At 37.7% G+C, this 143,737-nt stretch overlaps 11 protein-coding genes and 5 long non-coding RNA genes across 28 annotated transcripts; 5 read left to right on the top strand and 11 right to left on the bottom strand.

Moving 5' to 3' along the window:
* Nucleotides 1–19,942: 19,942 nt before the first annotated feature.
* LOC137340040 (homeobox protein Hox-A1) lies at nucleotides 19,943–21,392 on the bottom strand. 2 transcript variants are annotated; one of them, XM_068002262.1, is made up of 3 exons: nucleotides 20,885–21,392; nucleotides 20,765–20,812; nucleotides 19,943–20,321 (listed from the first exon to the last, which is right to left on the bottom strand). In XM_068002262.1, exons 1-3 carry the CDS (start codon nucleotides 21,390–21,392, stop codon nucleotides 19,969–19,971), a joined length of 909 nt encoding a protein of 302 aa, XP_067858363.1. In that variant the 3' UTR covers nucleotides 19,943–19,968. The 2 variants fall into 2 exon arrangements, with proteins under 2 accessions (XP_067858363.1, XP_067858353.1); XM_068002252.1 differs by having other exon boundaries at nucleotides 20,765–21,392.
* A 4,267-nt stretch (nucleotides 21,393–25,659) lies between these two features.
* hoxa2b (homeobox A2b) lies at nucleotides 25,660–28,031 on the bottom strand. The gene is made up of 2 exons (XM_068002241.1): nucleotides 27,339–28,031; nucleotides 25,660–26,819 (listed from the first exon to the last, which is right to left on the bottom strand). The coding sequence occupies exons 1-2, from the start codon at nucleotides 27,688–27,690 to the stop codon at nucleotides 26,080–26,082; spliced, it is 1,092 nt and encodes a 363-aa protein (XP_067858342.1). The 5' UTR covers nucleotides 27,691–28,031; the 3' UTR covers nucleotides 25,660–26,079.
* Nucleotides 28,012–31,197, top strand: LOC137340068 (uncharacterized). Its single transcript, XR_010966692.1, has 3 exons — nucleotides 28,012–28,503; nucleotides 30,175–30,292; nucleotides 31,056–31,197. It is a non-coding gene; the product is annotated as an uncharacterized lncRNA (long non-coding RNA).
* LOC137340027 (homeobox protein Hox-A3-like) lies at nucleotides 29,874–63,893 on the bottom strand. The gene is given in 6 exon segments (XM_068002229.1): nucleotides 29,874–33,150; nucleotides 34,678–35,155; nucleotides 35,157–35,256; nucleotides 40,492–40,553; nucleotides 47,445–47,530; nucleotides 63,807–63,893. Coding segments are annotated over 3 exon segments (1,299 nt in total). The 5' UTR covers nucleotides 35,205–35,256; nucleotides 40,492–40,553; nucleotides 47,445–47,530; nucleotides 63,807–63,893; the 3' UTR covers nucleotides 29,874–32,377.
* LOC137340072 (uncharacterized) lies at nucleotides 38,517–47,768 on the top strand. Of its 2 annotated transcripts, none has more exons than XR_010966694.1 (2): nucleotides 38,517–39,652; nucleotides 47,625–47,768. It is a non-coding gene; the product is annotated as an uncharacterized lncRNA (long non-coding RNA). The 2 variants fall into 2 exon arrangements; XR_010966693.1 differs by having other exon boundaries at nucleotides 38,517–38,867.
* On the bottom strand, nucleotides 51,954–53,938 carry LOC137340052 (homeobox protein Hox-A4). The gene is made up of 2 exons (XM_068002291.1): nucleotides 53,420–53,938; nucleotides 51,954–53,067 (listed from the first exon to the last, which is right to left on the bottom strand). Exons 1-2 carry the CDS (start codon nucleotides 53,835–53,837, stop codon nucleotides 52,742–52,744), a joined length of 744 nt encoding a protein of 247 aa, XP_067858392.1. The 5' UTR covers nucleotides 53,838–53,938; the 3' UTR covers nucleotides 51,954–52,741.
* A 1,039-nt stretch (nucleotides 63,894–64,932) lies between the features above and the next one.
* Nucleotides 64,933–68,369, bottom strand: LOC137340047 (homeobox protein Hox-A5). The gene is made up of 2 exons (XM_068002276.1): nucleotides 66,357–68,369; nucleotides 64,933–65,888 (listed from the first exon to the last, which is right to left on the bottom strand). The coding sequence occupies exons 1-2, from the start codon at nucleotides 66,940–66,942 to the stop codon at nucleotides 65,638–65,640; spliced, it is 837 nt and encodes a 278-aa protein (XP_067858377.1). The 5' UTR covers nucleotides 66,943–68,369; the 3' UTR covers nucleotides 64,933–65,637.
* On the bottom strand, nucleotides 67,382–74,976 carry LOC137340058 (homeobox protein Hox-A6). 2 transcript variants are annotated; one of them, XM_068002313.1, is made up of 3 exons: nucleotides 74,867–74,976; nucleotides 69,440–69,822; nucleotides 67,382–69,233 (listed from the first exon to the last, which is right to left on the bottom strand). In XM_068002313.1, the coding sequence occupies exons 1-3, from the start codon at nucleotides 74,881–74,883 to the stop codon at nucleotides 68,974–68,976; spliced, it is 660 nt and encodes a 219-aa protein (XP_067858414.1). In that variant the 5' UTR covers nucleotides 74,884–74,976; the 3' UTR covers nucleotides 67,382–68,973. The 2 variants fall into 2 exon arrangements, with proteins under 2 accessions (XP_067858414.1, XP_067858405.1); XM_068002304.1 differs by having other exon boundaries at nucleotides 69,440–70,067; nucleotides 74,867–74,957.
* Nucleotides 74,977–76,372: 1,396 nt separating this feature from the next.
* Nucleotides 76,373–79,680, bottom strand: LOC137340075 (homeobox protein Hox-A7-like). Its single transcript, XM_068002347.1, is given in 3 exon segments — nucleotides 76,373–78,234; nucleotides 79,213–79,636; nucleotides 79,639–79,680. Coding segments are annotated over 3 exon segments (699 nt in total). The 3' UTR covers nucleotides 76,373–78,001.
* A 643-nt stretch (nucleotides 79,681–80,323) lies between these two features.
* LOC137340081 (uncharacterized) lies at nucleotides 80,324–83,830 on the top strand. 2 transcript variants are annotated; one of them, XR_010966696.1, is made up of 2 exons: nucleotides 80,324–80,456; nucleotides 81,953–83,830. It is a non-coding gene; the product is annotated as an uncharacterized lncRNA (long non-coding RNA). The 2 variants fall into 2 exon arrangements; XR_010966697.1 differs by lacking the exon at nucleotides 80,324–80,456 and adding an exon at nucleotides 80,468–80,866.
* Nucleotides 83,831–85,328: 1,498 nt separating this feature from the next.
* On the top strand, nucleotides 85,329–89,091 carry LOC137340103 (uncharacterized). The gene is made up of 2 exons (XR_010966705.1): nucleotides 85,329–85,492; nucleotides 88,578–89,091. It is a non-coding gene; the product is annotated as an uncharacterized lncRNA (long non-coding RNA).
* LOC137340089 (homeobox protein Hox-A9) lies at nucleotides 86,437–91,029 on the bottom strand. 4 transcript variants are annotated; one of them, XM_068002390.1, is made up of 4 exons: nucleotides 90,871–91,029; nucleotides 89,785–90,026; nucleotides 88,524–89,090; nucleotides 86,437–87,832 (listed from the first exon to the last, which is right to left on the bottom strand). In XM_068002390.1, exons 3-4 carry the CDS (start codon nucleotides 89,062–89,064, stop codon nucleotides 87,591–87,593), a joined length of 783 nt encoding a protein of 260 aa, XP_067858491.1. In that variant the 5' UTR covers nucleotides 89,065–89,090; nucleotides 89,785–90,026; nucleotides 90,871–91,029; the 3' UTR covers nucleotides 86,437–87,590. The 4 variants fall into 4 exon arrangements, with proteins under 4 accessions (XP_067858491.1, XP_067858498.1, XP_067858481.1 ...); XM_068002397.1 differs by lacking the exon at nucleotides 90,871–91,029 and adding an exon at nucleotides 90,683–90,833; XM_068002380.1 differs by lacking the exon at nucleotides 90,871–91,029 and having other exon boundaries at nucleotides 89,785–90,321.
* Nucleotides 91,030–95,938: 4,909 nt separating this feature from the next.
* Nucleotides 95,939–99,436, bottom strand: hoxa10b (homeobox A10b). The gene is made up of 2 exons (XM_068002420.1): nucleotides 98,559–99,436; nucleotides 95,939–96,960 (listed from the first exon to the last, which is right to left on the bottom strand). Exons 1-2 carry the CDS (start codon nucleotides 99,316–99,318, stop codon nucleotides 96,686–96,688), a joined length of 1,035 nt encoding a protein of 344 aa, XP_067858521.1. The 5' UTR covers nucleotides 99,319–99,436; the 3' UTR covers nucleotides 95,939–96,685.
* Nucleotides 98,460–106,313, top strand: LOC137340114 (uncharacterized). 6 transcript variants are annotated; one of them, XR_010966709.1, is made up of 4 exons: nucleotides 98,460–100,398; nucleotides 101,931–102,044; nucleotides 103,410–103,523; nucleotides 105,972–106,313. It is a non-coding gene; the product is annotated as an uncharacterized lncRNA (long non-coding RNA). The 6 variants fall into 6 exon arrangements; XR_010966716.1 differs by lacking the exon at nucleotides 101,931–102,044 and having other exon boundaries at nucleotides 98,472–100,398; XR_010966715.1 differs by lacking the exon at nucleotides 98,460–100,398 and having other exon boundaries at nucleotides 101,506–102,044; nucleotides 103,387–103,523.
* Nucleotides 106,314–108,465: 2,152 nt separating this feature from the next.
* Nucleotides 108,466–112,651, bottom strand: hoxa11b (homeobox A11b). The gene is made up of 2 exons (XM_068002461.1): nucleotides 111,956–112,651; nucleotides 108,466–110,746 (listed from the first exon to the last, which is right to left on the bottom strand). Exons 1-2 carry the CDS (start codon nucleotides 112,602–112,604, stop codon nucleotides 110,514–110,516), a joined length of 882 nt encoding a protein of 293 aa, XP_067858562.1. The 5' UTR covers nucleotides 112,605–112,651; the 3' UTR covers nucleotides 108,466–110,513.
* Nucleotides 112,652–124,894: 12,243 nt separating this feature from the next.
* hoxa13b (homeobox A13b) lies at nucleotides 124,895–129,529 on the bottom strand. The gene is made up of 3 exons (XM_067998026.1): nucleotides 129,497–129,529; nucleotides 125,579–126,350; nucleotides 124,895–125,139 (listed from the first exon to the last, which is right to left on the bottom strand). The coding sequence occupies exons 2-3, from the start codon at nucleotides 126,225–126,227 to the stop codon at nucleotides 124,895–124,897; spliced, it is 894 nt and encodes a 297-aa protein (XP_067854127.1). The 5' UTR covers nucleotides 126,228–126,350; nucleotides 129,497–129,529.
* Nucleotides 129,530–143,737: the final 14,208 nt, after the last annotated feature.

Here is a 143,737-nt window from a genome sequence, read left to right on the forward strand (position 1 = left end):
CCATTAATTTCCCGGTCTCATCCTCTAAGGGACCTACGTTTGCCTTAGCCACCCTTTTTCTTTTTATATAACTATAGAAACTCTTGCTATCTGTTTTTATATTTTTTGCTAATTTCTTTTCATAATCTAACTTCCCTTTCTTAATCAATCCTTTAGTTACTTTTTGCTGTCTTTTGAAGAATTCCCAATCTTCTATCCTCCCACTAAGTTTGGCTACCTTACATGTCCTTGTTTTTAGTCGGATACTATCCTTGATTTCTTTACTTAGCCACGGGTGGCTGTCATTTCTTTTACACCCTTTTTTCCTCAGTGGAATATATTTATTTTGAAAGTTGTAAAATAACTCCCTAAATGAACACCACTGCTCATGTACCGTCTTACCCTTTAATCTATTTTCCCAGTCCACTTTAATCAATTCCGCTCTCATACCATCATAGTCTCCTTTATTCAAGCTCAGTACGCTTGTTTGAGAATCAACCTTCTCACCCTCTAATTGGATATGGAATTCAACCATGTTGTGGTCGCTCGTTCCAAGGGGATCCTTAACTAGGACATTATTAATTAATCCTGACTCATTACACAGGACCAGGTCCAAGGTTGCCTGCCCCCTTGTAGGATCAGTTACATACTGCTCAAGAAATCCATCCCTGATGCACTCAATGAACTCGTCCTCAAGGCTGCTCTGCCCAATTTGATTTGTCCAGTTAATATGATAATTAAAATCCCCCATAATTATGGCTGTTCCCTTATTACATGCCCCGACTATTTCCTGATTAATACTTCTTCCAGCAGAGTTGCAACTATTAGGAGGCCTATATACTACGCCCACTAATGTTTTTTTTCCCTTATTATTCCTTATCTCCACCCAAACTGTTTCATTATCTTGATGCTTTGTCCCAATATCATTTCTCTGTATTACAGTGATTCCTTCCTTTATTAACATAGCCACCCCACCTCCCCTTCCTTCCTGCCTGTCCTTCCTGATTGTTAAATACCCTGGCATATTTAATTCCCAGTCGTTGTCACCCTGCAGCCATGTTTCTGTAATGGCCACAAGATCATACCCATACGTAGTTATTTGTGCCGTTAACTCGTCCATTTTATTAGGAATGCTACGTGCATTCAGATAAAGAACTTTCAAATCTGTTTTGTGACGCTTAGTTCCTGCTTTCTCCTTTTTTAACACTTTACCTATTACTCCATACCTTCTGTCCCTTCCTGTTACGCTTTCCTCTCTCTCCCTGCTCAGGTTCCCAACCCCCTGCCACTTTAGTTTAAACCCTCCCCAACAGCACTAGCAAACACTCCTCCTAGGACAGCGGTCCCGGCCCTGCCCAGGTGCAGACCATCCGGTTTGTACTGGTCCCACCTCCCCCAGAACCGTTTCCAGTGTCCCAGGAATTTGAATCCCTCCCCCTTGCACCATTCCTCTAGCCACGTATTCATTTGAAATATCCTCCTATTTCTACTCTGACTAGTACGTGGCACTGGCAGCAATCCTGAGATTACTACCTTTGAGGTCCTATTTTTTAATTTACCTCCTAACTCCCTATATTCTGCTTTTAGGACCTCATCCCCTTTTTTACCTATATCGTTGGTGCCTATGTGCACCACGACAGCTGGCTGTTCGCCCTCCCCCTCCAAAATGTTCTGTAGCCGCTCCGAGACATCCTTGATCCTTGCACCAGGGAGGCAACACACCATCCTGGAGTCTCGGTTGCGGCCGCAGAAACGCCTGTCTATTCCCCTTACAATTGAGTCCCCTATCACTATAGCTCTGCCACTCTTTTTCCTCCCAGCCTGTGCAGCAGAGCTACCCGTGGTGCCAGGAAGTTGGCTGCTGCTGCCTTCCCCTGATAAGTCATCCCCCCCCAACAGCATCCAAAGTGGCATATCTGTTTGAGAGGGGGATGGCCACAGGGGACCCCTGCACTACCTGCCTGCATCTCTTACTCTTCCTGGTGGTCACCCATTCACTTCCTGCCTGTATGCCCTTTACCTGCGGTGTGACCAACTCGCTAAACGAGTTGGTCACACCGCAGGATGTCAAAAAATTGATAAAAAGGGAGAAAATAGAATATGAAAGTAAACTGGCAAGAAATATAAAAACAGATTGTAAGAGCTTCTACATGTATGTAAAAAGGAAGAGAGCAGCAAAAATAAATGTTGGTTCCTTAGAGGCTGAGACAGGAGAAATTATAATGGGGAATAAGGAAATGGCAGAGACGTTCAACAAATATTTTGTATCTGCCTTCACAGTAGAAGACACAAAAAACATACCAGAAATAATGGGGAACCAAGGGGCTAATGAGAGTGAGGAACTTAATGTAATTAATATCAGTAGAGAAACAATATTGGAGGAACTAATGAGACTAAAAGCTGATAAATCTCCTGGACCTGATGGCCTACATCCTAGTGTTCCAAAAGAGGTGACTGCAGAAATAGTGAATGCATTGGTTACGATATTCCCTCGATTCTAGAACGGTCCCAGCAGATTGGAAGGTAGCAAATGCAACCCCACTATTCAAGAAAGGAGGGAAAGAGAAAATAGAAAATAGGCCAGTTAGTCTGACATCAGTCATCGGGAAAATCCTGGAATCCATTATTAAGGAAGTGCTCACTGGGCACTTAGAAAATCATAATATGATTAGGCAGAGTCAACACGGTTTTATGAAAGGGACATCATGTTTGACAAATTTATTAGTTTTTTGAGGATGTAACTAGCAGGGTAGATAAAAGGGAACCAGTGGATGTAGTATATTTGGATTTTCAAAAGGCATTCGATAAGGTGACACATAAAAGGTTGTTACACAAGAAAAGGGCTCATGGGGTTGGGGTAATATATTAGCATGGATAGAGGATTGGTTAACGGACAGAAAACAGAGAGTAGGCGTAAACAGATTATTTTCAGGTTGACAGTGGGTTGCCACAAGGATCAATGCTTGGACCTCACCTATTTACAATCTATACTAATGACTTAGGTGAAACGACCGAGTGTAATGTATCCAGGTTTGCTGACGAAACAAAGCTAGGTGGGAAAGTAAGCTGTGAGGAAGACATAAAGAGTCTGCAAAGGGATATAGACAGGTTAGGTGAATGGGCAAGAAGGTGGCCGATGGAGTATAATGTGGGGAAATGTGAGGTTATTCACTTTGGTAGGAAGAATAGGAAAACAGAATATTTTTAAAATGTTGAGAAACTATTAAATGTTGGTGTTTAGAGAGATCTGGGTGTCCTCATACAAGAAACACAAAAAGTTAGCATGCAGGTACAGCAAGCAATTAGGAAGGTAAATGGCATGTTGGCTTTTATTGCAAGCGGGTTGAAGTACAAGAGTAAGGAAGTCTCACTACAATTGTACAGGGCTTTGGTGAGACCTCACCTGCAGTACTATATACAGTTTTGGTCTTCTTATCTAAGGACGTATATATACTTGCCTTACAGGCGATGCAACGACGGTTCACTAGATTGATTCCTGGGATGAGAGGGTTGTCCTATGAGAAGAGATTCAGTAGAATGGGTCTATACTCTCTGGAGTTTGGTAGAATGAGAGGTGATTTCATTGAAACATACAAGATTCTGAGGGGGCTTCACAGACTAGATGCTGAGAGGTTGTTTCCCCTGGCTGGACAATCTAGAAGTAGGGGGCATAGGCTCACGATGAGGAGGAATTTCTTCACTCAGAGCGTTGTGAATCTTTGGAATTCTCTATCCCAGAGGGCTGTGGTTGCTAAGTCATTGAATATGTTCAAGGCTGAGATCGATAGATTTTTGGACTCAAGGGAAATCAAGGGATATGGGGATCGTTCAGGAAAGTGGAGTTGCCATGATCTTACTCAATGGTGGAGCGGGCTTGAGGTGCAGTATGGCCTACTCCTGTTCCTGTTCCTGTTCCTTATGTTCTTATGTTCTTACATAGATTTTAGCCAATTGACTCCTAATATGTAAAAAAATGCATGCGGTAGCCTTGCCCAGTTATTAGTTATCAAGTCTGACATAATGTCACATGGTACATAATGTATCATAAATCAAAAAGAAAAAGAATTGCAAATGTTGGAAATTTTAAAATGCTGGAAATACACAGCAGGTCAGCCAACATCTATAAAGAGAAAAGGCAGGTTATTAATGCTTTGGGTTTATATTCTTCATCAGATAATTTATCACATTTGGTTACAAAGATCAGACCACATACTGTGTATTTTTGTATTCTTGTAAAAGTTAGAATCATTGAATCATAGAAAGGTTACAGCACGGAAGGAGGCCATTCGGCCCATTGAGTCCGTGCCAGCTCAATGCAAGAGCAATCCAGCTAGTCCCACTCCCCCGCCCTTTCCCCGTAGCCCTGAATTTTTTTTCCTTTCAAGTATTTATCCAGTTCCCTTTTGAAGGCCATGATTGAATCTGCCTCAACCACCATCTCAGGCAGTGCATTCCAGATCCTAACCACTCGCTGTGTAAAAAAGTTTTTCCTCATGTTACCTTTGGTTCTTTTGCCAAGCCCCTTAAATCTGGTTCTTGACCTTCCACCATTGGGAGCAGTTTCTCTCTATCCATTCTGTTTGGACCCTTACTAGTTTTAAATACCTCTATCAAATCTCCTCTCAACCTTCTCTGTTCCAAGGAGAACAACCCCAGCTTCTCCAGTCTAACCACATAACTAAAGTCCCTCATCCCCAGAATCATTCTAGTGAATCTTTTCTGCATCCTCTCTAAGGCCTTCACATCTTTCTTAAAGTGCGGTGCCCAGAACTGGACACAATACTCTAGTTGTGGTTGAATCAGTGTTTTATAAAGGTTCATCATGACTTCCTTGCTTTTGTACTCTATGCCTCTATTTATAAAGCCCAGGATCCCGTTTGCTTTTTTAACCGCTTTCTCAACCTGTCTTGCCACCTTTAATGATTTGTGCACATATACCCCCAGATCTCTCTGTTCCTGTACCCCTTTTAGAATTGTGCCCTCAAGTTTATATTGCCTCTCCTTGTTCTTCCTACCGAAATGGATCACTTCGCATTTTCCTGCATTAAATTTTATCTGCCACATGTCCATCCATTTCACCAACCTGTCTATATCCTCTTGAAGTCTATCACTATCCTCCTCACTGTTCATTACACTTCCAAGTTTTGTGCCATCTGCAAATTTGGAAATTGTGCCCTGTACACCCAAGTCCAAGTCATCAATATATATCAAGAAAAACAGTGGTCCCAGCACCGACCCCTGGGGAACGCCACTGTATATCTTCCTCCAGTTCAAAAAACAACCATTCACCACTACTCTTACAGATTAGCCAATTCTGTATCCATATTGCTACTGCCCCCTTTATTCCATGGGCTTGAATCTTGATGACAAGCCTATTATGTGGCACTTTATCAAACGCCTTTTGAAAGTCCATCTACTCCACATCATTGCCCTCATCGGCCCTCTTTGTTACCTCATCAAAAAACAGTATCAAATTAGTTAAACACGATTTGCCTTTAACAAATCCGTGCTGGCTTTTCCTAATCAGTCCACACTTGTCCAAGTGACTGCAAATTCTGTCCCGGATTATCGTTTCTAAAAGTTTCCTCACCACCGAGGTTAAACTGACTGGCCTGTAGTTTCTGGGTTTATCCTTACTCCCTTTTTTGAACAAAGGCGTAACATTTACAATTCTCCAGCCCTTTGGAACCACCCCCGTACCTAAGGATGTTTGGAAGATTATGGCCAGAACCTCCACAATTTCCACCCTTACTTCCTAGGATGCATCCCTATAAGTCACCATCAGGTAACTTATCTACTTTAAGTACAGCTAGCCTTTCTAGCACCTCCTCTTTATCAATTTTCAGCCCATCCAGTATCTCAACTACATCTCTTTTTACTGAGACTCTGGCAGTATCTTCTTCCTTGGTAAAGACAGATGCAAAGTATTCATTTAGTACCTCGGCCATCCCCTCTGCCTCCATGAGTCGATCACCTTTTTGGTCCCTGATCGGCCCCACCCCTCCTCTTACTACCCGTTTGCTGTTTACATGCCTATAGAAGACTTTTGGATTCCCTTTTATGTTTGCTGCCAGTCTATTCTCATATTCTCTTTGCCCCTCTCATTTCCTTTTTCACTTCCCCTCTGAACTTTCTATATTCAGCCTGGTTCTCACTTGTGTTATCAACCTGACATCTGTCATACGCCCCTTTTTTCTGCTTCATCTTCCTCTCTATCGCTTTTGTCATCCAGGGTGCTCTGGCTTTAGTTGCCCTACCTTTCTCCCTCGTGGGAATGTACCTAAACTGTACCTGAACCATCGCCTCCTTAAACACCGCCCATTGTTCAATTACAGTTTTGCCTGCCAATCTTTGATTCTAATTTACCTGGGCCAGATCTGTTCTCATCCCACTGAAATTGGCCCTCCTCCAATTGAGTATTTTTACTTTAGAGTGGTCCATGTCCTTTTCCATAGCTATTCTAAAGCTTATGATACTGTGATCGCTGTTCCCTAAATGTTCCCCCATTGACACTTGCTCCACTTCTCCCGCCTCATTCCCCAGAACCAGATCCAGCAATGCCTCCTTCCTCATTGGGCCGGAAACGTACTGGTCAAGAAAGTTCTCCTGAACACACTTCAAAAATTTCTCCCCCTCTTTACCCCTTATTTTGTTACTATCCCAGTCTATATTAGGATAGTTGAAGTCCCCCGTTATCACTACTCTATGCTTTTGAACCTCTCTATAATTTCCCCGCAACTTTGTTCCTCTATCTCCTTCCCACTAGTTGGTGGCCTATAGAATACACCCAGTAATGTAATGGAACCTCAATTGTTTCTTAACTCTAACCAAATAGATTCTGTCCTTGACTCGTCCAAGGCATCCTCCCTCTCCAGCACTGTAATTTTCTCCTTAATCAATACTGCCACCACCCCCCTCCTTTCTTACCTTCCCTATCTTTCCTGAACACCTTGTATCCAGAAATATTTAGTACCCAATCCTGTCCTTTTTTGAGCCAGGTCTCCAATATCGCCGCAACATCGTATTCCCATGTGGCTAATTGCACCTGCAGCTCACCAACCTTTTTTTTTACCACGCTTTGTGCATTTACACACATGCACTGTAAACCTATTTTAGACTTTCTTGTACTCTTTCTTGTACTCTCTCCTGTCCCATCTACTACCATACTATTTCTTGCTCTAGGGCTATCTTTCTCTCCCGATCCTTTGTGCCCCTTGATTCTCCTTTCCAATACTACATCCTGATGCCCATCCCCCTGCCAAATTAGTTTAAACACCCCCCCCCACCATAGCACTAGCGAACCTCCCCATGAGGACATTGGTCCCAGCTCTGTTGAGGTGCAACCCGTCCGGCCTGTACAGGTCCCACCTCCCCCAGGACTGTTCCCAATGCCCCAGGAATCCAAAGCCCTCCCTCCTGCACCATCTCTCCAGCCATGCTTTCATCTGCTCTATCCTCCTATTTCTATGCTCACTAGCGCACGGCACCGGGAGTAATCTGGAGATTACTACCTTTGAGGTCCTGATTCTTAATGTGTTTCCTACTCCTTAAAATCTGCCTGCAGGATCTCACCCCTCTTTTTGCCTAGGTCATTAGTACCAATATGGACCACAACCTCTGGCTGTTCACACTCCCCCTACAGAATGTTCTGTAGCCGCTCAGTGACAACCTTGACCCTGGCACCAGGGAGGCAACATACCATCCTGGAATCACGTCTGCAGCCACAAAAACGCCTGTCTGTTCCCCTAAATATAGAATCCCCTATTACTAATGCTCTCCTGACCTTTTCCCTCCCCCCCTGTACAGCTGAGCCACCCGTGATGCTATGGTCTTCGCTCTGGCTGCACTGTTGATTGCTATAAAACGTTTATTTGGAAACAAACTCTTCTCCATCACTGCATTGCACTTTTACCATAGCCTCACAGTGAGGGATAAAAAATCATCAGGTTTTAAGATGGGAAATTTTATTGCTGTAGTTCAAACTGCAAGGCCTTACTGATGGCATTCTGTCTAAGCTATGTAGCTGATCCTATTAACCAAATATGATAAACATACAGCAACAACTTGCATTTATATAGCACCTTTAACATAGTAAAATGTCCCAAGGCGCTTCACAGGAGTGATTATCAAACAAAATTTCACACCAAGCCACATAAGGAGGTATTAGCACACTTGACCAAAAGCTTGGTCAAAGAGGTAGGTTTTAAGGAACATCTTAAAGGAGGGGAGAGAGGTGGAGAGGTGGAGAGGTTTAGGGAGGGAATTCCAGAGCTTTGGGCCTATGCAGCTGAAGGCACGGCTGCCAATGGTGGAGCGATTAAAATCGGGGATACGCAAGAGGCAAGAATTGGAGGAGCGCAGAGATCTCAGAGGCTGTAGGGCTGGAGGAGGTTACAGAGATAGGGAGGGGCGAAGCCATGGAGGGATTTGAAAACAAGGATAAGAATTTTAAAATCAAGGCGTTCCCGGACCGGGAGCCGACGTAGGTCAGCGAGCACAGGGCTGATGGGAGAATGGAACTTGGTGCGAGTTAGGATATGGCAGTAGAGTTTTGGATGAGCTCAAGTATATGGAGGGTGGAAGATGGGAGGCCAGCCAGGAGAGCATTGGAATAGTCCAGTCTGGAGGTAACAAAGGCATAGATGAGGGTTTCAGCAGCAGATGAGCTGAGGCAGCGGTGGAGATGGGCGATATTACTCAGCTGGAAGTAGGCGGTCTTGGTGATGGAACGCATATGTGGTCGGAAGCTCATCTCAGAGTCAAATAGGACGCCAAGGTTGCGAACAGTCTGGTTCAGCCTCAGATGGAGTTGGTGGCTAGGGAACAGAGTTTGCACAGGCACCAAAGACAATGGCTTAGGTCTGTCCAATATTTAGTTGGAGGAAATTTTTATTCATCCAGGATGTCGAACAAGCAATGTGACAAGTGAGAGACAGTGGAGGGGTTGAGTGGAGGAATCTCCACCTTCTGAATACCTGAGCTAGGGTCATCAAAATTTCAGTGTTTTCTGATCTAACCTATATATGGATCATTTATTGATTAGAAAATTATGTTTTTTCTCAGTTCTCAGCCAAGTAATGTTTCTAGTCTCAGTTCAGATCTTTTGGTTTTGTACTCACTTTTTGATATTCTAGGAAATAACCATGGCAATCAATCACTATCAACAAGTCTACAACAAACCCAGACATGAGGTAAGAAAAATCCGGCTATGGTGGGAAGCTTATTTTTAATTACTAAGTAACATGGCTATAAAACATCATTACAACATCTGTATATTATAATCTGCTTTGTTTGATCACAGACTAGTGGAATTGTTCAATTTGCATGAATCTTTTCAAAAGATTATTTTCTTAATTACAACCAATAAATTCTGTGATTGTACCTCCATGTGAGTTTGCTGATTGTGATCAGTTTGTGACCGATTAACTCACTTCTACATATCATCATCAAATTCTGCTGGCTAATGGTCACATCCAATTAGCACTGAATGTATGTGTTACCCCAACACTAAGAAATGTCAGGAATCATTTTATAAGTCTGCACTACCAGTGCAAAGCCTTCCTTGCCAGCAGCAGAAACTGGAAATTCAAGCACACTCGGCCCACAAAATAGTTTTTTTGGCTGCAGGGGATTGAGTTTTCCTGTATTGGTCAGCTGGAATAGACCTTCCCCAGATGCCGGAAAACAAAAGCTGCAATCATGATTTTTACGCAGCTCTGCATGCTCAAAGATTGCATCTGCACAGTTGTTTTTCTATTGCTATTGGTGCTCTGGAGTCTGCCCACAATGTACACAGGGCAGATTCCACAATGGTGGCAGCTGAGATAAATAGAACCATCTTTATTTGAACAAAAAGCAGAAAAAACTGCAAATGTTGGGATGATGATGCCAAGTTCCACACCAGAGCTTCTGAAATGCTTCCTTTTTCCTCAGCCCCCCTCCACCATGGTAGACAGGATCCTCAGCTAGTTCCATCCCATTTTCCATGTTTCTGCTCAAAATCTAGACTAACTGTGTAGTACTGAGGGAGTTCTGCACTATCGGAGGTGCTGTTTTTCGATTGAGATGTTAAACTGATGGACGTAAAAGATCCCATGGCAATATTTTGAAGAAGAGCAGGGAAGGTCTCCCCGGTGTTTTGGCCAATATTTATCCCTCAACCAACACTTAAAACAGATTATCTGGTTATTGTCTCATTGCTGTTTGTGGGACCACTACTCCACCACCCATTACCTTTTCCTATGTTAATATCACTTTAGCCATTTAACCATCTCCTATTTTCCTTTTAAGCACTTTACAGGTCATTCTACGCATACTTGCTTTCTTGTATATGAGTGTGTTTTCTTCACTCAATTCCTTTGTTCTGTTTCTTTTTAAATGCTGTTTATCTTTAATTGTTTCCAATTCTGATGAAGATTGCACCTGAAACATTAACTTGCCTGTTCTCTCCACAGTTGCTGATTTTTGCTTTTCTTCCATTTTTACTTGAAGTGCTTCTGTACAATTTAAGGGCACAATTGCTGCCAAATTGAGGTGGGTTTGTGCTGCAGATTTATCAACACTAGTTGAAACTGCCTAAAATCCGTAGTATTATCATGTTTATAGTAATTGGCAGTTATTGAATTTCCAACCACAAAATAGGCATGTTGATTATTATCAAATAACCACATTGTCCATGCCTTACAGTGCAATGTTATAGATACATCAACACCATTAATCATCTTGTAATACCACAGCAGCTGGCATGTGCAGATATTTATGTTTATGTTGTTATGTAATCAAATACTCCAATAACCAATTATGTTCTTACGTTTTGTTTTGGTAAGATCACACCTGAATACTGTATCCTATTCTGGACAATGAGACACAAGGGCCACATTCAAACCCTGGATGCAGTACAGAGAAGATGAAAGTGACTGATCTCTAGCATCAGAAGACTAAGGTATGAGGAAAGACTGGATATTCTTGGACTGATCTTCCTTGAGAGGAAATGACTTTAAGTGACCATTCAGAGGTACAGAATGGGGCACGTCAATTAAAATTTTAGTGTTGGTGCAAAGCAGTTCTCACTTCACACCAGCACTAAGGTTGCAATATAAGTCCAGAATCTGGGTCCAGCATGATTCTAGAGAGAAGCCATGTGAGACTCCCTGGAATGGGTGGCCTCACACCACTTGGGTTTGACACCACATGCAGTGCAAGCTCAGTGCTGTGTCCAGCTGGATTTAGGAAGTGCCCAATGGGTCCCTTGGGCCACCTTAACATTTTTTACACTTCTGTAGAATTGAGACAGTGTGAACACTCCCACTGCACTCTCAAAACATTTACATTTTAACAGCGGAAAGAGGAGCACTTCACATGTGTATACCCACATGTGCAGAGCACCTCTTCTGGCCATAAAAATCAAAGGTCTAGCCAGGTGGTATAAGTAGGATACTACTGTACTTGATTGCAATCCATTTCTAGCTATCAGTCTATAAATGCAGCAGTAAACAGTAAATTCAGAACATTACTTTAAATCAAACTACGACAATAGGACAAGGAGGCACAAGTTCAAAGGTAAATTTAGGATTGTTGTCTGGAGGTTCTTCTTCATACGAAGTGTGATCAACACATAGAACTGTAGGATGTTTATGGATGAGCTAACATGGGCTGAATGGGCTTCCTCATCTGTATCTGTCTTATTATTACGTCACCTCAAACTTGCAGTCTGCATTGGGCATGCTTGGCTTTAAACGATAAGAGAACAGCACCCCCACCACCCCCCCCCCCCCCCCATATACACACACACACACACACACAATCTACTTGATATATATTGAAATAGCAAACGCTTGTAATTCAATACCAGGCTCCAATTACGTTAAGAAACCAAGGTAGTCGTTTTCTTGTGGTTTCACACTTCAGCTGAGCTCCTGCAATGAATTACAGCTTCTCTCTGGTACATTCTCTCAGGTATATGTTATATATTAATACCAGCGTGATAACTCAGTTTAAAAACTGGTGGGCACCAAGGGTTAGGAAAGGGGATCCTTGCATTTGAATGAAAATTATGCACAGATAAGAGAAAACATATTATCTTTAGGATTTATGTATTTTCACAATCAAAATATACATCATTGCGAATGTTTAATTCGCCACATTACGTGACCTTTTTAAAGGATACAATTTGGGTTTGAAGTTAGATTTTAGGACTTCACTGGGGTCGAATTTATAAAGCTTTTTTTAATCCTACCCTCATCATTAAAGACAAGGGTGAACATTTGCTTAAGTCTTACATATTGCAAAATATGATTTTAAAATCAACCGCCTACACGTATATGGTAAATATTAGCATATGGTATACACGGTATATTACATACGTTATATTTCAATTGAATTAAAAGTAATACTGGTGGTCACTTATTAATATGCCCTTCAATATACAAAGCTATCTTAAAACCCGAAGAGCTGATCTGTGTGGCAGATGATTTTTTTTGTAAACGTTTGTAAAGAATTATTTTTCAAAATAATAGGTCTGAAACGTTTAAAAGTAAATAATTACGTCGATAAACTGCAATAAAATTCAACGTCCAATTTTAGTTGATCACCAGTTAGTGTCACTAAACGGTGTGTATTAAACAGAATGCTCCTCCTATGTAAATATCATCGATTTCCCTAGGAGCTCATTACACCACAAAGACTTGGGTTTTTTCAGGTCCTGCAGATGAATACAATTCTGAGACGGAAGAAAAAGGAGGAAAAATGTGTCCTGTTATTCGAGCTTTGTTTTTGCAAAAACGCCCCACAAAACAAAAACCGCTTTCGATGTTATGGGTCGTGATAGCCAGTAAAAAGCCCCAAGCGCGCATTGTGCATCAGCGTCGCACTGACTCGACATGAGCAGTATAACTGCTCACAGTCGCCGAATTAAAGCGAGCCCGGTAGAGTTTAGAATATAAAAACCACCTAGAAGAAATAGACTCGCGTCCCTTCGCGCTGCTCGTCTGCTGCGGTCTACCGCAATTCGGTGCAAAACTTTTATTTTGTCTTTATAACAGCTAAATCCCGGAGCCAAAGACAGCGACCAAACTGGATGGTCGGAGCCCAACTATATAAGAATGATCAGTCGCTTATAACAAATTCATAATTCTCAACTGCCTTAAGTATTGAAGGACATACTAAACCTACATTCATTACACGACACTCTTGGGCTTATTATTTACCTTACGCTTTCTCAGAACACCGAGTTGAAACATAAAGACCAGAAATATAAACACACTGTACCATTCACCGTTAGAGATTTTTTAATAAGGCACATTTCAAAAGTTTTTTCTTTGCTTTATATTTATTGGTGGGTTATTGGTGGCTTGTGTAATTTTCAACAATGAAGACAGGAGAACGCTTGATTTTCTGAAATAATGGGTATTAGTTCTACCTTTTGAAATAAAAATATTGAATTTGCACGAAGGCTTGATTTACTAGTTCTAGATTTTAAAAATTACAATCTTAGCGGAGGGAGAAGCCTATCTGGTGGTACTGGACGGTACTTGTCAACCGACAGGTAGCTTGTGGCATTTGGAAATTGGCGTGCACTGAATATGGCAGATAACAGATCTAGCCCCTACAGCATAATGTACCTCGATGGACGACAGAATTTATTACAGAAGTTTAATCCAGCCATAAGTTTCTGGTTTCTAGTACTGTCAAATGGTAAGGCTTTTTCAGCCTGAAATTTTTAGCAGATCAGATCATCTGTTTTTATTTAAGTCTCTTACATTGATTCGACGCCAGCTACAGTGTGATTCTTGTTAACAGTATGGAAAGTGTGAGCCATTGCGCGCAATATATATATATATATTAGTATCATTGTAGGTACAGCATAGGAGGAGGCCATTCGGCCCACCGTGCCTGTGCCGGCTCTTTGAAAGAGCTATCCAATTAGTCCCATTCCCCTGCTGTTTCCCCATAGCCCTGTAAATTTTTTATCTTCAAGTATTTATCCAATATAAAAATAACTCGAATCCTCTGAGCACTTCATTCTGCTTTTCCCGTCTCAACATTTGCAAAAAAACCTTCGAAAGCTTTAAAGATGGTTTTACGTTTGTAGAAAAGTTTTGATCGTGAGATGCTGATATAATTCTAAGTACAGAATTGGGGCGAAGTGGTAAACGATCCTATCGAAGTGAATCCCAGCTGCAGAGTAATAACGCAAGAATTTTTATTTTCGCCATTCATTTCACAATGAGCGAAGGCTCGCTTCTGGTAACATCGACGAAACGAAAAATAATGTAAATTCTTAATAATTCTGTTTTATATCTAAACAAGTTGACTTCGTTTTGCGGCGAGCGGTTTTGAAAACTTTCTTTTAAATATAAATAAATGGCGCGGTTACTGTTGCCAGGCCTTTTCTATAGTTTGTGTGGTTTTGTTAAATATCGCTGAATACTGGGCGCATGATCTGTCCATTCTGACTGATATCGATTTCCTCTCTTCACACTTCCTGCTATTAACTGCGAAAATTATGTTTAAACTAAGGATCAATATTATTGGATTTCGAAATTTTATATTAATGCTACAACATAAGAGAAAGGCCGACCTGTATGTAAATGTGTATAAGGACAAATGGCCATATCCACAAATATTACTGTATAATGGAAGAGTTGTTACATCTAATGTTAGTAAGATTAAAGAAGTTAAGCAGTACTTCAAATGTATTGTATTAATCAGAAGAAATATTCTGAAAGGAGTTGGATACAAATGATTCTGGAGTTTGTTTAAATATTTTAACTTTTGATTTATAATGTGCGTATATATGTATGTCCACGGTAGAGAAGGAATATGGGTGGCTGTTGATTTGTAATGTGCTGTCAATCGTTTTTATTATTTCTGTATTTTGATACTTGACTCCGTGCTTATTTTAAATGTACTATTAAACTCCGCTATTGTTTCCAAATGTAAAATATTAGATATCACAATAGAGCAGCTACTGCATTGCCAAAATCATGGCATGGCCTCTTAAAATGATGAATCGGCCCTTACAACCTGAAGTACGTTTGCTTAACCTTATGGGCAAAACTATCAAAAGGTCAGAACTGGGATTGTCCTGTGTATAGACTCAGTTAATTATTTCGAAACAAATTACTGTCTTATGGTGTAGATTAATACTGTACTGACTGCACAGTTCACACGTGTTATTAAAATGAGGTTAGAAATGCAAGAAACGCTCATAGTTGTCTGTTTTAAAAAAGTTATTGATAACAATAGCGACTGCCCAACTAAAATAAACATGTCGATCTAAGCTGGTAAATATTGAAAATGTTTCAAAGTGGTCCAAAAACATCCCCGAATTACTTTTGCCTTATTCCTCACAATCCCCAAAGATAATTAGAGATCTCTTTAACAGAGGTGAAAAGAATACGAAAACTTCGTTAATCTCCTGATCCCAAGAACCCGTGATACTCGCTGTTCAGAAAACACACACTTTTGAAACCGTTTAAATATGAACTTTAATTTGCTGATTATTTGTGAACTTCAAATGATTTAAAATAAACAATGTAATTTTTATAATATTTAAGTTGTGCTTTGAATAACCCAAACCTTGTTCGTTTGGTACCCTCTGCGTTCAGTACAGACACGCTATATTTCAACTCTACCCTGTATGTTTGATGATGTGACGCTGTTGGGGGTAAATATTTCTTCCAGATCTATTTGTGTTACTGATAACTTAAAATGCACATCTGTGTCTGTTATTTGAACGAAACTTTATCCCTTCCCCACACAATTCCATAAATATTCCCTCAGTATGCTTTCGGTTGCCTTATATGTGCATTTCACTTTAAACCTTTCTTCATCCTGTCAAATTGTCTTAGCTGGTCTACTTGTCCAGTGGCGATTGATGATTTGAGAGTTGAAAAGCTGATTGGACTGTTTTAGATAAAGGTCGCTAACAAATATTTATGTATATATAATCACTGCATCGTTTTATATTACACCGTGGTTGTGTTGCGTTCAGGAGCATTGACCAATTCACTGCAGTTTAATTTAAAATTAGATCATTTCATTATGAGCTATATTAAAGGTGGTGATTTTCAAATTGCATCGGCTCATTGTGCTCGTTTTATTTGCGGCTTAGAATATTGTTTGACTCCTTATATAAACTCATAATACATATACGTCATAATGAGTCTCGCCGCTGTTAAGCGGATTGCAAAGACGGAAAGTCCCTACAAATATTTCAGAATTCTAATGACTGCGGAAATTGGACTGACCGTAAACATTCGCAAACCTGCAATCTGGGACTCATGGTCCCAATGTGATGCGTAAAGGAGTCCGCTAACTTTTTGCTTTTAGCAGTTTGTTAGGATCTCCTTGTAGGCTGTTGCTATAAGCTTTATGAATGCTAAATAATCGGGATTCCGTTGTAACTTGCCATCTTTCAACGAAATAAATCGTTATATTAAAACAATATCTGCTGCCAATAAAGTCTCGTTAGTCCTGCAATAGTGGCTGACCATTTCTGTCTCGGTTCTGTCATAAAACTAAACCCCAGTATCGATTAGGACGTCAATGTTTATAGAGAAGATTACTCAGAACGTGACCTGTCATTAGAATGGGGCAATAAAGTAAAATTAAATATTCATTTATTCAGTGATAGAATGAACTTTGACCTCAAACAAGGCTAACAATTTGCTTAATACCCTGTATTTTAGTTTGGATTCTGAGAGGTTTTTTGTAATTATGCATCGTTTGCTTACACCATGTCGCCGGTGTAAGGGATTTGTCTGGAGTTTGTAGCTGGGGCTCACCCCGAGCTAAAACAGGACGGCTAATTTGAAAATGACCTAACGCTGAATTAATTTCGGCTTGAACTTTCGGTGAACTGGAGATTAAACAAGGCTGAGCAGGCAGAGTGGAACCGTTTCTTAGCTATAAGGTTTTCAGTCGGCCTTTCACACTGAGTAAATATTGATCAGCTTTAATCTGATTGCCCTGGAGGAAAATGCAGAGTTTCTACATGGAAAAGGTAAATTGAAGAGGGAGAATGTTACAATTGAATGAACATTGTGGGCGATCTCTCGGTTATCGTGAGTCACTCTAGCTCTTCTCCGATTTAAAAGAAAACAGCATCGAAGAAGACTACTGTATTCATGATAGGTCAATTCAGTATAAAAAGTGACCATAATGTAAGAATAAAGAGTATCCCCACGGGGTCATAAAGTGATCATTTAAAAAATTGGCTCCTAGAGGGGAAATAATGAGGAACCAAAACCTAAACAAAATAAAAACTCATGCATCATTCAATGTTAGATATTAGACGACTGAACTATTTTAATTTAGAAAATTATGGCGAATTTAGATTGTCAACTGGATTCTTGCCGAATATAAATTCCACCTCAAGTTAAAAGATTTGGAACAGCAGTAAAGGTCTGCTATACGTTTGTCAGTAAATCATAACATATCGTGTAGGAAAGTGAGCTCATGGCTACAGTGCTCTTTTTAGTTTTTTTTTAAGATTTCAGCTTCTAAGGTGTGATGTAGGTTTTTTGCTGTTATTAAGAAATATGCGAACGATAATTTTTGAATGTATTGCATCAGTATTTAAAATGTGGATACTGATCGGTATATGAATTGACAAGAAGTCGTAAAGGTGAATAAGAATCATTCGATTCTATTTGCATAGAATCCGTACTAAATGTTTATAGCAGCGAGAGCTGAGGTGTGCAAAGTGAGAAACCAAACGGATTCCAGAGCGATTGGATTTTACACCTAATCACCAGCAACAGATGGCCAGGCATGACACCCTGCGTAATAGTGGAGACCTTGAAATGGAATAATATCTGCGCCAAACGGTTTGTAAAAGTTCGCATGGATGTCCTTAATTATTATAATTGAACTTTTAGAAATGTTGTAGTATATAAAATCTGAAATGTTCTACTTCAAGAGACTTGTATTTCCAGCCTACTTAGAGTTATCTCATTTCCTACATGACAACAATGATTACACTTCAAAAGTACTTCATTGGCTATAAAACACTTTGGGAAGTCCCGGGGTCGTAAAAGGCACTATATAAATGCTGGTCTTTCCTTTTTCTTTTATCTGAAATTGTTTTAAGCACTCCATTTCATATTTTAAGCCCTGGGTGCTCTTAATGTGTTGAAATTAAAAGAATAGGTTTTCATTTTGGTGAACTAAATATCCAGCCCAATATTTATAAAAGGAAGCAAATGTATGTGTATAAAAGAGATATTGCTTAGGTGCTTCAAAGTTTTGACTTTGTACAAGTTGTTTTCTTTAGTAAACAGAAAGTGATACTGGAAACGCTGAGCATCAAATAAGACAGAAGTTGAAGGTTTCTTTGAAGTTCTTTTGCATCGACTCCAACCTTCCAAAGGCAGACAGCTCTATAGCAGATATCTCCCTTGATATGGCCGACGTGCCCTGAAAACCATCGACTTTTGCTATTGACACCAAACTGCATCTAATCATGTTGATTCTGAAGCAAATGCCAGTGACATTCTAGTCACGCGGCGTCAGCGGTTTGTTCAGTCAAAACAATACGAGGAAAATAGTTTAGCTTAGAAAGTTAATTCGATAATCTTGTGTTTTTTTTTCATTTCTTTACATTTCACTTAATCATGCCTATATATGTGAAATCAGTAAAATCGTTGGTGCAATAATCTGAAGCAAAACTAGTTGATGACAATGGCTGTCTTTGGAGAGTGCGCTGTTTACATATATGTAAATAAGCTCTTCAAGGTGAAAAGGTCAGCCCTTGGATTTGGTATGTGTAGCATTTAACATTGCTTAAAACGCTTCTTTAAAGACCCTTTCGAAAGTCTTTCCTATGAGCAGAAAACTGTCCCATTTGACTTTAGATTGAATTTGCTTGAAACGGCAAATGGTTCACTAAAACATTAACCTCAACGAAACGTGATGATTTTTTTTTCTTTCCATGTATTATCAATTACGAATCTAAAATAAACAAAATGCCCGTAATGTGAAAATACTCAGTCTCTGAAAGAAGAAAAAGTTTTAAACATTAGTAATGAGTATACAAGTTCATGGGAAAGGAAGAGAAACATTCACATGCTTGATTATCATAGAGAAGCAAAGCATTTTAATAGAATTTATTATTTGGACCCGTAAATTCTGTTCTGGATTTCAGTCATAGAAAATCTCAGAACTGTCTCAAATCACGTGCTGATTGTATATAACACCTAGTCACACAGTAGAACTGATAAAACTCAGTAATGGGAAGGTACACACTGACAGCATTGTATCATGCAAAATTCCAGACGCAAACCACAGGAAAAACAATCGTTTGGCTATAAATTACAATTAACAGGTAGCTCATGACATCAAGTCCAACAGATATCGGAGTATACGTGATAATTCTGAGGTATTTAGCATTGTGCTACTGCTGGTCTTAAGACAACCCACTTACTTTTGGGAGGGGAACACATATTTAATATCCTTCAAGTTTTACATAGCCCAGTGCAATGAAGTATACAGTAATTTATGTACATATAACCTTTCACAGTGTAAGGAGAGCTTCCATATCTACTCAGCTCTGCTTTCTGCAAGTACAAGAACATTTTCACTTACACTTCGATTAATTGATTACATTTTGTTTATAAAAACTCTACATCTACATCATATAAGGGTCCCTTGACCCTGGCTTTCAGCATCATTTTTAGAAAATACTCGTAAAAAGATAAAACTCTTGACAAAATATATACAACCAGCGCAGCTTACAATATATATGCAACACGTTAACTTAAAATAGGACAATTATATTATACAGTAGTTGGTTCTTAGTGTAAACACTTTTATATAATAGTGCATCTCTGGTTCGTTTAGAGATTGGCAGGTTTTTTTCAAACAAAATATGTTTCTTTTGGTTTGTTTCCCAGAAAATCATACAGAATTACGTTTTCCCCCTTCTAACTTAAAACAACTAGCAAATTAATTTATTCCCAGTTTAGATTTGTTTTCATTTGGAATGTTTCAGCCTGACGTATTAATAGTTTCTGAGGTAGATGATGATGGGGAGGGAGTCGATGAGGTAGAGCTAGATTTGTCTGAGGTGTCTTCTGTGTTTGCTTCACTCCCAGGCGTGGCCGGAGAAGCTGAGGTAAGACCCTCCTTTTCCCGTTTTTTCTGTTTCATCCGCCGATTCTGGAACCAAATTTTTACCTGGGTTTCGTTGAGCTGGAGGGCAGCAGCGATTTCCACCCGCCTGGCCCGGGTCAGGTACTTGTTGAAGTGAAACTCCTTCTCCAGCTCCGTCAGTTGCTTGGTGGTGAAATTGGTTCTCACCGTATTGGGCTGACCGGCAAAACCATACTCGCCAGCCTTTCCTAAATCAGTAAAAATGATCACAAAACAAGCAGGTAAGTCGGGGAAGGTTTAAACAACGGAATGTGACAACTGCTTGGGATTGCTGGGCTAGTGTTACTGCATGATAATCAATCATTGCTGTTTTAGTACTTTGGAAATGTCTTGTCAGAAAAGCCTAAAAGGATTACTCCACAACTGTTACATGTCATCAGCTAGTTGATGTCTAAATTATGCTTCAGGTAATGCCGAGACGACTGGAAGAAAGAAAGAGGTCAACGAAAAAGACAATGTAGACGAAAGATGAGACCATCAGATCAGCTTTTACAACATGCAACAGTTAAGATTCATTTTGTTACTCCCGTATACTACACTTTACAATCACTTTTCCCACCGTATTTGCTCATCTCTGCTTTCACCTTACAATCACCTGTACAAAGGAATGACCATAGAAAATGCAATTTACCTGTTTTTGGCGGGTTCCTCTTCACTTTCATCCAGTCAAAAGTCTGTGCTGGGGGAGGGGTCTCAGCTGACGGGGAGCAGCAGGCTTCCTGGTGACTGCCATGAACGGGTGACAGAGGACGACAGCCTGCAGCGAGGGCTAAACTCTGCTGCTCTTGCCCGTAAGGGTGATGGGGATATTGGCCTGGCCCCACCATCCCGCCATAGCCGTGGTGATGAGGGCTAATAGCTGAGGCAATGTTTCCAGGGTAGACAGCAGGAGCACACTGAGGGTACCCTCCGTTGCCATCCGTCTCTTGATTCAATGAGTAGTGATGACTGTAACCTGTGTTAAAACTCTGTGCTGGGTATCCTGTCCCACAATTGGGGTGGGCACTGTAGGAGATGCCCAGATTGTTGTGATGTGTGTAGCTGGTCTGATGATGGTGATGATGATGATGAGGAGCACCTATTTGGACACTTCTGCTCACGATATACCGGTCATCAGCGTTGCAGTTATTAGTACTAACGGCACAAGACTGATAAGTTGTAATTCCTTGATCTGCATGGTAACTTCTGGAAGAGCAGGTCCCAGTTTCTCCGTTAATGATGGAATAGTCTAGAAAGGAGTTCATCTTTGCATTGTCCATCTGTCACTGGGGTAACCAGCATATAAAGTGACTGTCCACCAACCTGGATGGACCGTGCCAACTTGCCCACTTCCTCTATGGGGCTGAAAGAAAATGATATCAATATACAGTGGAAGTGTCGCCGCGTGACCTGATTCGTCCAATCGCGGGGTTCCCTGCGAAGTTTGCATGCTCTTAGTGGTGATCGATCACTGTTTTAGTGGCATTTAAATTACAAACGCTCTTCCATCAAGGTTACGCGCATTATTAGCCCACAGATGCATTATGCTTCAAAGCATGCCTGGCAGAATGCAGCAGGAATTTATTCAAGATGCACGTAATGCTTTGCTCGGGTCTGCGATGGCATTAGTGTTGCCGCCGATCGCGCGTCTGCAATGGGGGAATATCCCGTCTCCTTCCGCACAGCAGCCTCTCTATCAGGTAAGGAAAGCCGCTCGATGAAATACCTAACACCCAGGACCTAAAGAACTATAGGAAAGGTGTTAGTGCCAGCGTCTCTCCGCTTTGGAAAAGAAATCAGTCTCTCAGCTATAGCATTGTGGGTGAGCGGCGTTTTTTTAAGCAAAGCTCGGCGGTATGTCGGTCGGGAAAAGCTATACGAAGCGGGTCTATTGTGTATCAGACCGCTTCGTGCACTTTAATGAAAGAAAATACAGGTGACAACTGCTGCAGAGTTACATTTCGTTCGGCCATAGGATAGCCTGTGCATATTTATTATTAACTGATTATACCCTCAGTGCTAAACTGTGCTACATGACTCTGAAGACGACCCTCAAAGCAAAGGGTAAAATGATTGATTGGACTAAGAGGTTTATGATGTAGGGATTCGTATTTAAGCTGTGTGTGATATGGTGTGCGTTTGTAAAAGGAGGCGCCATGCCTTCACTGTGCACTAATGTCACAAGGAAGCAGGCAACAACCTATCAAGGCCTGGCCTTTGCCTGTCCTCAGCTTTCTAGCTATTGGCATGGAAATGAGCAGCCTCTTCAATCGAACTCAGGCTGTTGGAAGCATCCCCCCTCACTATAGGGTTACAGGCAGCCAAAGAGTCTTTCTATATTATATTGGCTGCTGGCCTATTTATTCTGGTTGCAGCGGGAATCAGAGAATACTTTTTTTCTTTATACAGATATGAATAATAACTCCCCTTGGCTGAAGCATAATGTAACCAAACGTGGCCGATTGGAAGGCGCTGCCGCCCATCTGTCAGCTTCCTGTAGAGTCCTGTCCGAGCAGTCAGGGTTGGTGGTGATTTGAGATCAATCTTTTGCACATTACAGAGTGACGTGGATCAGGGTTACAGACAGTAATTTACTCGGATTAATGAATTATGACAAACGGTGGATTATAGTTCTACTTTAAATAAGCATTGTGAAATGGCGACCACACGTGGAAAATCGAGATTATTTTGATATAGATTTAGGCTTTCAGCGTCAGTTAGAACTGAAAACTATTTAAATAAAGTAAATTTCCGATTAAGATTTGTGAAATATTTTTGAGCGGGTGGATATAAATCATAGTATGCTACAGCACAGAAGGAGGCCATTCGGTCCATCCTGCCCGGGCCGGCTCTTTGAAAGAGCTGTCCAATTAGTCCCACTCCCCTGCTCTTTCCCTATAGCCCTGTAATTTTTTTCTCTTCAAGTATTTATCCTATTCCCTTTTGAAAGTTATTATTGAATCCGCTTCCACCACCCTTTCAGTCAGTGCTTTGCAGATCATAACAACTCTCTGCGTAAAAAAAATGTTTCCTCATGTCGCTTCTGGTTCTTTTGTCAATCACCTTAAATCTGTGTCCTCTGGTTGTCTTCACTAATTCCCCAAATAATCTAACTATAGTATTCCACATATTTTTGGATCTTGCAGTGGAAAACGAGCTGATTGTTGTTATTTCTGGCCTGTTCGTTTTAATTATTAAACGGACTTCATGAACTGAACAAAAATCTGTTTGAAAGAAAAAAATGTCACAAGTAATTATATACTTCGGGCTCATGCAACTTTTTTGCACTGTTTGTACAAAATATAATGCTTTTACTCTGAGATATATTGACTGAAGTTCAGTAAAGCTCCAGTTTGAACTCCAAGTGAGTAATGTGTACGTTAAATGTGGTCTCCTTACCTATTATCCGTAAGCAGGCAAAATGAACACTGAAATGAATCGTAATGCACTGGGGAAAACACAGGAAACCTTTTTTTTTCGAAGTTTAGTAAAGTATCTTTCGTTTCTGTTCGCAATAGTAAATTTTATAGAATTGCCCTGAAAATGCATTTTTTTCGTCTTGTACTAGACGGAAATCAGAGATCATATTTTCACGCATATTCTCCTCTTTCCATATGCTAGTAAGTTGGAACAAATGAAAGGCTGTAATAGCCAGCTCCGCCATCTTTATTTACTGGGTCTAAACATTCAGTGTCGGGGAAGCTGCCTACTGAAGAAATCTGGATTGGATCGTTTTCGAAGAAAACAACTTAATGTCTTGTGTACTTTTAATTTTGAATTCTACAAAAAAAAACACTTCTCCCCCTCCCGCACAGCAACGTTTTCCATTAAGCAACTATCCCGTGAGAACCCCCCACCCCCGCCTAAACCAAGGACTGACTTTTAGTATTTTGAGTAATTGCCTTCATCGATGCGCCATTGAGGGCGCCGTGAGAGCCTATAGCTCTCAGTAACCGAGTAAGCTTCTCTCGTTCTCTTGTACTTTCGCGGTAAGGACACATCTCCTCGTAACCTGCCCATTATGTCGTGTGAAGACTTGTTTAATAGCGACAGCTTATCGACAATGTGTCACTATTTGCCCGTGCGGTTTGTTTTTAATAGGGAAAAGTATCGCCTTCCCCATGCACAAATACAGCAGCCTGATAAAGAAAGTAATAAAAACGCCTCAACACAAAGCGAGTCCAAAAAAGTCCTTCCCATTATTTCCCTGCTTAATGATGAAACATTTGGAACTCCAGTCCAGCAGTAGCATCGTTGTAAATCCTTACGTAGTAAGTTCAAATTCGAAGTGAGCCAGCAGTGAAAATGAATTACGACTCAACGCCTACAAGTTAGATGCTGACAGGGGTTCCCCGGTCCAAGCAAATACGTAGGATGATTTTTTTTTGTTATGTGTTGCTGCGATTGATCCATTTGATGACATTCTCATTCATAAAAGGGCTTTGATTTATGAGTTTGAGAAGAATTACCTCCAGAGCCTGTCACTGCTTACGCAAAAGCCCAACGTGTTTCAGACAGCAACACAAACATACTGTGCACCACGGCTAATATTGAAAGTTTCTGTTGAATCGAAATTAAGTGTTACAGCACGTTCTTCGGGGGAGGGAGCGTGGAGAGAGAGGGTGGCGTTACAGGAGGTTTAAAACAAAAAAAAGAATGGTTGCCTAAAAATCCTAGTGCACAAAGAGGATGCATTCCTACAGCTGTTGTTTTATTTACGCAAACACTAATGTAATAACAGAACAGAATATGCGTTGTGTTTTTATAAAATGCCGGCCAAGATTTCAGATCATGTTTTCTGAGACTTTTTCAAAAAGAAGGTTGTAACAAATTAAACATTTGTGCTGAATAGATTTTTTTAAAGCGCTGCGCCGGCGCTCTCTCAAAGCTCATTCTTTTTTTCTTAAAAAATAGTTGTGATTTCTATTGAATAAAATCGGTTTTTAAAATTACATTTCAAATGTACGTTTTATTAGTAAAATAATAAGCTGCGTGGTAACACAGGAGTTCCTTAAGACCAGTTGCTTTTTAATAGGCTAAACGGCGCTTGACGCAGTAAAACATATGGGAATCTATATTGCTGATGATGACTGGCAGCGAGCAAGATAAGGAATAGAGAAATCAGCGTTAAAGATTAGCTACTGACATCAATAAATAAAGGGGTTTGTTTAGTAACAAGCATACATGAATATAAACACTCAAACTTTTTTCCTTCTTTCCTAGATTTTCTGAGTGGTGATAGAAGTATCCATCGATGTGAGCTTAAGAAGATTTTATATATAATTTCTATTTATGACATTCTTTTGGTTTTGTTCTGTTAATGAACGTGCTAATATTAAAATGTAGCGTCACATATTTTGTGTAATTTAATAAACGCAATATTAACAGATTTTCCTAGTGCGTGGCTCTGTGTCACAAACAGTTGCGATCAAAGTTTTCAAACCCAGTTTTATTGTTGTGCCTGGAGTCATGCAATAAAAATCCTGGATTCTTTTTTCTTCTTCTTCAATAAATACTGTTATGAAAAAAGTAAAGAACGAGACTGACCAGACTCTTCCATTTTATTAATGAATTTATGTCAAAAAGAAATCAAAGGATATTTATTAAGTGAAAATAGTCCTGAGAGAGAAAATGCTCCAGGATAGCTACCTGTAGCGCATAATACTTTGTTCTATCAAATTATTTATGACAATGCACCCTAAAATAATACAAAAGTAAAAGAGGGAAAAGTAGAGATTGGTGGATTTCTATGCAATAATTTTCATGAGGGACCCATATATTGCTGGATGGCGAGTTATGAAATTCGGGGCATTAGTTCAAAGACAATAACTAACTTTTGCAATTATAGATGGATCTCGAACACATTCAAGTCAATTAAAAGGAAAAAAATACTGACCATTTGAAAGGAACTGAAGGAAAGAAAACGAATTTAAAAGAAGGCATATTCTGCTCACAGCGACTTTTCAGTTAGTAGTTCAAATGCTGCAAATCGATTGTAGTTAGAGTATCCGTAAAAAAGTCAAAACTGTCAGCAGAAAGATCCACAGGGCTGTCGAGGGACCCTGGTAAACTGGGCGATACTCCATCTGAAAGCTGTAAGCAGGATTCTGTGGAAAACACGTTAAAATCCTGTAAAGAAGGGACATCAAGGGCCTCTGGACTGTCATTGTTCAAGCCAGCTGCACAGTTCTGGGCCATTGTTGACAGGCAGTTTTGAACAGTGGGTGACTGCTGATGAAAATGTTTTAGATTTTTCTCATTGCTAGGTAAAGGCGAAACTGAGAAACTTTGGGATTCTCCATTGTGTAAATTCTGGGCCTGCTGTTGAGTCAGTGCATTGGTTTGAAAACTATAGCCTTCCCTGTCCAAGAGAGCGCCTGTAACATTGTTGATGCCTTGCTCAAAGAGTGACTTCTCTTCGTCGTCTTCAGTCTGCCCACTGTCCTCCAAATTCTTAAATTTGCTATCGCCGTTTTGATTTTCTTTGCACTGGGTCTGCCTTTTGTGCTTCATTCGTCTGTTTTGAAACCACACTTTCACTTGTCTTTCAGTCAAATCAAGCAAAGCTGCAATCTCCACCCGTCTGGGTCGACACAGATACTTGTTGAAGTGAAATTCTTTTTCCAGCTCCAAAAGCTGTGTGTTTGTATAAGCCGTCCTTAACCTCCGCGATCCCCCGCCTGTATTATCCGGAATTTCATGAGTTTCTACAAATCAATAGAAGTGAATAACAATAATAAAATAGTTTACAGTCACAAGCCTCTTGAAACAAAATTATATAAAATATAGACCATCCACTGCAACAAAATGGCCGCCTGAATGCAGTAAACCCATTGTTTCAATGTCTGCGGCTGTGGCGTCTGCCACTTGCAAAAATATTAAAGATATTGTAAATTACATGTGCACCAAAGCACAATCTTGCAGCAAAGTTTGCAACAGCCTTTCCACATTTGGTGATCTCTGCATCAGCTGCTTTACCATGAAAGTGCGCTCATCTATCACTCTTCATTACTGTCAAATATCAAAACTCTAGGATGGGGAGAGCACAGAAGGTCATTTTCTGACTAGCTCGACAAATAAATCATCCTCCATTAAATAAGTCGGCGAAAGTGTTTCGATCTCTTAATTATTAACTAGCAACAAAAATAAAACTGATTAAACAATTCATGCAAAGAAGCGAGACTAAGTTAAGGCAATAATTAGAAATGAAACGTCTTTGAGCTGACCTTTCTGGGAAAGACAGGATGCTGCGGGTCCAGAAGAAGCGGGCAGGTGATTCTTCTTGGAGTTTTTTTTCTCTTTCATCCAGGGGTATTCCGGAGGTAGAGTCGCGGCTGGTAAAGGGCTTGTGCCATTTGGGCTCTGTTTTGGCCGGCTTTGGCGAGGGTGACTGCTGGGATTCAGGCTGGGGATGGTTTGCTCAAAAGGAGGAGGAATCACTGTCGAGTGTGAAAGCGTCGAGTTCTTGATTGATGAACTTTGAAATGTATCACCGACAGGGGGAAAAGATGTCAGGCACTCAGCAAGCGACGGCTGACTATTGATAAAACCAATTTCTCGTTCAAATTCGTAATTCATTGCCGTCTCCACAGAACGTAGGGGGAGAAAGTTAGGTGTTAGTTATTTTTTGGCCCGTTAAAATAAAATAATAAATATCGCTGCTGGTTTTTTTCTAATTCACTGATTACAGCCGTATGGGGACCGTGCTACTATTAAACTATTGAATTCATGGAGACAAGGTTGAAATTGGACCGAATTCGCTGTCACATGATTGCGTCTGCCCAATGACAATTTGGGGTTTAATCAAAAGAAGGCACTGTCTATGTGATTGATCCAAAAAGTCGGAGAGGAACGCCTCATTCTGGGCCAGCAGTGTTTTGATTTCCACTTTTTGATCCATCTTCCCATAATAAATGTGTAAAAGATTTTTGTTTTAAATCTCGTGGAAATCACTTCACTCAGCCTTGCCTCTTTCTTTCTCTCTCCCTCTCTGTCTGCTGCACACTTGCTGGCTCCTCTTTCTCTGTGTGTTACCGACTGTCACGAAGACGACTTGCACCTCACAAATCATCTTGCACCTAAATCTGACGCCTAGAGTCATTAACAAAGTAATCCATTAATCTTCAAAGTTTTGACACTGGACCCCAGAACCCAGCCACATAAGAAGTTACACAAGGCGAAGCTACAGCCATTTGCTTCATGTTTTCGTTGGGAGTTGGGTCCCTTATTATTATATTGTTACAGTACCGGATATTCTTTGATTATTGTGTTGTATGGAGGCAATAATTCAAGCAGGAGGTCGAATGTGGTGGTGATTCTGGAGACTACGTTATATTTTTTTTAATCGTTTGTTTATGACCAACGAAAAACGTAAAAGGCGTATCACTGAAGGTATTGTATTCTCTTGTGTTTTGTGAAATTTGTAACATCTAAAGATGTGATAATAGATTACTGCGTTTAAAACACACACGCACTTATAAAAATAGACACATACAAACGCACACAAACATATATATACACGCACATATATATGTATAAATAAAACGAATCGGTTTTAATAAAACGAGAACTTGTGTGGCATGGACGAAGAAATAAGCTGTACGTTTGCTTTGAAAAATTTAAATTTAAATTTCCTTTTAAAATGAATATTACATCTATCTAAATTGTGAAATGGGGGGGGGGGGTGATCAAATCAAAGTCATGATGTACTTATATCCGTTATGGCCATCCAGTGTTTAGTAAATATATTAGCACTTAGAAAAATTCTCCTTCACAAACAAGGAATTGTAAAGCGATGGGATTTTGTTGAAATGAGCAAGGTGGAAATGGTTATGGTTTTCTAGGCCTCCGTTTTGCTTATACCGCAAACAAAGCTGTAAGGAAGTATGTGCGCTATCAATCTTGTTCGGCAAAAGGTCTGACAGCTCCTGGCCCCCATGAACACATTTAAAGCTTCTCTCGCAATGTCGAATACCATCAGCAAGAAAGTGAGAACCCTGCTTGGTACTTTAAGTAGTTACAGAAAATCTTTTATTAATCATCATCGCATACTCAACACTACTGAAATATAACGCAGCAAAGGGTGAGTTCGTAGAAAATATTATATAACCGTTTAATCATTTATTCTAGTTTTCCCTCTTTTAGGTTTGGACTGTAGGTTTTTACTAAGCTACAAACAGAACGACCTTTTTGCAATTAAATGGAGCTTTTGTGTGTGAAATGTGTGTAGGTGTTGGCGTTCTGCAGATTTTCACAGCCTCTCTGTTGCACGGGCATGTGGGCGAAAGGAAAGCGCATTTAATTCAGTTCATTAGCGACATAAAATGGAATGAAACAGAAAATAATGTATTTTGAGATATTAATGTTGATTTTGTTACCTTTGCTACTTGGAAAATTTAGGAACAAGACACATATCCCGCTGAGAATGCTTCTGTTCTGCAACCCATAGAGCAAGAAGAAAACATATAATCGTGTTCTGAGATGTTTATATAAATAATTAGTTATATTGCCACTATTTTCTGAGTAAATCTGTTCTTTATATTTTCTGAGTAAATGTTCTGGGAGTAATTACGTGGCTTTATATTGTTTCTGAGAACGGACATTTAAGATGATTCCAAATCCAAAATGTCACTCTGAAATAACAGTTAAGTGAAGTAATACATATTGAGTAAAATATTACACTTCAGTGAGATGTTTCGTTGTAATTTAATATTTCAAAATCTAGTGAACTTGTCAAATAACTTTTTAATATTTCATTTTTCAATATTACAGCAATCTTTCGGATCACGTCTAAAACCAGACTTTTTAAAACGTGCTCTCGTTAAATATAATTCATTTGCATACACTGTACAGAAAAAAAGTTGACTCTGCTTATTAGACCTCATAAAATAATTTCGTTCAATCTGAACTTACGAAACTTGTGCTTTATGGCAGTTTGTTGATGTAATGTGGTCCATGTTATGCTTAGGTAGCATCCTTTAGTTCGTCAATATGCACTTTAATTGTATCACATTTAAAACATTGCTGGCTGAGTAAAGAATGTCTCCTATGTATTTTGAATAGGAAGATAAATTAGACAACATGTCCTTTGGGAAGCTCTGACAGCGAGTATGCCGACAACATGGCGTCTCCTTTCTCGGCGCTAAGGCTCTGCCACATGGAAATTAATTTCATTTTTTAAGTGAGTTTTCTTCTTCCTGTTGTTCCACAGTTTAAGAAATCTATGGGCACAATTTGCAGTGCAGTAATGGGTTCTCTCTCTATGTACAGATGTATATAGTTGATCTTTACGTAATAAATTAATTAATGTCCATGCCATCTAGTCTCAAAATACAAAATATTATTTTTGAAATCAATAATCTGCATAAGGGAAACACTGTTAAACGATTTTGCAAAGGGAATGGTATACTATCACTATATTTTTACTTTTGAGTTTTATTCGTTGGCGCGGGAAATACGCACTAGGACTTTATATTGAAAATATTTGGCCATTAGAATTAAAAGGAATTTTTGTATATGTTGAATTGCTGAATATTTCATACATCGTATTTTGAAGTTTTAACAGAAAAGCTTGCTGGTGAAAGTGCAAATATGGAGTTCATTTTATCTGAAATTAATAGCACATTTTCAAATAAATAATGGATATACGCCAACATTTATTATTAAAGTTTCTTTCATGCCTTATCTTAAATGGTTGGACGTTGAGCCTAACCATTAAAAAGTGCCGGAATCTAAACATACATGACTAATGTTTCATTTTAGAAAATGCACCTCAAATTGTCTGTCATTTTTTAAAATCGTGACATATTTGGAATTTGTATATTCAACAGCTAGAGTTTTCAAAATATTCTTCAGTAGTGTTTCTAAATCAGATATTAATTTAAAACTAATAATACCAAGCACTTCTGAATCCTGACGTTTTCTCTTTCTCTCTGTATGCACAGGATCCTTTGGAAAACGAACCAGGCGGCAATAGCAATGTTTCTCTTGGCTGGTGAAATATTTTTATCCATTGCAGTATCTGTATCTTTTATATGTGCCTTATATGTATCTTGATCAAACAAACCATTATTAATAAAATAAAATGAAGCCAATAATGCCTCCTTGTAGACCTTTTCATTCCTTGCGCGGGGCAGAAAATGAGTCCCTTTCTTTTTCGGCTTCAATAAATGCAGCATTGGAGACAGATGCAAGCCACACGATAATGGATGATGTTACAGTGTGGGGGTTGAAGCATTAGGTTGTAGCCACACAACACAAAGGAAATCTGACTACAGAGCTGTGTGATTTGCTGTGTATTACTGCACGGGTTTACATTTTCGCCAATATTTTAGAAGAAAAACAGTGTATATGTTTCAGTCGAGTTAACAGTACAAACAACACATATTGCTGACAAAAAAAATTTATTCGTCAGAACTAGCTGTTCAACGGATATCTCATTTGCAGCATGGAATGCATACCTAAAACAAAATTGTGGCAATTTTGTGTTCCATTTTAAGAATACTACAGTTACAGACTAAGTCCTTTGTCTTGGCATTATTCCACAATTGACCAAATTGCGTTTTTCATGAATACATTGCTAACAGAAAACTACTTTTCTGTGTATTTTACAGGAATTTAAAAAAACATATATTCACCATGACTTAAAACACAAGGCTGAACAGAACCAAGTAAATAGTCAATCTACAGTTCTCTGTATAAATATGCGTCGATGGGGATAAATAATATTTTAAACACTTAGAATATTCTCCTTTGCTAGAGCAAATAAATAAATTTGAATGTTCACCAGCATACACACATACTGAAAGACGGACAAGAACTCTTATTTGCCCAGGGAGACCCTGTACAAGCGCTTTGATCTTGTTTAACCATTCAATGTAAAGAAGTGCAATATAAACCATTTTACTGTTCCTCGCAAGGAAAAATAAAGCACGAACAAATTCACGTTTAAGTAATTTTTAGAAAATTTGTTCATATACCCTGTTCCATAAGAGTAGAAGATTATATATGCAAAGTTCTGTAAGCCTTAGTACTTCACTTCTACTACTGAATGCTAAGGCTGGAGTCCATGAAAAGAACAACCACTAACCAGAGACAGAGCAATGCAAGCAAGGATTAGTTGTCGATAGGTACAACATTACATGTAAACTATAAAGGTTGATATTAAAGCAAAAAAGGGGAGAGGGAGGAAAGAGGGGGCGTAATCATAGATAACATGACATAAAAGCACGTGAAAGTGATAGTCCACCAGAAGCTAACTGGTCCATTACAGATGGGTCAGTTTGGGCGCTTCCTGAATTCTTCCCTGAGACGGATGGTGCGAAGAAAGGTCTGTGTATGTGGGATGTGGGTCGCAAGGTCCATGGTGATGGTTGCTGGTCATTGGCCCTGCACCACTGTAGTCCATGTTTCCAGAGGGAGGATGACCGAGGTGGGTTAGGCTGAAAAGGGAAGGCCCAGAGCTCGGCATGGATTCCACAAAGTTTCCTCCAACATACACTGGGCTACCCTGTAAATGAGGAGTCCCATAGCCGCCATTGCCTTGAAGAGGGTGCGTGTCATATTCAGGCGTCACAGCTGCCGTCCCGGCATACCTCTTCTGTGGAGGCGGGCAACTGTTGAGGGGCCCGGGATAAGACGTAGGAATAGCGTAGGCGTTTTGATGAGGTTTGCTAAAGGACGTAGGCGAGTGGGGGTCATATGGAGCACTGGTTGCCAAGGAATGCATCGAGTTTGCATATCCTCCTGCAGCTGATGGTGGGATGGGGCTTCTGCAGGGCGACTGTCCTCCAGAGGAAGTTAACATGCCTTTCGCTTTCTGATCCTTTTTGTATTTCATTCTACGGTTCTGGAACCAGATTTTAATCTGTCTTTCAGTGAGGTTTAACAGGTTGGCCATTTCGACCCTCCGGGGCCTGCAAAGGTAGCGGTTGAAGTGAAACTCCTTCTCCAGTTCCACCAACTGGGCACTGGTGTATGCCGTGCGTGCCCTCTTGGAGGCTGGACCAGGAGGACTTTTTTCACCAGCAGAACTTTCAACTGTAAATAAAGTAAACAACAATTAAATGTATTTATAGGCATTATAGATGTTGAAAATACAACACACACATATATATAACTCTCTCTACATATAGAGGTATAACCACACATAATCCATCGTCGAGTATCCCATTACTTAATATTGAAATCTAATAATGTATATTTGATAAAGCTGGGTAGTCTTTTACTAAAATGCGCCATTGAAAATAAATCCTAAATTACACTTTAAATTACATTGTTTAAGTGTTATTGCTCCTTATTTTTATAAGAACAATTCCATTGAAAATGTCACGTTTTGAACCGGTAATACCAAAACTATGCGCGAATTTGACCCATGATGTAATCAGTGGACCAGCCTATTAAAAACCGCGATGCGCGCCAATAACATTGAATTACATACATATACATATCTAATATTAAACTTTGGGTATTACTTAGAAATGAAAACCGATTTCTTGCTACCTGAGCCATTTTACATACAATTACAAACAAACGACTTTGCAGTGCCCTTCCCCCATTCCAAAAAAATGCACTTGTTTATGTCACAATAGTACCGAACATGGTGAGAAAGATCGTTTTCAAGCAACTGAGTGATAGCTAAGAAAAACATTTGGCTAGATATATTTTATTATATGTTAAATACAAGTAACGATAGTTCAAAGCCACTCGTTGTGATTTCGTGTTACGTTAGCATCTGCTCTTACGGTTCAAAGCAAATTTATCAAAACTCCTTATGCACATCCACAGATGCAAATCTGATATCTAAATATTATCAAATCATTTCGACTAGTACAAGCAGTTCAGTTGTCTGCAAATCTGGTTATCAGTAGGTAATATTTTATTTTTATCAATTAAACTTGTGTCTGCATATATTTCTACATTTGCACATGAATAATAGACCGTGCAAGTCCAACCATATATACACTGGCCATTAAAACTGAAGTTAGGTGAAGAATATGCAGTTCATCTCCTGACACTTGGGCCTTTATGATATGGTTAACTATCCATAGCTAGAGTATAGGTACATTACTGAAGATGTATATATGTATGTTATATCAATACGTGTTATATCTTTAGACCTGTATAGGTATATTTGTATACAAAGATATTATTAAAATATAACTGGTATAATTTAGGTAAATGTGGATTTGGACTGGTGGTATTTATGTGTGTTTGTGTGGGGGGGGGGGGGGGGGAGGGAAAAGAGAGAGGGAGAGAGGGAGAGAGGGGGGAGAGATGCACTCTCTCAACTGTTTCCCGAATATATATATGTTTAATTGCCTAACCTATATTTAGGAAATATTAGTGTTTACGTTTGTAAACTACTTGCCGAATCAATGTTTGATAATGACCCACACATTGCTTTTAGGACAGGGTTCCACAACTATTCTCATTATTGAGTTGTTCAGATATTATAGAGATGAGAGCGATGACTATGCAGATCCAGTAGCTCCATTAGCAACTTTACCCAATGTAGCAATGACATGTCCGATTGACAATCAAAAGGTAAGACAGGACGCCATGTACCTGAACTGGAACTGCTGTTTTTTTGCTTGGCGTTTTGGCGCGACTCTTTCATCCAGGGGAATATTTGTTTACTAATCGTGGTTTGTGAGGTAAGAGTGGGGTTCTTGCTTGTGCTGGACTGGGTCGAGTTGTTGCTGGTATTTTGGGGTGGTGAAACAGACGGTGGTGGTGGTGGAGGTGGAGGTGGTGGCTGCTTCTGTTGCTGTTGCTCTGCAATAACTGGGTGGTGGCTCGGTTGGCTGGCACTGGTTCGCATGCAACTTTCATTGATATCGTTGGGTTTGTGATGGGGGACAGTGCTAGCAGGTGATTGCAGAGAGCAGGCGGGTCGGTGATAGTCGTTTTCCACGTGGGACGAAGGCGGATATTGCTGCTGACTGGCATTGTAGTTAAAACCATTTGCTCCTTGGTATGTGTAACCACCGAAAATTGCAGAGCTGTCGTAGTATGTCGCTTTTTGCATCTCGTTGTTTCCCAATATTTATTTCGCAAACTGACAGGGTCTTGACACCCTTATAGAATAACATTGGCACCCTGTGTCACGTGACTCTCTTCTTCCAATGGCCTCTTCGGGTAGACCTGGGGTTACAAGAAACAAAACCATAATGGCGAAATGGTACAAATCCATCTTACTCTCAATAGCAACTGACATGAAAAGCCATAAAAGAAAGTGTGCAGCAATATTTGGTCACACAGCTTAGCCCTGGGCAATCTGAGTATAACAGCAGTTTAAAACTGACTCTCAGCGGTAAATGCTCAGCGTGCCTGAGCAGCAAACGATCGGTAGCTGCAGATTCCAGCTTTTTATTTCATTTTGTCTCATCGGGGAAATACCACATAAGGATTCATGTGAGACATGGACTTCGGTAGGTTACATTAGGAGCATCCTCCTTCCTGGGTAGTGAAAAAGAAGAACCACATTATATACGTTTATCTAAAAACAATTTTCAAGCCAATGGTTACGGAATGTTATGGTTTTGCAGTGTCTATATATCTGTGTAAACGGGACTGAATTGTAAATATGTGAATCGTTAGTTGCATCTCAAGCAGATCTAACGAGATGAAATGACGCAATGTGACAAGTTAATGATTTGTTAAAAAGTGAAAGCGAATGAAACCAGCACCTAAAACTTTCTGCAAAAAAAACCAAGAAATATGGGTAAACTCTAATTTACGTATTTGTTTACTTTAATCTTAAGGTTCAAATAATAACTAGTAGGTTAATTACGGCACCGTGTGCAAACGCTGCCTTTTAAATATCATTTAAAAATATTGGCAAATTTTGCCGCTGTCTTTATAGTAGTGTTAGCTCGTATTTGTACATTCCTCTCCTGTAACAGACACCACTGGAATTGTAATAAAAATGTTTCCCCAGGAAAGCGTTTTGTTTTAAAATATCGCTCTCACCATTCTCAAACCTGGGATAAGGAACACACAATCCAGTGTGTGCCCTACATTAAGTGCACTGTAATTGAAATCATTGAATTTAAACTGGTGTTTGTTTTGGCTGCCCGGATTTATCCAGACTGGCGGGTAGAAATGTCTTGCTTTTTGTTGGTTCCACTTTTAACAGATCACCATTTGGTCTGGCTGAAATTTCGAAGGCTTCCTTTTACTGGTTGAATTCTACCTGCTAAAAGCATGATGGATCGGAAAGCACCAGGAACCTGAAAAACTGGCGTTCTTCCTCATGACCACGGTGTGAACTTTTCTTCCAACCAAACGATAATAGGCTCTGTCTCTGAAACTACTCGTAATTTGATGTATGGGGGTCACTGGGCCGAGGAAGAGTTGGGAGCCCAGCTCACAGAAAGCGCCTGCACCATGAGAACCCGCCAGTAAACATATCACTGTTCTATTCGAGTGTTTCGGTTAATTATTATCTTCCTAAAAATTCAACAATCGTTATTCCTTAGTTAAAGAATAATTTTAAACTGTATCTCGAGTAGGTTAAAACTCAATTGAAAAGACAACATAGCATTGTTTTCACATTAGATATATAAAGCTCACTTTGGGCCTTCAGATCTTAGTTTAATCTACAAAAAATATTAGGATATTTTGTCACGAATGCGCACTTTCTGTAGATTGAGCAATCAATGGATCGGTTGTTAGAAAAAGATTTTTTGTGTTATTTGAGTAAGGAAAATGGCCTAGTCGAGCAAACTATTGTTTGCTAGGCCTTTCTTTGCTCCAGTCACAATAATACAAAGGAAAATACACTTTTAAAGCGAGCCCTTCCATTTTGTGGAACGGCTAAGAAAATAGTTCAAGTTCCTGGTAATCAGAGCTTCACCGGACATTTTAAACCAGATCATTTCAAAATGTTTTCTGTCTGTTTTGTACAATTTTGTTGACTGGTCAAATGGACCGAAATGTTCCTTTCCCATCTTGTACATTTCTATAAAACATATTTCACAACATCCCATTGAATATGACCTGAACCTAAAGCTGTGTTCAAGGCTGCTGTAATTTGTTTTAGAGCTATAAGCGAAAGCGATGCTGCTGAGGTCAGTAGGGAGGACAGAGTTGCGCTAAGCACAGGTTTTAAATAACATGTTTTGTGTGATTCTGAAACTGGACGCTTCAAGCAACAAAAAACAATGCTTTTGAAAGATAATTGTAAAGTCTTGCTCTTAGAATGTCCAGCATCTTCCATTGTTGTTATTCGCAGCATTTAATGTTCCCGAAGCATTTTTTAAAGCTGAAATCATTAAATAATAAGTGATACACAGCAAACTGTCGAGTGCTGCGCCTGAAACCATAGGCCCTTGGATAGATTTAAGGAGTTGGTTACCACCATAGGCGACAGTAACATAAAAGTTATTGAATTATTGGGTTTTTCTGTTAAGGAGTTGTCAATAATTTGCATTGTTTCGAGTTATTCTTAGGGTATTATCAAAACTCGTTTTTAAGTATGCAGAGATAAACTATTAGGAATAAGCTGTGTTGTAATGCTTCCATTATAAAAATAATTATTGGAAATCCTTGATAATCGGAGATCACACATCAAAATCTTCATTTGGCTTCTCAGATCTGCGTGCTGTCCGCCATTTTTCTTTCAGCAACACTCACCTGTGTAAACGCTATGCATCTAATTCTACGCGATTGCACTCAGTAACACTTCAGTATTTTCTAAAGCAATTTCTTCAATGTTCTTAACATTTATTTAAATAAATTCACCTTGGAGTTACTATTCTTTCTCATTCTGTTCGTGATATGTTTCAGTACAGCTATGGTTTGTGACTGGAAACTGACACGTTATACATACAACACAAAAGCTGTTTTTACTCTTATAAAACATTTTTTATGCCAATCGGACAACACAGAAGAACAACTTTGTCTATTGGAGTGAAATATGGAGTCATATCCAACAAACTTTCCCCCACGTTAGATATTTGTTAAATTAATGTAAACCTTTGACAACTAATGAGACAGATAAGCCCAAGCGAATATGTATGTTTGCAAATAAAATTGTCACAATAAACAACCTTCCGCGTTCTCTATGACATCACTAAAGGTAAGAACGGTAGAAAAAGTTGGAAAAGAAAGCACTGGAACCCAAATTCTACCAAGAGCAACAGTGAGTGTTTCTCAGTTCATGTGCAAAACTGTACCTCAGGCGGCCGTGTAGGTAATAATAAATTCACAAAACTTGAAAAATGTTGGAGAAAATCTTTCAAAGAAACCGATCAAGACGAAGGAGAAACAGAAAATGGAAAGAAATGATTTGAATTCGAAGCCTACGGGTATCAGTCACGATGTGAAAGGAAGCTATAGCATGTGAACTCTTCTTGAACCGAGATTTAAGTCATATGGTCATAAATCACTGGGACATAAACTCCGCCATTCACGAGTGATAGCCTATTTGTGTCCAGCTTACCTTAGACTCTGACGATAGACGCAGACCACGGCACAATATTTTCAGATTCACCGGGGAAATCGATAAGCAGGAGTTTCAAAACTTCCAAATTAAGTGGAATGAAGGCAACCAGTTAATCTTATGCGCTGAAATTCACTCGTTGGCGACAACAGCAAATGGGGAAGGGAAAATGGTAGAGCTGCAAAGAACTGGAGAGAAGGCTCTAGCTTTTGGATGGACAGCCCTGTGATTATGGTAGCGCGCCCTGGTCAGCAAGATAAGACTGCTATCAGCTTTCCTGGCTGCTCTTATCTAATACCAAAGAAATGGGGTATGTTTCTTATGAATATTGAACGCTTAAAGCGCGGATTTTAAGATTGCTGCCTAGGAGTACTGAACAGACAGGCTGGGTAAACTCCCCCGAAACATAGCGTCACAAGTGAAAAATTATGCAAATTAACCAACGCGGAGGACACAAGAGCCTGGGTTTGGCAATCATTGAATCTCTGCAATCATAACTTGAATCGAACTCGCCCCATTTCAATCAACTCACGTTTCAATAATTATTATATTCAGATAAAAATAATAAAGGTATACATTCTTTAAATATGATTTTAATCTTCCGCGTTAAAAGTGCTACCTTAACTTTTATTAACTCTTTGTTGAAAAGAAAGGCCTTTGTTTGAAGTACAGCACGGGAATAGTTAGGAGGAAATGTGTCACAAGGGTGAAAATGCAGCCGGTTTCAAACAGGTTCAATTGGTTCTAAAGCATAGCCAATTTCTTAGCATTCAGAGAACTAAAGGTGTTAAAAATGCTGAAGTAAATGTGTTTCAGGCACAGGAGTGAAAAGTTACACTTCGGAACAAAAACCGAGGCGGAGAAGGCGAGGAGTGAAAGAGTATATGAGCTATAGTTACCCCTTATGCATACCAATGCTTCTGTCGTTTATGGCTACGTAAGATTTATGACTTCATGCACTAAGGCTGTAAACAGAGCACTAAAGAGAAAACACTTGCTCCTATCGCTTATTGCGATGCAACTACATGAAAGGGGAAGCCAAGCAGCGTAGGAGGAAAGATAGGGGCAAAAATTCACTCGTTTGCAACTTTTCAAGTAAGCCGCTCAATGTTCTGTCTGTAGTGAAGTACTTTATTGTCAATGATCAGCCCTTCTAGTTTTCTTGAAGTGCTGACTCCAACTTTTTTCTCTCTTGAGATCGTAAGACGATGGCAAAAAAAAAGTAACGCCAACGGGTGCTGGATTTTTATAAAACTTTCTTTAATTTAGTTTGGCTCAGTCAGTTTCAGTTAAGAAGCGGCTGGATAGAAATTGAAAGCGCCCGATTTATGTCAGCGTGCCTTCTATAAATCATCGTGAGGTCGTTGGGTGCAGCGAAGTAAAATACTGGATAAGAAATGTTTTACGCCTTTCGTGTTTGACGACTCTCCCTGCAGCCAGTTGTTAAGTTTTACAAAGAGAAAGTAAACGGAGAGAGAGGACGTTTGATTTGATCTAAGCGATAGATGACAACTCTTTTTACAAGGTGTTAATATCATTGTATTGCAGCAGTCATAACTTCCATTTCAAAGATATCTTGCTCGAAATTGGAAGACCATAACCAAAAGTTTACATTTCCGCCAGCCATCTTTAATACTTGAATGATGCTGTTTGCTATGAATTAGCGTCCATTTTACGATCTATAATGTATGCTGTATGTAACTTCCTCTGTAGTTAATATATTTTTGTTTATTTATCCGACTGTTCTAAAACCCACTTGTGATTTAAATTGTAATAGCCTATTGTGTGTGTGTGTGTGTGTGTTTTATTAGATGCTCAGCATCACCCGCCGCCTGCACTGGGGCTAATAAATGTGACACCTTGCAATGATTGCATTTCTGGCTTTTAACGACCCAAATATGTTTTTTAAAATCATAATAATTCAGAAAACTCACCGAAAGTTTGTTCAGTCTCACTGAAAAGCCCCTGGTTGCAGAATTGTTATTTAGGATAAAGTCTGGAACGGAAACGAGAAACTATTAATTTCCACGGAGTAAAAGGAAAGGCGCCGGAGAACTGAAAATCCTTGTTTTAAGTACATCGACTAATTCTACATGGATTATGAACGGACAGAAACCAACCTAACATCTTGAATCAATTATACACATATTATAACATTCCAATCCAATAAATGAGAAAATAATCTCTGGACTATGTTAGGATTTTTGTTGACTATTAAACGAAATCTTCCAAGCCGAGGATTTATCATATAAAATCTTGTAGATTTTCTGTGCACCATCGTTAATAAGGTACTTTTAGTATGTATGTTTTTTTTAAAATACATCTGTACAAATCCAACTCTCACTTGCTCTCAAACTCTGTAAAACAATTGTTGTTTGTGTTTTAGCCTTGTAAAATTTGCACCAAGACTGGATTTTAAAAAAACGGAAGAAGCAGTGACGTGCAATCGAACTGAAATTAAATGTTTTAATGTATTTACCAAAAGTCTTTGGCCAGTGTTTGCATTTAGCGTGTGTGTGTGTGTGGGGGGGGGGGGGGGGGGGGGGTGAGGGTGGCAGGAAAAACTGCAGATATAATACAAGAATTAAATAGAGAAAGTGAATCGAGCCTTCAAAGTCTAACGAGGACAAAAAAGATCAACTACAAGAATGTTTATAGTACGGACATGGTACATTTTGGACATAATAGTTTGTAAAGTAGTAATAGTCTCCAATAAATGCATTTTATTCATGTTCATGTAGCGTAGGGCTGAATATATCGCAGAAATTAACTGCTCATTTACAGTGTTTTCCCCCCTATTTTTGACTTTATTTTACGCGATTGGTAGAATTACGGTAGGGTACTGATCTGGCTATCAATAATTGCCAATGTGATTTGTCATATATAAAAAGAAGTAAAGCATTCGTTAAAGCAGATTGCATTGGCACGGCTGTCCCAGCACACCGAAAACATAAATCAAATCGCAACACCCTGACCTTTCCTGAGCAGGACTCACTGGTGGATGCTATTTTATATAACATTTGCACCCCCAGCAAAACATAACGAGTCTTTTCCTGTCTTTTATACATCGCGCATGTTTTCTTTTTTAAAAAATGGCAGTATTGGTTTAGGTTGTATCGCCGTTTAATTTATTTCGTTAAATTCTCCAGACAATCAATATTCCAACGCAATGATGGCCTGCTAGTAAATAATCCCCCGATTCAACCTGCTTTATGCCTTACATTAATCAAATTCTACGACAGTGAAGATGAACAAATATGAGCAATTTTTAGACAACAATGATTTTAAAAAATCAACCATTGAAAAGCTGTCTTAATTTTTTTTCATAAAATCACTTTACATCATATACAAACAGAAAATTTAATGCCCATCCATTAAGCGATGTGATTCATTGAGATTTCAGCATCACACACATAGTAACGAACAACCTAATAACCTAATTCCAGAGACATTACAATTCACAAACTAGCTGACTGGATTTCTAAAATGGACGAAGAGCCTTTTATTGAAGCACACTACATAATGAATAAAATGTCAGAATAAGTAAATGTACAGTTATGCCCATGTGCTATAATGATCATTTTTTATTAACGGCTATTACAGCCAGATATATTGGCGTCGAGTTTTATGTGATAAACATACGATGTTTTGTTTGTACGTATTCGGTCAGAGAGCGGCCATTGACAGGATTTCAATATTCGATTGTTCGTGTTTTAAGGGACAACACATGCATGTGATCCGCACAGTATTCTACAAAATAACTTCTTTTGTGTTTACCATATGGAGAGAAAATATTATTGGAAATGGATTATGTGCCGAAGCAAGCAGAAAAGAGGAAACTAAGCGTGTTCTGGCACAATCTGACACCCGTAAGCCTTTCCACTGACCTTTGCCTTGAACAGCAATAACTCACCATATTAATGAACAATCAACGGAAGCATTTGAAATACCTCAAAATAAAATCCATTCCGCTAAATGCAGCATCTTTCCTTGCTCGCATATATTCCTTCATGTGAAATCCAACGCCCAGAGTGCAATCTCTTTAGAAGAAAATAGCTGGCTCTTAACAGAAAGTGGAAAAGCGTAATCACAGCCGAAGCCAGCATAGGTCTCCGATCCAAATGCCACAATAATGCGCTGTATTATGTGCTCACGTGGTCATACGTCAACTTAAATCCTTTTATTTGAATTTGGGAGATAATTAAAGGAGCACTTTTTTCTGGCAAAACCTAACTTTTTACCCAACAAAACCTAAGAAGTTTCTTAAGCACAGTTTTGTTGGTGTTGCAGAAGGTTGCTCCGCGATAATTCTTTGCAGGAAATCCACGATAAGGTAAGTTGTGTCGTCTGTATCTCATCGTGTGAAAGACTTCTATCCGGAGCCTGCAGACTGAACTACTTGGAACAGATGAATAGCTGTTCGTAACGCATTAAAACCAGGAACTGGAGTTTAAATCGACCTATGAAGGAGGAAGCACTTCACATTTTCGACCAAAACAGCCAGACAAGCAGGGAAGCCCCACAATGGTTAAGCTTCCACGCGAATCTCTCTTTTCAGAGCGTGCTTTTTAGAGTGCTATTGTACTGGGCTTGCTTAACACCCACACGTTACACCATGATAGTTATGGGAACTAGAAATGGTTTATAATTACCTGACAAAGGCAAAGCAGTGTCACATAAAGCTTAGCTGATTTTAGTCAGTGTAGCACAGGGTGAGGAGTGGACTTGACAGCGATGTGATGATTCTGATTTTTTTTCAGTGGAATCGTAAATCGTGTCTGTAGGGACCCTCATGCAAAATGTGTGCTTACGCGTTTTCTGCCAATTGTGCGATGCACTGAATTTCTTGTGGAAGAAAATGCAAAATAGGTTCAAAGTAATACATGTTAATAGTGATGCGGAACTATTAATGAGAAAGTGGTCAGTGTGTATTAATGGAATAGAAATGAAATCTCTGGGTCACAGGGGTTGTTTCTCTACGGGATGCACGTTACTTTAATGCAACACGTATTGAAAGTTTGGGGGGAAAGAGAAAGTATGTAAGAGAAAATATAAATACACCTACAATTTCCATATGACTGAAGTTGTTAAAAAAATTAATGTAAGAGATTCGTAATTAATATGGCCCTATTCTAAGCACGTAAGTTCTTTGATTTAAATTTATTTATAAAACGCCCCTTCCTCTTATAAATTCTGTCTTGAGCAGGATCCCTTCATTCTGTTGCTTTTACTTTATTTCGCCCCTTCCACTTCCACCCTCGCTTCCTTCTACTTATTGTCATTTTAATTTCTTGTACATCTCTAAGTGTCGTTATATAAATATTCACTGAAATCTGTTTTACACACTATCGACAGGTTTTCTTAAAACACTATTATGTCATGTAAGCATTATTTTGTACCACAAATGATCGAAAGATGCTTTAAATATCCCATTCTACAGCTTTAAGAAAGCTCGCATACACCAAAAGTTTTCAGCTGGACAGTTAAGTATAGCCAGTATTGAATTGAGTTAAATTATAATCATTGCAGTAACTTCAAATGTCAGGATACAAATGTAAGGTGAGTTTATCAGTCTCTCAATGTCAGCAAACTTTAGAAAGATATTACGCACTCCATACTCTTCACTGAACAAAATCGGTGCAATCGTCTTACAAAGGCCGTAGTTAAACTTTCAACATACAGAAGTAAAACATTAATGAATAATTGATGAACGCCGCGAAGAAGTGAAGTTCGACATTTTGGCGCTGAAACTATTTAATGCACACACGTACATAAATATATGTACATATATATATAAGTACACACATATCTAAGCATATATATTGAGATCGATCGATAGATAGGTGGATAGATAGATAGATAGAGAGATAGATAGGTAGATAGATAGATAGATAGATATACCGAAACTCACGCCAGGTTTCTTTCAAATGTACAAGAAACCTTCTGAAATTGGGACATAGACGAGATCGACTATTCGGCGACTAAAGTTAAAAGATGTCTTTAGGACTTACTGTTGTTGGGCAAGTGGAGCCCATCAAGTCAATAAATCACTCTCATAGCACACAGATAGATAGTAAGGCTAAAATTTCCAATGTTAAATTGTCTTTCTGTTCTAGCAACGAATAGCCATTTTTGCTTTAGGTTTTTTTTTTGCAATATCAGCACAAACTTTAAAACAAATACAAAATTCAACCTTAAAAGATTCGAGGACATAACTACAATCCGACCTGTGCATTATAAAGATAGGAGAATCCGAAAAAGGGGCCATCGGGCTTGGAGATAAGCAATGACTTCCCTTTCTTTAGGTCAAGTTTTGTGCCATTAATTACGAGCTGGGCTGGAATTTATCCTGTGTGCAAATAGACAGAACTACAAAGAAGACTTATAGCTTACCTGAGAATTCAGCCAAATCCAAACCAGCCTCAAAGGACAGATAAAGGCTGCTGTGTAATGTGCTTTACAGGGGGGAAAGTTTCAACGCACACTGAAGAATCTACATTTTCCAGAATATCCGGCTGTTTTAAATATATTGCTCTGTGCTTACTCCAGGCGGCTTTCCTATGCAGTCCTGCAAAGCCTTTTCAAATCAGAAAGGCCGGAGAATATAGTTTCGATCCTTAATAGTGATTCGGCGCCCTGCAAATACTGAACTGTTTGCCTTATAGGTTTCTGCAGACGTCTGGGGTACTGGTTTTCTGTGAGATCTATGTATTGAAGAGAGAGAGAAAAAAAAACAGCCAGGCAAACAAGCAGGGCCAAGTCGAGGGGGGAAAAAAACCTTATGGAATCCGTTCACGTGACTTAAAAATAATTGTTAGCAGAATCTGGATCAAATCTAGTTATTAGCCACATACAATAAAGTTTCTGTGGTTCATTGTTAGGATAGTATGCTTGCAAACTGGCATTGCATTTATGCGGTGCTGATTTAGGAAACAGCTGCACCAGACTTGAGGAGAGCTAAGTCCCAATGTATTGCGAAGGTAAGGGTGAAGCCGTGCAGCATGGCAGAGCAAATGGGGTTTGCACTTTAAGCACTAGCCATTGCTACACGTTTCATTTTACTCTTCATTGATTTTTTAAACATCCATTTAGATATTAGCATGTAACAAATGTAAAACTACGAATAAGGAAACTATTCTCTTGGAATCAAATGTTAAGCTTTTTTTGGTGTTCCACCACGGTTAAACACAATTTCGTTCACTTTGCTCCCTAGAACAAATAAACCCTTTAGATGAAAATATTAGACTTTGAAACCGGTAAATAAACCTGAGAAACTGGATTTGGTGCAATATTTAGGCTGACGCTGATCTGAATAAAATTAGGGTGGTAGCTTGGAGCATTAGAAACCGTTCTAATAACCGAATGACCGCAATAAAACAATAGTTTTCGTTTAAATCTAAATGATATAAACCTTAAACCCAAACCATCTGAAAAGTAAAGCAACCAAGTATCAGCAAAATTCTATTTGTTTTCATTTTAAGAGTGGCCCTGTAAGAAACTCATTTCTGCATGCGGGTGCAATTGACAAACCCATCACAACAAAGCATTAAGGCCGAGTAATTTATTGCACTCCTCATTCCACGCCATAAAACTACTCCAGTTATCAAACGGCGCTTTAAATTAACCAGAAGATTTGAGCTTTCTTACCACTCCGGAACTTCAAAAAGCCTAGCAACACTACTCGCATTCACTGCGGGCAAAATATTACCTTTAACCAACACATTGTTCAATACAGTGTTTATGGAGTGGTGGGTTGATTAAAAGTGTCTTCGTCGTTTTTTCCTACATTCCTTTCTTTAGTCGATTCATACTTGTTCTTTATTAACAGATCAGTTTTAGAATATTTAGATGTGAATTTCCATTTCACGTGCAACAAAATATATCACACCCAGAACTTCCAATGTCCAGGATTTCCAATGTCGTAACTCGAGAAGGTTGAAAATAATTATTTATTTTTAAACTTTGCCTTTTGCCTGTGATAAAATTGCAAATTAAATTGGAATGTCTGTGCATTTAGATATTTACACTAAGTAGAAAGATGGGGGAAACGGAAATAGGCGGGTGGTTCTTCGATTTTCGTTATCAGTCTCGTAATAATAAAACAAAGGAACCTGATAGATTTTACGTTTACTTCCAGCCAGGGTTTCAGACCCCTTCAGTGTATTTTGTTGATTACAGCTGTAGAATCGCGTGTTAGCTTCAATATATAAACATAAATGGAATCAAAATTGCATGCTAACGTTATAAATACAGACATTGAGGAAGATCACATTGAGGTGACATTTGGTACCTATAACAAATAAATAGGTGGCTGTACAAAACATGCCAGCCTTCAAATGTGGTTACTAGTACATTTATTTTGGCGATCTGTATGACAACAAATTAACATGCAAAAGAACTTGGCTGCCCTACACGATTTTGTTTTTTAAATTCATACTGATTTGAAAGTGAAAAATATATTTGATAGTATCACAGACAAAGATGTCTTTCCTTTAAAAAAAAGATAATTATTGTATTCTATTTTAAATAAATCAAGCTGTATGTTTGTAGCTCCAGTGAATTCTTTGAGGTTGCTGTGAACTCCAAACAAAGGAAGTACCCTAGGCTTTTGTTCCCTTAAATAACCACCGAATTGACACTCTCAAATGGTTCCATGACTACCTTTTGCAGCTGGGTAATACATTTCAACGTGGAAGGAATCAGCTCTGCGGAGTGCACGCAACCTCTCATCTTATAACAGAGTTGGAAAAATAAATTACATTTTCATTTAGTGTTCACTGATTCCGATGAACTGCAGCACCAAACCACCTGTTACACTAAAATAAAACGAGTCCACCTGAAACAAGACATCGAATTTCAGCAATGCAACTAAATAAAAATGTTTTACCTCTTAAATTCGGACTTTAGCCCATCTCAATGCCCAATTAGACTATCCTGGAACAAGTCTTGTTTCTGGATAGAGACAGTCTAGACCTAAAAGGAGCACATTTATTGTCGTTAAAATAAAGCATCGTGAATCGGTTGCCAAATAATAACTTATAATGTGTTTGCGTTGTTCTTATTTTAGGAGGTGGATCCAATTACAGAAGTGTTTCTTTGGAACGCCAGCCCGGAAGCTGAAGACATTGTACCAGTCCTTACATTATTGCAATTATCTTGTTTTGATTGATCATAGCCAATAGTAAGAATAATAAAATGTACTTGACTGGAACGATGAGACACTTAATTAAGTGCTATGTACTTTTACTAATGATCTTTTATTGTAAATATTGGGAGCGGTACTTAATTATGAGTGCAAACAATATATGGTTTCTGGATGTACTTTCATCAGGTAGCAACATCAAATGAATCTATTAAATAAGACTAAGATCATTGCAAAGAACAAATGTATTCTTTCACGGGGACAAACTGCCACCAAATGAGTTCAGAGTTTATATCAGCAACGCAATGGAAATACATGAATAAAATATTTTGACAATAAGCAGGGCCAGAAATTTGTCCTAAAACACAACAATAAAGACAGGTGTTTCTGTACAACTCTTTGGTCTTGTGTGTATTGTCCAGCTCATTGTTGTACATTATTTCCATGCACAAGATAAGCAGCATATAGCCAGAATAAGTGCTGCACTTTTCTTAGAATTACATATGTTAGTGCATTTACTGGAGCACCATAACTCTGCCACTTATTGTAAATCGCTCAAATTAATGAATCATAGAGGAATTTAGCTTATGCCTCTTCATTTCCAAACGCTGCTGCCTACAATTGCCTCTCAGCCCTGCGCATGTAAGAGATGGTGATTTATTAACGACAGGAAAATTGAACAAAGCAGCACAGCTACACCGTGGTATCCAGGCATACATACTGTGAACTAGAACATCATCATATGTGTTTGTATTTGTTGCAATTAATCATGAAAAAAATCTAAAATATTACTGACACGCGAGAGACTGACTAAACACCATCACAGACATGCCGTGATTTAAATCTGAATACTAAAGGGCGCTATTCATCACGTTTATGACAGTCTTAAGAAATAAAAAATTGTAAAAACATAAACAGAATAAAGCACGGATCATAAAGACACTACTCACCACAATTCTTGCCTGATTTGTGCCTCTCCCCTTCCTGAGACAGGTCTTCCAATTATAGACTTATTTTTTAAGGAAAGTTCATTTTCACATCAGACTGAAACAGATCTAGTGCGAATACTGACGACTACATATCTATTCCGGACCGGCTGCATTAATTATTTAATGAGTCACGTGACTAGGGAGATTAAAATTTCAATACATACACAGAGGAGACGCGTGACCCTTTATCTTGGAGTGTGGAGTTTTTTTTCTCTTTGCGCCCCTTCTTGCTTGAATCTTTATTGTTCTGGCTTTCTTTTAGTCTTTGGATGCTTGCTGGTAAGTGATAATACAAAAATGACTGGCCTGTGCTGATCCCAGATTTGACAGGTCTGCCATTTATGTCACCTATAGTTCGAACTGCCTCAGTCCAATATTCTTGGCCATTTCTTCAAGCTGTCTTTATTGCCCGCCTGACAGTTTGATATTGAAGCTCAGTGTTACAGTACCCCGCATATATAAGAGTCACATGTAAGGCTAACTCTTTCATATATGACTTTACATCCCCGCAAGGCTGCTAAAATTGACACCGAATCGACCCTCACTAGCCACAGTCGATATTTTATTATACCACCCAAATGCATATTAGTTTTTGTATTGTGTCTGGTGGTCGTTGGGAGTCCACGATTACCATAGTGCATAGACTAATTATTTTAAGGGTGACAAGGAATATGGTGTTGTACAAACAGTCGATTAAAAATACTCCCAGTGAATTTAATGGTTGGTGGCAATTTTGCTTACTGTTTTAGTTGTGCTTTAAACTCAAACCGTAGTGTTTTGAATTTGGTCAAATCATATATTTGCACATGCTTTTACACGTTTTTAATGAACAAAAGAAATGTTGCATCATTTTTAAAAAATCAACTACCAATAAATTTCCAAAATGCTAGCTTCAAAGAGCTACGGGCGCAGATATAGTTTCAAGAAAGCAAGCATGTGTTTGATAGAAAAAAATACCAGTTACTCCTCTATTCAATAATCAGAACAATAGAGGCCCCCTAATAGGTGAATTATCTCACAGTAACAAGTGAAGGATTGGACCCATTCTTTTAAATCATGACGACCATTAGCTACAAAAATGATAATAAACTAAACCATTTAAAGTAAGCATTATTCTTACCAGGTAAAAGATTGTATTTAAACAGACTTTTCGAGCTTGCGTATAAATCATCGCCGGGTATTCTTTACGCATACACACCACACAGTAAAATGCACCTTGTCTATAAAAAAAATCTTTCTCTTGAGATCATCGTATACTTAAACATGAGTTTTTAAAGTATATTATTTGGATTTTTTTAGACTTTTTTGATAACGAAGTTTTTAGCTTCTATCTGCAGGCGTAGGAAATGGTGGAAAGAACACTTTTTAAAGGTCAAGGGTTTGAGGGGTCAGTCTGCACCGCTAAAAACGGCTAATCGGTCAGAAAATTTGTCCTCTTGGTGAACTCACTCTGCTTGCCCAGCCGTTGACAAACAATGCAACTTTTTATTACAAAAGACCGTTCGATTTACAATAAACTAAAAACATCAAAGAGAAAAAAATAAAGATGCGAACTAATTTTCATTTGCTAAAGGCGTCTAAAGTTTGATCATATAAAAGATAGGCTTTAATAAACTTGCACTTTCCCAAACTGGCTTCAAATACTGTAAATTACCTTTTGCCTTTGAAAATATACGTTTTACAATTTTCTGTGGTAATAAACATTGTCCAGCAAGAAACTCCAGAACTGTTCCAAGAGGAAAAAAAACATGGTGTGCGTCGAGATAGCCACATTTTATTCAGGAGAATCCAGTGTGTCCGCACACACTTTTCCAAAAGAAGGCCCTTCAGACTTGCTGTTGAAGTATACAAAGAAGTATTTATTGAATGAGGTGATTAATGATTCTGGGTAAAATCTGGTATTTTCAATCTGTTTAAAATTCCTTTTACAGATAAGCAAGCACGACTGCCGAATGGGGCTGAATTTTCTCATCGTACTATTCTTTGTCTTTCGATATACTTTTGCAGTCGTCTTAAAGCAATTATACAAAACATACTTAAGAAAGTCTATGCTTGATAATGTTAGCAGTTGTTTGGCATTTGTAAAAAAAAACAAAATATTTGTATAGTTCGCAGCAAAATATATTTTTCTCTCTAAAGAAGCTGAAATGTGGAAATTGAATCTATTTTCGTGTAATTCCCACCTAAAGTTCTGACTAATTGATAGTAAGAAATTTTACATAACTATAGAGTATTCCAATTTTTAGACAAAGTAGTTTTAGGAGGAAATACACCCAATAGGTTTAATAGCAGAAGTGTATTTTCCCCACCGCTAACATGGTGCATTCTGTGTATTGAAATCTGTTAATTTTGATTATCCATACTATTTGAAGAGGAAAAGAAAAGCTATGAACGAATTTTTCTGTTGTGAGTTTTAAATAGTTGCTAGAATATATAGATGTATCAAAATCGATAACATGGTTTTGAAGAAGTGCATTGTTTGTTGTACAAAAAAATCTCCGATATACACTATTTTTTCAGGAACCCTGATACTTGTACTGTCTTCAAACAATCAATAACAATGACCACTTTAAAATTATCATAGTCTATAATGCCAGAAGTCACATGTTACAATTTTATGTTTAGTGAAGAAATTCTTGCTTAATTGTTTAGTGCTCCTTTCCCCAAGATTAGCAACATGAAGTCACAGTATATATTCGAATATTTACTCCTGCAGTTTATTTTTTATTGGCCATACATTACAAGTAATCAAATAAGCATTGAATGTATTTTTTATATTTAAAATGTCATTACCACGTTAAATTCTGTAATGTATGAGAAAGCACAACAGGGTGCAAAGTCAAACTAAAAATAATCTAACATGATTATACTGTACTCCAGGATCAGAAGTATAACATTTAGGGCTATAAAAGGCCGTGTTCGCCACCTTATAGATGACTTATTATTTGATCGCCTCACATTTTACTGCATTATTTACGACTTGGTGACGTAGATATTGATGTGGAAAGGCTGCAGAAAGATGAATTGTAGATCCAGGCAGTAATTTATCCTCTTTCACCGGGTTATTCTTTAGAACCACACGAGATATTTTGCAGTGTTTTTTTTAAACTGGTTTTATTTTGAAAATAAGACTGTGAACAAAAATATAGTCAAAACACTTAAATGCATAGTCACGTTTTGGGGTCGAAAAATCTTATTCTCTGTATGTTTGCTAAATCCTGACTGGAAGTAAATTGTACACATAAAAACTGAGATGATCCACGAATTAACATTTTATTTAAAGCCCGGGGCTTTATTTTTACACTGTAATTGATGTCGTTCGTTTTAGCAACATTTGGCACTGCACATAGCACACTGAAATATCCACAGAAAAATACACAAATCTTACCAATGATTTGTACGGTTTCGTCACAGTTTGGACTGTACCAAAATTGTTAAATATACAACGACTCGTCTGAAATCTCTGGATAAGATGCTTGCACATTCGTTATACTGATATCAGTACCACAACTATATAGAGGATACATGTTTAAAATAAAAAAAACCTTAAATAACGTTGGCGACATAATTTATTTCCTATATATGTAGCATCTGGACAGTTTATGCGCTCTAAAACCATTTTCCACATCCACACATATTGCTGCCTTTCTCGTTTTCTAAAACAGATTAATTCTTAAATTCTCACAAATATTCCAACAGACTACACTAGTTGAAATGGTGACGCTTACAGATCCTCACAATATCTATTATTCAATGCCTTTTGCTCTTTTTGCTTTGAATATCATGGAAGAAGCCACTTTGACAGAACCTAGCATCGGTTCATGTGGAGGTAATGGAGGATACAGAATGTATCCAATCAAACAGAAAACACTTTGAAAGTCTGCGGAGAATGGGTTAACACAATAGAAATGCTTGTCCCTTTTGGGGTTAACAGCATCTACCCTGGAAGAAAATTCTCACTGCAAGAAATCCCTCCACATTCAAGTCAGTTATGTGGCAAACACATTTTGGTCCAAACTATGTTGTGGGAGAGGGGTTGGAGTCTAGAAGCAGCTATAGGCTTGATGAATTTGTTGCTGAACCATCTGGCTGAGGGCCCTGGGAGGATACTTGTGTTTGCTGGCTTGTAGAAGATGATGAGCTAGCAGAACGCATCTTAGTGTTAGGCAGTTTGTGATCTTTCTTCCATTTCATCCTTCTGTTCTGAAACCAGATCTTCACCTGGCGTTCAGACAGGCAAAGAGTGTGTGCAATCTCAATGCGTCGACGCCTGGTTAGGTAACGGTTAAAATGGAACTCCTTCTCCAGCTCTAAGACTTGTTGTCTCGTGTAAGCAGTTCGAGACCGTTTGGGCTCTCCTCCAGTGTAATTTGGGTTCACTGAACAAAACAAAAAAAGTAACCAAACATAAATACAGATACAGGCAGGAATCTGACAATGGGATTAGATGCACGTGAATGAAGGTTATAAAAGACAAGACTTTTTTTTAAAGTCTTCTGACAACGGAGAACAATCTACTGCAATAAAATGGCTCTGGATATTTAGGTTAGAAAAGCATCAAAGACACATGGCCAGGAGCAAGATCCAGGGCAATCAAATTTATGGGCGCTGTAATTACCGACCTAACAGTTAGGTGATCGTAAATCTCATGAAAGGGCTAGTTACAGAAAGGGTTCCGCACATCCGATTTCAAGTGAATTTTAATTGTTTCAGTCAGCTTTAGTTACTTACCGGTAGTAACGTGAATTTTCTTCATCCACGGGTAAACTATGGGCTCTTTGCTGAGAGTACCTTTCTGGGTTGTGGGATTTTTCGCAATCTGGCTACACAAAGCTGGTGTGGCTACTGGGACCACTTCACAAAGCTGATTCTGTCTCGGTATGTGATTTTGGAGGCTAGCCTGCGACTGCACATGACCCCTTTGCGACATGTCTTGGTTGCCAGTGCCTTGGACATTGTTGAAGCTGTAGGTCGGCTCTAGGTAGTTTGATTGTGGGTATAGTGCCTCATGATGGAATCCAGGGTCCCGCGGCCGCTCGTAGTATTCAGGAGATTGGCTTGGTATGTAGTTATTTTGAGAATATTCCTCACAAGGTGGAAATTTTGGCTCAACGTAGTTGGAGTTTATCAAAAACGAACTCATGGTCATTAATTTCTGAAGTGCAAAATACTAATTTTTCTCGCGTTGTCGTTTTTCTGTTCCATAAAACCCTCCTACTTGCTGTCAAGTGTATAAAGTTAGCTGTTCATGTGATGTAAGCAGCCAATGGGATGAGTGGCTGTGGGCCCCGGATAAGGAAATACTCCAATGATGAATGCATGGAGTCCAGTCAAAAATTCCATATTATCATTCAAAATCTCGTTTCCCCTGAAATTATGTTGTCGCATAGAAAGAATCAGGAAAATGCTAATTTTATAATCATCTAAAATGGGTAATGATGTTATGATGTTTTATCGAATGCAAATATTTGCAAATGTATGTTGACGGAAAAAAAATCACAAGATAGTATCAAATAGAGATTTGCTACTGTCTGAAATAGTTTACTCTTTTCTGAGAATGCTTCTCTACAAAAAAACATGTTTCAGTGCTTTCTGGGGCGAAGTGGGAGGTGGGGGTGGAATTAAGACTGTTGAGAACATAATTACGATAATTCAACACACTCGCTTGTCCTTTCTGGTGTAAGAGGTGCTGTCAAAGGCAATCTAAGATTCAGCCCTTACAAGAAGAATTTCCATAAAATTGCGAAAATACTTGGTCTACTTTAATAAAACACGAGTATTTTCAAGTCTTAGAGAATATCGAATATCTCATTGCAGACTTAATGTAAGGTCAAGGTTTATGCCGAAGTGTTAAATAACTAAGACAACGGTAGAGTATTTTGTCCATTTACTGCATATATATATTATATACACGTTATGTAATCAATTGAGATTCTTACATAGGATAATAAAATATGGTTAAAATATACTATCGTTTAATTGTTCGATTGTAATGCGGTTAATCGAATAAAATACAGTCCTGCGAGATTAATTTTTAGACCTGCTTTAATTGATCTGCATAATATAAAATTGTAGAAACGAACATTCTATTAGTCGAGATACCCAGTAAAAGTAAATATTGATCGCATTATTTTTTTAAATGCACAAAAACACAACTATTTAGTAAAACGATTAATTTGACCAGAGCTTTATTCTAAGGCATTTACACACACATTTTGTATTGTACATTTGAATTTTGGAACAAAACTACTAATTTCAAACTCCCTGTATAAACAAATGCGGAATACATCAATTATATTTCAGGTGATGCCACCATATTCACGCGATTAAGTCTGCATGTAGTATTACATGTTACTTCAATAAATGTAACCCGTTTCAGAAACATATAAAATACCAGCAGTAATTGGTAACGCCTTATAATGTTTACTTCTTTTTTTCAGAAGCTAAAATAACCTGCCGTAAAAATTTGCAAACTAATTAGCTTGTCATATTAGTTAACGTGATTAAAATTACACAACGTTTTGTTTGAATTAATATCGACCCCAAATGGCACGCAATATGAAATTGACTAAATAGAAAACTGCACGTTATTTTTTCAAAGTAGTCATATGCAATATGCTTTCTTCCTTGAAATATAATCGATTCACAACATGAGTTCTTGTCAATCAAGGACGCATTATGAAACAATGTTTTAATGTTTGGACGATATATTGTATCCGGATATACAAGCTAACATTTCATTAGAATGAACCCTCTTCAAACATTACAACATATAGTTTGTAGGGTACATTTACCAACCCACCCTGTTTCGCTGCGCAGTGTAATCGTCCATTAGAACGTTTTCAACTCAATATCGAACAGCGAAATCAATTGACTTTCGGTGTAATTAACACATGTTTCTTTTCCACTAGTCACTATACAATGGGACTGTGTAGGGAAGATCTGCATGGAAGCAGCCTTAATATTTTGCACGGTTTTATTTTATTCCCCAAGAACATTTTGTGTAAATGTTTATGTTTAGGTCATTCAAAATATATACATTAAAAGGTTACGAAACAGTCTTATAATGTAAACGGGTCCAATGATGTTACCAAAGACTCTCTTTCCTCAAAAAAATCTCCCATAAAATTCAACTTTCAAAAAAAATATTTTCCCTTTGACAGACGTGATGTGCATCGTTTTGCTCTGACCACGTAACTTGCCTTTAAATAACGCAGTCGAGTAATTAGCTGAGGCAATGTGTGTTTTGTAGCGCTTTGTAGAAAAATGGGAAATAAAGGTTCTTATCGCATAAACACAAGACATTACTGAGAACGAGCAAATGCAGGTCAGTCGCCTCTGCAGTTTTTTTTCATAATAAACAGAGATGGAGCCAGGACCCCCAAGTGTTACCTCGCCTGCGTGCACATTTGACATTTTTACTGCAAGGGTAGATTTACAGCCATTTTAAAGCGAAAAGCAAAGTTAACGCTTTTTACGACATTTCCAAAACGTGTGTGTTTTAAGAGCTTATATCAAATTTACACTTTAGAAAGTGTCGAGATTATGAAACCTGTTTTACATAAAATATCACCCAAGTTCTGAAGCACTGAAGGGAAGATTTGTTTCGCGGTTTGATAAATCAGAAATTAGACTTTACCAGTTTAAATTCTCCTTCGAACAGCAAATCAGTAGTTTAGATGATAAAGAGTGTCATAATTTCTTCATTTACCGTCTGAATCCGTCAGCACTGCCCTGAGTTTATCAGATAGATTGTACCATGGTGGAAATGTGATTGTTTTCCAATTCTATCTGGGACATGTGGTTAAAACAGCCCGTGTCCGACTCACAAACAAAATAAAACAAATAAAATAGTACATTTCGAAGATACATCTTCGAGCTGCCTTGCATCACATCCCACAGAGCGGCACAACAGTGAGTTTATTGGACTTCAACACGGGAAAGAAAACAAAAGATCTTATTCAATGAAATGAGATTTCGTAAGGGATACGCTAAGCTAAGTTTGGAAGTGACCGAAAAGTGACACCGTGTGCATTTTGTTTCTTATTAATCTTATACATTGACAGTCTTTGTTAAGTAACAAGGCGTGCCATTCGTGAGGCGACATTTTCATATTTGTTAGACGCGGTGACCTGAATTTCACCTCGGCCTTGGACTTAGCCATTTCTAAAAGGCCTATAGTGCTCTTTCAAATACCAGGGTGTTTTGCCCAGGTCATTACCTTTGTGGAGGGGGAAACTAGGCAAAATGCAAGGGTTCTATGCAGTCCTGAGTGTTTAAATAGCTCAGTCGGTAACCGTCTTTAAATGTTTGTAAATAAAATGCTCACGGTTTCTAGTAAAAATCAATAGATTTGTAATGTTTTGTTTGATGAATCACGGAAAGCAATTAAAGTGGAGACACATTGAATAACCTTTAACGGTTTCTGTGATTAGACAATTTGTATTTGGAATTTGAAATTAATTTAACTTGCAAAAAAAATACACAAAGGGCTGCCATGTTTTACCAATACATCTCTTATTTGTGCCTCCATTCGTGTGCTATAGGGTTTCAAACTTAAGCAGGCTGATGAAATTATTTTTTTTGAGTTGTGTCCTAAAAGAATTTTGTTTTTTAGGACAAATTTATTTTCAAAATGCAATTTTTAGTTTTAAAACAGTGACAAAAATGTATATTTCTCAATTTCATCAATCTAGCAACCCAAATCGTGCTTCAACACAATGGTAATATGTTTTAATGTCTTACAAACTATTTTTGTAACAAGTGTCAAATTAGCAAAACGAAATTATTCGTACAAAATAAGTTTACCATCTTTCTCGAGGAGAAAAAAAGCTCAGGTTACATATAATGGATACGTTTTTTTCTCTTTATTCTTTTCTTCTGTACTATAAAATGCAGTACTCCCCTTTCATCTAAATCCATGTCCTTTCTGTCTGTCGGTCTATTTCTCTGTCAGTTTCTCTCTCTCTCTCTATCTATCTACCTATCTATCCATCCATACCTTTTAAAGTCTGTATTTTAAAGCAATTTTGTATATTTCAAGTGGATTGCGATTTTTGTGAAAAATTTATATGGACTCCGAGTAAAGGTGGCTCCTTAACCTATTGAATAATGCATTTATTGTAGCCTCGGATATTAAATGATTTGCCTTTAGCTAACTTTTAGTATATGACGTATATTTTCAATATATAACAAACATTATTTTCGTTTATCTCTGCATATTATGCTGTTGCTATTTACTGATCATTTACCTGTATGGTAATTATTATGTTTTCGAAGGCACACGTTCTCCAATTCCACAGATTAGAAGACTATAGCTATTGCCCCACGAAATAGATGTGGAAGAGACTTTGTATCTCATTACTTGCAATTTATCCAATACGGAGAACGATAATCAAGTGAAAACGTTATAAGCTCTTATGACTCTACGCTTTCTTGTAGCATCTTTAAGTAAAGTGCATTTGACCTTTATCTTGATTGCAACTAATCGGAAAAGGCGCAGCTAAATGATTACTTTTGATATCAAATGTTATGTCAGAGTTAAAAGAGTCAGTAAAACAAGGTTTGTGCGTGTTTTTACATGCTAAAATCTCATAAACCATGTTGCATGGGCTTCAGTCGCTTACTTTAAGTACTACAAGGCAAAGCTAATATTTAATTGTAACACTGTATTAACATTAGGAATAGAGTTATCATTGTTGTTATGCTGACTGATTTTTATATTATTATTGAAATGTATGTTAGCAGTGAGAAAATAAGAGGGAACGGCACAGTCAGATAGTTATTAAAATAAATAAAAGTGTTTGAAGATCTTTATATAAATATTATTCCTGAATTTTAGACAAGGAACATTTTTTTCAAATGCTAGACAGTCTATCGCTGTGAGCCCGAGAGTATTCTGGTACCATTTGAACGGAACTGAGAGAAATACAAAATAGGCCATATATATTTCAAACTAGATGATTTAAACTAGATTTCATTCAAACATGTGCACGTTTGAAATGTTCATTAATTCTACATTAGCACCAGTGGCTGTACATTTTTAAAACGGATTCAGAATGTGGGGAAATGTCTGTGAATCTAAATCTAATTGATGCCGATCTTTGCCTTGACTTAGAGGGTGTACACTGCTATGTGAAGTAATTCGACAGCCAGGCTGCTGCTGTATTCCAATCTCTAAAAAGCGACATTGGACGCGAAACAAGGCGAAACTAAATAAAACAATTCGATTTCTTTTTACGAGAAAAGTGTCTTATTTTTTTGTACAGTTGCTAAAAGTTTACCTGCTGCACATACACAGCAGACATAAAAATTACCGTGGTCGATTTTTCAAGATGAAATACAACGTGTCTCGATAATGAAAAGAATATTTTTTTCCTTTCCTTTCGTCAGTAATTGAGGTCGTTCAGTCGCCAGGGTTCACCTGGAGTCCATAGTATGATACACGAGTAACTCAAAGCTATTTTATCTTTTGTGCTGATAGTCAAGATCGCGCTATAACATTGACATCAAACTCTGTCTGAGCAGATGATTACAAGTCGTGCAAAACGTAAACTTTTGACCCCCAACTTTTTGACCTACAGTTGCACCGCCCTACCAACCACGGTACAGGGAGCCTTTTTTCAAAGCACCACTGAAGACTGAAATAATATTCCCTTTCGTTCACTATTTTCATGATGTACTGCTAATTTGAGAATGCTGAAGGCATCGCCCCCCCCCCCCCCTCATATGTGAAACCTTTCTTTAATCTCAAAAATGGCATGAACGTCAACTGTCTACAAGCTGTTTATTCAAGTGCTCTTCTATTTAGTTGGATATGGCAAAGTGGGTGAGTTTTTGCTGCAGCGGCCAGCCGATGTAATTTTAGATGGTAGAGCATCAAAACAAGTTCATTAAGCTTATTAGTCTATTTTAGTATTTCCGTCCTTTTCTGCTGTACAGATAGAACAATGGATGTGTGAGCTCCCAGTCCATGCTAATGCAATATGACTGTGAACTTGGTCTAAAGCGAGCTCTGCTGGTGAGTCGCAGAGTGTGCAGATACACTTTCCTGTAATTCTCTCTCTCTCTCTTTCCCGAGTATATTCCTTCTTAGGTTTAAGCAGCGATAAACCCTAGAACAATGAAATGACTCACATGTCAAGTTACATGTTTTGGCAAAAATGGGAAGGCTGGGTGCATTTTTTTTACCTTCTGTGCGAAAGACAGATTATATTAATAACTGTCCTCTAAGAAAAAAAGTGCAATATTAATTAGTTTAAGTCGTAACTGCAAACATTAGATCAAGCAATAACAAAATATCAAATGAAAAAGGAGAAAATAATAAATGTTGTTTAAATTTGCTTTTTGCGCATTGATTCTACGTGCATTTTCTTTAAAAGATTAGGTCTAGCGTGTCAATTTCTTCGTCAAGAGAACTACGACGTTGACAAATACAAATACATATATATATATAAGTAATTCATATTGCCATTATTACTGTTATGTAATAATATGCTATTTAGAGAAGTGTTTTGCTGCTGATAATTATTTTTACTCCCTTAATTTATGAAACGATCTGTCTCTGATAACAAAATAAAAGGCAATGGGTTTATTTAGTGGCTTCATGTGTTTTTTTCTCTCCCCATTCCTACTATAGTATGATGCAATGATATCAACCTAATCCTTCGGCTGTGTATTGTAATATCTTGCATTCTAGTAAACACAGCAGTTATTAATGAAACCATTCCCGGAAGACTTAATGAGTCCTCTATTTCTAAAAGGACATGCTGCAGCTAAAACTTTATTGCTCAGAAATTCTTAGCAGATTATTTAGTAACAATTTGCTTTCCTTATATTATATTTTTTTGCCTGCTGACGAGCAATTAATTTCATAACTGGTGAATACCAAAGGCCATAATGCAAAACAAATGCAAGAAATAAAATGTGAACATGATACTGAAACCCTTATAAGTATATTATTTTTTGTTAAAAGAATTCATAGCAATGTTTAGAATGCAGAACATTTCTCATGGAGCTCCATGATAACTGACTAGATCGCTAAAAGGCAGATACAGTGAATATAATTGAAAAAGAAAACCAATCTCTAAAAGATGTATCCAGCTTGATTATTAGGTAATAAGGAAATTATATACTAAATTATCATGTGCATGACGATATTAGCACACATGCATTCCTATTTATTTTCCTTATAATGATTTGTACTGTAACGTATCGTGTTCATATACAAAAGAAGCAGCATTAGTGCTTCCTCTTTTAAGTTATTTTACTGCGCTAATGAACGCCAAATTATCTGTTACTTTGCTCATAAATAGGAAATCACAATGCTGCTTAAATTCGCTGAAAAGGCGCCCGGGAAGATTCATCACATTTTCGCAGAACATGCAGCTGCACAGGTTTACAAATGGGAAACTACGTTAAACTAATAGCACGTCCTGTCCTGGATTTGTAGAAAAAGCTCATTTGCAAACCTTAGGAAAAATTCTATTGTGTCCAAAAGTAAAACTAGCAGTCTGCTATTGAAAAATATGTTGTCCTTTCAGTGCCCTTAACACAGACGAAACGTAATCATCTCACATTCCACATTTTATGGCGATCACCTCTTTATTTTACTATTCCCAACTTTTTATTTGCTTTAAATTTGTATTTTTTTCCGCGATACGCTTCAGAGAATTGCTGGCAAAAGAGTACAGTAGCTGCTTTTTATTTTAACCACTGATTAATGAGGTGGCGTGTTAAAGGGTAGGTACTGATATGATATGTGATAGCTCTGGATTAAGTGCCTCAACCAAAACTTTGCAACTAGCTTAATTTAAGAAAGAGCAAAGAACTTGCATTTATATTTAGACTAACCAATCAAATTTATAAATTGTAATAGAGATTATGAAGGGAAAACTGATTCACTGCGATTTCAGATTAAACCCTCTGTTGTGACAGAAATTCAAGAATTCATTGATAAGTTATGTTTGACCTATGGAACAGATGGGTTGTACAGTACAGCTCATGTCTTTCTTTAGTGAAGAGGCTTCTCCAGGAAGCATTTGTAAAATGCACCCCCATAACCAACTCCCACCCCACCACTACCACCACCATAAAATTGCATCAGTTTACATACAAGTAAGATGGCAGCCCCAACCATAGAAAAAGATCTTCTGAAAGACAATTTCACACAGTTAGCTTCAGAAAGAATTGGCTGCCCCCCTCCCCCCCCCCCCCCCCCCACACACACACACATACACACACAGCTTGTTTATTAAATGCAGAAACAAGACATCTCTACGTTTGGGGAATATATAGCTGCTTTCTTGATGAACGAAAGGTCAGGGATTCAGTATTTCTAGAAAAGAACCCCATAACCGTACTTTATCTTTTCATCGGTTCCCACATAATCTCTACACTGTGTTCACGTATACGATTACGCAGTTTAGATAAACATTTACATATTTAATCCTTTGGATATACATTGTCTGCCCCCATTTGAAGTTTTGGATTTTTAACTGAAAAGTTTTAGCGACTTCAGCAAAAAATAAATATATCAAAAGCACAAAGTTTTGTGCAATTTGAAACGAAATAACACATTATCACTAATGTTTAGGAATGTAATTACAAGTAAGTCAATATACGTCTTATAACTGATAGGTACTGTTAGTCTGAATGCCACGCTAGCACTGAGTGAAACTAAAGATTGTATCGTCTTGTTATAAAAGATATTTAAGTGATTTGGACAGATGAAACATTAAACTGTCATATTTAAATGTAAACTAATACAAAGGAAATTACAACAGATTGACGCGATTGACATGGCCGATCCGGAACTGCTGTACTGATACAGGGGCCTATTTCCTTTATTTACTGTTGGATCTTTATAGCACATCGTAAAACGGACCTAATTGCATTGGAATGTTTTCAGTAGAAATTCTGGAGGATAATTGCTTTCAACCGTGTTGCCCGTTTTAACCGTGTGGCCGCCTGCTATCTGCACTTCTTATACTAAAGGTTGGAATACCCATAGAAACTAAGGGACATCTGTCATATTTATTAAAATCAGCATTTTTGTTTAGAAACGCTAAATCTTCAAGCAATCCTCCTTACATTATATATATATGTCTCCATATATGCACTAGACTAGCGGAAGCTTCAAAGAATGAAAAGCCGGTCATAAAGTTTATGGTTCGTCAGTCACAACTGTGGGAAACCTGCAATTCACCAAAAACAATGTTGGTGTTACGACAGTCAGATTTAAAGTTACAGTAACTCTTCCGCTGGCTGTATTTCAAAGGAATTTAAAAACATGCGGCATCAGAATGCTTCTATCGTATATAAAACTCATTCCAAGCTGTTTGGATTAGGTTGTTTTTGTTCTTCTGTATTAACATTATATTTATTTATAATACGTGTACTTTCATTCCTCAAGAGAATGATAATGCTCGCTATAAAAGTTTAAATTGTAAAAAAGAGGGAGTTGTTTGGAAGCGTGAAAGAATGCATGTAGTACATTCTGGGTACCTTAATCAGCTCGTGTGTGAACACAAAAGTTATGCTGTAACACCGAGAGGAACACCAAGAAGTTGCTAACACTTACACACTACTCATTAAAGTATCAGTGCCCTGCAGCTTCCCAAAATGCATGACAATGAAGATGTCTCAAAATATATACTTTTTAACAGTACCAACTGGAGACTTGTCACAACAGAAGCAAACACTCCCCTCAAGCAAAAGACAAATACACAAATAAAATGGCACAGTAGAGCTTGCGGGGAAAGAAACCTTAAAAAGAAATAAGATTTTTCTGCCCCACAATATGAAGATACTGAAAAATACCAGTAACTTTTAATGAAAATTAATTGAGTATCCTCTAAACAACTTGTAACATACAAAATATTTTAAAATTGGAACCCACTTGCCCATGTAAAAGGTATTTCCTTTTCTAATCTTACTCATTAATTTTCTATCTGGTTTATAAAGTAGAAGCTCTATATGAATACAGAAAGAAGCCAGCCAGTAGTTTATCCAGACATATTTCTGCCTCAGTGCACTCTGGGTGGTGCTTAAGGCCCATTTTACTGGGCCAAATTTCCTCGTGAAAAGTAAGTAACGATAATATTTCAACAAAATTTACCTTGAGTTGCAAGAAAGCACAACTTTCCTGTACACTGGAGTTGTGGAGCTGTGAATAGTCCTCTGAACAAGAAGATTAGCCATTTTAGTGGCCTGTCTGCACACGCAATCTGCAAAGGAGCCAAATGAAGTCCAGCGTCAGTGAGATTATATGTTATGTAGAATATACTGTTGGTTGTCAACTCCCCAAAACCATAAAACTTACTTTAATGACACCACGTGATTTTTTATAGCCAGTGAGGCTATCAGTCTGTGCTATGGATGATTTTACGATCTAATTCATAGACAAAACCCTATTCATTTGGCACCCAAATGTCATATAGCCGGAACTGAGGTGTATAAAAGTTTACTGTTTATAACTTTAAAGGACAAGCACTCACAAAGCAGAAAGGGTAAAAGTGCTGATCTCCCTTGCTGTCGGGAGCTAAGAGGCGGATTTTCCTTCCTGTCTTCACGCGGTAAGTAAAGTTAACTCTGTAAAGTGAAAAATACCTGTTGGAAAACGTTTACGCTACACTTTGGTAGAGGAGTTGAAAGAACGTGAGTAACGCCTACCTGCGGAACAAAGTGGTTGAAGTGCTTCAGGGTTCACTTTTCCTAAGACCAACACCATGGAGTTTCCTAGAAACCATGTCTATAAAGGGGATTTGTGTAAATGCAAGAACAGCAACAGCAACAGCAACAACAAAGAAATTGGGTTTTAGCAGAAAATGTGCAGTTTAGCAAACGGTGTTTGAGGTGCGCAAAAGGCATGGAATGGCACTGCAAGAGGCGAACGCATTTACTTCGAATTGCGTAAGAAAACCAAATTCCAAAATAGCACCACGTTTAAATATTATATGAACTAATACTTGCTGAATTTGCAAAAGCCAGGGAATTAGAAATGTGTTTGTTAAACGTCCGACTTTATAAGTTTGCGCAACTTGATTGCCTGTCGTAAACCCACTCTGCTGATAATAGCTGCAAGATTTCCATCTGGAGAAGTGGTGCAAAGTTGTACAGATTAAGTCAAACTTATTGCTTTTAGTGAGAGTTTTGGACTAAAACTATGTTAAACTGAAGCATTCGAAACAATTTAATTCATAAGACAACAGACGCAAGGGAAATACTTATCTGGGAGACCAAAGTCCAGGAAAGTTACTATAGAAACTTTATTTTAACTTCCAGTCAGTTTTAAAAACAAATACAAAAGCTCATCACGAATTTCTTAAACTGCCAGTCTTTTAGGCTTTATATTTATCCTTTGTCACAAAAAACATACACTGACGCTGCGCTAAGAGCCACTTATTGGAGTTCGTGCAAAGTCATACAAAGGCACAGCATAGACATACAGTTCAAAGTCGCAATATCCTTCACAAAATTCACTGCTCACTAATAACACAGAATAGGTAGCATCTCAGTGATTTAACACTACGATATCAATTACAGAGGACGATGGTCTGAAATTAAATTAAGTATTGCAAGCTTGGAGCTATTTTGACATTTAGCCACACTAACACATACATACACTTTTTTTGCAGAGTGCAACACATAATTACATTTTTACTGGACGATTTTATACAGTTACTTCAAGTAACACCGCTTGTATTAATATAAATAAGTTAAAACAGCTATAATCCACAAGGCTATCCTACTCCTAGACAATATACTGTAAGCAGATTACTTGTACAGGCAACAGTACGACCAGAAAACAGACTAACGATTCAAAGATTGGAATACGGCAACATGGAAATGATTTTCTTCATAGAAGTAACACGGGAAAAGAGTTTTGGAAGTCAGTACTGTATTGACATTATGCTAATTGATCAGCTACTGCCCAGTACTTCTATTGATCATGGACGATATCCGCCTCCTGCAGCGGCCATGCTCATGCTTTTTAACTTGTTATCTTTTTTCCATTTCATCCTCCTGTTTTGGAACCAGATCTTAATCTGTCTCTCTGTGAGGCAAAGAGCATGTGCAATTTCTATCCGTCGTCTCCGGGTCAGGTATCTATTGAAGTGGAATTCTTTTTCCAGCTCCAGGGTTTGGTATCGGGTATAAGCCGTCCTGGCTCTTTTACCTTCTGGTCCTCCCATACTGTCTGTAACACACACACACAAAAATGAATCCTTTGTTTAGTGCATTGTCTAATATAAAATACACTAAGAATATATAAAGACGAACTGAAAGCAGAAGACCGAAATCTAGCACTCGTATGCCTACGCTAACCTTTGCGCTCTACCCACACCGTGATAACAATGACTTTAGAAACTTAACTAGAACTAAATGTTAAAGTACACACTTCGACGAGGCTGTCCCCTAATCAACCACACCTTTATTTTTATCTATCAACTCCTATTTACTCTTACGTTACTAATACGTAAGTAGGCATCTTATTAATAAATACCCAATCATCCAAATGATTCCAAATATAATAGCAACTTAAAAAATATGACCCACACATAGATATTAAGAAACATTAGCGTGTACATTTAGCGTTTTGATTTAGAACATCCAGGGTCATTTAGGACTCCACTAATGCAAAGATAAAAGAGAGGAGGGATTTTACCGTGACTTATGTGCAGTTTTCGCATCCAGGGGTAAATCTGGGGCTGCTGTTGTGCTGTGCTTTGCCCGTTCTGTGAACTTGGAGGGTCGCTGCTTGCCGGGGTGTCATCCTCAGTACCAGGCGACGTGCCAACCCCATCTCTGCTGATGTGACTGCTGCTGCTGCTGGAATTTGAGGAGGTAGTTGGGCTTGCTATGGAGTTTTTGATTCCGTGGTGGTTGTCGCTGGCAGGCGGACTGACCACGGCGGAGCAGGGCAGAGGGTCAGGTGAAGGAGACTGAGTGGATGTGGCAGGTTGGTTGTACCTGGTGTCTGCTCTTGCTTCTGCTCCTGCTCCTGCTGCTGCTGCTGTTGTTGCTGCTGCAGAGTAGCTTCGAGATCTTTCACTGGCATTAAAGTGGTTAGATGCTGGACGACTAATGCTGAGATCCATCCCATTGTAGCCGTAGCCGTACCTGCTGGAATGCATCGTTGCAGAATCCCTGTATTGCTCGCTCACCGAGCTATGATCTCCATAATTATGTAACTGGTAGTCCGGGCCATTTGGATAGCGACCGCAGAATGAGTTTACAAAGTAAGAGCTCATTTGATTTTTTTTTATTTATTTATTTTTTACTTGATTTGTGGCTCTTGGTCGTTTGTGCGTCTAGCACCCTGCACAATTTATGATGAATTATGGAAATGACTGGGACATGTACTTCGTTCCCTCCTACGTAGGCGCCCAAATATGGGGTACGACTTGGAATCACGTGCTTTTGTTGTCCAGTCGTAAATTCTCGCTGATGACCTCTAGAGGTAAATCCATGCACTGTGGCTACAAATTGGAAGGTTGCGTGGAAGGAAGAACGAGGGGTACGCGCACGGGGGCGCGCCGCCGGCTCCCAGCAGCAGCTTTGGGTTGTCCTTGCGCGCCACCCTCTGGAGACTGAAGCTATGGGTCCTGTGGTTCTGATGAACGGGGCAATCGGCCTCGGGTCGAATTAAGGCTACCATACATTTCAAACGTAACCGTTACATTTCGTAGAATAAATCACATAAACCAGGGCATCTTTCAAAAAAAAAATAGATCCACGCCAGACAACGGTGCATTTATTCAATCCCCAAGCGCAGATTTTTTTTATGAGCTATCGCTGATAGTGTTACAAATAGGACTCGAGGCTTTCCTGTAACTGGGTTATTTTGAATTTTTAAAAATCAGATTTAATTTTCATTATTATGCATTTAGTGCTTTTCATACGCCCTGGCTGTCATCGCTGATTAGTTCAGGGGGGAAAAACCGGTATCGTACAGCAACAAAATGCCAATTATTTTCATGTGTTATGCTTTTTAAAATTCTGTTTTGTCTGTATGGCTCATAATATTGGAGTTTCTTTCGCGTATTTGTGGAAATTTCGAAGCCATTGCACACTTAAACTAACAAACCAATCGTCGCGTTCTTAAAAATCATGTCACGTATATTGAAAATGCGTTTAAATCGTTCCAATTTACTTTATTACACAGTACATGCTAAACCAGAACCCCTTTTCGACTGTTAAATAAACGTCGTCTTGTGCCTAATTTACATGGAAACAATTTCTTTACACATTGTTTCGTGTTGGTTCGATTAGGTAGAAAGGCTATACAGTATCCAACAAAAGAGAGCCCACTTTACAAATTGTCATTCACCTAATCAAAACAAGAGCTTTGTGCCCGATACTGTTTCTAGGTTTACTGTAATAAACATTATGAAAAATGCTTCATAATTTAACCGCGGGTCCAGCTACGTCTTTAGTTGTGCATTTAGAGAAAATTGCCGTATTTAATGGACCCAGAAATCAAATAGTCATTCCTACCACGTATGGTGTCTATTTTTTCTCTGAAACAAGGACATCTACCGATCAATTTCACAGTGCTAAGTTTCCTTTCACAGCTTATTTAATACAAAAAAGTTGTCGGCAGCTTTAGTAGAAAGCTAAACTCTTAGAAATCGGGCAGCTTATTTATATATATATTACTGTATATATTTAATTTATATTTAAGAAAATTTTATTCGTGAAATTTCAATTTAAGAGCGATAGCGTTGCCAGCCTAGCTTTATTTTTCCTACGAATATCAAGTCAAAAGCAAATATAAATATTTTTCTTTGCAGAGAAAGCATGACACGAGCTGATTGAACACTGAGTCCCCTTAATTAGCTAAAAAATCAAAAAGAAATATTGAGGTAAAATATGGTCATATACAATACAATATTTATCATTAGCAAATGGGCATATCTACTACGTTCATTTATTTGAAGACTGTCAAATTATGTCTACGAAGAAAACTATCCATTGAAACAATTGGGAGTATTATTTGTGAAGCAACTCAGCACATATTAACGACTATAGAAGCAAAAACATTCATACTTCGCGTTTATAAAACAATTAATCCTATACCGTATTATTATAGTATCCCATGGAATGCAGAATTATTTGCACACTTCCTTTACCACTTATACATAGACACAAGCTCAAGAAGAGGGACAACGAAAACAAACAGAAATACGAATATTTGTTTCTGCACTGTTTAGCAGAATGATCACATAATAACTCACTACCTAACAGAAAGGCCCAGGCTAACTTCTTTTGAATTCGCGCTCTTACTCCCCTGTTTTATCCTCTGCTTCTTCGCTGTTGGATTCTGTTGTGTTTAGAAGTTTGTTTTCCTTTTTCCATTTCATTCTCCTATTCTGAAACCAGATCTTTATCTGACGTTCTGTGAGGCAGAGTGCGTTGGCAATCTCTATCCGGCGGCGTCTAGTTAAATATCTGTTAAAGTGAAATTCTTTCTCCAGCTCAAGAGTTTGGAATCGTGTGTAGGTCTGTCGCCCTCGACGTCCATGTGGCCCAAATACAGAACCTGCATGGTGGAAACAAAAATGCAAAACAAATTAAAACAAACAACTAATATTGTCAAATGAAGCATATTATTCCATTTTCCGATTCAAATAAGTATGCTGCATTTAACGTAATAATTAACATATGCATGCACTCTTTACGTAACGTTGGAACTAATTGTCTGCAACTAAAGTTTTTAAAATTATTATTTTCTACAAAAATACTCACTAGAACTTGAATTCATTCGTTGCATCCAAGGATAAATTGGAGTACTGTACTTCCGGTCGTTTCCTTCCTCACTTAAAATTTTGTTTTGCGCACAATCTGTTTTGTAATGTTGGTCTGAGGAAAAGAAGTCATTCTGGGCTCTATGCTTTCCACTACTGGATGGCGAAACATTGGCTAGATCCTTTTCAGGGTAGAAACAAGAAGCTCCATACTCATACGATGCACGGTTGCAAGCTATTACTGAGTTTGATTGTTGATAATAACAAGGTGACGAGTAACTCTTGTCCTGGAGGGTCGTTGCCCCATAGGAAGCTGGAAAGTGCCTTAGAGCATCATACCCCGCTGTATAGAGTGGGATCTGTCCGAGGAAGGAGTCCTGGCCACTGGGCAGTGAAACAGGGAAAGTAGGGTTCACAAAATACGAACTCATTTGCTCCACACTCTGTAGTAATATGATTTGTTATGTATTAGTACACAATGTGGTTTAGCTATTAGTAGTCATCGAGGTGGTTTGTTTCAGGATGGCCGAGCGCCAAAGCGACAGCAGCAAATATAACCAGCTGATCAGTCTCTAGCCAATAGAAACCGACTTTGGTTCAAAAAACTCCCTGGAGATCCGGCGACTGAGCTAGCAAAGTTACAAACAACCAAATCAGTTCTGAACTATAACCGAGGTGGTTCTAATAGAATATTAGTGGACCAATAAGAACACTATTAGGTTACAGGATATAGTTATGCATACATATTTTATATAGCCTCACATATGGAAATATGATTGTGCATTACGTATCCAACAATAGCTGGATCAACAGTGATTAGAAGATAGATTATAGAAAATGGAGGATAAGAAGAAATAAATCAACAAATCATTAGTTCACTAGATGTGCGATATAAGTAGATGCACAGGGTAGTTTAGAAAGGTAAATAACATTTGTAAGAATAGATTCATTTTATTAATTCAGCTCTCCATTTGGATTTTCCTTTTTACAGGGCACAAGACTCCTTTTGTTAGCTTGTGTAGACTAGTTGAGAAACATCAGACATCAGTCTCTTCATAATATGTTTCTCTGTCCATTTTAAACTCGGTAAAGAACAATAGCGCCTACAAGTACTGAGACCGACAAACACCAAATGTCCTTGCATTCTGCATTCAGTAAATTCATATTGGAGTTTTTTTCAGAAAGAACGTGGTGATAAGAGTCTATATTCAAGAAGATGATTTATAGATTTAATTTTGATATTTTTAAAAAGAAAATCAGAACAGAAGAGCGCAAGGCGATATCTCAGCTTCAAAAGATTCCACAGTAATTGTGTGTGGGAGTAATTGTTATTGCACCAGCGCTCTTCATTAAAGCATGCATGCATATACATGTCCATTTAGTATACAAACGCCACAGTACTTCTAGGGAAAAGTATTTAACCAACATTCACGGGGTTTATTCAAACGTTCAAGCGACCTGCAAACATACAGGGGCTCGATTTTATACTTGATAAGCCTGTATATGGGCTCCCTGCCATCAGAATGTTGTTTTAATTGCATGCGATTGAAATTCGCTAATACTCCCCAAATCCCAACTTCGATTTTCCATAATTGCACACTGTTAAGATTTTATCGACCATAAAATAGTGGAGTGTTTCTTTTGGAATAATTAGGCATTTTTGAACATCTCGATGGAGACATTTGTGTTTTGGAATAACAGAGCATTTACTGCGCCCTGAGCGCGGCATCAGATCGTAGTGAAAGAACGGAAGCCAAGGGCTCCTTGCTAAAGATCTCATTATCTCGTTAGGTTTCCTTTCCTGTCAACAATGGTTACATCACATGCTGAAATATCTAGGGTAAGGTAAACAATACATATATATGATGAGTATGTTTAGATATTTTAAATAGGACAAATATTTACGCACTGCAGTAAATATTGTTACTGCACCTATAACCGAACTCGAAATATACCAATTATAGGACAATGATTACAAGTTAAGGCGAAATGATGAACGCGATTGGTTAGTAGTCGGCCAATTTTATATTTTTGAATGTTAAGAATGTCTATTTGGGATGGATGTTATTTTATTGATTACAAGTTGTTAAAATACCAGGAATAGGTTCAATTTCAGCCCTGAAAGCTTATACCTGCCTTTCTTTCCTAATTATAGACTGACTAAAAAAAAATGCCAAACCGAAAACCGGCCGAAATCAAAAGCTACATCTGTTCGAGGTGTGAGTATAAATGCAGCTCAACTATGGAGGGAAATGTGCAAGAACACGCCAATTCGAACCCTCTTAATGAAAGGCCGACGCTTGCCGCTTTCCTCAGTTGCTGTCCTAAAGCCTCTTACTATGTTTTGTAATTTCTTATGTGTGCTTTTTCTTCCAATTGTATATAACATTTTAATAAATTCGAAGTTTTTTCATCAATGTTTAATCTGTTCTGTTTATAATTTGCTTTACGTATTATTTTTAGTTTTCGTTTAATCTTGACATTCATTACACAAACACGGAGGGTTTGATTTTGAAGTCCACACAATTGCTGTATACTTATAACAGGGAATCTTCACAAGTTGATGTAGTCCAAATGACCGAACTACAGATGAATAAAATGTAATATTGAAAAATGAACCAATATGTAACGCACAGCTATTATTTTCTTATTAGGTTAAACGGCTAAAAACCACTTCACAACTGCTGCTGCATCATGTCTTAGGAAAACTGGATAAAACAAGGCAATGTAATTAGAGTATGAACACACAGAGTGGGATAAATGGCAACTGGAGTGTCCATGGAATGTATCAAACAATAATTTGATCTGTATTTATCTTTTCGACTTTTTAATCTCTAATGTAAACTTTGATACAATATGTTTCAATTCATTTTTAAAATTAATATGGCACCTTTAGAAAATACATTATCAATTAATTTTCCTTCCACTGTAGCTTACAATTGATTAGGAAATGAACTGCGAAAGATTAAAATATTGTCATTGCGATTTATTCTTTCCGTTGACGTATTTGTATTTCCGTGCAGATAGCAAAAATTTCCGAATGATAATATAAAATAATATATTGTAAACACTTTGAATCTAGCATTTAAAGTAATGAATATTTGCATCGTTGAAGTTAGAGAATATCAGTCAAGTCATTTTTAAAACAAAAAAAGTTGGAATACTGTGAAATCCACTCGTATGTAAATTAGATTATATCATGTTGTTAATAAGAGGATTTTCTGGCCAAATCTTATATGTTCCTGGGATGATCTAGACTGAAACAGCAGATATAATTCCAATCATAAATAACTTTTAATTTTCCAGGCCTGTTAGGTATAACTGGGGCCTAGTTTGGAGCTATTGGTGAATTTAAAGCGACATTGTCACTTTCCTGACCAATAAAGATTTTACAAAATAGTAAAATTTAAACACGTATTTAATCCACTCATCGCCTTCTTCCAAAATAAAACAATGTAGTATTTTTGAAATTGTGAAATGCGAGGCCGTGATTCAAGATGGCAACCCACCTGGCGCTTTATATAACTTATTGCTATGCTCATCTCTCCTTAACAAGTTGTCGCTTTTTAAACTACAACTAGTGAAAGGAAGCAGAATAAATCTCTCAATCACTTGAAGTAACTGTAACACCTTCCAAAGCCATAATGTGGCCTTGAAGTGTTCAAATGATCGAATGTTTTATTTGTAGCGTCTGGTTATAAATAGTTGTATTTTTAAGAAATTAAAATAGGTCTGCAATATTTTACAAAACGGACCTGTCTATTAAACGCTCAATTAATCGACAACACTGTTTCTTGTTATACATTTTAAACTGCTGGATTAATTCAAACTCTTCGTTAAGTTCGAATTCACGTTTCTTTCACGCTTACACCAGTAAAAAAAATCTGGAAAAGCTATCCTTACATCTTGAATATGCGTTATTATTAGTTTAAGAATATAATTAAGGAGACTTCGTAGATTTACAGCGAACGGATTTAATATTTCAGTTTTTATCAGTAATCACAAACTGACTTGTTAATCTTATTTCTAACCATAAATACGCTCGTATTTTAGCTTCCAAGTTTTGCATACTACTAACTATTTACTAACGATCAAAGAGGACCAAATAACTAATTGTGGGGATGTATTGCAGATGTACGAGTATTCTACCCAATGTCTTCACATATTCTTAATGATGTAGCAAGCGTACAATTCACAGGGGTGGAGGTTATCAGTCAATTCCGAGCACAGTTCAAAGCTCATACTTAAGCGGTTTTAATTTTAAACAATTAACTTCATAAAAATGCGCTCTAAATGTCATTTCAATCGAGTTCAGCGTATTCAGGTATTACGTAAGCAAAATGCTGATTACTGGACTGGTCCGCAAAACAACTCATAAAACGGTTAATTTGAGAACGCAACTCAACCATCTAATCAGCAACACATGACCAGAAGAGACGCTATGCGCAGCATCCCAAGTTTGTGCACACTCCAAACACACGGTGGCAGCAACGAGTCCAAAAATGATAGCAATCATCAATATGCACATACATACACATTTTCAGTCAAACAAGACTAACGGTCTCAGTGTCAGAAAGACAACCTCCGCGTTAAGTAAAAACAATAACAGACATATTTGCATGCTCACACCCGAAATACGATGTCTTTGATCATTTCTCATTCTTGATTAACATCAGCACCAATCAAGTCACACAGGAATAAACCACAAATAATTAGTGATGACGCCTTCGAGGTAAACACTAGCACATAGGCTCTGCCGTTAATGTGCGATGCGCATTAGATTGCTAACAGATAATTTTCCAAGTAAAAAAATTAAAATATTAAAAAATACATAGCATCTTAAACGAAAATTATGCGTGGTAAGAACGACAATCCAAAAGAAATAAATCACTTGTTCCGTGAAAGACGGTTGTCGCCATCGCTGGAACCGGCAGATCATTCATTTGCAAATGAAAGAAGTGCTTTATTTCTTTTTTTAAAAATTAAATCTGCAAAACGCTTATTAAAATGAGACGCATCCTCAGGATTCCCGCTGTATGACATTTAAAAATTCGATTAAGGAATGCGTTTTACTTCTTTACGTTTGTTCCTTATGCAAAACACTTTGAACCAAGAAGCCGGTTGTTGATCCAATCAACCAGAACGTACGTCAAAAGCTTACTCACATTCTTTAAAAACAAATATACTTCTAAAATTCAAATGCATAAAAGCTGCCAGTGAAAACATTCATATTATTTAAAACAAATGCACAATAATTGCAACATTTCGAGTTAATACATTCCGAAGGTGGTCGGCACTTTGTGCATCATATCTTTCAACTTTGACATATTAAACATCTTTAAAGAGCGGATTTTACAATAACTTGTTTAAAAAGCAATTTTTTTATTTTTGCAGCATTGCAAAGCTGAGAATGAGGAGTAGGTCTTACCTTGTTGTTGAATCCATCGCTTGGCCTGTCTACCCCGGGCTCTGCACAGGCCGTGTGGAGTGTTTGCTGAGCCCCAGTGTCAGTGTTTGCTAAAGCCCGTACAAGTTTGACAGCTGTCCGTTCAGCTCCATCCCAGGCCAATGGCTCTCGCATTCCGCCAGCGGCGTTTGGTGACGACTTGCAGGAAACTGCCCTGCGGATCAGAGCCGGCGCTTTTTAATCCAATGCTCCACCTTCCGTGGAGGAATTCGTAGCTGCCAGCCATGAGGTCTGTGCTGAAAGCTTGGTTGCATTGAAGCTCCATGGGCAATAATCACTGCGCTGGGAAGAAAAAAAAGAACAAAATATGCGTTGAAAAAAGCCTGCAAGCTCTCACATCCGAACCAAGACGCGCTTAGCACAAGAATGCAGCTCTATAGTCGCAAGGGAAATTATAAAAAAGTTCATGTTCACGGTTACACTCCACATGACTTTCAGCGGCCAATGGAAAAACCGAACAACTCGTAAAGTTCTATTGCAAAGTTGTAAATTTTCATAAAACAACAACGGATTTATGACATTTCCCCATGACTATTAGGAGGCAGGTCCTAGACGCCATTTTTAACAAAGAGACAAGTTAAAATTGTGAAATTAATAAAGATTTGTTCCACGGTTTTAAACATAAAATTCCAGTTTCTAAAGTCACATTATCATGATAATATTATCCGGTTGCAATTTGTAGTTTTTTTTTAACTAAAGTCAGTATTGTTTATACACCCCGGCTGCTATTGTAACGGATCAAGTCGGTTTTACGTATAATCGCGTCCGTTCTATCGATATTTTCTTTCTCGTTTTCTAGTTTTTTAATACGCTGCAGTTACAAAATGGGCATTAGCTCGCTCATTTTGAGCAATCTAGCTCCAAGTTACATTGTCGCACTCCATACATAACAATGTTAAAGATGCGCTTGCCCAAAATTTCGTTCAACGCTCGACGATGACAGAGCGATTCGGCTCTTTTTTCCATTTTATATATTTGTTACTGAATCCGAATACCACACTGGACCATAATCTCATCTATACGACGTTTCTTAGACTACTCTCAAATGGAAACATGGGCACGATTTGGAATCGGATCCAAATTGTTTATTGGGAACTTTTGCCCATCTTTGCCCCAATTCGAATGCATTACATTTGAACATTGCCTTGTTTAATTTTTTTTTGATAATTAGTCAATTATAATCAAAATTGCGCAATTTTAGCAATCGATTTTTCTTATATTCGACTTTAATTATTGTAAAGGTTGCTTATTTCCTGGAGAAATCTATGTATCAATTTGCAGATTAAAAGTTAGATTAGAAGACAATAAAGGAGCTACGGTGTATAAAGAATTATCTATTACTTTTGCAATAGTTCATATTTAATTCCTGTTAATAATGAAGTAACTTGTAACGAATCTTGCAGCCACTCATTTGGTGGTAATTGTTTGACTCAGACAAGAAATCGAGACCGGGTTTATTCAAGCACCGTTTAATGTTTCTGATTTTTGTTTTCCTACAGAGATTCCATTCAAAGTATACATGTCTGGAACGAATATATATATATTTAAATAGATTGCACCTTAAACCTTTAACATCAGTTATTATTTAACAACACATACACAAATTACAAAGCAAACTTTCGATTGACAGATACCACACCGAATATGGAGCCATAATATATTCAGTCGACAATACAGTTCGGGTTTTCTATTACTACATTTGGTTATTAGATATTTTTATTTTATAATTTAAACAGTACACGTGTATAAGACAACTGATACAACACACTTAAAAGAAACACGGTTACATTATTCAGTAATACATGGTTTCTTTGAAATCTTCAGCAAGTATATATTTTATGCCACCGATCAAAAAGTACTAATGCAATTTCCCCCTTCTAATATGACTATTTTGCTTTTTACAGCAACGTATTTAAGCACAGAGCGAAATGATTCCATTCGCGTCAAACGTAAACCGGCATCTAGGTAGTTTTCAATATTTTCGTGTTTTAAAGTGGCTATATACGCACCTCATTAAAAAACATACATCAGAATATATTTCACATTTTTACTCTCATATTATGGTACTTTTATAAGAAGTGCGAAAAGTCAAGACTCCCAGAATAACACTCTCTGTCTAGAAACGAATTTTAAATTAAAACATTTAGGTAGTTTCCATAGACGTGCAAGATGTCCACTATTGTGGTTTAGGTAGTTACATTTCATTGCTATGTGAAAACAGATAATCTCTTTATTTTGTTAATCGAACGGTACATCTCTGAGTTAAGAGACACACTCAGAGAACAATTAAAAAAGAATATAGAACATAATAAAACGAAGAATTGTACAGTTAGCTTTACTGTTAGTTCTAGCAATATATGCTCGTGGCTAAAATACTTGATTTCTGATTGGACTGGAAATGAGCATCTATTATCACGGCATTTTTTATTTTGTGAATAGTAAGCAGAAGTGAATTAAAATATATGAAGAAAACGCGTTAACAGGTAAACTAAGTTTGCGAAGTAGCTCAGTGCATGAGATATATTTTATATCACATAGTGGTATAGGGAGTTTTACATTACATAAAATACAACAATGGTTACATTTTGTTTTCTCGGCTAACATTGTTCCTTTCGTTCTACCAATGGAGACCCAGAATCCGAATTCAATTCTTCATCTTACTAACGGAGAACAAGGGTTCCGAATTTAATTCCCTTTCATTTTATTATTGCGGAAAAAGATTCTCATTCCAACTAGGGAAAACACGGATTCCAAATATCATTGCTTTTCATGTTCCTACTGAGGACAAATATCCTAAATCCATCCGCTTTCACTTTATTACTGAAAACACAGATTCTGAATCAAATTCCTATTTATTTTTTACTAATGCCGATAAAGATTCTGACTTCTTTTTTGGACTGAAACCAAATCAGAGAACTTTAAATTCGAAAGGCGTGATTTCGGAAGAGGTTATTAAAACATATAGGTAGTATTATGAGTGCTGATGCACAGCATCTCTGTAATAGTCCACTATTGTGGTTAGGTAGTCAAATGTCATCGTTAGCTGTTGAAGAACAGCTTTGTATATTCGCACAGTTCAAGATTCAGCTGAGAGTCTCATTCCTGTTTTTCCTCGGTTGTGGTGCTCGAACTCCCAGCTTTGGTTTCCTTTTTCCATTTCATCCTCCTGTTCTGGAACCAGATTTTGATCTGTCTCTCAGTAAGACACAGAGCGTGAGCGATTTCGATCCGCCGCCTGCGAGTCAGATAGCGGTTAAAGTGAAATTCTTTCTCCAGTTCCAGCGTTTGGTAACGGGTGTAGGTCTGCCGTCCTCGCTTTCTGTCCGGACCTGAGGAAGAGAAAAAAAAATCAAACCTATTCTTCAAATAAAATTAAATAATTACAAAATACAAGTAACCTGGACAACCCATTATTGCCCTTTCTAACTTTCCCTCATCAATCTCCGCTCTTTCATAACTCATTACATCTGTGGCTGAGCAGAATATTCAGATACCAACGGTCCTGTGTAAGGTTTAAGGTACAAATAAACATTGGGATCGCAGCGGGTTCTTCTTCTGACAAAGTATTTAAAGATTAAAGATATTTCCTAAGGTTCAGTGGAAGTCACAATTTGTCCTTAACTGTCAAGTTATTTCCAAGCGGGGATCCCCAACGTTATTTCACTCAAGATAAATGACACCAATGTTAACATTTCAGACACAGAAATGACAGGTAACAAAAATCTTAAGCTTGCATTAATGTTTCTTCAAATGTGTTAGATCCTAACGTCATCAATATAAACCGCCATATCTACTCTGATGGGTCGAGCTCCTGTATTATGGTACGAAAGTGGTGCGTTTTAAATACGAACCTACATCTATAAGGGGGAAGCTTTATAAGGGCCCAAGGATCTTTCTTGAGGTGAAAAACAAGAAGAGAATGTCTTCAATCCCACGACCGTGCTTTATCTGTAAACACACTTTAGACCTGGAATATATCACTCTACGTTTACTCAAGAATACACGGCTTTCCCGCGTATCAGCAAAAAACAGTTCTTATTGATGTTGATAAAAGTGGGTAAACAAGCAATATGTGAGTTGCTGTTAACTTTAAAGGAGCGGAAGTCGACTGCTTTTACGAGGATTGTACTGATTAATTGTGCAATAAAAGTTTTATGATTGCTATCTGCATACAATGCCACATGCGTTTGAGGAACTGTTCCTCAGCTATCATTAAAACTCTTAACTACTTTCAGGATGTACTGGCGCTCATCTTTAACTGGCCATTTGCACGTCTCTCATAGCTATGTTACATTTATGTCCCATACCTGCATTCCTCATCCAGGGGTAAATCCGGAAATTGCTCTCTGTTTGAGGGTGCACGTTTGTCTGATCCAATTTTTCGCAACCTTGTTTGCTCAGATCGCTGCAAAGAACTGGAATGTTCTGGTCTAAGGCAGAGCAGCGCAGGTTGTAGGAATCTGAATTTAGGTTATAACCTGTGTTGTACATGGAAGGGCCGTGATAGATTGCACTGTTAACATTGTACAGCCCGGCCATCGGGGCTGGGAAGGCGCTGACGCCCGCTCCATAGCTCGATCTTTGTGAGTTGGTAGCAAAGGCGCAAGAAGTTGTTTCCGTAAAACCACTCGCGTTCTGGAAAACGGATGTCCCCGCCGTATATTTGGGAAAAAGAGCATTCACATAATACGACGAACTCATAATTTTGTCTGGTGATTTGTTGGCCAAGACTCTTCAGTGTCGGTTTTACGAGATAGCGTGATATATGGCAGCATTACACCCCCGATTTACACCAAACACCCATTTTCCTTCGGCCCGACTTATTTCTATTCACGTGACCCGACCATGTGATCCCGTCACCCAATAGCATTCCACATCACAGGTGGTAAATATCATGTTATCCGACTATTTTCAAAATAAAATTGAGCAAGAATCATAAAAAAATGTTTTACAACATTATTAATGTAGACAGATTGGGGAACTTTTAAAAGTAAGTGTCTTCTAATAACTACTCAACAAGCCATTGCCCCACATGCATGTACAGGTTTGGGGAGCGCAGGTATGTTTACAACATTTCTTTAAAATGAGATGTGTGATGAATTAGTAAATGTTGTAACGAAACGCTTATTTGGACCTGAAGAAAGAGAAGCTTTGATTTTACTTCATAGAAATAAGCCTGTTTCAATAATAGTAAGAAATCGATGGTCATGTCGGATTAATGTTAAGGATCATTCTACATTTTGCGTTAAGAAGATAACGTTTAAATGGTTTGAATTAAAAGAAACAAGCAATTGCATTAACCCCCCCCCCCCCCCCCTGCAGTCCTCTCCTGTCATGCAGTACCATGGAAACACTGTACAACACTGGATAAACTGTAACACCACTGAATTAATTATCAATACAGACCTAATCTCTAGATTATAGAACACGACACTGTGCGACTTTAGTGATGACTATAGATACAAGAAGATATAAGCAGCATTGTACAGGGGGATATCACTGTGAAGCCAGCTCCTGCTATTAACTCTGGTCTTTTTTAACATGCAAGCGTGTATGTATATTGATTTACTGAAGTGCACAATTTCATTTTGGAGACTACCACGTTTCCGCTGACGGGTTTCAGTGCAATAGCTATTCTGTAGAAACCTCTTGGAGTTGCTAGGTAATCTGACTAGATCCCCGCAGGGGATTTACCCCGGCATCATTTCCTCCTATTTTACAACTTTTTTTTCTCTCTCTCCCAATCCTCCCGTTAGATCACAGAACTTGTCTCCGAAGCTGTTGTCCACAGTTTCCTTGCAAATTCTCGAGTTACTCTATTTAGGAATTTAGTTCCTTTCCAGCGGAACTGTTGCTTTTATGTACAACATTAATAGGTATATTTGTCGGTGCTGTACGTAGACAAGGAATCACAGACCACTATATTTACAACAGATACACCGTGTTACAACGATGCACCTGGTATGTTGAAAGTAAAGGATTATTTATTACAATAAAATATGTTTCTGCATTTCCGTCTGAGATCCTTTAGGAAACATTTTCTCTAATATCAGAAAATGTTATTTTCTTTTGATCTCTCGAGTCTCCTCTGGCAAGTCAAAGTCCTTGTGCTAAGCAGACAGGCTTTGTACCAGCGGGGATGTTTTAGCAGGAGGTTATTGCACTACATTCGTCCCTCGCTCGTTAAAGAACAATCTTTGTTTGATATACTTCTGGCCTATAAAACTGTCTGTAATCTCTATGTTTCCTGCACATTCCTAAAACGAAACAGCGCGCTAATGTAAACGCTCCGAGAAGGACTTGAGAGCACGCTATGTATTCTAAACTTTTCCTACATTAAAATATATTATCCGAAGTCGCGCTGTCAAAGAGTTTACCAGAACGACTGGGTGACATTTTAATCGTGAAAATCCATAGCCCGCGGCTGTGTCGAGCAGAAGAGACCATTTATATTACAAACTTTATAAAACATATTTTCTAGATCTAAAATCTGTTCGCTGAATATAAGTTACCGATACGGTTTGCTCTTTGATTGTAAGGAATAAAACACTGCCGAAAACTTGAAAAATAATAATCAAAGGAAGGGGAGAGTGGAATAAAATGCAATATAATTGAACGGATTAGCAGTAAAATCAGCATTTAATTCCTGTATTCCTAGTTCAATAATAAAAAAAGAACGCTGTTAACTTATGTAAAGCGTTCGCCAAGAACACCGACGCTCAGCCAAACATCCAAAATCTCATTTCATAATAATATGTAACAGATGACTTGCGAAAACTGATTTTCCCCTTCTAGTTTGCCCTTTTCTCCGCGACTTTATTTTGCCATTTCCCAAGGCTGTAAGCCTCCTCGCACATTGTCCTACGGACATTGAGACTCCTCAATCCCAGTCACACATGTTTACGAATATAGTACAGATGATAACATTTTATACAACATTATGATTGCGCAATGTTCCATTATCACGTGAAATAATACTTTATTAATAAAACACTGACACGGTTTATTTAGCAACAATCCCAAATGCTTATTTTCTTTTATTACCAGGAATCTAAGGATGTATTCATTGCAGCATCGTTCCAGCAGGTCGAACCGAAGGAAGTACAGAAGCAAGAAAACGAGACACATTTTTAAGATGAACGAATACATTATTGTGGTTGTAACTTCAAATGTTACCGTACATTTTTGAAACAGGATACAATTGATAACGTATTTGTACATATTGGTGGTCTGTAAACCATGCTGTCGTTATAAAATGAGGACTTTCAATATGTCTGCTGATCCACAACTGGAGACCAAGGATGTCGATATCACTAAAAAGAAAATTCATCTGATAAATATTCAATTACACCAAATTTTACAAATGTACATATAGATAAATAGACAGATTGATAGACAGATAGATAGATAGATTAATGATAGATAGATAGATAGATAGATAGATAGATAGATAGAAAGGTAGATAGATAGATATTTAGATAGTTAGATAGACGAGCAGACAGACGACAGACAGATGCAGTCACACTATGTTGCCGTCGCAGCGTTATTTTTTCCAGAATTTTAAAATTATAATAGCAAATTTTGTAAATTCTGAAGCCCGATTTTGTTCTATATTTCCGGATAGGGTTACACGTACAATTATGGGTGTTTGCTATATTATTCCAACAGATTGTTAGAATGTTGTTGTAAACTGTTTACAGGCACATGAAAAGACTTAATGCAACATTTAGAATGTGCTGCGCAGTAACAGATCATACTGAAAGTGCAGCTGGGAAACCTACATTTCAATTGACAAAGTAGCAAAGAGCACAGTGATCTCGGAACATATATTTGAAATGGAGTTGAATAATAATGTAGATCATTCCTGTCAGCATAACTTGAACTATATATATATCAATTTTGTTACACGCCATTTGCTGTGGTTTGGAATCTGTTGCATGGCTGTAAAAGTTGCCCATTCATTCTGTGCGATTTATTAAAGGAAATAGAAGCTTGCGTTCTGGTTTTTCTAAATTCTGGTTTAGTATTGTGTTGTGACAAGGAGTGCGCAAATTTTATAGAAAACAAAATTACATACATTGAGCTGGAGCTTGGAAAGAATATTAATGAATTGGAGCATTGTTTTGTAATATATATCGTGAAATCATTATCATTCTCTTAATGGCAAGTGCGTGATTGATCTCAGAGTTTTTGAAACTAATACACTACGTTTCAGTAAGATGAGGAACCCATCTGTTTTAGTTCCAAAACATAAAAACTATTATGAGACTAAAAGAGTTGCGCGATTTTGACTTTCTGATGTATGAGGAAACTTAGGTGACGTTATTTAAATATGACAGTCGCACTGTAACAAAAGGTGTGGAGATGCCGGTGATGGACTGGGGTTGACAATTGTAAACAATTTTACAACACCAAGTTATAGTCCAGCAATTTTATTTTAAAACAAAAGGGACATCCTTTGGGTTCGATCGTCGCTTTCATTCAGTCCAAGACCAATATGCGGGAGGTTTTATAGAATCTTTCCATTGAATAAAATGTATACATATAAGTATATATGCAGCAGTTTCACCCAACGAGAAAATATTATGTGAGCATCTTCATAAAAAGTTAGACCTGTATCCTCCCCATTGACTTCGTTTGTTACCATTATAAAATTTGACCAAGTTATTAATGATTTTATAAAAATTCTAAAAGTTACTATACAGTTAAGTACATTCAACGTGTATTTGACGATATGCCCACATTAACGCTATCCATCTAGCCACCTATCTATCCATTATCTATCTATTTATCTATCTATCTAACTGCATAGTGTATTTTGTTCGGGAAATTATATTGCAATTGTACAGACTTTAACTCTTGTTCTACGTGCATTTCGTTCTCTGTGTATGTATATAAAATAAAAATAATCAACTATTTTACAAATCTCTCGTATGTGTATACAAATATATATATATATATATTATTCGGTGAATTTTACTTTATGACTAAATATCATATTTACCGTGTCCATAGACGCGGCTTCATAGATTACAACAATATGAAGCGGGGTCATAAAATAAATAGAAGAATTAATTATTGTGAGTTACTTTTCCCACCTCAAGGATATGTCACATTTAACATTTGATTCTTACTGGCCTCCCTGGAGAATGTCAAGATAAATAAGTGTACTTGCATATGTATTTAAATATGTGAACGCACGCATGTATGTACGTATGTTATATATGTGTGTATGGAAGTGCGTACATATTCATGCACGTAGTTATATATGTGCGTGGTTGTTTTATGTACGGATGGTTATATAACAGGTCACGTTATTTCACCTTCAGATATTCACAAACTTTTAATCGCTTTCCCCTGTTGCACACTGCACAGTAGACTGAGGAACAAAGTGGAAGATAATCAATTTAAATCGTGTTATTGTACATTAAAAATAAAACACTAAAGTACAAATGGATTTCTAAACCTCGTGTCAAGTGGAATTAATCTGTCCTCAAATGAGTTGATGGATTCAAAATGAATATACTCCATCGACCTCAGTCCTTTTTTACAAGTGTCATTTGTGGTAGATGTTTTCATCCTATTTACAACCTACTGTATAAATAAATCCCAGTTTATAGCAGTTATTGCACTTTTTGGCAGCTTGGCGGCACTATTTTTAAATTGTTCAGTGGATTAACACTGCCATCTCCTGGTTATAAAGGAAAACTGCAACGAGGGAATTGATGTCAGAGAATGCATAGTAAACAGTTTCTAAACTGCACAGAACCTAGTACCTACATATATTTTTTGACCGTATATTTTCCTATACATACCAAATGTAATTGTAAATAGTGTTAAGCCACTCTTCAAAATAACTAAAGAACTGTTATTTTTCCACTAGACGCAATAAATTAGTAAAGAGATATTTGAGGGGCCCACGTTAGAGACGAGACTAATAAAGGTCGTTATTTCCGCAGACCCTTTTGTCTAAGCAGCCAGACAAAACAAATGGATGGCCTTCTCTGGAAAAATACTGATTGTAGCTGGACAGTTGTAAACTCATTAAAACCCGAATTCCAGACGGCTTGCCAGACCCTTCATTTTATTGCAAGTCTCCCTGTTTAGTCTTTGAAGTTCCATCTGCAACAACAGAGGGCGTCACAACATTATACCCCTCCAGACTGAACACTAAAAGATAAACAAGAGAGTTCAATTTAGAAACTGTTTTAATAGCATAATAAAAATCTATTTTAATAATTGTAATCCGATTCAAGTGTTTGCTGCCAGATAGTGAGGAATAATGCAAATGTAAGATCGTCAGTGTCGTGTTTATGTACTTCGCCCCTTAACCTCCAGCGTTTTACACCCCATAAACGCTTACAGCAGTCATTTTCTTTTATTGCGGTACACCACTCTGAATTTTACTAACGACAGTCTCTGCCAAGACTTGCAACTGCTCGGGCCTCTCTGTCCAGTTTCCAAATCATTTGAATCTCACTAAATCTATCCAAACTGTCTTCGGGGTCTTAAAAAGTTACTAGGGATCTTACAGTTGGAAAGGAAGTTGCATAAATGACCATGCCGTGCACAATTTTTTTGTTAGCGGTAAGACGCCTTAGACTAATTTAACTTTCTTTGCTTCCTAAGGATCTGACTCTTTTGTGCTGACCAGTTAAAGAAATGGCGGCAGGGATTGGTGTCAGTGCGGATTTTGAAAATTATTTACCTCTTTATAATATGTGAAATCCCAACAATTTTGGAGCTCGATACATGGACAAGCAACTCAAGATTGTTCATTTCCACTTTCAGCAGAAGTACTGCATTATTTGAATAAGTAACCCACAACAAATCATATAAATAATCAACGGCCTTGGCGCATGGCCAGGCGGCAAAGAGAAGTTGTTAGAGCACAGTTTTGCACGTTCTCGGGTTAATTGGTGATAACTGAGCGTTAAGCTCAAACGTATTCAGAACCTTTGTCATCAGATCCGCTTCCAAGACAACGTTGTTACATCGCAGTTTATATTTCCTTCTATCAGAAACCCCAACCTCAGTCTAATTTTAGTAACCCACTAAATATGCTGACATATCAGCTAAGGCGATAACAGTCGTTGCGATGTTTATTGCTGAAAACACAAACTTTGAGTTACGCTTTGAATGTCAGAATTTGGAAAGAAAAATGCCAGTAGCTGTCGTAAAGAATCTCGCTAAATTTTGCAAAATTGGAAGTGTTGATATAAGCGACGAAAAGTTAAATATTAGTAAAGGGGATTATTTTCGTGAAATTGACAAACTTTATTCCGTATATTGCATTAACTCGCTGCTGTTCGCCTGGAAGATTACGTTTTGATTCGCATTTTTGAAATGTTATATATCTCTAAATGGAGTTATCGTTTATATTTGAAAATGTTGCTGTTCAGTACGGCGAGTTTTCAAAATAATGAAATATTGGTGAAATAAATAAATGTAATCGTGGACAGAGTTCCATGAGGGATGTTTGCATATGTTGAGCTCCATAAAGAGAAAGCATATTTTATATGTAGTGAAACATATATTTTATTAGACAACAAATAAAATGACATTTCATTACAAACAGTATGGTTTGGTCAATATGACACGAGGTATTCATTTCAAACGTGTACACAAGTGTAAATATGTTAGCTCTACAGGTCTAAAGACAATCCCCATTTAACGCACATTAGTGGTACATGTTCTTCCTATTGCACGCAGATATTTTCCTTGTATTGTACACATTACATTTATTGACAATATTGTTTGTTTATTTATTCCATCGCATAAATGCGTCAAAACAATATTAAGGGTGACATTTACACACAAAACATAGGTAGTTACTAGTTATACATATAGGTAGTTTTAAACCAAATCTTATACTTTTCTTTGCACCACAACACTGATAAATACAAAGTGTCTGAGAACTTTATTCGTGCTTTTATCACAACAGACAAGAGTATCGAGTAGCATTATGCTCAGCGCCGCTCTTTGAAATAAAACTTATATTAGCATTCTATGCAATTCAGTTTCATATAATTTCTGAAGAACAACACAATCGTCATGCACCCCGGGCAAGGCCGTTACTCAGTCTCACGAAGTCAGCATAAAACCCGGAGTTTCTACAAGTTAATTCACAGTGAAAATAATACAATATATGTTCCAAGTTCACCACGAAAATAACATTTCATATGCACTACACAGCTTGTTATCGTTATATTAAACATCCTGAGTTAAATTGAGATTTTTCTTTTGTTTGTTTACACGATCTTTACTCAGACACCGCCCAAGCACAGAGGCCCAGTCACAGAGATAATCACCACAACAGACACAAGGATTCAAGTATATAGGCAGCCTCGTTTGCTGCATGTAAAACAAGTAAATATTGAACTAATACAGTATTACTGAATTACTGTCCACACAGAATAGCGGTGGATTAAGAGAAGGTAGTTTTCATGTAAAGTAAGGTAGATTCCGTAGCCACAGACTTAACCTTGCCGTAAATGTCTCCCTCTTTGGTTCCCAACTAACAAGTGTATCAGTCTTTTTTCCCACCACATTTAGTCCAGAACTGACAAAGGAATAGTTTGTGCTAATGGCGTGACAAAATGTTCATATAGTCTTTCTGAAGCAGGGCCTATTTCGATTGTAATTGTGAATTAGTCCTTTTTTCGCAAAAATATTCTAATTCGTGTCACCGGTCGTCTTTCGGTCGTTCCTTGTTGATTTTTTTCATCTTCATCCTCCTATTCTGAAACCAGATTTTAACTTGTCGTTCGGTAAGGTTAAGGACCCTGGCAACCTCGTATCTGCGGTCTCTTGTGAGGTACATATTAAACAAGAATTCTTTTTCCAGCTCCAACGTCTGATGTTTGGTATATGGGCAGCGTTTTTTTCTGGTAGACCTTGCATGCAGCCAGTTGGTGGAAGGGTTATCTGTAAATATAAAGGACGCACATTTAATATATTTCCCTTTTCATGTTAGTCAAATATTGTAACATTCTCAGAATCAAAACAGCTTTACGGATAAAAGAGAGCGAGGGAGCCCTGGATTAATGACGCTTGTTGCTATACTTTTATCTATGTTTGCACAGAGTATTAGCCTCTTATACGCATCGTCTTGCTCAATGAACAAATTCAATGAATAGAGTACAGAAATTAGTTAGAAAACTGTAAAGTTGTGGCGATTTGTTAATGAAACACGTTAATAATTCAAAACAATTTAGTACCCAGTAAAATGTTGCCTGCTTGTGTTGTATATTATGTGCATTTTATTTGTTTATCCACTAGTCTAATCTCCAGCACAATTTGCTTGCACCAGATGCACTTGAATTATCACTAATTACTCAATCTCTCCCCTTTCTCTTCTATAATGAAAGGATATTAGGATAGAACATATACGATTTTTGCCCATAGTAGTGTCTAAAATGTACAGCACAAAACCGTGAACAAATGACACAAATCTATTTTTAACTGCATAATCTAAAATAAATAACGCAAAACCGTAAACAGGTCTGTGGATTTTGTTTCGCCATGTAATGAAGAATAAGACAGGAATATAAAATAGTTCGAATTTATAATCCATATCTAGAAAAGTAATAGAAAAATTTGGGGTCTCCACACTTACTTGGATCCATGTGTAGCTTATCAGCGTTTGACTCAACCTCTCCATTATTTTCAGAAAAGGAAACCTCGCTCACACGTTTGTCGCCAGGAGAAGTTCCACAAGTATATTCTGATAGGGCTAACGTGTGTGTTTCAAACGTGGTGCAGTCACTCCTGCGGGCAGCTACAGGCTCAGGTTTGATGCCGTAGTGTCTACTAGAAGGTAACCCGGCGAAGGACAGGGTTCCCGGCATGGGATCTAGCCAGGAGCGCATGTACCTACCATCAGGCGCGGCGGTAATAGGAGCCTGGTGCATGTATGGGTGATAAACAGTGGGTAGATTGGCAGAGCTCTGAGCATGAACGGGGCTCCAGGAGGTGCTGAACACTGTGGCTTTAGACTGGAAGCTGCATGGAGAGAAGTCGGGGTGCTCAGCAAGGGCTGCCTGCCTGGAAGACTGAGCCAGTGGACCCGACGCATATCTAGACGACAGCAGATCCTCGTTCTCATGCATTATAAGGGAGTCGACATAATAATTGCTGATAGTCCCTGATGTCGACATTCTCGGCAATGACACCGCAAGCTCCTCTGAAAATATGAAAGAGCAGATTTCAATGTAACAACTTACCGCCCGGACAAGTACAGTCTGCTAATATGGTGCAGACGCACTTCCACGCCATTGGATAAGTTACCCACGTGATTCAAAAAACAACAATAAAATATAAATCAATCCGCAGCTTGTAACAGGGTCAATCTTTTATAGTCATAATTTTATATAGCAACTCCATATGTTTTTTATGCAAAGGGATATAATCACCTCTATATAGGGAAGCTGTTTTCATTGTTGCCAGCTGAGATGTAAAATAATATTCCGTTGCAGTTCTTTTTTAAGGGGACTATTTTATATCATAATCAATCTTCCCATCAGATGCTCGTTTTTTTTAACGAACACCTTATAATCGTTAACCTTCACATAAAAGATTATGGAAAGAGTGAAACTATAAACTACAGAAAAAACAACGAAGAAAGTGATTGGACGGGTATTTATTATTCATACTTAGTAAAACTAAAATTAAAAGCGCATTCCTAGCAAATAAAAATAATTAACGAAGTTTTAAAGGGTGCCTCTGAGAAGTGGCGTGTGTACCTGCTGCTGCTCGAGATCTTTCATTTTTAAAATGAGACGCGCATAAAACACACTGCGACAATCTCCGTTTTATAACAGTTTGAGCAATAAAACGAAATGTTAGCAAACTATAGCCGTTCCAAAAAGGCTATTTACCAACAATAAACCATAATTAATTACTACTTCCGCATTCAACGTGCTATTTTGCTTGACAGATGCAGATACACGGATAAAATGTTTTTCTTCGCAAATCGAGCAGCTCTACCATCTTTCTCTTCAGATTCGTGGACTTTTTGTTGCATTCACTCACTGGCGGATTCTGTAGACAGTAAATCGGAAAGCTTCCCCGCACAGACGGTATTTGGAAACCCAATCTGTTATATGGTTAAGATATGTTCCTTTCAATAGCAAATAAAAGCAAACGGTTAGATATATAAACAAATATAAAACATAAGAGTCGTATTTCCATGCAATTAGATGGTATCCTTAGTGGTGGCTGCATTTATCAACTTTATTACAGATTTATCGGCATATTAAACATTCTAGGTGCAACTAACTACTCTGTCTCAAAAACTCAGTAGGCCTTTCCTCTCACACGCACACTGTCTATACAAATAGATATGTGTATAACGATGAACGGTTTTAGGTAGTTACATTGAAAAACAATAAATAGGATGTAATTCAGGGGGCCAGTATCATGGTTTGATCTAATTTAAAGTAAATGAACTTGCAATGATACCCTTTTTATCAAATTAATAAAATAACTCCAGAAACAATTCATAAGATCCGTTAGTGTTTTTTTTGTTGTTGTCATCTCTCGCTTAGAATAATTTATCATTGCTATTTTAATATGAAATGTTTTATAATACGTAGACATTTCAGACATCAGTGCATTTGTTTGTATAATTTGAGCGCACGGGTTTCACTGAGCACAATGATAATATTACGCTGTTATGTTTCATTGTGCTGCTCTTTTAAAACATATTTGAAGTATGCTGTATCCCAAAATCTGAAAGAGAGTTGACAATAGTCATTCCAGTCAAATGAAACTTACCCCAGTTTTTAAAATGCTTCGATCTTTGAAGACAAACAACAATGTGATTTGGTTGCTGGACCATGTAGGTTTGCAACTGAGCCTTGTTGTTTTATTGCCTGTTTTATATTTCTTCATGATTATGTTATAATTTATATATGAGGGCATCTTGTTTATTTCTGCTACAGAAAACTTAATTTAAAAAATACCTTTGGTGTATCTCGACTCGAGCAAACAGCGTAAAATTGCAACGCCTTTCTCCAAAATTATCGTGGAGTACTTGAGCTGTTGTGTGGATCAGATAACACAGAAATACCCATTAAACAAAGACAATTATCAGATCTCACATTAAACCAACATGCTGTAGCCGTCGTGTTGAATCGCTGCCCCCCCACCCCCCCACACACACAGACACACAGGCTGTATAAGCCCTCCGTTTAAATCCTTTACATATAACTGAAATGCAGCTTCCTTTTCTCGGTGTTTGGGCTCTTTTTATCTGGATCTTTCTCTAGATTTCTGTGCATTTCCCTTTGTTTTTTTGGGGGGGAAGGAGGGGGCGGGGATATTCAGCCTGTCGCCTGCGCGCCAGCATTGAGTATCTGGTCAGCGGAGTGTTACAGCCACTCTAGCTGAGTGCTGAGGTCTAGAGCAGAATCGAGAACCATTCAAGTCCAGTGTTGAGCCTCAGAAAAAAAACGTTTTGTGTTTCCTGTGCAGATGGCCTGAAATTAGGATTCAAATGTTGATGCTATTTTAACAAAGCGAAACCACGGTGCTCTGAAACTGCACTTCGCTTAAAAGAGCCGTTCGTCCAATTGAAATTAAGTTTTTTTTGTCAAGAAAATATATAAAAACAACCAACCATTAAACCGCCTAGAAGAATTTAACTACAACCTTGGAATGTGTCGCGTCTTGCCGTGATACCTAAAGATTTATAGTTTTGTACGAAATGCTTGATTTTAAATGACATTGTTGAGTTCGTTACAAATAGCATCGTGAATTCTCAATCTCACATGGATCATTTTTTTCCCCAAAAGAGATAGTTACGAATTTTGGCGACTTGACCGGTTTAGATTTTCAGTTTAGACTTTTGTTTGAACGTTCAACACAGGAAGCTCGTATGTTATTTGCAAGTTGCAGCTTTCAGGCTAGGAAATGAAAAAATTAAACAGGGAAATAAAATCCTTTAAGATGTAAATTCACCCAAGGTCGCAAAAGAATTATTATCATCGTACAAAATCGGAACAGGTTATTCAACAACATTCAGAAATACAATAGTGTATTCATTCTAATTTTAAGACACATATTTGGGTAACTGAATCTATCCTGTTGTCATTGTATAGCAAGGCGAGTGGAGCAAGGATAAAGCGAAACTGCTTTTTGTGCGCTGTTTTGCGTTGGCCTTATGAATATTTTAAACTTGGAAATTATGATTGTTACAAATAAATAATAAAATATTTTATTAATTCGTGCAACTTTTACAGCAGTTGAGAGTTCCGTCAAAAGTACGGTACTCGCATTCATTCACAAACCGTGTTTAATACTTTGCAGAATTCCCCAGCCAAGTAGGATATTCATTGAATACACCTTGTAGCCAGAAACACTTGGCAAAAAAATTTTACAAATAAAAGTTTAGTAATATTACAATATTGGGATAAAATTGGGTGATAACATTTTCAAGGTAGAAAACCCTCACCCTCGAACTGCGAAATATTGGATTTTCTAATTGTATTATTTAGAATAAACTATAAAACCTGACGCCTTTATTTCCGTTCAGATAACATCTGCGAGAAGATGCAAAGCCAATTTGTGGGCATGCAGTGTGCATGGACGACAACGTGTTCAAAGTGCTTTAATCGCTTTGGTGTCTTCTTGACGTATACTGTATGACTTGGCAAAGATTAACAAAATATATATAAAACGTAAAATAAGACTAATCAAATCATGGAGACGGCTGCACGAGAGACTTCAAAATTGGCCGTACCGGTCCCGTGACCACACTCAAGGGCTTAGTTTCAGAAAAGTCATGGCTGGAGATATTCTAAAAGACCAAACGTTATATTGGGGTGCTGCTTGTTTACGAAAGATTCAGGCACTTTTTAGTTTATCTGCACCAGTCTGAAATTAAATACTCAATTTAAAACGGTGCCGATAGACCGCATGCACTGCATTTTAAAAGCCAACCTATAATTTAACATTAAAGAAGGGAAGTACAAAGCTATTGCAGCTTCTCTATTTTTAAAGACTATAAATCATATAAGACCTGGGAAAAGATTGCAAGCAGCGCACAAATAATAAAATTCGAGGTGTAAACAGAGTGGTTTTGAAGCAAAAATATTTTTTACCATCAGGTTTGTCAAAACAAGATAAGGAGGAAATGCAGTCAGTTCGCATAGTCGAAGCACATTTGACTTCAGAAAAATTATTCTTTTAATATTGTCTAAATAAAATACCTTATTCAATTTACTCAGAAACGTAATAATTAAACAAAAATTCCCGACTTCTTGCCAAAGTGTATTTTATACCTATACTCAGCAAAGGAACGGAAAGACGTTTAGCTAAAAGGATGAGCTGGTTTGCATTTTTAACAGGGCCTTGCTGTTACCAGAAGTGATGTTTTGAACAGCACAAACTTGACTGTCCTTTTTCTTTGTGGATCTTTAAACCACGCCGAAGATAGTTTTCAGGTGGTACAGTCGTATTGGGATAGCATCGCCCTTCGATTGTATAACAGCGCACTTTTTCCGGAAGCTATTCTTTTGTGCTAAAGAAAAAAAATCAAGATAAATGTTTCTGACTCGCGCAAAATGTCCTTTTACAACACGCCGTACATTTAAATATCTAATAAAACGGGTTATAGAATTTAATATTGTATATGAGTTTTTATAAATTTTATTTGAAGCAAATATTTGTAGGATACTTACCAAGGTAATTTAAAAGCGGTTATTTGGACATTTGGAAAACTGTATCTAAATACAATTCCTGTTACAAGTGCTTTGCATTCTCTCGGTTAATCTGCTGTATTTATTTTACCATGGGTAGTTTACCAAATACATATACGTTATATGAAATTAATTTAATTCTGCATTCATAAGATTGCAAAAAACTACCCTGTTGCAATACCTATGTTGTATAATCACGTTGATTCCTCGGTTTAAAATGTTTTCATTCCAAACGGACGCTCAAATTAAATAACTGGACCAACAGAATAAAGTGCCATGGTGTTTGTTTACTTGCTTTGCTTAGATTAAAGCTTCTGTTTGTCTCGTCGAAACAGCTAATATAATGGGACAAGTCTGCTTTCTGTGTTTAGTCTAGTTTCCTGCAGAGGCAGGAGTCACCGACCGAACAGCGTTTCCACTACACTCCGCCGAGGTCGCTGTTTCCAAGAACAAAACAAATTTACGCGCCCAGGCGCCATGTAATGATCATAACCGAGGCCTTGTGCCTTTCAAGTAATTTCTTTGTCTTGCACATGGTACAATACATATGCTGAAAACACGTATCCTAAATCACTTGGCGCAGTCCCTTCTTATTTCCGATTTTCACCGGGAATTATAACATTAGCCATGTACAGAATGCAATAAAGAAATATGTGCCGTTTAGGCGATGATAAAATATTTATCACTAACAAAGACAAAATCTGCAATGCATCGATTACGCCGCTGTGCAGATGAAATTGCAGTTATCTGCAGTAGGATAGTGCCGACCAACATCAGTGTTTTCAAATAATAATTCAACAGTACAAATATATTGAGAGGAAATCTAAATTGATTACATATTTAATTTAAACGTGAACTTGATCCTTCTTACGAAAAATAGACAAATCTGGTGTAAAACATAATATTTATGAAATCCCAATTGACAACAACGTTAGGAAAACATGGCCCAGTGCTAGCTTGCAAAAAAATAGAAGGCATTCTGCTGTTTAAAAATTATTTCACGAAGTTGCATTAATTTTTTAAAAAACTTGTCTAAGGAATAGTTGCCATTTCTTTTTATAAAACATTGTTATTTCTGTCACAAAAAGTGCCAATTTACTGTTGACCATATCAAACCAAAACCTTTTACTTATTCGTGGTTATTGAGTAGCTGCGGTTTCTTTCCAAACCAGCGACAGAACTCACTGGCGAAGACGATAACTGCAGTAATTCAGGCAGTTTCGTGTTGTAGAGATAGACGTGAGCCCCAACAACATGAAACTACCTAAATCACACATCAGTTCTATCTCAGCTCTTTAGATTCCTATCACTGTACACACAGGGATAATCTAAATGCACATTCAACAAGCTTACTCAAATAGAAAAAGTACAATCATTACGCTTCTCGTCACAGTTTACCAAAAGCGAAAGGCACTCCTTTAACACACAATATTGTGGGTCCTTGAAATCATTTCCCAAATAATTCAGCTTTTTGCGTTTCAGGCCGAATTTGTATTCAAATGAATAGATTGAATTGCAAATTCAGCACGAGAATAATTGTTAGTTTCCCACTAAATATGGCGGGTTCTTTATTATCTCTGTGCAGGATTTCACGCGATCTGAATGCATGTCATTCACTCCGGTAATGATAAGCCATAGCAACTTGTCTGCACTGCAATAATCACGAGTTCAAGGTTTGTCCGAAGAAAAGAACTAGTCAGATGACATAGTATATGGAGATGTCTTTTCTTTTTCTCTTCTCCTCCCCCCCCCCCCAAAAAAAAAATAGACGATATAGTAACTTTAACTTTTACTTACTAACAGCTATGTTTACATTTTAAAATATATTAAAGATACAAGGTTGTTAGAAATAACCTCTTACCTATTAGTTTAAAATATCGAATAATAGGCCTTAGCATTCGTTCTTCTTACAGACCTCACCTTCATCGTAAATGTCTCCAGAGGTCTTATCTGCTGGCCCTTTTCGATTCCTCACACTCTTCTGATTTTTGCCGATTAAAAGATCTGGAGTGTATTGTGCTCAAAGAAAATCAATTTCCTACATCCGAGCGGTGCTCTGCTTCCTCTGTCTTCGTGGCTGTTCGCTCAACTGAAACCACTCGTCCAAGACAGCAACAACTCAGATATACTAGCAAGTCATAAAACTCAACAAAAGCCGACAAACGTTACAGCACCATTGCTATATAGCCCAGACAAATTACGACCGTCTAGGTAATATTTAAATGGATTGCAACGGTAATTGCCAGTCTTTAAACCCACCATTCCTGCTATAAACTTCCTTAACAGATAAGGTAAGAAAAAAACCCGAACACAAAATGAAGTAAAAACAATGTACATATACCTATCTCAAAGGACTCCGAAGAAATACGTTTTATTCGTCTTTCATGAAAACACAAGTTTTTGTTAACGTACACAGTGCAGCAGCAATAGGACTGACAGCATAATCTGAGTCCTCCAGTAAGAGTATTTCATCTTTTCAAACCCAAATGAATCAATTCTATTTGCTTTTGTTTTCTTCTAAAAGTGAATCGACGGCAGTGAATAAAAGGTCCGACAGTCTACTTTTTGTTATGTTTGCAAAAATGTTTCACATTTAAATGTGCTCTGATGCCTCCGTTCATGGTATGTGATATCTTTATGTAACAACACATTTTACAGCATATTCACATTTAACTTCTATCAACATGTCAGTATACGGTAGTTACTTCTTTTTGGAACTATTTTAACAGCATGGGTCAACTGTATTTAAACATTACAAAGTTTGATTTACTTAGCTGATAATTGGTAATTAGCACAATTAAAAGATTGTTGACATGTTTTTCCCCCGCAGTTGTTTGGAAAAATCATCAAACAGGGCGATAAGTTCTGTGCATGCCTTGCTTATCAATGGCAACACATTATTATAGTTACAGAAACAGACTACCGCCACAAATAAAAACAAAACACATAAATCGTAAATATCTACAACCAGCACAAGGCTGAGAAGTCAGAGGTAAGTGGAAAAGTTTTTAGTCTTTCAGTAACACTAACACAACTTCCCGATGTCCCGTTAAAATCTGTAAACCAGTGTTTGTATTTATCATGAAAAGCTGAAGTTTGCTGTGAGCTCTCGGATCCTGTTCTCACGGTTCATTTTCTTGAGTTTCATCCTGCGATTTTGAAACCAGATTTTGACCTGTCTGTCAGTCAGGTGGACACTGCGGCTAATCTCTAGGCGACGCTCTCGAGTCAGGTACATGTTGAAGAGAAACTCTTTCTCCAGCTCCAGGGTCTGGTGTTTGGTGTAAGGGCATCGTTTTTTTCTGCCACTCTTTGCAGTCAGCCAGTTGGCCCCGTTTTCAGCTTTCACTTCTCCTAGTAAGTAAAGGGGAGAGAAAGAGCGAGAGAACGAGAAAGAGAAGAGAGATAAATAGAGAGAGAGTCGAGGTAATAAATGAACAGAGAGAAAGAGAAGAAAGAAAATGTATCATGTTTCGTCATATAATTTTCAACAGGAACCTACTTGTGGTAGGCTGGGTGCTTTTATCTGTACCATTCACAGCACAGTACAGTATCACTAAATACTATAGGTAGGTTATGAAATAGATGAAATGTTCCATCTTTTCAATTTTCAATTTGCTGTTTTGATCCTATGGCACTACACTTTAGTCAGTATTGTACAATTTACCTTCTTCTCAGCACGTTATGTGCACGTCCACATGGAACGTAAAAAGAACATATTTTCAATTACTTCATGACTTAAACGAGTTATTGAAATACAGAGCTACGTTGTGTAAAAGTGAGCTGTAGATGCATTTAAACTGAAGACAAAATCAGTTTCAAACCTCCCTTTTGATTCCGTTAGATTTTTTTAAAAAACGATTGTTAAGATTGTTATGTACTTGGGGTGACACTGTCTGTTTGGTTTCATTTCATTCGACAAGAATCTAGTTCATTCCCCTTCTTAGTATGTTTGAATAATGTCTTCACAGTTAGTTATCCCCTGAAAGTGAAATTTTAATGCAACAATAGGTAAAATTCAATCTTTTGCTTAGCACAGTAGGCGTGTCTTCCCCTTAGGTTTCATTTCCAACTTTTAAGTTATCAGCTTTGTTTCTCGTCATGTTTCATACCAAAAAAATGTGTTCATCTATTTCATTAGTCTGAGGAAAATTAAGCAAAGCTTTTCGTTTAAATAAATAAGTCCAAATGAGACAGATTGAAATATTTTCCTCTTCGCTGGAATGTTTAAAAATCGTTGCTTTATCAATACCTCATTGTTTCACTTTATTTGAAATTTTTTTATCAAATGTTTTCTTCAGAAGTTCGTTAGTGTTCAGACTAAAATTTTCCACAGCGTGTCAATCTTTCTGTGATACCTCCATGTAGTTGGCCACCTGGGCTTCGGACGCAGCAAAAACTTGCTAACGACTAAAACTGATGTATAATTTCAAATTTGATCTAATTATTTTTTTAAAAATCAGATTAGTAATAATGCTGCAGTGACCAAATAGTATCAAACACCTTAAAACAAAATCTGGCAGTGGCATCCTTTAGCATTTTGAAAACTTTTCTATTTTTTTTCCAAATATTTTTTCTCGAAAGGCGCGCTAGATCATAAAACATCACTGGGTTCCTTTGAGTATTATTTATTGGCTGTCCTCTGTTTACTTTGGACCCTGTGTGCAAATATGTCCTTCTATGCGGTACACTTAAATAACTGCAGAAAGGATTCGTGGTTTGTAACTTAGCTGACAAGTTTAGAATGTGGCTACAATTGACTCCGGAGCGTGGGCTCGTGCTATAAACTACAGTAGGCATTAATTTTTACAGCATAGCTCACGCCCAAAAATAAAAAAGTTCACAAGGTCAGAATAAACCCCCCTTTGTTACGCTTGTTGGCTGTACCTGCCACGTCTACCCGTTTCTGAGTGCTGGCTCTATGAATCCCCCTCTACCTTTTATTTACCTACCTTTTGTTTCTTTCTCAGGAGTGTTTTTGCTGCTTTCTGAGGGGACTGGAGACGACTCTTCGTTCGCTGAAGAAGCCGGAGCCTCTGCTTCTTCTCTTGCCGAACCGCAGGTTAAATGACCGGGGGATGTCCCTTCACTTCCTTTTCTCCCCAACTCAGTCGGGGTCGAAGCTGAAGAAGGGGGAGTTCCGAAACGGATCTGGGACTGGGGCACGAATGGAGAGGCCCCAACCTGCCCCGTGTTGTTATAAAGTGTCTGTTTGGATGTCGGATAGGCTTGGGACAGACGGAAATAGCCAGGGACAGGAACCCCGCCGCTAGTAGTAGTGTCACTATTGGAGCACGATTCTGATGTTAGCCTTGGGAACGTGGAAAGATCTGTTGCTGCTGCGCTTTTGGGGCATTTCTCAGAATCATATAAGCAATATGCATTCTCTTCTTTGATATTCTGGGGGAAGGAACATGCTGCTACTTGCTGGGTTGCAGGTTGCTCCATGCGACAGGACCTGGGAGGATCTGACCAGACCTCCATCCCGCTCATGTAGGGATGAGAAGTCAGAACCATACTCTGAGAGTTGTTCTCGCTGCGTTTGCTCAGAGATGGGAAAAGTCCACAATTCTGGATGCCGTAGGACAGATCAGAGGCAGGCGGCAGGTACACGCTGCTGTTGGGGTAATAGGTTCCTTCCCCGCCACGGCCCACGCTGATCAGAGAATCTACTAAAAAGGAGTTTGCAGCCGGGCTGTCTGAGCATGACATTGTTGTGGGGTAATTTGGCGAAAGCAGAAGATATCCAGTTCAGGCTGACATTTCTTGTGCAAACACGCTGAATATGATTAGAGATACCTCCGCAGCACGACAGGCGGGACGAGCCAATCAAATGGCACAGCTGGACATAAGCCCCTCCTCCACGGAGGGCTACGTCACTAGAACTGCAATAAGGTCACCATATGTATTCGGTAAACTGCAAATTCGTCTAAATGCATCTTTATTTACTCAGTTTTACTTTATTAGAATTCAAATAAAAGAAAAGCTGGACTCCAATATGTAATGCGGTATCGCCACAAGTTTCAGTAATACATAAAGTGCATTACTGTTTCATGGTAGCAATCATTTAATATTTTAAAGTGTTCACACTTGAAGTTGACAAAAAGGCAAAGTTTTAGTCCTGTTATTATGCACTTTTCATCGCGCGCTAAGACTCGCTGGCAGGTACACGCGAGAAAACATAAGTAATCTTGACTTTCACGAGTCTGACTGCGATCCCCCAGCCGGCTGCTGCTGCAGTTTCACAGTGATCACTGAAATTCTGATCCACACTGGGGCTTTTCTGATTGTTACTTCTATTACTATTCTGTGACGCGTGCTGTACAACAATCACTTCTAAACATGCAGCCGCTAGATTGCATTTCTAGTTTGATGTTTGTAGTCCAGAGTTTAGTAATTTAATGCAATGGGCTGCAGTTCTATAGGTTAAGTGTAGAAGGTCAGTGACAACAAACTAATAACGCAACATAAGCTATTTATTTCTTTCTCCTATTTTTCCAGCATTGGATAGTAGAAGTTGATTCAGTCATTATCATTTCTGATATTTCATACTTACCATTTCAAGATTTCGAAAGCATTTGCTTCCAAATGTTTAACCATGTGCTGCTCGGCTGCGTGGGCTAGACAGCATTTACCACATCTATAAAATCGACCTAATCATTTCGTCTTAAAAATAGAAAACAAGGCTGTTAAACAGAATTTACAAGCGTCTCAACTGCAAACCGGTCAAGTTTAAAACAAGGCGCGGAATAGAAGTTTCGTCCAGAGTTTCTCACTCCACCCAATCCAAAGGTAACTTTTAAAAATGAAGTCAGACATAAACTGCAACTATTCTGTCTCGGTTCTAGGAGGAGAGCGGGAGCTTCGGTTTGTGAACTTATCTTTCGGACTGAGGTGGCATTCAAGAACAATTATAGACGAAATAAAGCTATTATCCTTAATAATTTTGTCGGTAGAAATGAAGTGATACAACTATTAAGAAGTCCTCTCCCTCCCCTCAAAATCACCCTTTTGGCGTAAGGAAACTTGTGCGTTTAGTAGTGTGTGAGCGCGGTGTTTACCATCGAACTGTTGATATTGTGGGATATCTGTACAATGTGACATGTATCAATGCGGCTTCGAATAGGAGACGGTGCTGTGCGTAAGTCATGTTCTGTGCATTTTGTTCGGCCACCTCTGTAATCAAGTGCAGCGAGCAATGACGCTCGCAAATGTAGTCTTTAGATTGGGATCGGGAGTAAACAATGTGATTTCACAGTGACAAAGGATTTAATCTTCAGTCTCTGGCATTGCTGCGTTTTACAACGAGTCAATTTTAGGCCGTACAAGAATTGTGACCCGCACCCCCCCCCCCCCCCCCGCCACCTCTACACTATTATTCCAATTTTTGTTATTTTAACTTTTGGCGCTGGATTAAAGCTCAGAAAATATTGCTAATCTAAAGCAGGTTATTTAAAATATCGTTTGTGTTAAAGTCAGCGGGATATGAAGGCCGGCTTTACACGCATCGTGTTTGCTAAGGGGCCGTCTCAGAGGATTCCTTATTCTAGCTTGTTTTCTAACACAAACGACTGCTTTAAATTACCACGGTCGTCCAGAAAACCTATAAAAACTTAAATGTGCTTTATCAAAAAAAAATTGAAAATTTTCCCTTTTGCAGTCCCACTGTGCCCATGACACGTATGATCATGGGAACAGACAAAGATTTAATGGTGGGGAAATAACAATTGCCATCTATACCGGAGTCTCATATATAAAGGTTCAAGCTACTGTACACCAATGTTAACTAGCAGCGCGTGTATGTGTTGAAGGCAGGATATTTATCTGGTTCTCTTGGTAAAGATTTCATTGCTTAATAAATTGATACCATATTTGGATAATTTTATTGGTGTATTTTGGGAAAGCTTTAAACGTTTATAACCCAGATTCCCAGTAAAACTATAATGTGTATAGTGCCTTGGTTTCGAAGGACACTGCAGTCCTTTCTCAACTTTATGGATGGGAATGGGTGAGGGCCGTGTGGTTCCTGTGTACACTTTTTAAAAAAAATACACTGGGAAGTCATTGAAGCACAAAGGGAAAAAAAGTTTATTTCCTAGTTACTAAGGCAGTCGTAACTGTTAATTACGACACTGTTAACAGTTAAGAAATATGATTAACTCTACCGAGAAGGAGATTGGGGCAGATGAAATGGCTTTATCGTGTATATTAGTAACATAACTAGAAAAAATAATAAGCATGAGAAAGAGCTACAGAAATCGCCTAAATCCGTATGAGTTATACAACACTTTTTGTGACGTTTTACGTGTTCCGATTGACATAAGAAAGAATAACGAAGACCGCCAAGCTGTATCGATCGTGGGTATTGCAAGTTTTCTCCATTTCTCCATCAACGCGCCAGCAATAAACAAACGTCTTGAAACATTGCATCAAATGAGGTAAAGGATACGTTGTCCAGTCAGTGGTAAAATAGTGAACATTGAAAGCAGTGGAGCGAGTGGTGGTTCTCTAGTAAATACGTGATTTCAAAGCCTGAGCAGAGCAGGCTGACCGCACTCATACCCCGGACTCGTCTTAGCCTAGATCGTGAACTTAAGACTGGAAGCCAGACAGAGTGAATCAGAATGAGTTTTCCTAAATACAAGATCCGAAGGGAAGACCCATATATCCACCACTTGCCGCACTGAGTGAGATTACTTGTAATTATTTACTTCTAATTTGCATTAACAAAATCTATGCAACACTTTATAAAGTCTTAAAAGACGCCTCACCGTTCAAGTGTACCGGCCATTGTATGTGCGCAGTGAATTCTTTTCAGTCTACCAACTAGAGCAAATATTTGCCATTCGCGAATTCTGGCTTAACATATATCGTATTTTTTAAAAAAATAAATAATTCTCTGTGATTCGCTAAGATTTAAGTTGCTGGAGAGGTCGAAGAGAGATAATTGCTTTGTACCTCAGAGATAAATCTGAAAACAATGGCGCCTTTTAACTGCCCGTGTATTAAACGGTTTTATAGGCAGGCATCTTGAGACCCCTGTACAGTTTGCCCATCAGAATGTGTTTAGAAATAGATGTTTTTCTTTAAAATACACTTTAAGTAAACGTATAAGTTATATGGATTAGAAAACACTGAAGACTGACACCCCCGAGGCATTAAAGTGCTTCGCTTCTTTACACTTGATGTTTAAAACATAGAATACATTGAACCAGAATCACTATTCTGAAATTTCAAAAAAATCACCCGAGGAGGACATTATACAGACTCTGCACCTAAAACACAAACTAAAGGAAATAGTCCGCACTAAAAAAATTAGAAATAAAGAAATCAGGAAAATGACCTTGTTGACTATTGTTATTCACTAAAAGCTGACTTTCACTAAGTCTACAATTCTAACAAACTTGGTTAATTTTCGCCACAGCATTCTATTGCAGGAAAAGCGACAAATATTTTGGAATAGCTTATTGTTCATGGTAGAAAATGGTATTAAACCAGATAGAGCCAAAAAACGCAGATTAACAATCTTTTACACACGCATTTCAATGCAAAAGGGGAATAGAGACAGAAAACCAAAGAAACCCACTACTGTCGTTATACAGCAAATATGAATAAAATGTAGAGTAACAACAGAAATGGGCACATTACTGTTTAACGTATTGGATTAATAATATTAATACCAGTAAATTAAAAACTTGTCTGCTTAGATAGACTTCAGTGAAGATGTCTCAAGTAATATAGAAATATAATTCATTTGTTTTATTTTTAACCTTATTTCAGTTCAGCTATTTTACTTTCTTCAGAATTATGTGCCAGGAAGCCCTCTAATAAATGAAAATATGAAATACCGAATGGATTATATAATTTGAAATGAATTAACCAACTTTGAACATGGACAATGAATAACATTTTACAAGGTAAAGGTTCTAACTGTGAAATTGAAGGTTTATGTTCGTAGTGAAAATTATAATCGTTTACACATCATTTTATGTCTCAGCAATAGTTTTTGTTAATCAAGGTTGTTATTTTTTTAAAATTCTAGCAATTATTTTTTAAAATAATATTCCGAGAAAAATAGGGTGGAGTGCTGTGTAGTTGAAGTTTTAAATCTATTATCTAGTCTGAATAGTTGGATTGCTTCCTGTGTAGTATTGTGGATGACACGGTGCTACCGTTTTTTAAAAACGAAAAGTCTTATTATAATTCTGACGTTAGTTTCCCTTCAGAGATTACATGTGAAAATTCTAATTATACAGAAACGGCACATACAAAACACAAGCACATAAACACAGAAATGAACCGACGCACTCATATATACACTTCCATGTCGCTTTACAATTGAAGAGTTTTTGATTGGATTTTGTTGAAACGCGGAGACGGGTTTCACTTATTTGAAAACGTAAATTTATGTTAATTTTTATATTTTACAATCAGACGCCCGAATTCTGATTTTACTTAGCATGGTTCTAAGTAAATGAGTACACAGATTTGTTTTTGCCGCTGACAGAAGTGCTCATTGGCTTTATTCCAAAAAAAGGGCGGCAATTCAGTCGCTTAGGCCACGGTGAAGGTGACGCAGCGGGGGTCAGGTCACAAACTAAAAAGAATGTCCATGTTACGCACCACGTCAAAAATAAAGTCTTGGTGTAAAATATACAATTACAACAAATTTCTCACATTAGCCTCCTGTATAGAACAACGCTCACTGGAACGCTATCATTCAATAGTTTGATACCTCCAAACAAAGAAGGATTTGTGGTTTTACATATCGGAATGTCAAATGGCTTAGAGCAAAATGCAGTGTAACTTCTTCGAATATGAAGTGTGTACATGGCATTTCTATTTAATGCACAGCTTCAGCGTTCCAGAATAAAGTAAACGTTAACTTTCGCTAATACACTGCCCCTTTCAAACAAAGAACCTACTGTAACCCGTACTATCATATTTTGCAATTTACTGTTGCATAAACAAAATTGTCTTTTAGTAAAATATTTTTAACGTACATTATCTTGCTTGTGGGATATGAGTTGAATAGCTACACAGCGGAAGTTTGCATGCCGAACATTGTGCGTTGGGAGCGAACTGTAAAATACATGGAATGGTTGAAAAATGCAGCTAGTTGCACAGAATGAACAATTGTTACAATACGTTTTGTCTGAAATAGCGAAAAAAGAAATTATCTAATCCTAAAAAAAAATCGATGAACGTGCAATTAAACTTCGGAATGTCTAGACGGTTCTATTTTCCGAACAGTTAAATTAAAGCTCACAGCGGCAGGTCGGGGCTAATGTTTGTTCTTTAGTTCCCCTTACTGTTTCTTACTCATCCCTCACTGTTCCAACGTGTGTTGGCAATCTCACGTGGAAATTCTTCACTATTCCAACAGTTTATTTGGGGATTTATCCAGTTATATATTAACCAAATCCTCAACTATTTAATCGAAGGTTTAATATTTGCATAGATTTTAAAAGCTGCCGTTTTAGTAATTACAAATTATGATACGCTTTTTTGGAACACCAAATCTCATATGCTTAACAAGGCAAAGAACGATTGCTGAAAATGTCTCTTTTTAATTATATAGCCTTTAACAAATTGACTACCACTGACTTTTTTGTGTCTACTATGGCAGTAAACACGAAGGTAATAACTGCCCGCAGAAACTGAGCCTTATTTTTTTGTTGTTTTTAATGGGTTCTGATAATTAAAATCATTTAGTTCTGCAATATCCGAATATACTTTCTAAAGCAACAAAAAAATCTGAATTAATCACTGGTATGCTGTTGTGCAAGTGCTAATCCTAGACCCAGAGGGCGCTGTGCCCTAAAGTTGCCTAAGCTTTTAACTCATATGCATTAAATATTGAAGTTGTACTGATTCTTGATAGGAATGTACTTCTTGGCATGTGTCAGACAATAGGTAACACTTTATTAAGATAACAAGCACGTAATAATTGGAAGTGTTATTTTTGTACTATCGTCTAAAATAAAGGAATACACTGAGAGAAAAAAGTTACAAATTAGGTCAATAACATTATTCAGGTATGGAAACGAAGTAACTTGCAATTTAACCAAACCAAACGATTGGATTAAAACCAGACGGTAATTCATGTATAACATGTTTTACCAAACCCTTTACTATATAAGCGCTGTCACGTAAACTTAGACATATATATACGCACGCATACGGTGAACATAAATACATAATACACGAATTTCCTTCCGAATCCATATACCACAAGATTTTAACGCAGTAATAGTTGTCGCAAACAGTTTGTATATGCAATATTTAGCCAAGCTGATTATTATAGGGATTCATTAACGAAAACAGTGTTATACAAGACAAATTTGATCTCTGTTTCCCCGCAGGTACAACTTAAGATCAGCAAGTATCGTGTTCAGATGAAATTTACTTAAAAATGCCACAGAAATCGTGAGATTAATTTTAGTTAATAAATTCGGAATTGAAATGAAGTTGCATTCAATGTTAAAGTCTTTTGCTTACAGTTGCTTTACTGGTGACTATTTGTATATTTAATGCCTTTGTTAATTCGCTGTCTATATAAAAAATCACAAAATGTTTAGTCGATGGCAAAATTATGTGGACGAATGTCCATATAAATCTGTAAATATAAATCGCATTCATTAACCGTTTAAAATTGTGTTGTGCGGGAAATGGAAATAAATTGATTGCACTATCTTTTGAAATTAAAAAGCATAACATTACAAAAAAGCACAATGTTTCTTGAAATGTTAATGTTATATATTCATTGAAGGGAAACAACACTGCCCAGTTCTGGTTTTTCAGTATAAGGCAGGTAAATGACAAAACTGTCAAATTAGCAAATCAAGACAAGTTACACGATTCGGTTGCAGTTTTAACTTTCAATCAATATTTAAGAAACGGATAAAACCGTGGGAATGAATTATTTCGAGTAAATAAACCGTTGGCTATGTTTAAAGCAGAAAAAATCCTTTCCTTTGTTTAAATGGGAAACACACAAGAGAAGACAGTACACAAGTTATAGAAAAGTGCTGTATCTTGAACATAAAATCCAAGATCAGCGGTTGAGCATATTTGAACTTTCTATGAGATTTTGAATAGTATATAGAGTCAATTAACGGTTAGAATTATAAAAAATGTCCCGGCTATTAAGAAACAAATCAGGTTTAACACTGCAGATCAAATTATAAGAAAATAATTGTTGGTGTTTTATGATAGTATTATGTTGATACTTTATAAAAGAGCAATTATACAACAGAAAGAAAAAAAAAGAATCAAAAGACAACGAAAAGCCTTAATTCCAGAATTAAGCCTTTCCTTCCTAACCAGCAAATCTGACAGTATACATTTTATAATGTTACTATTGTAAAATGCTTTATCGTAAGTGCTATTTAAACAGCAAGTTTACAGTATTGTCTATCCTATTTTCAAAATTCAATTAAAGTCTGCTGTGCTTGAAATGACAACCGTGCACTTCCCCTTTCCCAGAGATTCTCCGGACGAAATAAAAGCAATTTAAAAAGGAACTTTCAGCCCTCCCTTCTTTAATTCTTACCTTAACTGTAACATAAAATCTGGAATTTTTCGTTGATAATGGTGTAGTAACGTGTGGCAAGCGGGTTGAAGAATCTTTAAACTATTATATAGGTTTTGGTCGAATGAACCGTCCATGTCGTATCTGCATGGAGCCTGATCACCTACCTTTTGTTAGCTAAAACTGTTATTTTGGAGTTCTTTTGGGAGATTCCAAACGTATTGGATTTAATTTATGTCTCCAGGTTCTGAAGCAATCAATTTGGCTTTAAGAAACGAACATATTTCTTTTGGAACTCGTGCTTTGAAATAGCGATGGACAAAGTATTTTCCTTATAGGTTTTTGCCGCTCGACAGCGGCTTTGACATTGATCTAAATGGCGCCACCGTGTGGACTGAACGTCCCATTGAAAGAATTAATTGTCATTGTGGTCGCACAAAAACCTTAAACGAACGCTCCCAAGATACCTAGAATGTGAGAAGAGCTAAAATCGAATTCTTTGATTACGTTCCCCACATTTGGAATTCTAAATCTATTGCGGTAATCTTGGAAATATGCAGATAGCTACATCAAAACAGGCTTTATGACTTGTCCTGCTGTTAGTAACCACAGCAACAGAGACGATCCCTTGTCATTTGCCTTGAATGCCACAGCCCCTTAATCTGGTACAACGCTGGTCTCAACTCCCTCTTCCGTAAAACTAAAAGCTACACTCAGATATTTAATCACAGCTAGTTCAATTCATTATTAAAACAACCTCGCACGCAACATTAAACTTCTATGATACTAGATAATAACTCGCTAGGATCTCTGCCAGCCCTCTTGATCAATCTCTTAGAATTTGTATCGGGCTCCCGTCACCTCCGGCGGGAGTCTAACCAGTATATGGAAGCTTCAGGGCTGATTATCCCTTCACCCCCAAGGTTAGAGGTGACGTCCATGGCGCAACAGAAGTTCAAAGCCAGGAAAGAAGCAGGAAAACAGAATGCAAACCGGCATTAAAAATATTGTAATACAAGTGAAAGGTATTGCAATCACTTGTAAAGTAGGTCCCTAAAAATCCAGTCAAACGTAGTGGAATGATTGTCAATCGGTGACCTCGGATTCATAATATTATCTAAATTACAGAGTTCATTTTTTTTTTACAAAATAAACTAAGTTTATACTAATGCGATTTTGTCTATGTGAGCAACGCGGCAAGTTGTGTGGCATGACTTTCAATTGTGTCATGAGAAAGCTAGCTGCAGCTGCATTGTCCAAAATTTGATTTGAATTTCCAGGTTTCCAGAAAATAAACCAAACGAAAACATACCAATATATGTAGAATGACGTGGAATGTTATCCAGCTTTAATGATTGTTTATTACGTACATGAAACGCACAATAATACAGTACTTTGCCGGTGTTTTAATTTTCGTCTTGAATACCCGACAAAGTTCAAGAAGCCTACATTGATCGTCCTCAAGAAAAGCACCTTTAGTTACTTTCTCCACCTTGAATTCCATTGTGCGCTCTCTGAACGCGTACATGCAAATCTTACACCCTTTTGGTCAGGCCGATAAATATAAATTATATACAAATGTTAAGCAAATGTTGATATCACATTTTAATTAAACAGCATTTGATTAAGACTTGCTCTTAAAGAATTTGTATTTCTTTTCAAAATCTAAATGCTTAACGTAAAAAAAACACCACATTCTGTGGTGCATATTCCAGCCTTTTAATAAATTTCAGTGTTTTGCAAATTAAACAAGAAATACCAAAAAAGGTAACGGCGAATCGTCCACCACTGTCATCTGTCGTTTTATGAGAAAGAACAAGCAAATCGTCTACTTTAATGATGGTAATGATACAGACCACAACAAAACGTTTAAATTAAATTGGTATAATTAACAAAACTGTTTTCAAAGGCTGGCATATGTTATCAGGTAACGTGTAGGCAATATTTGTACAATACGGCCTATAGGTATATCGGCCTATAAAAAGCTTATACGGTGAATGTACAGGAAATGTTACCATTGTGCAATAAAACACGTATGTGTTTAATGAAAATAATTTTCTGTCTTTGGTTCACACGGATAAAGATGGCTTCAATATTGTAAGTACTGCAGATTTGTCATCTTTTGGAGTAATCCGTGAAAATAATGGATGCATGAGCAGCAGTTTTTCAACCCTATTCATATTTAAACTGTCAATACACATTCATATTGTACCAAAAGAGCGATATATTTACAACACTTTGTGCTCAAGTATGCCATCACGGGTAGCATCTCTTCCCTTTGAAAAGTTAAAAGTAAAAACTGCATTTGCAAATTACAACGCACAATGTGTCAAGTACAAATAAACACCCACGGATTGCTTTAGCAAGCGGAAAATCGCCTGTTTTCAAAAATCTTATTATTCCAAGCTTTGTTTTAAACGGTAAAGTGTTTATATATAGAACCCCACAACTAAAAAGGTACAGAATTTTAAATTTTAAACAGAATTTAATTACACTTGCTTATTTTTGTGGCGAATATGAATTTGACACAAAAACGCCTTCGATTCCCTTTCGGAGCCGCCTTTTGCTATGAATTCTAGATTGGGTATTTACATGCATGGTCTCCGTTTGGGGGGAAACTGTTGATTGTTATTCATAGAAAAAAAAACGTAGATTTATTGTAGAGATGTAGGTTTTAATCTGTCTTTCACGTAGACAAGTTTCAGTACTTTAAGAAGCGATGAGCAGGCATTGTTTAGAGAATTGTCGCGCTAATATCCTTCCTTACGGAAGGTTCAGTTACAAAAGAAAGAGGCTGGTTGCTACTCATTGTAACTGAAGATAAAAAATATATATCCAATAGTTGTGATTGGCAGTGAGAGCCACTGAAAGCTTCCTAATCTAAAGCATGCGCACATTTTATTATTTTATTTTTAAAAATATTTTTATATTGCAGCTGGTCCACAACAGTCAACTCTTTCTCCTAGGGCTCCAATGCACAGGTCCGTATTCGGATAGAAGCTGCATTCTTCTTCGATATTTTTTAAAAATCTGTTTCGCTGAACTAAATCCAAGCATTCACCTTGGCATCTCCACGTTAATCTCTAGAGATACCCTTTGTACAAAGCATACAGACAACACAAGTGAGAATATAATTGTGTGTGTGTGTGTGTGTATGAAATCAACGATGAGCATTAATTCCAGTTTTTAAAGTTGAAACTAGACGTCCCAATTAGTTTTGCAAAGTTGTCCGGCCCGTCAGAGCTGTACTAAAGTGTTTGCTCCCAAACTCGAACTTGAGTTTTTCTTTACCTCTGCATTCTGCCCTGGCCGTATTCTTCGTAGAAGGAGAAGTTAGGAAGGAGAAATGCCTCTTTGTAATCTCAGTCTAATCTCAGAGCAATGGATTCGTAGTGTAATATTGAAGGCGGTCCCTGTTTAACTTCTTTTCCTTCATCCTCCTGTTCTGAAACCAAATTTTAACTTGCCGGTCGGTTAAGTTGAGCATCCGGGAAAGTTGCAGCCGCTTCTCTTTGTTAATATAGACACTGAAAAAAAATTCTCTCTCCAGCTCCCTGATCTGGTACTTGGTGTAGGGGCACCTCTTTTTGCGTGTACGCTGGCCACCTGTAACAGGTAAACAGTGCGTTAAAACTTTGATAGTTGTAAATGAGGGAAACCATCATCTTTCCGTGCGTTTACATATGCTTTGCTGTGAACAGATTCACAGGAAAAACTCTCCATGGCTCTTGATTTCCACACACCGATCTCTTTCAGCAGTGCCCGAAGTACAGAATTGATCGCTAAAGCATAAACGCGTTTTCTTTAATATTTTGAATGGTCCTTGGGACAAAAGATGGCTGCCTCGATCTGCACTGATTCTAATGGTTGTGGAATTCTCAAGTTGAAGCTGTAGTACTCCCATTCCAACGATATACTTGAAAAATACAAACGAGCTTCCCGCAACAGGGACTAGCTACAATCTTTAGAGGAGAAGTTTTGTTTGAAAGGTGAACCGTTCCAATATCAGTGCATTAAAGACAGAAAATGGATGAAATGAAAATTGCTCAGATGTACAAAGTTTTATTTTATCTGAGGTGTTAAAACTAAAAGGGGTTGGGGAATGGTACATTTGAGCTATAATTTTAAAAGACGCTGGGAAGCACGAATTAGTTTCCTTATTGGAGGGGGCTTTATTGTATAGTTATTCGGTGTTGTAAAACTCGACATGGTGCAGCCTTCAGAACTAATATTGCAGCTTTAAGACTGCGCCGATCGGACGTCCAGCTATAAAATGTGATTATTAAATAAAATACGTCCACCCGGACCTGAAATAAGTTTTTATGATGGAAAGCTCCACGCTAAAGGTATTGCAGTATTTATGTAGCTGTTAAAATGTAATTTTACCATATTATGTTTTAAAGCGGTTCCTTATGGAACTGAATACAACCTATAAATAGAGTTTTTGTGTCAACACGTGTGTTTTATAGAATTGCTGAGCTGTATTAATACACGCAAAGATCACAAGCAGCCAAAAGCAATTTTTTCGTGAATTTACACCTAATAATTTAAATGATCAGATTTTTAACCCTAATCTCACTTTTTGAGGTGCTAGTGGAAGTATTTTAATGCAGCGATTGGTTGGAGTTATTTCACGGCCAATTTCAGAGCTGAACACGTGATCTTGTCATTTGTATATAAAAAAAGTTTTGTTGGGAAATCTACAGGCCATCCATAAACCCCCTTATATGCTTATAAAACAGCACATAAAAATTTTAACAGCAGCGCGCGAGATCGCAAAACTTTCTCTCACAAGTGGGCACTGATTCTACCTACTGGAGTTGCTGCCTTTTTCCTCATTGTTGCCGGAAGAAGACTCCGGGCTGCTGCTCCCGGGGCTCGTCTCTTTCTCCACGGACACCCTCGAAGTCTCCGAACTTGAAGTTGCCGCAGACGGCACTTTATCTGGGCTCTTTTCCCCGCAATACTCCGACTGCTGATTCTCACTGGAACCGTAGGCAGTCTCGAAGAACTGATCAAACCCTTGCGGCAGGACACCGTTCCTACCCACTGGGTTGTAGAAGCTGGAAGACGCGTTGGAGCTGGGGTGGTAAACGCTGGCGCTATTTTTCATTAACATCTCGCCCATGGTGCTGGCAGGCAGACATTCTCTGTGCATCAGCTCCTCTGCGGAATAGCAATGGGGCAGATTGCCCCTGTGATGCCACTTATTGGAAGGATCGATGGCATAGTCTCTGAAGGTAACTTCTCGCACAGGTTGAACCTGGGGGATATTAGACGAGTAAGAGTATGTCATGGGGCGAGAAGCCGGTGCTTGGGGTAAAAAGGAAGGCAGGCTGGAGAAATCCGGACCCGAGACATAATAGGTGCAGCTAGGCAAATAAAGATTAGAGCCACAAGAAACCCGCTCATCAAAATCCATCATCGCTTTCTTGGGGTCCCCTAGCGCAAGAATAGCTTGCATTCGCACAGCTAAACATGGTCCTTAGATGCTGCTGCCTCTTTGAAGCTGATCCGCGGAGTAAAAATTTGGAAACGTAAGCTGACGTGGAAATGTATCTCCATACATCGCAGGGACAAGCCAGTCATGTGACCAGATGCCTGGAGAAATTGACATGCATCACTTTGGATTCGCTCCTCGCACCGGGAGCGCAAAGCTCTTTACATCTGAGCTCGGCACATTTCTAAAGAGGGAAAGGAAAGCTCGAATAATACTGTGAAGGTGTTTAACCTTCACACCAGAGACGCATTTGGCACATTTACTTCACGTCGGTCCAACTAGCTGACTTGAAGCGAGGGTGGACGTGGAAATAACTGCTAACGATTTCCGCAGTGGAAATATATCAAAAACTGTTTATTTTCTAGAAAGAGCGATTTTCAACCGATCTCATACATATTTGTTCTGCTGGAATATTGCGGGAATATTCGGCATTTTTACTGGCAAATAATTCCCTTTGTTTTCTCTTACTTGGCATTTTAATGAAAGAAAACGGTGCAATATATCTATTTCGCCTGCACAAAATTTGTGAAATTACGGATAAACAATGACCAAAACTCTATAAGAAACCTTACCGAACTGCATAATGGTGAGAGTGCAATCTTTAAATGCCTAAGTCATGTCTTATGTATAATTTTCTCCCCTACCTTCCCTAAAACAAACATCAGAGCACACCATCATCTATAGACTCCACAGAGACAGAGGGGGGATAAGTTAGACCGTCCACAAGTTCGACATGGGCGTAGACTTGTTCGTGTTTTTGTGGATGTATCCAAATCGATATTAGATTATTTATCCCACAAAAATTGAATCCGTACAAATCTGCCAAATATGTGAGGTGAACAGGATTTTTCTCTTCATATTATTATGCTGCTTCTGGCTTGTGGGCAAGCGGGCATGGTCACGTTCAATTCCACCACAGGCAAAACCCTCGCCCAACAGCAAAATTATATAAATAAGGTATCCGTTTTGGTGGATTTCGAGAAATATTAGGGTTTAAAAAATCCAATGCGCAGCCCAATTTCACATTTCAAACAGAGTTTTTGTGAATATGTTATTCCAAACATATCACTTTCCATCATTGAAAACAAATTTAAGATGAAGCTAACAGACGTAAACAAAAGCGGATAAAAGGCAGGGCCTTCTATTCGACATTGGCCGTGGGCGCATTTTTCCTTATTTCTATAAAATGTCAGCAATGACAATTAAATAAGTAACAGACTCAGATTTACTGCCGATTGAGATTTTTAGTTTGGCGAGGGATATATTCATTAAAGAATGTCCAATAAAATGCACTTTATTTAGGCACAATATCACTGCGTAACAATCTCTATGATTTCAATACACGCTAAGAGTTTGAAAGCCATGCAATGAATCCTGGTGTTGTTGAAAAGAATGGGACTATAGAAAAGAGTTGAAATTAAACTTTGCCTTAGAATTTATCACAAATTAGCTTTTTGCTGTTCCAAAAACAACCGCGCAGTGCCAAAACAAACAGGTTTCCTGGGAAAAAAAGACCTTTGCCATAAACATTTGCCAGAAAGCCCTTTATATATTTAAATTAAATTCCATGCACTAAAACATCTATTTTCTAGGAACCGTGCTAGTTACAAGTTGATAATTTTAATTTTGTTTTTCTTATTGTTTCGTTATGATAAATGCACAGCAATTATATGAAAACTCTGCAAAATGCTTGCATCATAGATTTTATTCGTTTTCTGGCCTACCGTAACCGGATAATTCAATCGCTATAAAAATGAGGCCCAAGTGACCATGCCCGCTTGCCCACAAGCCAGTAATTTTAGATACTGAAAACACCGAGAATATTAATATAATTACATATAAAACGCCATATTTTATAATAAGGCTTTGTAATATTCAATATAAAAAGTATTTGCGCAGGTCAACCATTGCTCATTACACTTATCGCTAAAATATACTATACAACACTTCTATATTTTAATTAACGTCTTGTTAGAAAATAAATTGATTTGTATTAAACAGAATGATACAGGGAAGCCATAATGTGCGAATGCCTGGAAATCTGACAGTTTCAAAATAAGATATAAATCAAATAGTATACAATGGTTTTAAAACTGAATAGGATTGACTCGCAATCGGGTATATTTAGAAACCTCGGTATTCAAAATTAGTTAAGTGTGATGTAAAATTTGAAGGTTTACGATTTTTAAAAGGAAAGGAAATCGACAGGATAGTGACAAAATATGTCGCTGTATGAACAGACAAATTCGGACATATGTACAGTGTTTTTCATAATATAATTGAATACAGGGTGCCTATGAGGACCGAAGCGGTTTAGTTTGACCTGCGGTTTTAATAGCAGCTTTGACAACCAGCTTCACCAGATGCCAGAATAGGCATTATAGCTGACCAGGGGTGAGCTAAAGACGCCACCTACATGGAATCCCTGATATTCCCAGCTAACATGAGCAATCAGGCGACCCCAAAAAGAACCATGGACGCCGCTTTTGTCTGATAAAAGTCGGGCTGAGTTTTAAAAGAGTAAGTTTTTAACTGTACATTGCGCGTCTTTGCTACGTGTTGATCAAAATCTAGTTTCTTGTCTCCTTTCTTTTTCTACGAGAGGGATGGATTCTACGTGAATATGTTGCTGTGTGTTTTAACACAGGCTGCCTATAATGCTTCAAAGGGAATAACAGAAGCAAAGTTGCAGCTATTTAATAATCTTCCAAACGAAAAAGGGAAGTTAGCGATTGCGTTTTCAATTAAATAAAAGCCGATGAGCAATGATCCATTCACTATCTTATTCGCTGCGCCATTTTCTATCCATCTGTATTTCCCAGTTATCACACTTCCAATGCAGTGAGTATCGCCCCTTTTGCATTTGACTCTCAATTAAAGATTCTAGATTAAATTGACTCGTGTCGTCATTTTAGTCTTTAGTTCTATAATCATTTCCAAGAATACAGTCACGTAAAGCTAAAGAGGTGGTTCCAAAAAATAAAGACACCTACCTTGTTGATGTCATATCAGGCACACATTGCGGGCATTCGGTTGATATTTGATGTGAATGAAATGTAATACAAATGCCGAAGTTTAAGGGGATCCGTGAATTATTGTGGCGCAGGCTATTTTCCTGCAGGAATCCAACTCAACGGGAGAGCTGAGACCCGGATGAAGCTGAATTTCTTCACATTGATGTGTACTTTGAAGCTTTGCCGCAATTATTGTCAGAAACGCAATCGGATTAAAAACTTTAGTGTTAAAGTTTGAAAACAAAAACAAGCACCAAAATAAGATCGTGATAAGACAAAGTCTTCAGTTGAGTTATTTGGCGGCTTTGCAGTTTAAAGGCGCACATCCTGCTTAACATTGAACTTCAACTTTGGAAAATGCTGCACAAGTAAAATAAATGTACTGTTTCAAGGTGAGAGTTATACTATGCCAAATGAAAATTAAGTCATAATGAAAATGGTTTAAATCCAATGTTAGTCTTGAAAAAAAATGCGATAGGTTCGAGGATTTCATTTCCACATTCACCTGAGGAAGGAGGAAGCCTTCGAAAGCTTGTGGAATTTAAAATAAAATTGTTGGACTATAACTTGGTGTTGTAAAATTGTTTACAATTGAAAAAAAAAGAAATATTTGGACGATCCTTGCCGATGTTTGTAAAGCCGATCGTGTCATTAATTGTAATGTAATGTAACAGTGAATGAAAATATAATTCGTCGTGCATGGATGCATTCATCTTTATCCACGGGGTAAAAATTGATAACTATATTAGCGGCCAGTGTTCTTTCATTGTTACCCTAAAGCTAATCAATAAGGAATGAAAACGGCCAGCAATATTGTCCTTTACAAGTTTAGCCGGAAATTTTATTCTCATTAATTCTTCACTTCTTCCCACGAATTACATTGCATGTTACTTCTCACCGTGCAAATGAAGCACCATGTGCATTAATTGCGTGTAACCGCAAAAGCACTTTGCTATACTACACCCCAACCTGATTTTCTAACGTGGAATGGTTTAACTCATTACTGCTATTATCTTTCTTTTCTTAGACAGGAAATACTTTGCATATGAAAACAACATCTTCGTGGATAAATGGAAGTGAATATTTCCTGATTCACCTCCAACAGATATGAAATCTTCAACTGGAGCCATTGTCAACTATCACCTTTTAACGGAATTCCTTCACATTATTGTAATACTTCATCGCAGTTATTAGTTCGAAAATAAACTAACTTTGAAATTAGCACGGTAAGCTGCAAGCATTAAAATGTTCATATATTTTCGAGGTAAATAACATTCTACGCTTTAAGTTAATGGTGTGAAATCAAATAAAATGAAAAATAAAAGCTTTCTTGAGGGGGGGCGTCTACAATGACTTTATTTTTCTAGGATTACCAAAAAATGCCCTGAATCTCAAAACCTAAACTGCAAATGATTGGCCTCAGAAGAGTGCGTCTCTTTTAACGAAAATCCACGTTGTTTGTGTGTGTTGTGTGTGTTTTCCCCCCTCGTTCGGTGACATTGGTTGTGACAAGATAACAGTTACTGGCGGCCATTTTTGTGCCTGATGTCTAGGAATTCTCCAGAAAGTTAATTTCAATTCTTCAAGAGTCGAGCGCTTTATTAGAAAGATGCGTTGAATTGATAAGGAAGGTTTTTCAAGATCAAAATACAGCCCAAATAGAGCAATAATAAGGCGCAGCCTCCAAGCGAATTGTACATGAAGATAAAAACTAGGTCAGAGTTGTATCGTTTTGGTTCATTGCAATTTTTGTTGAACCACAGTAGATTTATTAAAATGAACGTGAAATAAGAGACAATGCATAGAATATTGTGACCCTCAACTAAGCAAAATTAATGTTTTAAACATTTTTCTAATATTCTTTTTGGGCCCTTTCAAAACCAGGACAGCACAGTGATACCCTGGCAGGGACATGCGTATTAGTAAAGTTTAAAATGAAACCTGACGATAACATGGTTTGTAAACTACAAGTGAGCATTCTACATTTTTGACTTATTTGCGTGTATGTTTCTTTTTTTCTCTGAAATTAAGCACTCTAATAGGAAAAAGTGACGGCATGCGTGTATCTATAGTATTTGCAATTCGTATCACTTTTGTTATGGTAACTATGTATTACTTTGATTCCGAGTTCTTTTTAACTTTTCTATGTTTTTCCAATAAAGTTATTAAAACTCTTTCGTGTATTTTATTATGATAATTTATGCAACCATTTCAATAAATTCCACGAACTGGAGCCCAAATATGTCAAGTTGCTCAGTAAGTCACGAAGGAAACGCTGAGTTGGTGCATTTTTTAACACTGCATGGCAAAATAAATGAGACATTAATTAATACTGAAATTTTCCTTTTGAATAATTCAGGTCCAGTCGCCGTACTATTGGTGTTTTATTTACAAATACACATGACCAATATTTCTCCTTCGAGCATTTCTGAGTCTCTGACGAGCGATTTTATTTTGAACCAAACATTCATTATCACTTTTATACGAAATACCAATTTGCAGGGGGTGGGGAGTTCATGTGATGATTTTGAACTTGGCGTGTGCTGTAAACAAATCATTTGCCGACACAGTAACATTTCAGCTATAGGTTTAGTACTTCAATAACGGGATTCATGAAAAATAAAATAGAAAGGTTGAACAAACTCAATAATAGTTCAGTGGTAATTTTTGGCACGGTATTTTCTTTCACGAAAACATACAATAAAGTAATGCTTTGTGAGAACTGACGCCTCTCTTCTATTGCAATATAAAAGCCAGGCCAAGCAGTCGTGAACACTGAAATAGCTAGAAGGGATCCAGAGTTTCACCTGAACTGGCCGGTTTTGAACTTGAAAGTTCCATACTTTGAACTTGGTTAGAGGAACACAGCTAGGAATTTCAGAATTCTCTTCATTAAAAGGCGCTCTACTCACCTCCATGTGTTCCAGAAACGGTAACAGGAGTATATGAACTATTTTTTCTGCACATTTCGGTTGGATTCTTCCAGACTTCTAGTGCTCAATCTTTCAATAAGTAGTCGGTGCTTCAAAATGCACAGGTGCGGTTGATTCAGAACATTTCCTGAAGCCTTATATCTGTTCCAGTTATGAGTTGGCGTACCCATACGAACACAGAAGCGGCAGTCTTCTAATTGCACCTAATCTTTGGCAGGTTAGCATATCCCAAGCCGTGGTGTGATGCACTTGTCTCCCAGATGAACATTCAGGACTCACACACGTCGCATGTGTGCTCACTAAACATACAATGTGACAAAATGACTGAATCCCTTTCAACTGAGAGAACATATGGAATTACATTGAAATACTGACATTGTGTTAAATGTCAGCAACAAGACTGACCGCGACTGTGTGCACCAGAGAAGAGACGGAATGAACTGTGTTTTAATGAAAGCTACAATTAACGAATTGCATGCGCACTCATTCTGATGCTTTATTAATGGGTTATGTAAATTACTTTGGATGGCAAGGTCTTTCTTAAACAGTGGATCTGAATACGGTTATATATTTTTCTGATTGCAGGACTTAATAAATGCTTTGAGGTTAATGGGCAAAGTTCATATCACAATACGCTGATTCAGTTTTTTAAGAATATATTTTCACACAACTGTGAACGAATTAACCATTGGAACTTTTATTTTATCTGTTTACATCCGGCTATCTGTCCATGTAGAGATACAAAGCAAAAGTTTTAGTGCTAATTCATTAACTATATAAAAACAAATCACATTAACAAAGACGAACCATGTCACATTCCAAATACAGATGCATGAATAACGCCTCAGAATAATAAATATAGTTGGACAAATCTTCGTAGTTGATTATATTGAAGAACATTTCGGCCTGTATTATCGCGACAAACCGTTGAAGAGTACTACTACGCTGCTGGAGGACTGAGCTGTAAGACCATGTGAAAATCCAATTCAAAGTGATTCAATATTTCATAAACAGTCACAGAAATTGCATTTACTCTGTTAAAGAATGAAAAGAAAGATTTTAAAAAGTCAAGTTTTTTGCTTCTCGTGACGTACTGTCATTACTTTCATCTCAGACTTGTATTTGGAGATGCGAAAATATTACAAGACGTAATGGTTCGTTTTATGTCCAACATAGGCTATCTCATAAATGGAACAGTTGGATTTGTAAATTAAAGGAACTTTCGAATTATATATCATGTAAAATGTATTACCGTACGTTAAATTATATTTTTTGATTTGTGAATTTATATTGTTAAGTGGAGTTATACTGACATAATCACTTATATGCATCGTTATCTAGAATATACTTAAGACTACTTGTAAATACTCGAATTTAATTTTTAACTATGGCAATATTAAAAAAGATTTCCGCGGCGCTGAATGCGGCAGATTGTCACTAAATTCAATGTTTGGGGTTGTATAAGTGGCCTTGTTTGTGTACTATATATTTTCATTTTGTAAAATACATTTTCGTTCTGGGGCAATATATCGGACACATAAACCACTAAAGTAGGTTTCCAATGCGACGAGTGTTTCCTACATATCGCATTTCTAAAGGTTCAATTTTTTTCCGATCCATGTTCTGAGTAGTGTCTTATCTAGTATACACTATTTTTTCAGTCTAGGTATATCCCATTTCTAAATGAGAGTAAAACAACGAGTCAATTACCAATGTAAATCCAAGCACTTTGATTTAATTAGCACCAGACATGTTGCAACACTAAGGCTCCAGTTTGTTTTTCATTTATAAAAGAAAGTTCATTTTTGGACCTACGTGACTCAGTGGTATTTCGTAACAAATTTTAAAGTAAATTCAACAAATTAAAACTCAGTCAGACGTGATGTTGCTTTTAAAAAAATTAGAGGTAGCCCTTCCAAAATGGTCTGTATACTGGGGGGGGGGGGGGGGGAGAGACGTTTAATTAAACACCCACTTTATGCAGCCCCGAAGTTCTTCCTTGAAATCAGGTCAGGCATTTTAAATTAAACATTCTTTTGTAATGATTCACATTAAACATTAAATATAAATTTATATGGTTCTTATTATTAAGAATATTACGTTTTGAATACATTTAACTGTATGATACGAAGTTCTACTTATCAATAAACGCAAGGAATTCAAACGCGTTTTGTAGTATATATATCGTACCTCATCTAATGAATGATGTATGGCCTTCGAATTGATAGTGTGGCCACAGCCGAGTGAAAGGAAAGAAACAAAATAAATCAAATAAAACGTTTTATCAAGATAAATAAACACGCAGGCTGCAAATAGAACAATCACTCCAAGTTAATTTAATTTGAATATAGACACAACATTGTGAATGTTTAAATATTTTTTAAAGTGGAGATAAGACAAGCGAAATGAACTCCAAAACTGCATTGAAGACATTTCCAGGCCATAATGCGTGTTCGGTTCTCGACAATGACTTCTTTGTTTTTTCCAATGAGCGCTATTATATCAATGAATGGTAGGCGATGATATAATTATAGATGGTACAACGCATAATTATCTTTAAGTTCAATGAATAATGTTTTGTTTCGTGTATTTCTATCGAAATTACATGTCTTTTATGGTATTCTAAAGTAACATGTCCGTCCTTCTCCGCGAGGACTACACAAGAGGCCGTTTTGCAACACAGATTCAATTAACCAAAATGCATTATCGTCTTTACAATAAACCAGGTTAATCGCTCGTGATCGCCGCTGTACTCATAAAAGGTCAGGGGCCTTTTATTTATTTACTGTAAATGGAGATTCACAGTTCGCGATGAATCCATCGGCGCAGAACGATTGCAAGAACCAAAGGCAGTTGTCAGTGGCTAAACGAGTATATTCTAGAATGTCAGTTCCAACTGATTGCATTCTCTGCTTTGCTGTGCTTAGGTTATAGGGGTAGCATTGACTATATGGTTAACATTAGTTGAACCTTTATCTTGCAATAAATTAATAACAAGAAATGACTCGAGTGCTCTGAAATGTCCCATTCACTGCTCAATGGCTGCGTGTAGCCTTTTACCTTCAGTACATTTTACTTACAGCCCAAGGGCGACAAACACAGCCTGAAAGAAATTTTTGCACTGAATTAATTTCTTTGGAAAACGTTGATAATTGTCAGTTACATCTATAAACATGATCGGTTTTGACCGCTCCAATCAACAATCATTATTCATAACTAATAAAACAGTAATGAACTATTTCTTCCTCTCCGGCTTAAATAGAATTCTTGCGATATTTCTAAACTCTGTGCATCTAGAAAGCAACTGTAAGTTGATCATTAGACCAGCCTTGATAAGAGAGAATGTGGATGGTTCTCTTCAAGTATTTTCTAACAAATATTTAGTCGATTTTACCGTTGGCGAATTTTTACAAGAGGATGCCGTGATTGGCTCGAAAGCGTCATGTGATGAATGTAGAATTTTATAATCGCACAACATTTTGACAAATCAGCTTTCATTTTGCAATAAGCAACTCCTGGATTGCGGTTTGGGCAGTATTAAGAAAGGACACAAGCGAAAATAAATGAATCGCTTTGGGCTGAGCATTACGCATTTAGCATTGATTGGAAATAAATGTAACAAAATTCATCGGTTACATATGCGAGCCTGCTTAGCTTAATCACAATTAATAATTGCAAAGAGGGCATTTCTATAATGCCCACGACAAAAAGAGAGTACAGTCTGCATATGTGTATGTCTATGGAATCTATCTGTAATTCTGTATTTTTTAAAATGAAAAGTTGAGCTAAATAGATGCAATTTTTGGTTGATGCAAAGGTACAAATGCAGATAAAATTACAGCGTTACACTTCTACTCCTTGCAAAAAACAGATTATGGAATTCCACACATTATTTCCCACAATTTCTATTTGAAATGAATGTAGAGTGCACGCTTTATAAATATATAGGCGCAATTCTTAAAATTTCGGGTTATTTCATAATACCACTTAAACGGAAGAAACGGCTAAGGGATTGCCTTTGTTTTGTAAAATTAGATGCTAAAATATACAACTATTTGATCTGATAAGGTGTACAGGAATATGAATAAAAATGGATAAACCTGACCAACAGAAACCTAGCAGAAACAGATAGACAGAGATACAGAAAAGGACAGATATATAGAGTGATGGAAGGGTGGATACACATAGACAGACACGCTATAGGCTGATTGGTCAAATATATTTTTTAAAACATCATTAAAATAAAACTATGCATTCCACAAATGTGATAGCGATAAACTTTACCTAATCCGTTGGTTACCCTTTCTTTAGTCTTACATAGGCTGAAATTTAAACTATCCGTGGAAATTAATTTGCAAAATATGATACCATAGCCCTTTCTTTTTATTGATTCCACGCCTTCCCGCTTGTGATTTTAATACAATACCAAAAGCTTGGTGATTTTTTGAGGTTTTATTATTTACATCTTGTAAATCATTCCTGACCAGCCGTTGAAATTCGAACTTTTAAAATAATTTCTCTGAGCATTCCCACAATTTGGACAATGCATAGTTCATTGTTAGTGTGGCCTACGTTTCTAATAATGACGGTCCCAGATCACCTCAGCTCCTTTATTGTTGAAACAATTATGTTTGGTTGCTCGCCTCCTCAAAGCAAGTATAAATGAATATCCGCAGATGTAACAGTAGATGGCGCACTTGCTCTACCAATACACTTCATGACTATTCATGAGCTGTTAAAAGTCAAGGTCAAAGACTATCTGTTTTCGTCAAGGTCAAGGTTTAAGCACACCCCCCCCCCAACCCCATTCCTAACGCCCTGCCCCCATATACAAACCAAAGGCAGAGCATGTATTTCCAATCAGAATATGGAGACTCTAATGTTGATATCTTTTAAACTTTCAACATATTTTAATACAAACTTAGGGATTCCACTTCTAAAAAGTGTTTCTATCATAATAATCGTGATACCTTTCCTGGTAGTAATGCTTTCGATTAAAAACAGCAGGGGATTCCTTTTATTCTTTGCAAATTTCTTGATTATTTCTAAGAATGTTAGTAGGAAATCATGGTTTCAAGGTAGTTTAAACAAATGGTCTGGCTAACATCAAGACGAAATGTAGTTGAATTATATTCTTTACATTTTCATTTTAAAAGCTCTTAGTTGTCGTCATATTTCTTAACAAAAAATGCGACGCTGTTGTTTATGAAGACCTTTTTATTGGTGAAATAATTTGTTTTAATGCAAGTAGTTCACTAGATGAAAAAAAGACAAATGGGTATACAGATTAAACAGCTGCATAATAGTAATGCAAGACATATCTTAATTTCATGATTATCATTCGTGATTTAATTTTGTAACTATAATTGGTATATATTAACTAAGCAGGAGGGGTGCATGCAGATATAACAATTCAATGTTTTTTTAAAATACAATTGCACGCAGATGTTATCTTTAGGAAGGAAGCTGTGCGCCTTAAGTCTGCGTGGAGACTAATGCTATGTGAGGCAGGTAATATAACTGGCAGACAAAAAAGACTTAATGTTTGGTTCATTTACACGGGAGGGGGCTTCTATGTTTGCAGCCAGATCTTTATTCCGCTCTATAGAAAATGGCAATCTACTTTCCTATTTATTTAAGAAAGGCTTGGATGCTCCTAAATATATATACATAAGACGAAAGGTAGAGTGCTAGAATAGTACATATTTACTTTCTCATATACATTGCTATTTAGAATATATTCTTTCTTCTACCTGTACATTAATATCTTTAGAGATAGCGCATCCCTTCCAAAGAAAATGTAGTGCGTAAACATACATTTCATATACATTTCACGATATATCCCATGGTTTACCTGAGGAAAAATTAGCATGCACTCTAGCTTTTATTAACCAGAACCTTTTTCAGCCATACACACTTTCTTTAGGTGCTTTGATGGCGTTGATGCGAAGGTACTGTTTAAATCAAATTGGTACATTTATTCTTTTTACGTGATATATTTTATATGCACTAAACAATTAACCCCGCATGTTTGCTACATTTGAAAATAGCAACCCTCTAGATTCTTGATCAATGGATTTGATTTGCTTTTGATGAATGTTAGTTTGCTTTAAAAGAATTTTTATACAATGTCTCTCCTAAATATTTACTTGTGTGTTTCTGTTTTTTTTTAAAAAGCAATGTGCAGGCAGAAAGAAAAAAAATCTAGCTTCAACAAAATGAGCTGAGGTGGTATTTTTTTCTCCAGGCTGAGATCAGTTCATTTATATTTTCAAAAGAAGTCCGAACGGTTTATGGAATTGTCGCACTAGCTGTTACTTTTCAGTTTGGTAAGAACTTTCTTTTCTTTGACTCGTCTGTTTTGAAACCAAATAGTGACTTGTCTCTCAGAGAGGTTTGTTGATGCCGATATCCTCCTTCGTTTGTCCTTGGTAATGAATTTATTGGTAGCGTATTCCCGCTCAAGTTCTTTCAACTGCACTTTGGTATAAGGCACTCTTTTCTTTCTCCCACGCCGAAAAGAGCTCGCATCCGAAGGATGCGAAACGACGTCTGTGAAGAGAAAAAGCACACCTATTATCATCCATGGCATTTAACATTCGTCACCAAATAAAAGTTTAAAACCGGACACTGCCGATAAGAGTCAAGTTCAAAATCAAACCATGGAGGCGTTATACGGACTGTACTTTTTGCAATAAATTGTATAACAAAAAATATAATTTTGAAAAATGCGTAAGAAATTTAAGAAAATTCATGAAAATAATATTTAGGCAGTATGCTAAATATTAGTTAAAGTGTATGATAATATACTACTACTTGTATTGTGTTTTAAGAATATAATTTCTTAATTACGATCTATTTTATATATTATCCAGGTACCCTTACGCATTCACACATCAGAATGCTTTGTTCCCTTCACTGAACTCGTTTCTCATACATTCAAACGAAAATATAGGTGGTTGAAAGCGCGTTGCGTTTTATCTATACTTACCTGGCAGGCTCGATTTCCAGAGGTGGGTAGCTTGGGGTTGCTCTTTTGAACAGCAGACTTGACCGTTCCACCCATTGGTAATTGCCCAGGGCTGGTAGCTCTCCATGGGTAATAATGTTTCGTGTCTCGGTTCTCCCGGAGCGCTGATGGTAGGAACCACAGGTACGTCCAAATAACTGGGCATCGGTTGGTATGGCCCCGCATAACCTTGGTAGAAAGCGAACTCCTTGGCTCTGGAGGTGAATTCCTCGCCGGCGGACGTGTCCATGTATTTGTCGGCAGGGTAGCCAGACAAGGTGGAGGGCTGAGCGCAGGACTTAATGCTGCTATGGTGGCTCATTCGGCAGGGGTAGTAGCTGCTCCCAAAGTATCCATAAGGGAGGGAAGCACTGGACGAAGTTTGAGCAGCAGGACAAGGACTACACTGTTTGACAGGTTCAGCAATGCCAGAGGCTGGCATTTCACTCGACGAGTAGGCAGAGCTGGGGGCTAGGGATGCTGGATGGGCCATCAAATTCCTGCATTGATTTGCTGTGAAGTTCCCTCCTGAAAATCCATCCATGTTTTTATTAATTTCATCCAAACTATTGTCGTAAACGAACATCACCGTGTCGATCCAGCGGGGATGGAGTATCACTGACGCTGTCATATCACGTCCAACATTGAGACTAGTGGCCGTTTTAAAAGCCCCCAAGACTGAAAAGAGATACTGAATCTCTCAGATTTAGCAGCATTGACGCGCCAGTGTCGCTGAAACTTGCCTCCACATTGGCTGCGAGCAGACCACGTGATATGCAAAGTAGATGATAAACATCTGAGGAATAAAAAGGTAGATACTCCATTAGTCTAATAAAGCAACGGTTGGGTATTTACGCGAAAGAGTGCTTTGAATCAATACATTTATCAAAATAACAAAATACAAGCAGTGCAGAAAATAAACCAGTTATGTATGGACATCACATAGGTGGGGGTAAATGAAAACGCGTAACTAGACTGAAAAAGGCAATATTTTGCATATACACAAAGCAAGACAAAGCTAAAACTGCTGGCTTTTGCATTTAACAAAATATATAATTCACAAAATTATAGGCTATACGACATAAAATATTTTAAATGTCGTTGTCTGTATATTTGTGTATGTGGTTTTTATGCTTGTGGTTGAGGTTACTTTTGCATAGGTGTTTTTACAATTCATTTTTTTTATAATCTGTAATCTATCAATGAAAGTGCATTTTCTGTCAAAATAATTGCCGATTGAGCAAAACCTGGTATTAGGATGAGCTAGAACTACACCTTTCCTGCTTTTTTGCATTGAACGACACAAATAAAATGTCAAGGTGTTTTCAACCAATAAGAAAATAACATTAAAGAAATAGGTAGCAGCAACATTTTTACAGTGAAAAGGAAACATCTGTATGACCTTTGTATCGCTTCATGACATAACTCGTTAAACCAAATAGTAATAATGCTGAAGAACAGTCCGAAATTATTTCAAAGCCCAGATTTGATAAGACGTGATGAACATTTGAGGAAATGCATCGTTTCACTCTGGATATAATATTTGTAACTAAAGTAAACACCAGAGCAGAGTTTATTAAAATCATCCTTTTTACATTTCAGAACTTATAGAGTAATGAAGCCCGTTTGAATTTCCATTCGCATTGACCAATTAAAATGCCCTACCTGTTATAATAATAGCAAAGCTTCTAGCCAGTCACAAGTAAAGGTTTATTCAGATCAAAGGGCATTTATAAGACAGATAAGGATATTCACTAATTCTTCGTTTGCCATTTGCCAGCCGTGAGGCAAAAGTATTTAAATAAATGTCAGCCTTCTTACGTCCCCAACAAATGCAGCCGATTCGTGTTTGCTTGCTTGCTACAAAATGTGTATTCATTGAACATGAACAGTGTTCACATAACTGGATTTCACATTGAAATATCAATACATGTGTTTTATGAGTATCTGGCACTCTTAAATACATGGGAAAGGGATACAATGTGAATTATTTAATAATATCTGCCACATTGTTAAATGTGCTAAAATCCATAAATATGACTTATTTTATAATATCTAGCACATTGCTGAATGTGTTATTTGATAGATAAATATCAGCTATATTATAAATTTATTTGGAATTAACTTACTGCAATTTGGCGAAAAGCATGGGGATAAACCGTTCTACTACAGTCATATACCACATGATGAGGAAGGTGGCTGGTAAAAATGCATAAAGTGAGCAAAAAGCATTCACTTCGCAAACAAAAATACAGCCAATACTATTCGGTTGACATGGGCCGTCTCAAAGGGTGATTTTTAGCACAGTTTCAGTCACTTCATTGTGTATCATATATTGTGATAAGTGGAATCAAAACCATATCGTATCAGGCGACCTCGTCAAGCCTGTTTCAGTAAGTTGCTTGTCCTATTTTTCAGGACCTAATGTCTGCAGTGATGCAGCTGCTTAGTGCAATCGTTTTACTATTAAAATGCTCCTTTTTATTCTTTATCGTTCCTCTTTCCTTCTCACTCTCTCTTTCCTGATTTTATTTTACTTTCTCTTCCTTTATTTTCTTGCTCTCTACTTTCTATATTTCTCACTATTCTAACACTGCGATTGTACAATCGCTTGGGAACCAGCTACACGCCGTTTCTTTAAACTTCTTTTAGAAATTGGAAATGATACGAACCTCGATGATTTGGGAACACTGTTTCTGCACTGCTGTTGATCGTCGTTATTTGACCAGAGACGCTGTAGTTCCAATTATGTTGAATATAAACATTCTCCGTCGACTACCGTGCCATGAAATAGCGAGATTAAAAATAATCTCTCCGGTGTATCTGGAGATTTCCTACGGTATACTCGCTTTCCGAAACCAACTGAAAGTGTTAACCGTTTCCTGGATTATAATTGTTCACATATATTGAGATAGTTCCAAAACACACAACACTGCTGCGAAATTATAACAAGCGAAATCCGGATTTTGTTAAACTTTCTCAATGTATCTTAAATGATTATTCTTTCAATTCCATGGCCAACCTATTCGATGGGAACTCCTGCAGTTTATACTTCAGTGATGATTATGTGATAAGATGATTGGTATTCGAGTATTTCTGGCACTCATTGACAATGCTTTGCCTTCCATGCTTATTAGTTGGTCGAATCCCTTAGTTTGAATTTAATATAGTTGGTGTATCTTGATTTTCCCCGTGCGTTATAAACAAAGGGTCTTATTAGAATTTGTTTTGGCGATTCAGTATTTTGAATGAGAGCATTTTGTCACGTAGTTCTCCCATGTTAATCGATGATAAAGCCGTATCCGCAGTGTTAATCTTAGAATATACACCGAAGATGCGCTACATTTAATTATCTACGATTTTCCATTTAAATGTCCAGTCACCAGATTAAACACGAAAAAATGGGCAGCGGCTGCGTGGTTACATACATTTGAACAAGAGCTTTACACGACCTCGTATTAATTCTCCATTCTTGAATTAAGAGAACGCTGCCCCTCCCCCAACAAAGTACATCCTAAATTGAAGCAAACATTCGGCTGGATACTTAAGTGATAGGTAGAGCCTCTAGTGCCTTTCATTTTGAATGAGTCTTGTGCTATGGGATGTGTGCGTTATAAACACAAACTTATATATTCAAAAGGCCACATTGTAGATTATGCTACAAGATGGCAGCAACCAAATGGGCAGCTCTTTTACATACGGGTTAGACACGGCTAAAGGCCAAGGTCAAGTTGAAAGTTGCAGTCTAGCCAATGTGAGTGCTGTCATTCACGCGTTGACGACCCTGTCTGAATTCTTATAAAGGCAAGCCGTGAGAATTGACTTTTTCATTGCCGTTTTGTTTGTTTTCTTTTGTTTTCCACTCACAACCCTCCAAATGAAAAAAAAAATTCCACTGACCATACCGTCTTCATTTCCAGGCTGTTTCTGCATGGTTGGCAAAAGGATGTGAAATGGATGCAGTCGCTTTAAGATGTATTGCAAATTGTATGGCATTGCATCCGGTTTAAATGCACTGTTTACAAAACCTCTTGTGTTGAACTTATTGTTTGCACTCGAGGCACGTCAATATTATTTGAAAACGTAGGAAAATTCTGAAGAAGATAAAGCAACTGTCTTAATGAATAGTACACTAAAGTATTGATGGTCGAACTGTGGTGTCAGGTGTTATCTCCAAGGCATGGTTTCAAACTATTTACAGATCAGTACATCACCAATGAGAAGCTTACATTGTGGTAACGTGCAAGAAATGTATCGTAAGAAGTAACTGTCCAGAGAGGTACTGTAGGCCGCTATTCCGGATATGCTCACCAATCTTTAAAAAAAGCCATCTTTAGAACTACAATGCAAAATAAATCTTTGTATAAGTATTGGCTGGTATTTCGTTTAATAAGATCAATATATGTGCGTTCAAACGTTTTACAGAACATCCATGCTGAAGTACTCGACATCCTAATTTGCCACGTGTTATCAGCCTAATTTTTGTTTGTTCTATCGGGCTGAAATTGCGGACAAATGTCAACTAGGTATGCACTATGAATGCCTGAAATCAAAACGATCGTTGGAGTAAAACTGCAAACAAGTTATGTGATCAGCAATATATCATAATAGTGAGAACAGATACACGGTTGTACACATTGGTTCACAATTCGATATCGCCTAAAACATGACTAAGTGTTGTTCTTTAATAAGAGATAATTAGCATTTTGATGCGTTTTATTGCATCAACGTAGGGTTAAAATGTACAAGCTTTAGGGATCAACGGGATCTTGATTTGCCATTTCCACCTAATGAAAATATCTAAGTGATCTGGATAGCTTGTGTATATTAATCCCCAAATTATTCATTCCTCCATCCTTATGTTGGTCCAGTCAAATGTCTCTGAATATTTTATCAGTCGTGAATCCTTGCAATACGGCTTTAAAAAAGTTATTTTTCAACATAAATATGCCATCAAATACTATGGAAAGTATATCTTAACTGTATAGCTGTTAAAACGGGAACATGTTTTTCTACATTTAAACCATCATCCAAGAGCACCATAGAATTAAAATATCTTTTGCGTTCATTTTATGTGAATGTTATAAAATAGATTTAGATTATAATGTGGGTTGTGCCTCGTGTACAATCCATTTATCATATCAAAGAACTAAATTGACCTAAGTGTATTTGTTATTTTTGCATTCAGAACATTTCTAGAACCCTTTTGGGGCAATTTTTAAGGTCTTACATGGCATGTGTTCCCAAAGTTGCTATTTACTTTCCCCTTTGCATGACTGCCAGCCTAATACGCTTCAAAATGAAATAACATCTACATGCTCCAGGAAATGTGTTTAAACAGATCGCGTCATCATACATATTACATTTCTATTATTCGTTCCCTTCATTTGTCGATGAATATTTACTAATAATATATGATGATTTAATGACTTACCTAAATAGATAATTTAATAGGTGCCTTTGATTCCTGATTTTCTACCAGATAGGCCACATGATAAACCATACCATTTATATTCCAATATCAGCAGTCCTTCATGCCCGTATCTGATATTTCGAGCACCATAGGTTTGAAAACGTAAAGCAATGTCTTAGACAAAACCAACAAAGAAACTCTTCATTCTTGAGTTGCTCTATTATGTATCTATTACTTATGTTAGAATTATTTCTAGACTTTGTCCAAATTAATCACAAGGTATTATATTATTGCAATGACCAGTTTCCTATAATAATTAAATAACAGTATGTGTTCCATATGGATTCGTATTTGGAATATTTCTGCAAGTTATTAGATTAACACCGGTACTGTTTCTCCAAAAACCAACACATCCTGCCAAGCATTCCATGTTGCTTTCCTGAACCATTTCGAAATACTATCCTGGAGCCTGACTAAGATCCATCAAAATGATTAATCAATCTCACTGTCCAGGAACTGCTTAATTTACAATATCATAACATACATATCAATAAATATATCTACACTGCAGATAGGATGTGTTTGTTCTCCTTTTATCTTTTAATTCTAACAGATCTCGAGTACATTCAATCATCATTGTGAATGCTGGCTCATGACCCGTGCCATTGACCAACTGCCTAAGACAGGCTCTGTAGATGTATCATATATCCTTGGAGAACAACTTGTTACTTATGAGAACTAGGTTTGGCATAGCTTGCCATATCTGGATATCATGCGTGTTTGTATCACTTCAATTATCAAGCTGTTTCAGAATAGATCAATAAACAAATATTTTGAATATGTATTTGTGTTGGCTGCATTGATCAATGCCATACATCCACGGACAATAGGTTAAACGACTAACAAACTTCGTTTTTTTCACATTTACTGATGTCAGTCCATCATTGGATATAAAATCTTTTTATTTTTTATTATCAAATGCAATTTAGAAATACAATACACTGTGCTTGAATTAGAGTAAGTCACATCATTGAATTGTTAGTACATATCTGTCTAGGTTCCTCACACTGGTGAGGGCAGCTTATGCTTTCGTTTGTATCACCTTTATAATGCACAGTAGGTGTGTATATTTCTTACACTGTTATTACAAAGTAAAATTGCATGAATATTTACATAAAAAGTAAGTCAAGTACATCGCAACAATTGTTCATGAAACGGTTGCAATATAATTATCACCGATATTGTTAAAATATAATGAAACCAAAAGATCCATTTTTGTAAAGGGATAAAAATATTTCACAATCACTTTTTAACAATATATTATAACAAAATTAAACTGGAACCTATGTTCAAGATAAAAGAAAACTTGAAATATACAATAACAAACTTAAAGCCGTGCATATTTTCGATTCCATTCAAAATTTGGGTCTAATTTGAACTGTTTAAAACCAGTTATTACATAGAACGTTGTTTTGCTTCAAAAGGATAATTACATATTTCCTGCTTTAAACCAAACCACATTGTCACTTCCTCGTTTTTGATGCTATTATCAAAAATATTTACATTAAAAAGATTATTTTATTGTAAAGGTCCGGTTTCAGCACTGTAGCCCACAACTTTTTTTTGCTCCAGTTTGCTGGCGGCGAATGAGCCTTTTCTTCTTTTGATGCTGATCTTGAAACAGATTTTTACCTATTAAGAGAAAATGTTACCGTAGTGGACTGTCACGAAAAAAATGCTCTTTACATATTGGAGCCCGCCTGGAATATTTCTCTTCTGGAATCCCCTAACCTTTACCTGCCGTTCTGATAGCCCCACTTTTGCAGCTGTTATTTTTTTTTGTCGTATTTCAGGCTTCAGAAAGTGGGTTTCCTCGAAAGCGCTGTCGAGTTGTGCAGTCTGGGGTTTGCTGTGATGGATTCTATTCTTCCTCTGTCTGTACTGAGCTCGTGGGTGGGCAGACCATGGTGAATGAACACTCGGAGCTGTGAACGAATAATACCCCATTATTCGATTCAACTATTTCCATTATTATATTTATTATTGATTATGTACGACTTTATTAATAGCTGAAGTAAACGCTCATCTCTTTAACTACATGCATATAAAGTTCCATAATAATATTTTATAAATTATAAAACCTCAAAGGCGTTAAATATATACAATGAATGTAAATAAAATTCTCGAATACACTTACAAAAAAGCTTTAGGCCGAGGTAACTTGAATCTCTGATCGGAAATCACGGAAATTCAGTAAACAACTGCAACTTAAAATTCAAAAATGGTTTTATGTTTGTATAGGACAAGTATCTCTTCACGTCTACATTACTAATAAATACATGCAAGAGGATGCGAAGATTATACAGTTATATTTTGCGTATGAACTATATGCATACCTTTTTAAACGACAAAATGCCAAAGTCCATACCTTGTAGTTATAAAATATCATTAGATTTAAATACATACGAATCAATACTGACTAGAAAACAAGAAATCCGATATTGTTGCAATGTGATGTAACTGGTGTCCACATTACATTATATGAAATCAATTTTTCATACATTTAACAATTACAACGTCAAAGCTAAACGCCAACGTTAATTTAATAAAAGGCATTTTAAAAGTTTGCAATTGCAAGACGCGAATTTATTTTCACAGCCCTTAATAAGACACATATCATTTATTTGTTCTCCTGTAGCGACACATCGTTTGCATTGGCATTATTTTCTATTATACTCCGTAACTCCATTATATATACCTGTTACGTAACAAATAATAACTGATATATTTAATATTGCCGATGAATGCATATTTGACAAAGATTGTTTTCATTCGGTGTTTCTTACACACTATAATGATAAGCCAGATGTAAGTGCTACAATCAATGTGCTATTTACCGTTTATTGCTTTGAATTCTCATCTTTATTATTTCATTCCTGGTTATTGTAATACATATATGTGAAAACAAAGAATTTGCTAAAAGGTCGTCAGGAAATACAAGTGCATATGTTTCGTCAACATTTTTCTATTATGCTACTATGAATGTATTTTAATTAAAGTGTTCTCTCCATCTTAATAAATCATTAATCCTTGGGAGCACGTCATATTGTATATATTCAATGAATGAGTTATTTTATTATTTAAGCTACACTCCAGCACGCAACAGCAAAGTCTATTTATAAACGAATATTATTCCTTTAAAATCAATTTACCGGCGCTTGTTGGATTTACATTGTGACACTGAATATTTAAACAAACTATCTCCTCGGTGACTGGCTTCGACTATCTGGTATAAACATACCGAAACAAACATCTGCATATCTTCGTTCACAACTGCCTCTGAAAGTCTTCAATGACTTTTATAAGTTTCGGCGATAAAGGTAGCATGAAAGGATAATCGGTTTATTTTTTTCTTTCTCCAGTCTGTAAGAAAAATGTTTCCTGAGCAGTAACAAACATCTCGTCACCCGCCCAGTGAAATGTTTAAAAATTATGTCATCGTAAAATGATAATCTGTTAATATTGTTTTGGGCACTTGGGTGGAGGATAGTATCAACATAAAGTTTTACTGTCGCTTTTAGACTGAAACATTTCTTTTTGTCAATTTATGAAGCCCACATGCAACACGCTATCAACATTATACCACACACGATCTTAATCGTGAACTGGGTTGTTCTCTGTTGCTTCACGGAGGCAGCGACTGCAATATTCAGCAGACATTTAAAAGTAAGTGTTCCACACCGAAAATTAATTTGTTCACACTAGATAACTTGCACCAGGCAGTACAGTACCTAAAAAGCTCAACGTACATTACATTTGATATCATGTAAAGGAGAAATAAGACTGCTAGAAGTTGCAAACTTATAATTGTACAATTTTCCCAGTTATTCTATAGATGTTGAATCATTTTTGTAAAAAAAACTGGGCTGTATATATTTCTGCAAAATATCACTCCAGTGAATTTATTTTGACGTTTTAGTTAATTATCTGCTTATCAAATCTTTTTAAGTTAATTTTAGCATCCTAATATTTTGATTCTAAATATAATAACATTGATCAGAATTTGATCACAGCCACTTTAACTCGTTCACTTAGCAACTGCCAACAGACCTAAGGAAGGAGGATTGTTAATTACTCCTTCCAGGAGTAAAGGATGAGTGATGGTAATAGGTTGTCCTCGGGTCTGGTTCATTAGTATCCGTCTTAATTTGACCAGTGAGATTAGAGGGTCGTGGGAACCCTATCGCTCCCAGATAAGCACGGCTGACCCCTGCATGTTCAGCCCAGGCTCAGGTCGGATAAGGAACTCTCGGGAGTAACTGCAACTCACAACCACTCTGATACTGTGAGTAGCAGGGACTCTCCAATGACAAGACTGTAGAATACTCTCGATCAACACCGGAGGGAATCACTGCAAAACTTAAAACGACCGGCGGGAAATATCTGACACTCTGTGAAGAAGGTGCAAAAATGATGTACGTATATCCCAGATTTCCAGGCGAGATCATTCCTATATTTGTTCTTGTAGTGACACAGCTTTTCCACTAGATGTCTGCAGAGTTAATGAAAGATGTTCAAGTATGTTATTCTTCCCTGAATTATGAGTCTTGTCTCCAAAGCACTGTACTTGGCTGTACCGAGGTAAACGGAGCCTATGTGCTGCACGCAACCTTTTACCGTGCTACAGAAAGTAATCGTTCTTGAAACAGGCTATATCCTGCACCTACGCAAATGGATCATTTTATTACAATGTATGTGTTCAAATAGCAAGGTAAAACCGTAAACACGCCTCCGGTTAAACTTTAATCTGTTCGAGTCAAGGACACTGAGACGGTAACCGCATTTACTTTGCCAGATGCAAAGTGTGACCCGAGATCAGACGTGTTCTTTGCATCTAAGTCCGGAAGCACATTTACCTTTGGACAGAATTCTGCAGTTTACATAAACGTGGGTAGGGCCGTCTATGTTGGAGCTGAGTATATGAAATATGGTTGGACAAATGGCTCTGGTCCAGCTAATTTAGCACAGGGACATGGGAGGTTTGAGATTTATTGGTCATTACATCTGGCAATGCACCTAGGCTTTCTTCAAAGGCACCTACATTAGACTTTTGAACAAATATTTAGTCTCTAAGCAATAAAATGCTTAGTGTCGAACAAATGGAGAGTCCTTAGTGTCCTGGACTAGTTTAAACTCGCTAAAGCAGTTCCCTGCCCTTCCTTTACTTTTTAGTTAACATTATCTGTTCTGTTGCCCAGTGTCCATCTTCTCAGATAAATCCACATTTAAGTAACGCGTTTATATGGTAACGTGAAGCTCGCGCTATTTTCGACCGAAATTAATAACTTGCCTTTCAGATTTATTTCCGTTTTAACTGCAGTATGAAACCGCAGCCATCGCCCACTTATGTGACTACAGCGTTATTAAATTTAGGCTTTAGGCTTTGTTTTAATTAATTTTAGTGAAAGAAATCACTCCCGAAATTCTGAAAGAGCAAAAAGTAGGTTAATCAAGAATTCCCTAAACAAATAAACAGATCTACATTTCACCTTAAATACGATTTTATGGAAATAATTCAGATTTCGTACAGCTGCATTTCAGCTTTGGAAATTCTGAAGCAAATTGAAAGCCTCTTTTGTTGGAAGTTATATAATGCCTTGAAGCTAATTCACTGAATTATTTAGTGACCACATTTTTTTTTGATTCAATGATTCCATTATACGAACACGTAACAAGTTCAGCAGTTTTTGTGAACATATATATATCTATAAAATCGCGTGTACGGAGGGGAGAGGTCGGAGAACGACCCACGCTAAAGTGTAATATGGATCAGCATCAGTGCATTGACTGGATGGATTAGATTTTGCTGTTGTTTGTTTCTGATTGCATCTGACCACTTTATGCAAAATTCCCCGCTCCTCTCGTTTTTGTTAAACAGCGGGGAATGCACTACTTCCAGGAAACCCGAAACATATCGATTGAAACATGGGTGCAAGGGCAAACCAACTCGCAGCTGATTGGCTGTAGAGCATTCGACTATCCCAGTAAGGTGTTTTATTGACATTAGGAGTGTTATGAGCGGCCAAGAGCTGAGATTATTGATCCTTTCATCGGCGGTAATATTTCTCATCGGCAACAGTGGGGCAGAAAACTCCCACATCCTATCAATATTTGACAGGTTCTCCTCAACCCCAATTCGCCAGTATTTTTCTGTGTTCATAAATTAATCGCAACAAACTATGTGCTGACTGCAGAATGATTATTTTAAAATATTTATTTTAATTCACTATATGTTGTGTTCACATTTTCGAGAATGTACTAATTCCATCATTTCATGTTACGCTCGTAAATTCTTTAAACGAATGGAATTTGTAGTTCAAACGCGTGGTTACTTCCACACTGCCTTGCGCCCCAGGAAGTCAAAAATCTCTTGAGTGACCGTGTTACCATTACAGACTATAAAAACACACTAAAAGCTATGAATCATTGTTGAGATTAATGTCAGCATATAGTGTAAATGAAACTGGACTATTTCAGCGTTGTATTTGATTGTTGTGGATGTGTTAATGTTAAAGTCCACATATTAAATAGCGGCAAATGGCCTTATTCCTATTGATTTCCTTCTGTATCGTGTGAAAATCCAGTGTGTTACACTTATACCAAGCAGAAAAATACATTTCCACTGATTAAAAATGGCAGTGTTAAATATAGTTAGCCGTAACTCAGACGAATGCATCTTCCTTATGTTATGAACTAACAACTTAAGTGAAAATGCTACCGTGTGAAGCGCAAGATCCCCCAGTAACAAGTACAGAGTCTTCTGATGGTTTGTTCTTAAACTCCCATTTTTACAATGCAACTATCCAACTTGTAGATTTTACGAGGCAAGCGAACTTAGATAAATACGCGTGCCTTAATTAGTTTAGACGGAGATGAAAACCAGTAAAAAAAAATCTGGTTTGTTTCACAATTGTAGACAACTTTCTGCAATTGAATAATTCACTCCGCATTGTGTCTGCCAACTATAATAATACCAGTAAAAATATTTTTTAAAGAAACGCGTATTTTTCCCTCGACACCTCTTAAATTAGGCCGTCTCAAAATGGTCGACAAGCAAATCGCAACCCACCTTTTCGATTGCTTGCAGTCTCCTGAAATTCTAATCGATTTTATTTCAAGTTATTTTAAATTCCCTCTATGCTATTCCAGTTGGTTTCTAAAGAAACTACCCCAATCCCGCACGGCACGCTGTAGTCTTCGTTTGCCTAATGCGTTACCTGAATGATCTTGATCGTTTTTCACTTTTGAAAAAACAAATGGGATTGTGTCAATATCATATACATTCCCATTGCTCTTGCAGTCTAACAGGAGTGTCGCTGTCTAGCAACCACTAATCTAAAATTAATTAAATTAAAAGTCGGCAAGCTTAAATTGTTCGTTTCAATCATAATGACGTGCACCAACTCCAGAAAAATCAATATTTTTTTGGTGACGAAAAAAGGAAACGCCTGTGAAAAGAACAGTTTAATTGGCATGAGGAAAGCATGTGTAATACGAGGCACGTAGGTTCTTTCCATTATTGCGCAGTAACGCGGATCAACAGTAGGGGGAGCAAGAAGACAGCGAGTGATAACCCGGGCTCCGAGGGAGGCTCTGTGGAGCATGAAGCACAGAAGTGGGGAGAGCTTTTGTCAAATTGCAGTCTTTTTAAAACATCAAAGACAAACGGAGGCTGATGTGTGCCTGCCTCGTTCCTAATTCTGCGGCAGCATGTTCAGTGGTGGTGTCTTATTTAACCTCCGAACTCTTTGCACAATTGTATTAACATTACCTTTTAAGTCTTTTTAGGATTATTTTAAGGGGAATTCAATGCTCCACAGACCATTGCAATTGAATACAAAGGATATTTTCACAGAAGCATTTGCTACGCTTAAAACTATTTTTGTTAGTCCTGTGTTTACGGTGCTATATGCTTTGTTGTAATTCACAGCCTGCAAAGTGGGGTTATATATAATATAAATGGCTATATTTATTATATATAATATAAATGGCTATATGTACATATATATTGCTATTTCTCTTTCCAGCTGTTGGGAAATGATCTTTGGTAACAAATATACACACTTCTTTCAATTACAACGATCATCACCGGTAGGATGGAATCTAAAATGACACCAAACGCGGTTTAATCGTGTCCATTTCACTGTTTATCTGTCAGCAGCTGTTGCAACAGGGAACTAATTAAGCGTGTACAATTAGTATCGACCCAGAGGGAAGACGGCTAATACCCAGCCAATCTCATACACCAGATACTGAAAGAGTATCAGGGGACAAGATAACTGGTACTCAGCCAATCTCATAGGGGACCCGATAGGCGGTACCCAGCCAAACCCATGCACTGGTATTGCAACAACTTTCATTTATATAGCACCTTTAACGTAGTAAAACGCCCAAGTTGCTTCACAGGAGCATATTCAAACAAAAATTGATACCTGACTAAAGAAGAACAGATGACCAAGCTTCCTCAAAGAGATGGGTTTTACAGAGCTTAAAGGAGGAGAGAGAGAGGTTTAGGGAGGGAATTGCAGAGCTTTGTGCCTAGACAGCTAAAGGCAGGGCCGCCAATGGTGGGGCAAGGGGAGTCAGGGATGCACAAGAAGCCAGATTTGGAGGAATGCAAAGTTCTTGGAGGGTTACAGGGCTGGAGGAGGCTACAGAGACAGGGAGGGGTGGGGCCATGGAGACAATTAAACACAAGGATGAGAATTTTAAAATTGAGGCACTCCAGGACCAGTATCCAATGTAGGTCAGCGAGCACAGGGGTGATGGGTGAACGGGACTTGATAGGAGTTAAGATAAGGGCAGCTGTGTTTTGGATGAGCTCAAGTTTATGGAGGGTGTTAGATGAGAGGCAGGTCAGGAGAGCATTGGAATATATCAGGGGACCATATAAGTGATACCCTGTCAATTTGATACATCAGGCTTTTTGCGGCTGCAGTTATATTGTAGCTACCAGCCTCCGACTGCTGTTTGTAGGAGTGTGATGTCCTGAATTATACTGCCAACTGTACATCACCATAGATTGCACGGATGTCAGCAGCAATACATGTAAGCTTGGATGCAGGACAGAGCTCTGATTCCTTCCTTTTAAAATATAACTTCTCACTGGGCTGAAGATATACTTCACCTGGGGTGAAAATCCAGTATAAGACAATCTCCTTGAAGGAGGTTAGTGCATTCGATTGTAAGAACAGGACCTGACTACTGAATTCTACTCTTAGTTTTGCCTCACTGCACATCCTGAAATTGCTTCACATCCACACAAAGTGACAGTATAGCTGCATCCTTTAGCATCATGGAACCACTGCTCAACCAACCCCATATACCGGACCCTGGAACAGTACCATTGGGCCAGATAGATTGGTACCCAGCCAATCTCATACACAAGATAGTGGAAGAATATTATCGGGCCCTATACCTGATACCCAAGCAACCTCACACACTAAGCAGTGAAAGAATATCAGGGTGCCAGCTAATGACCCACCAGTATTATATATCAGATATTAAGAAGAGTATAGAGGATTCATTACTAATTCCTGTCTAATCGCATTCCAAAGATACTGAAAGATTATTGGGGAAACTAGGTAACTAATACTCAGTCAGTCTCAGATACTAGACATTGGCAGATTATTCAGAACCAGAGAGCTAATTGGCATCTAATGTCACAAAGTGCATAATGATAAAGCATCAAGGGATGATAGAACTGATACTTAGTTACCAAGCACAAGGAGAATATCAAAGAATCCAATACTTAAGATCCAGTTAATTTTGTACATTGTCCATTAGTAGAATATAGAAGAATCAAATAGCTAATACCCAGCAAGTCAAATATATTATATACTGGGAAAGTATTAGGCTCCATTAGAGCCAATACCCAGCCAATTTCATGCACAATTCAGTGGAAGAGTATTGGAAATAAAAGACCCATCCAATCTTACACAAGTAAGCAGAAACAAACTATCTAAGGGTCAGAAGTAAAATGCTGAGCTTGAGGACCACCGACTACAGTCCACACATAAATGGCAAGGAGAAGTTTCTGGAAGACACATTCCAGAAGGTAGAGAAGGATAGCGAAGTAAATGGGAGGAAATATGTCACTAGACAAAATGGGAGCATGGATCTATAGGGAAACTCTGGGGGATCTGTTTTTAGTAATGTTGGTTGAGGGAGGAATGTTGGCCAGGACTCCAGGAGAAATCCTTGCTCTTTTTCAAAAAGTGTCATGGAATCTTTGATGTCCACCTGAGCAGGCCTTGGTTTAATGTCTCATCCAAAAGATGGCACCTGTAACAAAGCAGAATTTGCTCAGCACTACACTGAAGTGTCAGCCTAGATTATTTGCTCAAATTGATAGTGGATGTTGAAGCCACATCCTTCTGACTCAAAGGAAAGAATTGTTGTAGCTATTATTGTTATTGTTGTAACTGCTACCGTTGCTATCGTCTTGTGCTTTACAAGCCAGGATCTGATACATTTCTTTGGATCTCTCAAGGCAAGAGGTGGTCCATTCAGTTTCAGAACGTGAGACTTGCCATGCTTAAGGTGAGGAGTGCTCTGATTGTCATTTCCCTTTATGTTTCATTATATCATGAATATTCTGCACCTTTATTAATATGCAACTCTTCAAAACTGGTTTCAATTAAATTAAAAGTGAACAATGATATATAGCTTTATCTGAAAAAATATTAAGCAAGATTCTTACCTTCCAAAAAGGGTTGATATGGTCAAGGATGAGGATGAGATATTCCCAAATAAAATGTTAACTTTGAGCAATAGGTGGAAATGGAGCTTTGGGCCTGGTCACCACCTTCTGCCAGACATGCTGCCCTGTTGTCCTGGATGACTGTTAGGAGACCAGGGCTAACCTCTACATCCATGTGGCTACTGCCTCACTGAGAAACCCCGTAGAGCAGAAGAGCATCTTGGGCTGGAAACATAAGTATCTCTAGCTCTTCCTCAGCTGCTAATTTTACCTGCAAGAAAAGTTTCTGTTTTGTATGTAAAAGGACAATGCTGGAAATGGTACCCCCCAGAGAGGGTGGGTGTTCCCAAATGTGGTTTATGGTTTATGCCGTGCTTGATAGATCCTACAAGAAATGTGTGCAGCAGTGAGGAGTTTACTGCTCCTGATACCAGCAAACTTATTCTTTGTTTTCAGCCAACTATGAGGGACCTGGATCACTGTCTTGACTCAGTTAATGATTTGCCACCACATAGCTTGTACTTTTGCTTTGACTGGAGCAGGGCTTTTAGCTCTAAATGAGACTCCTTTGATGCACTTACTGCAGAACCATTTAATGGTAAGTTGCAGCCCTTTAAGATATGCGACCTTGGTGGATTTTACGCTCTCAAGCCAAGTCTGCTACCAGCCAAACTCTCTTTACATGTGCCAGTAGCCTATTCAAATTAAGAGAAGGGAATCCCATCATAATGTTCTGCACAGCCTTGCTCCTTGAGCTGCTGCTGCAGACTTATCTGTGCCATGGGCCAGCACAACTCTATTTTGCCTTGCAAAATCAGGGCTTATGTTTAATTTTGATTCATTACCTTAGCCTCCAAAAAATAAAAGTGGATGTACTCAGTACACTCAAGTATAGTATACCCTTGACTAAACGTTGCTAAAATGTGAGCATGCTCTTGCCTCCAAAAATATAATGTGGGTTCGCTCAAGATATCCTAATAGACCCACCATTACACCCCTGCCGTCAGTTTCATAGCGTGTAATTTAAACTTTTTGTTATTAGTGTATGTCATTAGTGCCTGTTTGAAGTGCCCTTGTTGAAGTGTTCTGAATCAATGATTCCCCAGAGGCTGCAACATAGGAAGAGGGAGGTTACTGAGGCTCAATGAATGACTCGAGATACTTGTGGCAATCTCTATGAACTCAGGCCTGAAAGCGCCCAATTGCAGGCTACAACAGCTTGTTATCTACTAGGGTAATTGGTCTCAGGATGCTTTCTGGCACCAGGACGCATCCCGGCACCAGGACAGGCATTAATTGAAGGATCAGTATGTTGAAAAGGTGTTGTTAATGTTATTTCTTTGATGGCAAGCATAATACCATAACACTGACAGCACTAGGCCACAGCAGGTTGTCATGGTCAAGAGGTGATTGAGGATGTGGCTGAAAGAGTTAAGCAGCAAAAGAAAAGGGAGAAAAGATGCCCACAAACCATCCTGTGAGAGGGCTCCAGCTTTACCATCTCTGATGCTGCTTGACCCATTTTGTCCCGAAATGTCAATTACGGACTCTTCTGGAGGGGCGAGTGTCCGTACAGTAGCAGGATCTCCCGAAGTGCTGATTGTCTCCCTCCATAGTGGGAAAGCTTCTCCTGCAAGAAGAGTGGAAGTGGATTAAAATGTGCCCTGGGCAAGGGATTTCAACCCTTGCCAAGTATAAGCCAGATTACCACGGTGGGCATGGTGACAGGAAGAAGCAACAAACTTGGCCAAGGGAGAGAAGTAATTGGAGGGGAGTGGGAGCTTTTGAGAATGTGAGTCAAATTGGATAGGACAAGCAGTGAAATCTTGCCTGCTGACGTATGGACAACCATATAAATAGTAAAAGTGTAGTCAAAGAAAGGGTAGGGCCGATTAGGGAGAAAAAGGGAGATCTTCTTCTGGAGGCAGAATGTATGGCTGAGGTAATTAATGAATACTTCGCATCG

Source organism: Heptranchias perlo, chromosome 2 (assembly GCF_035084215.1).
Source record: "Heptranchias perlo isolate sHepPer1 chromosome 2, sHepPer1.hap1, whole genome shotgun sequence".
In the NCBI taxonomy this organism is placed as follows: Eukaryota; Metazoa; Chordata; class Chondrichthyes; order Hexanchiformes; family Hexanchidae; genus Heptranchias; species Heptranchias perlo.

Bases quoted from the DNA above. Each gene is read 5' to 3' on its own strand.
- LOC137340040 (XM_068002252.1), bottom strand. From the start codon at position 21,392: ATGGACAATGCAAAGATGAACTCCTTTCTAGACTATTCCATCATTAAC. The intron at 20,322-20,764 runs GTAAATTGCATT...TTACTGATTTAG, and splicing joins GAGGAACCCGCCAAAAACAG to GAAAGGCTGGCGAGTATGGT.
- hoxa2b (XM_068002241.1), bottom strand. From the start codon at position 27,690: ATGAATTACGAATTTGAACGAGAAATTGGTTTTATCAATAGTCAGCCG. The intron at 26,820-27,338 runs GTCAGCTCAAAG...ATTGATTTGTAG, and splicing joins ATCCTGTCTTTCCCAGAAAG to AAACTCATGAAATTCCGGAT.
- LOC137340052 (XM_068002291.1), bottom strand. From the start codon at position 53,837: ATGACCATGAGTTCGTTTTTGATAAACTCCAACTACGTTGAGCCAAAA. The intron at 53,068-53,419 runs GTAAGTAACTAA...TGTTTTGTTCAG, and splicing joins GAAAATTCACGTTACTACCG to TGAACCCAAATTACACTGGA.
- LOC137340047 (XM_068002276.1), bottom strand. From the start codon at position 66,942: ATGAGCTCTTACTTTGTAAACTCATTCTGCGGTCGCTATCCAAATGGC. The intron at 65,889-66,356 runs GTAAAATCCCTC...TGTGTGTTACAG, and splicing joins AAAACTGCACATAAGTCACG to ACAGTATGGGAGGACCAGAA.
- LOC137340058 (XM_068002304.1), bottom strand. From the start codon at position 69,869: ATGAGTTCGTATTTTGTGAACCCTACTTTCCCTGTTTCACTGCCCAGT. The intron at 69,234-69,439 runs GTGAGTATTTTT...TCCACCATGCAG, and splicing joins ACGAATGAATTCAAGTTCTA to GTTCTGTATTTGGGCCACAT.
- LOC137340089 (XM_068002371.1), bottom strand. From the start codon at position 89,344: ATGAAAACAGCTTCCCTATATAGAG. The intron at 89,091-89,319 runs GTGATTATATCC...TCATATTTTCAG, and splicing joins AACAGCTTCCCTATATAGAG to AGGAGCTTGCGGTGTCATTG. The intron at 87,833-88,523 runs GTAAGTGTGGAG...TTATATTTACAG, and splicing joins TAAGCTACACATGGATCCAA to ATAACCCTTCCACCAACTGG.
- hoxa10b (XM_068002420.1), bottom strand. From the start codon at position 99,318: ATGTCATGCTCAGACAGCCCGGCTGCAAACTCCTTTTTAGTAGATTCT. The intron at 96,961-98,558 runs GTAGGTAAATAA...TTTACTTACTAG, and splicing joins TCCTGAGAAAGAAACAAAAG to GAGAAGTGAAAGCTGAAAAC.
- hoxa11b (XM_068002461.1), bottom strand. From the start codon at position 112,604: ATGCAAGCTATTCTTGCGCTAGGGGACCCCAAGAAAGCGATGATGGAT. The intron at 110,747-111,955 runs GTAGGTAGAATC...TACCTGTTACAG, and splicing joins GGAAAAAGGCAGCAACTCCA to GTGGCCAGCGTACACGCAAA.
- hoxa13b (XM_067998026.1), bottom strand. From the start codon at position 126,227: ATGACAGCGTCAGTGATACTCCATCCCCGCTGGATCGACACGGTGATG. The intron at 125,140-125,578 runs GTAAGTATAGAT...TTCTCTTCACAG, and splicing joins CTGGAAATCGAGCCTGCCAG to ACGTCGTTTCGCATCCTTCG.